Genomic DNA, 144,179 nt, shown 5'->3' on the forward strand with positions numbered 1-144,179 from the left:
AGAATGACATACAATTCAGAAAATACTAACTGGTATACATGTTTAATTAAAAATAAAAATACTGATCCTGTGCAAAGTACTCGACCTTACTATATGCTAATGAGAAAGAAATCTTTAAACCTATCTTTACAAGACAAGAATAATATTACAAATTAAATGTTTGTTACTAAAGAAGCTTTTTAAAATCGTTTATAGAAGTAAATATATATATACAGGAAAGTGCACAAATCATAAGTGACATTTGATAAAGTAAACACACCTGTGTAACCACCATTCAGATGAAATAATATAGCATTACCAATGCCACAGAAACACTGTAATGCCTCTTCTCAGTCACTGACCCCGTCAAATATTGATATAACCACTCTAATTTCATTGGCACGGCTTGGTTTTGGCCATTTTTGAAACTCATAGAAATTGAATCTGATAAAGTCGACGCTTTGTAGTCTTTTGTGGGGAGGTAGGAGTGACTACTTTATTCAATATTATGTTTGTGACATCTGAGTTGTTGTGTAACAGTAGTTTATACTTTCTCATTTCATAGTATTCCATTGTATGCATGGCATATTCTTCCCGTTGATGACCACTGGTGCTGCTAGCAACATTCTTGCCCATTTACTTTGGTGCACATATATTTTCATCTCTATGGCTTCTATATCTAGAAGCAGGATTTCTGGATCATTGAATGTACACACATATATAAACATGACTCCACAGCTTTAGTTGATCCTCCCTAATGTTTTCTAATGTAAAGTAAAGCCCTTTTTATATAGTCAGGAAATCTCACTATGTCCTTTGAAACTTTCTTTTAGGTTACCAAGGGGGAAAAAAAGAAGAAAGAAAGAAAAAACATTGACTAAAATTAAATATACATGGGGTTGAGGGAGGTGAGTACTCAGTCATGTCTGACTCTTTTGTGACCCCATGGACTGTAGCCCACAAGGCTCCTCTGTCCATGGGATTTCCCAGGCAAGAATACTAAAACAGGTTGCCATCTCCTACCCCAGGGCATCTTCCTGACCCAGAGATTGAACTGTGTCTCCTGCATTGGCAGGTGGATTCTTTACCACTGTGCCACCTGGAAGCCCATAAGTACACATGCCACACACACAATTCTCAGCCAGAAAATAACGTGCCTTAATTGAAGCCTGAATGCTGATTTCCCCTAGCCCTGCCAAGTTGGGATATGCCTCGCTGTGTAAAGAAAGAGTGGCAGTTCCAGCTGCAAATCAGACTGGAAAATGATCAGTTTGTTGAGTGACTTTTCAAAAGTGTGACATGTAGCTGAAGTTAGATGTATCTGCCCACAAATCCCAATTCTATGTGTCAGACAGGGGATGCACCCTAAATCATTCAGGACATGAACTATTTTTTACATTTCTTTTTAAATTAGCTAATTAATTTTATTACTGTAGTATAATTGCTTTACAATGCTATGTTGGCTTCTGATGTACAACAACGTGAATCAGCTGTAAGCAGATACATATCCCTTCTCTCTGGAGCCTCCCTCCCACCCCACCCGCCTCGGTCACCACAGAGCACGGAACTGAATTCCTTGTGCCATGCAGCAGCTTACCGCTAGCTATTTTACACATGGTAATGTATATATGTCAGTGCTACTCTCCAAAGGGCCATGTCTTTATTCCTCTAACACATCTAATTTTATCCTTTTCAAACAATAGAAGGCCTATGGCATTTCCATCTAGAAATGTGCTTTTTCGGTGGATGACTGGACGGAGTCCTCACAATTCAGTCTCACAGCCCATCATACACAACAGAGGGCCTGGATATTATTATTAGCCAGTCATTGCATGAATAAGCTCATCTGCTACCAAAATGGGGTACATGCAGCTTTAAAAAGCAAATCCAACTGCTGCCACTACCACCAGGCAGGTCAGCACATAGTCACAACTCAAAGCATCAACAACCAGACCCCCTGAGCAACATTTAAGTCTATTTCAGGAAAATGTACAGTCTGATCTACTCTCACTTTTTCCCAGCAGGTTTCAATAGCTCAAAGGGAGAGGAAACTGAAAGCTAGATCTCTTCCCCTAAGGCAGCCCGTGGTCTGAGAATTTCCCCACTTTACACTGGAAACCATCATTGTCTACAGAGTAAGTTTTTCCTATTGTTTTTTTTTTTTTTTTTTTGCACATATTGAAAATGAAGTTTTCACCCACTAGTGCACAATCAGCATGTACCTCTGTGGGTTCTGTATAACCTTCCTCCTGGTGACTGAGTTCTCTTCTTGACCTGACTTGTGATGCTCATTCTCATAACTTAATACTTTATATTTCACTGTCATTCTCCAGCATGAGATAGTTTCTACTTCTGTGTTCCTGGAGATGCTGTGTCCTCTCCTGGAGGGCTTTGGTTTAGGGGGGCATATACGCGTGCTGAGTCGCTCAGTCATGTCTGACTCTTTGTGACCACATAGACTGTAGCCCAACAGGCTCCTCTGTCCATGGGATTCTCTAGGCAAGAATATTGGAGTGGGTTGCCATGCCCTCCTCCAGGGGACCTTCCCAGACCAGTGATCAAACACATGTCTATTCCATCTCCTGCATTGCAAGTGATTTTTTATCCACAGAGCAACCTGGGAAGTGGTTTCGGGTCATCCTTTTCCAAGTCTTTGCACAGTCCCCTGATGACTCTCTCCACCCCATCCCCCTTCTCAGGTAGTGTTCCCTGTTCTCTTCTCTCTGAATCTCCAGACTTGATCAGCACAGTTCTGTCATCTCTCCTTCCAAGCTGCTCCCTGGTATTGTCACCCAGAGATATCTAACTTCCATCTAAATGCTTCACCCCTCCTCTTTTAGACAGTCCCATTTGCATTTCCAGGTCTATATCATTGACAGTAGATTCTTAACCAATCATAAGAATAGTCACTAATAATTGTAGTTCAATTTTCTAGACTCTGCCTTAACCAAACAAACCCCACAAATACAAATAATTTGTAGGGAGAAATCCTTTTTCAATAGTGCCAAAATACTTAAGCTCCCCTTCTCCACCAGGCAGATTTTCACTCACCCTTTAACACTCAGCTCAGATGTCAAACTCTATGTGGAACCTGCAGCACCTCCTTCAGACAGTTAGCCACTTCATGTTTTAAACTTCACGAAACCATTACAACATTTCACATATTGTATTGGAGTTACCTACTAGGACAGCTACATTCCACACTGGGCCATGAACTCTGCAACAGCAAAGGCTGCCTCTGTTCACACTTTATAACCCAATTCAATTCAGCAAATTTTCAGCACTGAGCACTGTGTCAATTTCAAAGTTAGTACTTAATAAATATTTCTTGCAAGAATGAAAGTGACAGAAGATAAATTTACATTATTTTAAAACTCTAAAAATTTCTGGCAGAAACTTCCTTTTTTATTTCTTCTTCCAAAAGGAAAAAGTATCTTTTCCCAGAATCCATATTTAGGCCAGGGAACCTCAAGGTTGTTTTTTTTTTTCCAGTTTGTTTTATGTTTATACATTTAAATAATGAATATCTTGAACTATATTGCATAGCACACACGACCTTGGAGGTAACCTAGTCTAGGGAGACAGCTAATACATGACAGTTACAATGCTGCTCTCCACCTTCTGCACTCACAGCAAGGAGGCAGCACTAATCGATCAGGGCGCTCCTCATTAAGCCCACTCTTAGCTTTAGAATTCTCAGCTCAGCCCTTCAACAGGTTACTTTCTAGAGCTGGTGGTCAATATGTATCCTACTTATCATTTCTGGTCTGGTTCATTTTCTTTCTTTCTTTTTATTTTTATGGATCATTTTCTTTTATCATAGATATGCAAAGTAAGGTCCAGAGAGGTCAAATGACTTTGCGTAGGTCACAGAGTCAGTTAGTGGTAGAGCCTAAACTGAAATGGAACCCTGGTCACTGAAGGCTTTTTCCACTAGAATACACTTTTTATTGCTATAGTCAATTAATAAAAATTAATACTTTATAGAACATGTTGACTTAGTTCATCTTATATGTATGCACCTGTTATATGTGATACATACTAGTTTACAACCTTCACTTACTACTTTTCAACCAATGTATCATATAGACCTCCTTGGAATGTAATATCAAGCCAGTCTTCCCTTAAAATCATGGAGGCATCATTTTTCAAAAGCTGGCTGCAAGTTCTCTAGGACAAACAGGGCATTTTTTTAAGTCAAAAGTAAGATGCCTGTCAAAGTTTCCATAAAAAGTTGTAAAACACAAAAGAATGCAAAGGAAAAGAAGCACCAATGAGTTTAACTGTTTGGTAGCTTTCTTATAGCTTCTTAGCATATCAAAGATGTATTTGAAAAAAATAGCTATGGAAATTATAATATAAGCAAGACTTGTCATCTATAGTTCATTTAGTAGTTTCTATTAACATTTTCATTATCCTCTTCCATCCTGCTGTCACTACACCAGCACATGGGGATATCAAGTAGGATTCTAGAACTTTCTTAACAGTATTTTTAAGATGCTCAAATGCTGTGATTATCTATCTTTATTACACACAAATACTTCTGTGTAAATGAATGTATGTAAAAGAAAACAAGAAATATATTAAGTATGTGCAAGACTCTGTTTTCTTTTCCAGAGCATAAAACCCATCATTTTCCAAACGGGTAGGTTTGTTTCTTCCCAGTGGGTTGAGAGAGGTATAAGAAAGAAACAAAGAAAGTTGAAATAAATTAAAATCTCAGATTCCTTAGCTTCTTTTTCTTTGAGTAGCGTACTGAAAAATCCTCTCAAAGAATCAACACCCAGGATACCTCATTACTAGAAATAGAGAGGCAAATGAGAAAGGGAGTAAAGAAAAAGCAACCCCTCAGCCTGAGAATAGATAAAAGAAGGCGAACAAAGTTCCTGGATGTGGAATCACACAAAGGTTAGCCATCTGAGGATGAGAAATGATATAAACTAAATAACAATGAGAGCCTCGGGGAAAACTGTCTGATTTTTGTGGACCAACCAAAAGTAGCTGTAACTGACCTCTGGCAGATATTTGGGCAACATGTGTCCATTTATTTCAATGCATGACTTACAAGTACAGCAAACTTATGACAGTGGCCCTGTGGACATGCCTCTTCAAAGACCTGGGATATCAAGCCAAAGTACTAGCAATCTTATTTTTCCAACAATCCCTGATGGCAGCTGTTGCTGTTACTTACCTACTGCCTCTTAGACCCACGCAGAACCCTCTATATTTGGCTTTGTAGCGCTGGGTGTCTGCAAACTACATTCCCCAGACTAACTGCCAGTGGGAGACACTATTGGGAGACCACTGAGAAAGAAAGGAAAAAAAGAAGCTCTCACAGTATGAAAGCATCTACACTACCATATGTAAAATAGATAGCCAATGGAAATTTGCTGTTTTGACTCAGGGAACTCAAATCGGGGCTCTGTAACAACCTAGAACGGTGGGAAAGGGTAAGGGTGGGAGGGGGGTTCAAGAGGGAGGGGGCAGATGTATGCTGCTGCTGCTGCTGCTGCTAAGTCGCTTCGGTCGTGTCCGACTCTGTGCGACCCCATAGACGGCAGCCCACCAGGCTCACCCGTCCCTGGGATTCTCCAGGCAAGAACAGAACTATGGTTAATTCATGTCGGTGTATGGCAGAAATCAAACCAATATTGTAAAGCAATCATCGGTCAATTAAAAATAAACAAATATGTTAAAAAGAAGCTCTCACTTTCAGCTCTCATGTATATCCTTCCAGCATCTTTTATCAATTTCAGAATCAGCTGTGCGTGATCCCCCCAGATCAGTCCAAGCAGCAGCTGACAGTCCCTCTTCCAAGACAAGTTAACTGTTCCCTTCTGTTCTTTGCTCTTCAGAGAGTAACGCCCTCTCTACCACTTTAAAACTGGTAGACTGGTAAAACTGGTAACTGACACTTCATTATCCATTTTCGTAAACTGTTACATGAGTCTCTCACTGGGAGATAAAAAGGTAATGTTACCGAGCCCAAGCTCCTGTTGGCCGCAGGACATGCAGGACAGGCCAATAAATCGAGAGATGGGTTGTTGGAGCAAGGAATAATGACTTTAATGGGAAGGCTAGCAAATTGAGAAGATGACAGACTAGCCTCTCAAAAAATCTTCCCTTAGTCAGAATTCAGGGTCCTTTTATATACAATAGAGGGAAAGGGAGGGACTTTCAACGGAACCAACCAGTGGCAGAGCAGGGCTGTTAACGGTCACTGGGTGACAGGCGCTCACTTCTTTGGGGGGAGGGGCCTGCCAGTTGCTCAGCCAATGGCTGAGCAGGACCGTTACAGCCGGCGTCTGTCTGGATGGAGCGTGCAGGCTGGTGCCAGATGCCTTGGGTCCCCTCTGGGACCACCACTACAGTGACACAACTACATGTGTGCTATATGTGCACATACGTACACATATGTGCTATATGTGCAAGAACTGAATAAAAGATGAGCAGTGAACAATCACTGCCAGACTTTGAAGGAGGCAACGTGATTATTCACTGATCATGACACATATCTCTTACATGACAATGTGTGGAGGGGAGAGCTAGTGGTGATATTTGTACTTGATACAGTTAATCACAGTTAATATACTGTGGTATGTGTTAGTCGCTGAGTCATGTCCGACTCTTTGCAACCCCATAGACTAACCTGCAAGGCTCCTCTGTGCCACGGAATTCTCCAGGCAAGAATTACTGGAGTGGGCTGCCATCTCCTTCTCCAGATATACTGTGGTAACTGATTTTGAATCATGCTATTTGGGGATTGGTGTTATTTAAGTAAAGTGCAGTCACTGAAATTTGTGCACATTGTAATGGTCTAAAGCAAGGGCTGCCTGTAGTTATTTGTGTTAAGACTCAATTTGGGAGTTCATAACGTCCTTCCTTTTGAATCTTACATAACTCACCCAATGTACCTCCAAATAGACTTGACTTTTTTTGAAAAGAATTCATAGTAAAATGTTGTGAACAATGGAGTTCTGTCCATTCTCTGTATTCTTTATTTCGTCATGTTATTTACACCTCTTCTGGCATTCACACACTAGATGTGTGAGTCATGATGATTTGTGCCCGCTGACTCATTTTTCACTGAAAGCTGCTCTGCCCCGCAGGTTTTTGTGTAAGAATAGCCAAGGATGAGATGGGTACGTAGATTATAGTTGTCTGGCATAGAGGTTGATTCAATGTTGGCAATTTCTCAAAACTTCCTGTTTTATAACTCCACACATCCATGCCCTTTCCCTTGGGACATTGCTTTATTAAAGTAAGCAGCAGATATTTACTGCCATGTTGGTGGCTGGGCAATATGACTTGTTTGAGCTGAAGAAATACAGGTGGACATGACAACTTGCCAGTCTGAGGTCTCAACACACTCTACTTGTTTGGGTATCTGCCCTGAGAAGAGAATTCCCAAGAAGCTCCTCCTCCTTCAGTTAAGGACCCAGTGGAACAGAGCTGAAGCCAACACATAACCTGGAGCAAAGCTTCCCAGTTGACCCCAGTTGTAGCTGACCCACCACCAACCTGTGGACATGCAGGAAAATAAAGGATGAGTGTGGTATGTTTCATTACACCACCACCCCCATCTCTCCCTCTCTCCTGCTCTCTCTTTGGTAACAGCTGATTGATACAGGACAACAGTATGCACTTAGCCCATTAGAATCCCCTCTCCGAAATTACACTATAGATTCTATAGTACAGAATATCAGTCCCCAAACCTTATTGGCAGCATTCAATGCTTTCATGGAAGACATTTTTCCCACAGACCAGAGTGGGGAGGATGGCTTCAGGATGATTCAAGCCCATTACATTTACTATGCACTTTATTTCTATTATTATTACATCAGCTCCACCTCAGATAATCAGGAGGTTGGGGACCCCTGGTATAGAATACAAAGCAGAATGGAGAAGAAACAAAGAGAAAGCTAACACACTATGGAAAAGAGGTATAGAGTGGCATCTTTCAGCCTTGAATAATTTTGGAATTCCTGAACATATATACCTCTCAAGCCAGTTTTCCCCCAAGATGCAGAACTCATAGGGAGTGCTGGAAACAGCTTGTTCTTTGCGATACAAAAACCTCAGCTCTCAGAGTCCCACAGACTCCATGGCATTTTAAGTTAGGGCTCCAGAGTATTTAGTAGCAGCTGGAGTAAAGAAGGGGCAATACTGAGACCTTCCCCAGGATTCGCCACATCTACACTAGACCAGATCAGAGGGTAAATCCAATTCATCTTCCCAGATGAGACACTGGGGGTGACTGGTGGAACTATCCCCCATCCATTTTCATTACAACTCTCTGAGCCTTCTTTTCTCCAAGACATGGAGCTCAGAGGTGTTGTTTTCTATCCCCCAAGACTTGATAAATAATTATTAATCCATTGAGTCATTACCATGTCCCAAATACATGCTTGACTTACACGGCTTCATCACATTTTCTCAATTGTTCAGTGAGAAAGGTGTTTTCTCAGCCTTGCTTTACATATGAGGAGACTGAGACTTATACTCTTGAATCATTTGCTTGATGTCACATAGGAAATACTAAAGCCAGGTACTCTATCTGCTTACCGTATGCTCCTGGTTTCTCAGAAGCTGTAGCAGGGACCAAAAGTACCAGCTCTTGCCCTGTGAAGGTTTTCATTACTCTAGGTATCAAGACACAGCTTGAGACACATAGTTGAGAGACAAAAAAACGAAAAACAAATTCTGTGTCTTTTATTCCTAGCAAGCATAGACAAACACATGTTTTTCTTACATAGGGTGTGTTTTTAAGACTGGTGCCAGGTTTTGTTATTTCATCTTTGTTCGCTGGGATTCTTCTTCTCACCAATATCCCTTTTTCCACCTTTATTATTCAAAATTTCCCTTCTGTCTTTTCCCAGAAAAACTCAGAGCAGCTTAATCCATTTATTTTACGAATATTTTGGATGCTTACTATGAGCAAGTTACTTACGTTTTGTAACGGACAATTATTTAAGACTCCAGTTGTGTTAAGATTTGTGGGGATTGATTGTAAATGACAATCAGCACTGCCCAGCCCTTGACACCTGCCTCAGTCATGACCAAAAGCACTATCAAAATGGATTTAAAATACAGAATTTGGTTAGTTTCTTCCATTTCTGTCTGCCACGTTCCATTTGGCTTGACAGCCACACTCTAGCATACACTAGAATACTCATTGCTCTCACAACTCCGCTGTCATCCCTTCCTACGATGGACCCTGAAATGTCTTATCAATTATAAACAAATTCCCTTACACTCTTAATCTCCTTCCCGTTGATTCTTATCCTTCAGTCTATAAAATATGCTCATGTGTCTACTATTCTTAAAAGAAACCACCACTACCACCTTTCCTTTACCCAGCAAGCTCCAACACTGAATTTTGCCTTCCACTCTGAGTTTCCTCCATTCAGAGGCCACTTAGTGGTGGGGCTTCCCTCATGGCTCAGTTGGTAAAGAATCTGCCTGCAATGCAGGAGACCAGGTTTAGACGTTAGTCTCCACCTAACATCTCAGTTACTCTTCATTCCATAGCAGTATGTCTTTTCTTTCCATTAAACTATGTATAGACTTATGAATTGTCAAATACAGCTTGACCTTACTTGACTTCTTATGTGATCAAACTCTCATTTGTGAAGTTCTCTCTTCCTTCAGGTTTTGTGACATCACTTCAGTTTGGTCTTTTCTTCTAGCAACCTTTCTTCTACTTTAAGGTCACCTCCTCCTCCAGTCCTTGCAAATGGTGGAGTTCACCATCCTTACTCTTCCCTCTGCATGCTAAGTGTCCTCTCTGGAGAATCTCCTTCATGTAGATGGTTCCCAGACCTGTCTCTGCATCCCAGACTCCTCTCCTGAGACATCTGCCCACACTTCACTTCCATTTCAATATGCCACAGGCCCTGAAGTTCAACATTCAGAAATTCAGAGTTCAACTTCTTTTCCTGTTCTACAAACCTGCTCCCAATCCCACAAGCCCCTTCTCACAACCATCCAACTTTACTGCTCACCCCAGAAACCTGGGTTTTCTCTGCCCACATTATGGAATGTGGCAGACAGAAATGGAAGAAACTAACCAAATTCTGTATTTTAAATCCATTTTGATAGCGCTTTTGGTCATGACTGAGGCAGGTGTCAAGGGCTGGGCAGTGCTGATTGTCATTTACAATCAATCCCCACAAATCTTAACACAACTGGAGTCTTAAATAATTGCCCGTTACAAAATGTAAGTACCTTGCTCATAGTAAGCATCCAAAATATTCGTAAAATAAATGGATTAAGCTGCTCTGAGTTTTTCTGGGAAAAGACAGAAGGGAAATTTTGAATAATAAAGGTGGAAAAAGGGATATTGGTGAGAAGAAGAATCCCAGCGAACAAAGATGAAATAACAAAACCTGGCACCAGTCTTAAAAACACACCCTATGTAAGAAAAACATGTGTTTGTCTATGCTTGCTAGGAATAAAAGACACAGAATTTGTTTTTCGTTTTTTTGTCTCTCAACTATGTGTCTCAAGCTGTGTCTTGATACCTAGAGTGCATAGAACCATGCACTAGCCATTTGGGACTAGCTAATTTCAGTGTAATCTCTGGAGAGTCATCCAGAAGTGGCATGAATCGATAGTTTGCCTTTTCTTTTTACTGCTGAGTAGTATTTTCCTGAAATGGATGTATCAGTAACCATTCACCCATTGAATAATGTGGATTATTTCATTTTTTACTGTTATGAATAAAGCTTCTCTGATATTTGTTTACAAGTATTTGTGTAAAAATAAGTTAAATGTCCAAGAGTACAACTGCTGGCTCGTATGATAGTTGCATGTTTAGCTTTTTAAGAAATCACCACAGTTTTCCAGAGTGGCTATTCAACTCCCACCAGCAATGTGATCTAGTTTCTCTGCATCCTTGATGTCAGTTTCTACTTTGGCCATTCTGATAGGTATGTAGTGATGTCACACTGTGATTTTAATTTCCATTTCCCTAATGGCCAAAGATGTTAAATATCTTCTCATGAGCTTATTTGCCATCTGAATGTCATCTCTGAGGAAACAGCTCCATGTCTTTTGCCTATGTTCTACTTGGATTGTTTCTCATTCTTGAGCTTTATTAATATAATCTAGATGCCAATTCTGACATAGACTAGAAGCATGGTTTGGAAGTGGTCTTCTACTTTATAGCTTATCTTTTTGTCCTTTTAACAGATTCTTTCATAGAGCAAAAAGTTTTAAATTTTGATGATGTCCAATCTATCATGCTCTTGGTATCGTCTTAAGAACTTTTCTTGCCTAGCTATAGGTTCCAAAGATCTCCTAGATTTTTTTTTCCTATTATAGTCGCATATTTAGGTCAACGGTCCATTTTGAGTTGAGTAAGGTGTTAAGATTTAACTCAGGGTTCACTTTGGTTTTGCCAACGGATGTTCAATTGTCCTAGGACCATTTGTTGAAAAGGCTGTATTTCTTTGTTTTGGCACTTTGTTAAAAATCAGTTGGACATCCTCATGTGCGTCTGTGACCTCTATGCTATTCCAGTGATCTGTGTCTATCTCCCCCATAAAGAACCCAGTCTTAGAGAAGAAATATTGTATGACATCTCTTCTATGTGGAACCTAAAAATAAATAATACAAATGAATTTACGTACAAAACACAAACAGACTCAGAGACTTCGATATCAAGCTTATGGTTGTCCAGAAGGATGAGAAGGTATCAGGGAGGTCTGGGGGAGAATTGATACACACGTGTGTATGGCTGAATCCCTTTGCCATTCACCCCAAACTACCACAACATTGTTATCAGCTGTATCCCAATACAAATTAAAAAGTTTAAAAAAGAACAGTCTCGGTGATTTTAGCTATAAAGTTACTCTTAAAATTGGATTTCTCCCACTTGATTAGTCTCTTAAAAATGGTTTTATCCTAGTTTTTGTCTTTCCATATATAGTTTAGTATGATCTTGTGTCCACACACACACAAAATTATGTTAAATCTGTGTTATCAGTGTTAAATCTGAATATCAGTTCTGGGAGAACTGACACTATTACTTTTGGGTTTTCTGACACATGAATGTCTCTCCATTTCCTTAGGTCTCCTTTGATACTTTTTATCAGCATTTTGTAGTTTTCAGCATACAAGTCCTACATACACTGTTAGATTTATATCTAAGTGTGTCACTTTTTCTTTTACTAGAACTGGCACTGCATTTTTAATTTCAGCCTCCATGTGTTCCAAGCTAGTATTTAGAAATACAACTGATTTTTCTGTCTACCGTATGCAGTACACCATACTTAGAATTACACACATCAAGGCCGTTAATTGTTCACATCTGGAACGTTTCCAGGTCCAACTGGGGAAGAACTACTACAGGTAGGTTATGTACACAGCACAGTAAAAAAAAAAACAAAAACAAAAACGAAAAAACCTGGAACATTAAATCTGGACATTAGGCGTGAATGGTATGGCTCATGCATTCCTGTCAGATTAGAGTTCTTTATGAGGGATGTGAGAACTAGCTCAAATTGCTATCCTCATCCCCACTTTGAGTGCTCTCTCAGGAGAAACACAATTAGGACCCTGAATAGATGTGCCCTGGAGACATGCTTTTCTATAGCATTTCCTTGTCTTTTGGTGCTATATAAAGCTTATCAGTTGAGAAAAATGAAAATGTACTACTTGCTTCCAGGTCAGAACTTCCACAAATGCAGGACTAAATCTATAACCTATACTTCTCTTCCCATTCTTGACACCTTAGATGGGTCTCTTCTTTTGTGAGCACTCCCACTCTGGGAATTCTCTCCTTTTTTCACTGCTTGTTGTTTAACCGCTAAGTAATGTCAGGCTCTTTTCGACCCATGGACCGCAGCCCATCAGGCTCCTCTGTCCATGGGATTTCACAGGCAAGAATACTGAAGTGAGTTGCTATTTCCTCTTCCAGGGGATCTTCCCAACCCAGGGATCAAATCCAGGTCCCCTGCATTGCAGGCACACTCTTCACCGTCTTAGCCACCAGGGAAGTCCTTTCCACTGGAGACCTTGCCAAAACAAAATTTAAAAGACCTACTTCTTTTAGGTTGACTGACTTGTTGGTTACAATTGTTTTTAATATATGCAGTTTTCATCCACTTACTATTATAAATATGACATGCATGAGGACTGTCATGCCTAGTAACTGGTTCAGTATTCAGTGTTTTTGTCAAGATACCTGTTTGGTTTTTACTTAAATTCTTACCTTAGGCAGACATGACAATTGTTAAATGCCAGAGATCTCCTTTCTAATCATTAATTTGTTAATTCTGAATATTAACTTGATAAAAAAAGCTGGCACATCATCTACTAGTTATTTATCACCAAAAACCAAAACCCTAAACAAGAAAAATACTGCATTAAACTTAGTACAAATTTGCTTCTAATTCCAAACTTTTAGACAGCTATAATTTCTAAGTATTTCTCCAACACAGACTTTAATTTAAAAAAAAAAAACAAAAAACGGGGGGGGGGTATCTATTAAGTTTTAAGTCACAGATGTTACTTAAAAAAAAAATAGGTTGGTAATGTCCCTGAAAACTCTGATTTAAATGAGATATTAAGGACAAATAGCATTTTAACATTAAAAACAAAAACTGGTCAAAATATGAGACTCTTAAGGTTCACTTTTTTGTAATTTGTACTGTACCCTCTTTGAACTCAGAAATATAAAATTGGTCTTTTCATTAACTCCATGACCTAACTTCAAAATCTTCAACACAAATACAGGGCATATTATATTTTAGATTATCAGAATGATTCTCACAGCACTGAATACAAAGTCTTGCATAGTACTTCAATAATACACATTTGAGATATATGAAAAGTAAATTAATGATCAACTTAAGAAAACTCTGCTATAACATTGTAAAACCCTTGAATACTGGAACTGTCATATTATATTGTGTATTAGAAAAATATTAGATAAAACATGACCATGGATAGCTCAGGAAAATATTCAAGCAATATTTTGCAAGAAATCTTATTATTCCAAATAAAATGATTCTTCTAAAAAATGGACTTTTATATAAGGAAATATATGGAACCCATCATTTTCTCATTTCTACGTAATTTTTTTTCTTTCAGTTTACTTCTCTTTAATGTACTTCAATCACAAATGTTCATGAACTTCATGGGGAAGACAAATTTTCCTGGAAGCAGTTTGCAGAGCTGAGATAAAAAATAAGGGGAGTTTGTTTTTGCTCTAAATTATTTGATACCTCTTTGAGTATTCTTATAGCAGCTACGGTATTAAGAAATGGAAATTCCAGTCCTTATTCTGTCATTTAATTTATTTAATAAAAAGGTCATCTGCCCTACTGTCCAATAAGACTAGTTATGAGGCTGTAGAAGTTCTTGAAAGTTTATAAAATGCTCTAACAAAAGTATACAAATCTGTAGTTCCAAGGGAAAAAAAATTGCTATGGTAGGGAATATAAAATCCTGCCAACAACATACTATAGAAAATAAAAATAAAGCTTAACCACTAATAACAAGCATTAATTTGCTGCTATGTTTAGAACAATTTCAGTAAGTTCTAACACATTTACAAAGAAAACTGAATGAATGCTCTTTTCCAAAGCTAAATTATGAAAATAAGTGTTCATACATATCTGCCTGTAAAAGATCAAATTAAAATGTATCATTATAAAAATAATATACTTTGATGCAGCAGTTCTGAGAAAGTATCTTGAAGAAATAATCAAAGATGTTTAAGGATATGGCATTATTTACAATAAAAGCTGGAAAAGTCCTAAGTGCCCCAAATGAGGAGACAATCCACTATGAGGCATCTACAAATGGAAGGGCTTTAAAAATGGTGTATAAACCTATTACCATACATGGAAAGACTACAAAGCAATATGCATTATATAATCCCATTTTAAAATGTCTGGGGATCATTTGTAAATGACAAGCTTTCTATCATCCTACCTCTGTCTTTTTATTTTGAATGTCTAGCTTTTCGACAATGTCATATGTGATTTTTTACAGGATTAAAAAAGACCAAATCCATTCATACTCTATACAGAAGTATTTCCCAGGTTAAGTGAAGGCTAACATGATTATTCTGCAAATACTCCACATATTATATAATTTTTAATAATTTTACTGTCATTATGTATTAACCAAAGTCCTCTATTTCAAGCTGGAGACTTCTATTTCATAACCAGATCTCTAATTGGATTTTTAATGACTTATGCACTTTGAGATGATAATGTATTTTCCTGTAGAAACAGAAGAAGATAGGCTATTACCAAACTTATTTAACCCATGTTATAGATGACAGAAGGAATATCTGCAATTAAAAAAAAAAAAATAGCACAATACTGATCATTCAATAAAAGCATGAAATGAACATCTGAATGCTGGAAAAGCAGATCAAATTAGATCAGGAGAATAAACATTCTGATGAAAACTGAAAATTATGGAAGGACGTTCTGAAAACTTTCATTGGCCTTTGAGGTTGACAGAAATGCTTTATGTCTCTAATTTCACTTCAGAATCTATGGCAGTCGTTCTCTGATATCACAGTATCTTTATACTATCACTCATGATAAGGAGAAACTTTTTAGCCCCCAAATGAAATAAAGAGAGCACTTCTAGCAGTAAAGAGACAGGAACTAGGCAGAAATGCAATACTGAAGATTTTTGTATATGTGTGACAAAAGGAGTCAAGAACACTTTGGTACCAAAGGTGACTTAAAACAATTTTAAGTGAGAATGACTGTGAAGAGAGGAAGAGGCAATATAGAGCCATTTCTTCATACAAATATTTTCAGAATTTTCAACTGTACAATGCCTGAGAGCTGCAAATTTTCCTTGCTATTCTATGTTAATATAATTGATGCAAAATGCAGGACAATTTTAAAAAGTTAACAACTGCTTTTAGTAAGACTATTTTATTTAAAAAATTTTCAAAATATAAAAATAATAAACATTATGGGTATTAACAAACAAAACAACATAATTCAACTATAAATAATAAAAAATGTTGACAACCCCACAGAAACACGTAATACTATAAACATTCTAGGCATACAAGAGTAGTTTTCTAGTTCAAGTTTTACCATTTTCAAGTTTTATCACTTTAGAAATAAACAAAAAAGCTGCTACAGCTTAACCAATTACTTTCGCTCCACTCAAAGAGCAGGGAATTTTTCCCCCATGCCAACACACATTCATGAAATGGGATACTTATGGGCACAGGTATTAAGAACTGGAATAACCCAGTCTCCAGACAAGAAGGAATTCCTTTGGTGTTTTTAGGTTCAACAATCCACAGAAATTAAGTTAAACTAAACCACTATTAAAGGAAATCTTGTGCCAGACATGTTCTGAAGTAATATCACACCCAAAACAGGTTCAGGATTCTGAGAATCAAAAGTAAACATCTATGAATGCTTTGCTGATACTTAAAAATTGTATCTTAAGAACATTCACTAAGGTGCTGGAATAAAGTCTTGCAGATGCAGAAAATCTGCACATCAACACGAAACTTGTACAATGTAAATAATACATCTCTTTACAACTCATCAAATGTTCTATAAATATTTAAGAATTACCCTGCCTCCTGATGAGTAAAAGACAGATGGGAATTGAAAGCAGAAGAGGATTACACCATTTTTTAGGACTAGAAACGTTTTCCATTTGCAATTGGGAAAATTGAGCCATGCTCAATGTATCTTTTTTTTTTTAGCCTAGTCATATTGACACAATTCCTCTTATCAAAAGAGCTGCTGACAAATTGAAGAAAATATTTTCTTTCTCGGAAGTTGGACACCAATTAGCATAATGTCATTCTGCATCATTCTCTTTAAATTACAGGGTGTTTCTAATTGGCTGGGCTCTTTACCTGACTCATCACAGACCGCTTTTATAATTATGCTGCTAGATTAGATTAAGTTATAAGCAATCATAGATTTAAGCTCAGCAAAGTCTGGATAACAGGTTGAAAAATGATATTGAAAGGTTTTGTAGCACCAATGACTTTTTCCTAAGACACTTGAGGGGCTGCATCGCTTTAAAGTATTATTTCTCTTGTAAACAAGACCAAAAATATTCAATTGATCTGTACTTTGAGCACAAATATTTATAAACTCTATTTGAAAAAAAAACAACACATATAGCATGACTAGGGCAGCTAATAGTGTAAAATCTAAGTATATTGAAAAATATAAAGATATATAAAAGGCTTTCATAATGTAATCATGCAGAGGTAAACTGCTTCATTCAATTACACAAAAGTGATTCTGTACAGTTATCTACATATAGCTCCATGAGAATCTTCTTCAGGGAAATAATGAAAATCCTCATCTTTAATTAATAAACATGAGAACTTACTAAAATATGTACCTGACCTACCAGATCGCAAAGCAATTTTTCAAAAAGTGCAATGATTTTAACGAGAATTAAATCATCTCAACTTCTGATCCCAATGGCATGTTCAATTTCATTTTGCTTTATTTTGTTTTTAATTTAAAAGCAAGGGGGGGAAAAAAAGGAAGATGACAAAATAAGAGAGAGTAGTGGCATGTGATCCACAGCTATTAATCAACCCAAAGCTGTTAACAGCAAGTATGGTCTCTTCAGAGAATTATCTTTGGGTTTTCAGACCAGCATGTTAGAACTATTCTAACTATTACACAGACAGAGACTCTTTCCTTATAAAGAAAAAATACTGAACTGACCTGGGAAAATATCTGTGAATTCCCAGCGGCTACATGTTAGTTTACAATGTGAACTAATACAAAAGTCTAATTTTTAAAATGCCTTGTAGGCTACAAGGTCATAGGTAAGAAAAATTTCCAAAATACTTACTGTTCCTTTAAACCAAGTCTACATTAACCATGCTGTTTTCAATTAATATGAATCAAAATAGATAATTTACATTATGTCTGATGTATTCATTCTTTTTTCCTGACAACAAATGCAATGCATACTCAAGAGAAAGTGCTTGCAGAATAGTTAACTTTGCACAAAAAGGTGAAAATGTGAGCATGGCTGAATGGAACTAAAAACAAAAGGAAAACAAGGGTGAAGAGAATCAAATATAATTTGGACCCTTTTAATGAAAAGTTGCGATTAAGTGTAACTTCTAACTTCTAAAATGTTAATGAGAATCTAAGAAGGAATACTAAGAAATTAATGACTGAAAACTTTATGGTGCCCATTATAAAGAGGGTATTTTGGATGAAAATTTAGAATAAAATTTAACTTCACTCTTTATAAATAATTCTACACCATATTGCTTATAAACAAATAACGCAGACATACACCTCTTAAGGCAGGAAAACTACAGTCTTTAACAGTGTTAGACACACACTATTTCCCCTTGCTTTTAAGATTGTCTTTGATGTCTTGGTTGCAAGTGAAGAAAACAAGGAAATACTGTGTAAATCAGACGTTCATTAGATATTTCTCAATATTTATAATTCACAGATCATCCCATACTACTTGAAAAGCAAATTATTCTCCTTGTTGATTTTGAAGAGTTAAGAATTTTTAAAAATTATTTGGGTAAGTGGCCTTGGCGTAGACTTCAATAAATATATTTAGAAGAAACAGGCAAGTTATTACCATGTGAAAAAAATATTTTAACCATTTGTTCAAAATTACTGTAAGTAACCATCCTAACTCCAGAAACGTATCCTAAAGCCCAGAAAAATTAAAGCCAAACCACGGTTTAACTTTTTAATCACTTTCATCATTCTAGATTGTTCATGCTGATGAACATAGTATCATGGCTTTATAGATTTCCTAGATACAATTTCAACTTGGCTGAGCCTGAAAACTCATTTCATGTTAGGAAAACCAAGAGGATTTTTTTTTTTTCCTTCTTAAGAGTGTTTAAAAACAAACGGCTATAAAGGGGAGAAAACATTTAAATATAACATCAGACAAAGCACACACTCAGATTTACTTCTGGACTCAGATGTACCCTAAAAGAACTGGAAAAATAAAAATGCTAATTATGGTATATGTAAACATCTATTCAAACTGGTAAAGGGCAAACATAAAGTGATAGTATCATATTATAACAGTCGTCTCCAGACAGGAACAGGTCTTGCTGTTGTAGTCACAAAGCTAAATTCAGGCAATGATGATCTCCCTCTGCTGGAAAAAGAGAAGACTATTAAAAAAAACTCTGAAAACAGTAAATAAATCTAAATCTTGAATTATACCATACATTGACCTCCAACTTTTTAAAACATTACATCTGAGAAAGGAATCAAAATGAAAGTTGCAGACAAATTTTACAAATATCAACCATGGTTTAAAATGATTTTAACAAAACCTCTCTGCAACACGCTTCACTGAAACATTAAGCTGCACAGATCACAGCTCGGCAACACGGTTATGATCCAAATTTTGCATTAGGAAATGTCATCATGGATCATATAGTAAATTTTTATCAGTGTGGGTTGGCAAAGTAACAATTTTAAGAAATCATTAACAAATTTCAAGATACTGGTTAAAAAAATAAAAGCAAGAACAATTGTCTTAAGCTTCCCAAGGACTACAAATAATCGTGAGCTATATATATAATTTCCTTAAACTCCATGGGATAACCATTTCATTCTTCAATCACACTGTATGACATAAAATACTATACTAAGCATAATGATAAACAACAAAAGTAAATAAAAAGGAACATATCAAAATGAGACAGTGTTTGATATACAAAAGAAGACTAATTTGGATGATGAGATGGTAAGAGGATGGATGAAATAAAGTAACAGGGAGGGAAGGGTTAGAAAGAAACAAATATAAATTGGTACAAAAGAGTAAAAAATGCTTCAATTATACTAAGCTAATAAGTACATAATACTGATAAAATGCAAGAGCCAAATTAGGAATTTCTCTACTGAGTAAGTATAACGTTCTCATTAGAAATTACTAAGCATGTCAATAAAATTCACCAAGGTTTCTTTCTTTCTTGGGTCTCTTAGATAGCTGTTCTGGATATCAGATAGCTGTCATGTGATAATTTGCTGTCCTCTGATAGGTATACAATAATCAGAGAGCAAAAAATCTTTTCTTCTCTAAAAGCCTATATGCTGTATACATATCTTAAAGCAACTAACTAGCCAGTTCAAAAAGTTAATAAGATAGTTTCTGAAAATATGTGAAAAGGAAATTTTTTCTTTCTGCCTTACAAATATTGTATGCTCATGATTTATCCCTAGATTAAATTTCTACTTTTAATTATACAGGCTTTCAGAAGAATGGGAATAGCACTGTGAAAGACCAAAAAATAATAATAATAATAATAATAATAAGCTAATAAGCTTATTGAACTAAGCTAACAAGCCAAAATTTTTACACCGGACATTTTTGTTTTAAAATGCTAAGATGTTTTTTGTAAGGGAAGAAAAAAAAATCTTACAAATATTTACATAAATTCTAGGACTAAAACTAATTTTCTATAATTAGTTCACACTACAGGTAAGGGGAAAAAAGGAAGAAAATATAAATTGATAAAGTTTGTATGATACTCTAAAATAGCCATTGATATTTCAACATACTAGACGAGCAACTGTTTGTTTTCTTTTTGTAACCTTTAGAACCAGTGAGTAGTGTTCCAAGTAAGACTGCAAATACAGTCCCCATAAAACAGTTCTAGTAAGAAGAAATTTCCTCCAATTAAACCATACTTTTCACAGGTAATCAGCTAAAACAGTGAAGTCTTATCTTAATAGTAAACTATCATTTAATACATTTGATCATATCACAAAATAAAACAAGAGCTATGGAATACTATCCCATTCATGCAACATAATTTCATTAAATGTTGAATTCTGGTTAACTACCAAAATTAATTTTTAAATGTTACAATTATCCAATAACATTTAAAACAACACTGCTATGTAGAGACATAAGATACTGAATGAAATATGCAAAATGACAACTCAACCATCCCTTGAGGTAATCCTAATCAATCTTTTAACAAATGATATATAATTTCCTTCAATTTTTTTCCTGAAAAAAGTAGCTGTCTACATCTCAATTCCTTCTTCATTCCCACTTCAGCCCAGATCTATACTATGACAAAGAACTTCTAAGGAAAATTGAAGAATTAAAAAATGTATTTCAAGTTTTAGGTAGATACTATAATAAGAAAGAGTTTTAAACTCTGAGTTTAGAACTGAAAGGAAAAGTTGTAAGTACGAAGAAAAAGCACAAATACAGAAGTTAATCTATACTTTTTAGGTTAAGTGTAATTTGTGCAGCAAAAGCAAACATCTGGGAACAGTATACGAAACTGCACCAAGATACACTGTATGACTATCACAACCAAAGCTAAGTTGCTTCTACTGAGGATAGAAACAGTAACAGCAACAACAGGTAGGGAGAGCTGGCGTAGATATGTTAAACTGTTTTAGATCAAACACTAATATACTGCCAGGGAAACGAAAGATGTGAAAGGAACCTTAAGAGATCATCTAGTCCAACCCGTTTCATTTTGCAGACAAGGAAACAACCCTGGATAAGTTAAGAGACTTGTCTAAGGCCAGAAAATTAGTTACAGAGCTTGGGACCAAAAGCTAAATCTCTTAACACTTGTCCAGTTCTCTACACTCGCTCATCATCTTTGAATATAAAAAATTAATGGGATGGACTAGATTAGTGGTTCTTGACATTTCTATTCTTACACACTGATAGAAACCAAAAGGCTAACTTACTCCTTAAATAGACATTTAATATTCCAAAATGTTAATAGCTTACTAACTGCTATGGAAATTCCACTGAGACTATGTGTATATTCCTTCATCACTATTTGTAACAAACCCCACTGGTACAATACTTAACAGAATCAACTGTTTACTAAGACAGTCCCAAATAATTGAGAAGACCTTCAAGAAAGATTTCTGGAAAATTGATAAGAATTAACAAGGGAGGTAATTGTCACTCCATTATTGGAGATTTAAATATGCATTCATTCATTAATTCATCCCACAAACAACTGAATGTTCACTATGAGCCAGGTTTTATGATAATCACTAGAGATAAAGATGAATAAGACATGGTCCCCTTCTTAGAGGAGCTTGTAATCTAGTGGGGAAGACAGACATATAAACCAGATAAACTATATTACAACATAAGTACTATAACAGAGATATGAACAAAGTGCTGTATTAAAAGGGATGGTTAAGGTATGAACTGGCTAATGACCAAAAAGACTAGTAATTTTGCGTAACATCTACTACATTTACTGCAAACACAATCTTCATGCCCGACCAATAATTAGGAAGGAGGTAGCAACATAGTTTTTAAAAAAGCTGGCACTGAAATCAGAGTGCCTGCATTCAAATCTAGTCCTTCTATTTACTAGCTATCACTTTGGGCAAGTCATTCCATCTCTACTAGCCTAAGTTTCCTTATCTGTAAAATGGATATCTTTTAAGTTTTAAATGAGAACACATGAAAAGTACATGTAGAGTATTATTATTTTTTTTATAAACATATCCATTAATTTAAAAAATCCAATAGCAATTTAATACTAAATAATATTTACAATTAAAACCATATTAATGATAATAAAAATATAATTATGAACCTGATGAATGTTGCTAATATTTAATCCCCATACTTCAGGACCTGATCAAAACATACTTGCGTTCTGATTCATTCAAAGCAACATGGTATAAAACATTTTAATTTTAGGTTATGACAGAATTTAAGAATAGGGAAAGTGATTAGCTATTTATGGATTTAAACAAATAATATGTAATTTCAGTTATAACTGAATTTTACAATAATTACACAATATCACACTAAAATTTGCTAATCAAATTATAAAGCCAAAAATCAGTATGGAGATTTAACTGGCCTTTCAAAGATTTTCTTTCTTTATAATACCTGTTTGGTGTAAAGAGAAGAAACGTGAGCCTCTGCCAATTTGGCATCTTTCACGACTACTAAAAAGAAAAGAAAACAAACTTACCTAATGAATCAGAATAGCACATAGTCAACATACAAGAGACTATACATAAAAATATATCACAGCTCTAAGTATAGTAAAGAAGTTGAGTAAAGTCACTATTTTGACAAAAGAAATCTGACTGTGAAATTTTAAATATAAACGTGTGCATCAACTGCAAGCCAAAACGTTCCTATGAAACAGAACTACCATCGGGAGTATATATACAACTTTAAGTGGAGGAAGAAAAGAAAAAGAGGAACAGCATCCATGAGCTACTCCACTGGCAAAAGACTATGATGGTGAAACTACAGTTTGTGACTGTGAGGACCCCAGCATGGGAAGAAAGTTTTTTTGTGTGTGATTTTTCAATATAATCACTGTAATCTCAGAAAGGGCAGAAATACTTGCAACCAAACGGATAAATTTAAAAGATAAATATGTAATCTCCCACCCTCCATTCTACAAAGAACGCATTTATTTCCTGGAAACTGCTGTATCAACTTTCAATGATCATGTTGTCAGAGAAGTCCACTTAAAAATCACAATATTGTTGCAAATGTCAAAGATTTTTTTTTTTTTATAGAAGTATAGGAAATGCACACTTAAAATATCAGACTGGAACACTTACCAAACAGTGCTTTCCTAAAGTAGTATCTATAGTACATTTCTTTATTCATACATCTTCAAATGGTCAAGTTTTCTTTCATACATCCAAAATGTAATGTGATGTTTTCTTATTCACCAAATGTTATCTCTACTTGAAGTCTGGTTCCAAACTAATCAGCCTGCTTTTAAATTTTAAGACATCTGTTGAAAGTTTATAGGATCAAACCAAACTGAAGTGGTATAAATTTTAAACAATGGATTGTACATTATTGTAAAGGTACCAGTAACCATTATTAAGAATAAGTTAGTGATTATAGCTCCTTTTGTGATAACTGGGGAGAAGGGTAGATCACCATCTGGAATGGTCTATTTATTTTAATTCTTTTTCTTTTCTTTTTTTTTTTCTTTTTTCTTTTTTTAAATCAAGGAACATTGTCTTTTTTTTTGTCATTGCTTTTTTCTTTTCTTTTCTTTTCAAGAGACCATTCCACTTTATTTTTTAACATCTGAATGCATAAGGACTCAAATGCAAAGCAGTCATACACCGTTATCATTAAAACCCATATGGTAAAATACATACACAAGTCCAACAAAAGGCTAATACATAGTAAAGCCTAAGCATACTACTATGTAATATTATGAATACATAACTTGGAGACTTTAGTTAAGAGTACTATGTTATCTATTCATTTTTTGAAAACATTCATTAAGATTTTAAATGCAAATTCATTCCTTATTTGGAGTAAAACAAAATTCTCTAAGTTATAACAAGTATTGGTCATTAAGTCTTCAGACCTATTCATTAAATTACAAAGAACCCAAAGAATTCTGTAATGTTCAGTAAGTAATAAAAACATTGCATATGTTTCTAGTGTGATGTCTTTACCAATTGTTTACTGAAATAAAACGCAAACATCAATCTTTCAAAATACAGGATTCAGAAGGTAGTTTTCTTCTCTTTTGTCTATTTGTGAAATCCATCTTCATCACATTTTACCAAAAATTGTTTTTACAAATATGTAAAAGTACATTAGATAATACTAATGAAACACAGGTAGAGTTCTATCATATGCAGATCAATGATCAGTCAAATCATCTTCTCCAAGAACGAGATTCATTGTCCTCTTCTTCTTCATCATCATCTTGAAGTAATGAATCATCCACCAAAGACTCTTCCTGAAACTTTAGGTTAAAATGCATTTAGGAATTTACCCAAAAAAAAAAAAAAAAAAAAAGAAAAGAAAAAAGGTGACACTTTTAAATACTGATTACTCTCAACAGAGTCGAATACAAAAGGTATTTCTATAGCTAGAACAGTCAAGAAACAAAAAGCAACCTTCATCCGCCCAAAGGTTTCTCAATACTATCTATTCTATTGCTTATATCAAACAGACACTAAAAAAAAAAAATCAAAGTAATAAGCCTTTGTACATGCCATTTCTCCTGCCTCTCTTTATCAAATTATGCCATCTTCTACACCTACAAAACATTGCTGCACACCTTTTTTTTTTTTTAAAGAAAACATCAGTAATTCTTCTCTGATACTAAATCAACCAGTAACTTGAATAAAGTTTATCAATATTTATGTTTCTCTTCTGCTGTATATAACAAACATTTTCTTTTACAGCATTCTTTTCTTTTCCCCATTCCCTTCATAAAAGCTTCTCAGACTACTTTTCAAACTTTTCAAAATACCTAATACCAGGAGCTCTCCTGCTTTTCTCCCCATTCAATTCAAACTCATGGAAGGACAAAGGTATAATCTAAAATATAAAATGACAAATCATGTATATGAGTTTCAAAATACACATTTTATTCTTGCATTTGACTATGGACATGTATAACAGTCTCAAATGCTCTTCAAACAAAATGAAGTGCCATAATGAAAATCTAATCAAGGTAAAACATGGAACCATTTAGTTTTCCCACCTTACCTTTATTCCCTAACTTCCTCAATTTTTTTTCCTACAGCTTATTTCATGATTAAACAAAACAGAGTTGCTTATTTTTAGATTTTTGGTTTCAAAGGGCTCTCCCACTTCAGTGGTCTTTACGCTCCCCACTCTCAGCCATAAGACTAACTGCTGTTATGCAAGAAAAAATATACTATTCCACACCTCTATCTCTGCCAATTATAATGCCTCTCTAACTATTCCCAGTCCAAGTTCTTGGTTATGAAAAGCTTTTTTTTATCACTTGGAGTTCAGCTACACTGCTACCACCTCCTTCAAGATTCTTCGGGAAAGAAACAATCATTCCTTCCTCTGGGTACCCACAGCATATTGTTCAAATCTTTATTCACCATATCATTCTGCCTTTTATTATAATTAGTTTCTTGTGTCTATCACCACCTTCTTTTCCAGATTGTATTGCTCCTTGTTGATAGGGACCGTGTCTTATTCATTTTTCTGCCTATCGTAGTATCTACCATATAGCAGGCATTCATTCTAATGAACTAAAATGATATGAATTAAAATAAAACCTGAAATGTTGATAAAGTAATTAAGTAAAATATATACTCTAAAAGTTAAAATATCACAAGACTTCCTGTGGATAAAAATCTAATGAGTAATTATTGTCTTCTAAGAATAAATGAAAACTGAGTATATATATGATTTTCATATATTCTTTTTGGATTAGCAATCCACAGTTCTCATTAATACATAAAATTTAGTTATCTGCATTTTATCTGCTATCCCCTGCCTGGAAGGTAGCTCAGGAATAAAAGCTTTATGTTAAAATCACAGCCATAGATCACATTTTATATAAAAATGTAAACATTTAAGGTTAAAAACAAATGAAAAAAAAAACATACTTCCTCTTCATCAGGTTCAACTTCTTCTGTTTCAACAGCTGAAATATTAGTTATTGGCTTATTCCATGCCAGCTTTAGATCCTGCCCTTTGAAACGAGCTCCATGAACTGCAGCCTAAAACAATGAAAAACATTGGAATACAGAACATTAATAATTTGTGAAGAAAACAATGAAATGTTATAGTACCTAACATTAAATACAAATGAAGACAGTTGTCTATTTTTGCTTTGTGGTTTATTTCTCTATTTACTATTTATTATTGCAGTTTATAATTTACTTTATATTGTTATTTATTTCTAAAGTCAGCCTAGTCATTTGAGTAGAGCTATTTCAGTACTGGCCAATATCTGACTAGAAGAACTATGTCTCCAAGTCTACAGTAAAATGATAACTGCTACTCAAGGCAATTATTGCAAAGCACTTCAAGATTCTGGTTTTAGATTTTAATTCTTATTAATTCACAAATGACTCATACAGTAATTCACAAATGACTCATACAGTAACTAGAAACCTCTAATAAATTTTTTTGCACCTGTATTTAAATTTTTTTGCACATGTATTTATATTTAAATTACATCAAATAATCACAAATACCATAAAATGCCTGATGTATCACTAATACAAAATACAAATATCTCAATGAAGAAAAAAAATTGAGCTTTTCTATTGAAAACTAAAGAACTTCCCTACAAAGCTTTCAGAATTGCATATAACAAAAACTGAGTAAGCAGTCAAGCCTAAGTACTTGCTACATTAAGTGGCTGGTTCAGAAAGAGTGCTTTCAAACTAAAGTAATGTGAACTAATATAAATCAATGTTAGCAACATACCAAAATAACTCATAGTCACCAAAGATTTACAGCACACCTCAAAGTACAGCATAATGTGAAATGGAGAAACAATTACATGTTTAATGACATCTGACCACGAGTAGTACGATATAAAGTCCCCAGGTAAAAATTTTAAATCTACACATATAAATTTATGGTTAATTTAAAAGATTTCATGCCTACTAAAATGTAGATCAGAAATTTTTAGTCCATGACCCCATCATGTCATATAACTAAAGAAATTTTAAGTACTTATATATAATATTTAAGTCCAGAAACAAACTGTAATTTTTTGAGGCTATAAATATTACATAAAAATATATTCTTGTAAGGAATTCCAACTATGTCATACAAAATATCTACTCATAAAATTCATGTTTTCATCTAGCTAAAGAGGCAAAAAATGTTAGTGATGTCATCTTTAGTAAGTTCTTCAAAAATTTCTTATGATCTAATTTTGCACATCTCTATATTCAATACTTACTTCAAATTCATAAGGTGAATCTACAACTCTCTAAAGTTTTAGTTTTAAAATTATTTACTGGGTGCTGTCATCCAGGCTTTGTTGTTCAATTTACCCATTATGCGTATGCATTAGTCTCTCAGTTGCGTCTGACTCTCTGAGACCCCAAGGACTGTAGCCCTCCAGGCTCCTCTGTCGATGGGATTCTCCAGGCAAGAATACTGGAGTGGGTTGCCATTCCCTACTCAAAATTTACACATTATAAGGCAGAGTAAAATTAGCATAAGTCTAAGTAGCCTGGGTTTTTCGGAATGCTAAGTGAGCTCTGGTTTCAGCTTCAAGGCATCAGTTGTGGGAGCCCCTAACAAAAGTCACCTGACCTTTGAAGTCAGGCAATGACTTTTCTCTAGCTATGAATATCCTAGATGGCATTTTCTTTCAATATAAGGCTCTTTCATCTACACTGAATATATGTTTACAGTGGCCATCTTCATTAATTATTTTAGCAATAACTCACAGCAGCTTCTGTATTGGCACTTGCATTTTTATACTATGGAGATAGATTCTTTCCTTAAACCTCATGAACCAATCCCTGCTAGCTTCAAACTTTCCTCTGAAGCTTCCTCATCTCTCTCAGCCCTCACAATATTGAAAAAAGACAGGGCATTGCTCTAGATTAGACATGACTGAGCAACTTCACTTTCTTTACGAGGATGTTGTGGCCGGATTGATATCCTCTCCAGACCACTAAACCTTTCTCCATATCAGCGATAAGGCCTGTTTCACTTTCTTTTCATTCGTGTGTTTACTAGAGCAGCACTTTCAATTTCCTTCAGGAACTTTTCCTTTGTGTTCACACCTTGAATAACTGGCGCAGGAGGCCTGGTTTTTGTCCTAGCTCACTTTCTGATATACCTTCCTCACTAAGCCTAATCATTTCTAGCTTTTGACTTAAAGTGAGCGACGTGAGACTCTTCCTTTCACTTGCATGCTTAGAGGCCACTGTAGGGTTATCAACTGGCCTCATCCCAAGGTTGTTTTGTCTCAGGGAACAAGGAGGCCCGAGGAGAGGGAGAGACGCAGAATGGCTGCTTGACAGGGCAGTCAGAACACACATTTATTAACCAAATCTGCCATCTTATATGGGCACAGTTTATGGTGCCCCCAAATAACCACCATTTGTTTTGGCATCACCAGAACAAATATAATAATAATAATGAGAAAGTCTGGAATATTGCAGAAATTACCAAACTGTGATAGAGACATACAGTGAGCAAATGCTGTGGGGAAATGGCAGCGACAGATCAGCATAAAGTGCTGCCACAAACCTTCAATCTGTCAAACAAACAATATCTGCAAACTGCAATAAAGTAGAGCACAGTAAAACAGGGCATACCTGTATATGTGTGTGTATGAAAACCACACAGTACACAATTATACTGGAAATATCAGGAGCCTTCAATTTATTTTCTTTATACGTGTGGATATACGTGCTATACATGTATATATATATGTGCACATCTGTACATGAATGCATTTTTCCCCCCACTCCCAGCTCTGACCTCTGAAAAAAATTGTTATAGTTAACCTACTCAGTAGTAATGAGCATGCTTAGTACTCAGACTATGGTCTTTAAATACCTTTCCCAGTAATAAGAACCAGAGCTCCTTAGAGAAACGGCTAGTTCCTGGTTTGGAAGAGAAAATGTGTAAGATGAACCTAGAACACCTTTTCATACCAGAAAGAAAGAAAATATCATAACCCACTAGACTCCTGTCAAAACAACTCACAAAAAACCTATATAGTAGCCACTAGCCAAAAACAGGACACATCAGTAACTGAGAACAATGGATCAATACCCATGAAATGTTTAAATCTATGAATTTATAATTGTATAATACCAATCAAGCTAAATCAAAATATGCACTTATTATGGATCCCTAAAGGAAGTAAGTAAAATATTTATAAGAAAACCAGGGAAATGTAAACTCTGACTGGGTATTTAATAATATTTAAGGAATAATAATCATTTTTAGGTACAATAATAGTATTGATTTATTTTATTTGGCCTCTAACATGGAGAGAGACACATTGGAAGGTTTACAGCTGAAATGATATGACTGGGAATGGCTCCAAAACAAGGAGGTAGAGTGTTGTAGTGGGTAGAATATAGACAAAAAAAGATTGGCCATAAGTGGATAATTACTGAAGCTCAATGAGGAACATGTGGGGGTTCATTTTACAATTTTCTCTAATTTCTATGCTTTGAAGTATAAATTAAAAGCCTGTTTAAGCGCTGAAGCATTTTATTCATAAGCTTGCTCTAGACGTTTGCCTGTTTAGTCTTACATAGCATCATTCAAAGTTTGCACCAAATTAGAAGTAAGGCGAGCAGGCAAACATATGACAGAAGGGGAAAAAAGAAAAAGGCTTGAATCTGCCAAATGAAGGAAGAAAAAAAGTATGAAAAGTAGTTATGAGGTAGGCTCCGTATCTTACATAGAAAATGATTCTAGAAACAACATTTGGAAAAGGCTGGAATAAGCAAGGAGTGTTTGCCTTTTAAACACGAGTGTTTGCCTTTTGCCTTTGCAAGTTACTTAGATTATAAATCTAAACTGAACATACAAAATGCAGCTCTTCACAAACTTACTGACAAGAAAATCCTTTGTTAGAGCTCTTATAAAACCAATGTTCTGCAAAAACACTGTGGGGAAAACGGACCTAACGTTAGAAGAGCTAAAGCTACAATCCCAGTATATCTTTCTTTTTTAGTAACCATAATGGTAAAACTATCTATAAAATAAAGTTAAAACCAAGTTTATTAATGTTTGTAATAACCACAGTATATAATGTTTAGGCAGGAGTTACATTAAAGGACCACCAAAACAACAAAACTCTAAACATGTAAAATCTGATTTTCAGAATTTATAGAGAAAGACTTCTACTTCTTTAGCTTTCAGTTCAAGTTACATGGCCACTTTCTCACAAGCTTCAGACTTAGATTTAATAATTCTCATAGCAGTGTTCATCATGTAGCAATACTTAACTATTAAGTAAATCAGTAAGAACACACAGACTATTAAGAACACAATTTTCTTTCTCTTGACTGAATCCACTTATACACTTGGTTCTTGCCACAGATTTACTATTTATTCAGTTAGCCCCATCAATTTCTGACTTGATATTGAACTATCCTCTATGAATCCAATTTTGTGCTTCTATCTTCAGGCCTAAAGAATTAGAGTTTTGAAATCACTTCTTCTATCTTGTTTCTATTCAGTTTCATTGAATTAACAATCAGTTCTCATTCACACACAGACACACACACAAATATTAATAATAGCTAACACTAAGATGGTTTGGGTTTCCCAGGTAGTGAACCGGCGCCTCTGCATTGCAGGCGGATTCTTTACCAACTGAGCTATAAGGGAAGTCCACAGTGGTAAAGAATCCACCTGCCAATACAAGAGACATGGGTTCAATCCCTAGGCCTGGAAGATTCCCTGGAGAAGGGAATGGCAACCCACTCCAACATTCTTTTCTGGAGAATCCCATGGACAGAGGAGCCTGGCCAGCTACAGTTCATAGGATTGCAAAGAGTCAGATATGACTGAAGCAACGTAGCATGCATGCAAGATGAATTATGTTCCAGGCACCATGTTCTAAGTATACTTTATAAGTTTTGAATCCTCACAAATACTGGGAGTTGAGGCATGGGTGTCAAAACCTACCAGTAGAACAAGAGTCTCTTTCCTTTTGCTATAAAAAGCTACATACCCCTTTTGAGTTTGAGACTGTCGAGTTTCATTTTTGGGACTGACTCTTATAAAACAGGAACTTAACTATCCTATTCTAAAACCAGATACTGGTTGCTTACAAAAGTATAGGAGCAATTCAGAGTAGGAAAACTAACTTTCTAACCAGTCATGGGAAGAGGTCACTTTTTTTCTGTCCTCTTTGGGTACTTATCCATCTTTAGTACATTGTGGGTGGTGACAGACAAACTGAAGAACAGAAAATAAAGCAACAGGTTTCATCATCTAATTAACCAGAGTCAAACCTTAACCATCTCATCCTAAAGTTAAAATGATTGTTAACTTAACCTAAAGTTAAAATACTTCAATCTCTTTTCTGAGGAAAATTTCTTACTTTTCAGTCATATCTGAATGCCTTTGATTATCTTATTCCTTGTACTTTCACTTTGAAATATTATGCATCTACTGACTTAAGAAAATAGACACATAATCATCTAATACAATGGTTCAGAAATTATGAACAATGAAGTATTTGGAAATAAACATTAAGAAAGGTGGACAAATTTCTTTTCCTGGGAAAGCCTATCATTTGGCTTGAGGTCTATCCACCCACATGCTGGTATTAAATTTTTCTTTATTATATATAATGATAGTGATGAGAGGCCTGGCGTGCTGCAGTCCATGGGGTCGCAAAGAGTCGGACATGACTGAGCAACTGAACTGAACTGAACTGAGTGATGGGACAAGTAATTTTTTGTACTTTTTAAGCATTCTTCTTTGAAAAAATTAAATACTGGCAACTCAATGTCAAACACACTAATTTTTAAACTGCTCAACGTAACTCACATCAGATCCAAGTTAACCAAAGTTGTTCTGTCACATTCAATCTTCACATAATTATTGTTAAAATTTCTCTTTACACATTAATCCCTGGTCTTTAAACCGACTGCTATTTGCTTGGAAAATATATACACAGTATAAAAATATGTATTAAAAAAGTTTACACCTGAGAGAGAAAAAGCAAAACCCAAGAAGGATGGTATATGTCAATAGATCTTACCTATTAAAAGCAAAACATCCAAAAATTACATAAGAGGCAGAAAGTTTTTTTTTCCCCCGTCAGTCATGTGAATAAACAGGGAGAAGTAACAATACACATTGCCAGGGAGAAACATCAATAACCTCAGATATGCAGATGACACCACCCTTATGGCAGAAAGTAAAGAGGAACTAAAGAGCCTCTTGATGAAAGTGAAAGAGGAGAGTGAAAAAGTTGGCTTAAAGCTCAACATTCAGAAAACTAAGATCATGGCATCCAGTCCCATCACTTCATGGCAAATAGTTAGGGAAACAGTGGAAACAGTGGCTGACTTTATTTTTGGGGGCTCCAAAATCACTGCACATGGTGATTGCAGCCATGAAATTAAAAGACACTTACTCCTTGGGAGGAAAGTTATGACCAACCTAGACAGCATATTAAAAAGCAGAGACATTATTTTGCCAACAAAGGTCTGTCTAGTCAAGGCTATGGTTTTTCCAGTGGTCATGTACGGATGTGAGAGTTGGACTATAAAGAAAGCTGAGCACTGAAGAATTGATGCTTTTGAACTGTGGTGTTGGAGAAGACTCTTGAGAGTCCCTTGGACTGCAAGGAGATCCAACCAGTCCACCCTAAAAGAGATCAGTTGTGGGTGTTGATTGGAAGGACTGATGTTGAAGCTGAAACTCCAATACTTTGGCCACCTGATGCGAAGAGCTGACGCAATGGAAAAGACCCTGGTGCTGGGTAAGATTGAGGGCAGGAGGAGAAGGGGACGACAGAGGATGAGATGGTTGGATGGCATCATCAACTCGATGGACATGGGTTTGGGTGGACTCCGGGAGTTGGTGATGGACAGGGAGGCCTGGCGTGCTGCAGTTCATGGGGACACAACTGAGCGATTGAACTGAACTGAAGTAGTTACTACATTCACAAATTTGGTAAATACTATAACCAACTGAATGTAACTACCATTGTTTAATAACATGACTTCTTTCCAGAAAATAAATAGAACATAAAAGATGGTACTCAAGCTACCTATTCAACATTACCTTGAAAATTGTCACTGAAGGCATCATTTAAAGGAAGCTCATTCTTAACTTACACTTCTACAATACCTCTGTGAGAAAACTAGATCAAAACTCTTTTTCAATATAACATATATACATATAAGCTTATAAGAAAGTTTTAAACTTTAATCAATTATAAATTAGCTTTTATTTTCACAAAAGACCTTTAAATAAAAAGATTTCTTAAAACTTAACAAAACTCTAGGATGAGAAATTCCTATAAAACCATCCACTACCCACCAATCTAACTCTGAAACTACATTATTCCAGGGCCCAGTTAACACTTCTCTAAGACTTCTCAGATACACAGCCTTTATATTATAGACTACAATGCCCCGAGAACAACTCCTCCCAGGGAAATTCCCAGCAATGCACTGCCAGAGGATATTTACTAGACGAGGGTAAACCAACTTAGAAGATTTTCAAAACTTATTTAGACCGCAATCATCTCAAAACTTTTGAAAACCATCCTACTCTTCCATTCCCCATTCATATTAGGTTAACTGTTTGGCATGCTTAATGCACTTTTCCCAAATCAAAAGGGTAAATCTATTTCTCTACAATCCTGAACAAAGAATACACAGGGTTAAAAACGTTACTATGAATCCCCTACACCTCGTACTCCTTTTTTCTTTTTTTAACCTCTTAAATCCAGAAGACAGACAAGGTTGCAAATACTTCTGGTCATTTTTTAGAAAGATAATTCAAGATACACATTTGAAGACAACTAGACTGAAAGGACTCTAAAGGCTAGCATTATATATTCACGTCTTGGTAAAAAGCTACAAAGGCCTAGATGAAGATGTGCTGAGCTAGGGACACGGTAGGGTTCAGCCAACTGAGTCTATAAAGCAGCAGATGAGGGATGATCAAGAAAAGCAGCCATCAGAATTATTATTTCTCCTTCTACCTTATGCTTCACCACTCCTTCTGCCAAAGCAGACTTGTTTTGGGCCAGCTGAGAAAGGGAGAAAGTGAAGGGGCCCTACTGGTGTTAAAAAGAATGGAAGAATTCCTGATGTCTCAAGATAGTACAACTTGACATTCAACTTGGTGACTAGCTATTCTAACAATTCCATGTTATATACTAAAACTGCCTAACTGCTTTAGGACATTCTTTGTGGCCATGAATTCCACTTCATATGTCCTATGTCTTGTCAAAGTGTAGTTATTAAGTAAAAAAAAAAAAAATCACTTATATTAAAACATAATTGTAATATTTATAAAACATTTAAATCTGAATTTCAATAAATTAGATTATTTGTAATACTTACTGCTTCAGCTTCTGCTCGTGTCTTGAATGTAATTACTGCATGAAGTGAAGAGTCATCAATCTGACAATCTTCAATTTCACCATATTGCTTTAAATTAAAAAAAAGTATTTCCTCCAAATAAATATTTTGAAACATCCAAAATCCTAATGGTTTTAAAATATTAAAATGCCAACAAATATAACCCAGAATACATAACAATTCAGGGTGATAAGAAAAAAGCTATGAGTAATTCATTTTAGTACTTGATATTATAAGATAAAGGGTGGTCTTATTTTCAAATATTATCCTACAATTCTATACTTTCTAGAATTAGAGAAATTTGACTGAACTATTCTTTATTTTTTAAATTTTTATTGGAGTATAGCTGCTTTACAATGTTGTATTAGTTTCTACTATACAGCAAAGTCAGTCAGCTGTGAGTATACCTATAACCATCCCTTCAACTGAACTGTTCTTTAAATAATGGAAACATTGGTCAAAGACTGAGTTTCCTTATTGCCATTTCTTTTATGCTCATTATTCTAATTCCAGAAAATGCTAAATCCTTTCTAAAGCAGATGATTATCCTCAGAAAATTTGAGTTTTTTTGATTACCAATTTAAAGCTGGGGGGCAGGGGAGGAAGATTCAGAGAATTTACATAATTTTTCCAAAGTAACTAAGTTAATTACCAGGATGAGAGTCCAGGTCTTTAAATTCAGAAGTTTATCTGACTGCTGTTTTCTCTCACTCTACACTTCTCTAGAACACATTCTTTGAGACATTTACAAGCTAAACAAATTATGCTTGCTTTGGGTGTGCTGGATTTTATTTTTTCCATGTACAGGAAGATCTTTCTGCAAATAGCAGAAAACAGCACCTTTATCACATAAAACTTCAGTCCCTTATATATCATTACTAATATCGTCCTTCTTTCTTACCCTCAAATAAAATTAAAACCACAATCTCATTAAATGCACACACTACACAAAGAAAAATTCTGTAGGGCATAGTAAAGAAAATGGACCACAGAATCAGTCAGATCCCAGCTCTGTTAGTGTTAGCTGTGGATACTTGAACAAGTTCCTTAATCTCTTCATGTTTCATTTTCCCAATCTCTACAATAAGCACAATAAAAGTACCTACCTCAGAGAGGTGTCAAAATAACTCATAATATGGTAAGTTATGTAAAGCATTCAGAATAAAACCAGCCACAAAATAAGTGCTCTATAAGTTTTAGATGTAATGTTTTATTACTATACTAGTTCCAGCATATAAATTAAAGAAAGCATTTCATTAATCACAACTTGTAACAATGTTTAGTACTATAGTTTTTTCTGATACCTGTCACATTGAAATCACAGGTTGAGATAGAGAAGCTATCTTATTTAAAAACTGACAACTTTTAAATGTGCATGACCACTACTAACTGAGTAGAATTTGAATCTCCAAACTCATGCAAGACTGAATATCCATTTAGAGGCTCTGAGTATTTCTAAACTTTTCTAAGCTTCCCTCATAGCTTAGTTGGTAAAGAACCCACCTGTAATGCAGGAAACCCTAGTTCAATTCCTGGGTCAGGAAGATCCCCTCGAGAAGGGATAGGCTACCCATTCCAGTATTCTGGGGCTTCCCTTGTGGCTCAGCTGGTAAAGAATCTGCCTGCAATGTGGGAGACCTGGGTTCTATCCCTGGGTTGGGAAGATCCCTTGGAGAAGGGAAAGGCTACCCACTTCAGTATTCTGGTCTGGAGAATTCCATGGACTGTACAGTCCATGGGGTCGCAAAGAGTCCGACACCACTGAGCGACTTTCACTTTCTTTCACTTTAATGTTTCTAAAACCAAGACCGTTTTAGTTTTACCAAAACATGTTCCTAAACTCACCTTGTCTGTCTGGATTATTTTAGCATATTCTTTAATAATTTCCTGATTAGCTATATAACTATATGTAATACACTTAAGTTTATCTGGATCTTCTTCCCCTTGGGACGGTACAGAACAGGGTGTATAGTAGGTAAGTATTGGGCTACAGTATCTCCAAGCTAGAAAACTTTCTGATTCCTTTCTGTCTCCCTTTAAAGTTATAAAGGATAAGATATTCCAGACCCATCACCATTAAATATTAATCATCTTAGTTATTTCTTAAACACACACCATTTCTTTCAATATCTCTTGATGTCCTAAAAATCTATAGTTTCACATCTGTAACTACAGTTAACAGCCTGGAATATAACTATGAAACATTTAAATCTGAACATTCAAAAGGTTCAACTACCTGTGTACCTATCTACAAGCTTACCTATCCTTCAAGACCAAGTTCCAGTTTTTCTACCTCATGAAACTTTACTCATTTACCATCATATGCCTGTGTGAAAAAAAAGTTCTCTAAGCTATTGAAGCAGTTACAGTTTTTAATAAATTTAACTTGATCATAAATTGTTTGTAGTTTTCTTTAACTGGTTAGTGTTAAAACATTATATGTAGAATCCTTGAGGGTAAAGAACTGGTTATTTACTTTATATACTTTAGAGCAATTACTCTAATGCTGCAGGCAAGACTGATGCTTAGTAACTAACCTTTGTGATATCACTAAAAATCACAACATGTAAGTTAAAAAGGCCTTTAGGCAGACATAATCTCCATTCTGCACATGAGCCCAACAGATTCCAGGATATCCACGTAAGATAACGGATTAGCAGGGACTGGACTCTTATTCTCCTTCCTCTACATCACACTATTACCATTAGACTGACTCTAATTATACCCTGGTATCAACTAAGGCAACTTCGAGATCATATTCCAAAATTCTGTCTTGTTTCATTTCTAGGTTAGCTAGATCAAGAATACAGTATTAATGAATAAAATTCCACCTTACTTTTAAAAAATCTGGATGGCCCAAGCAATATGCTCAATTTTTCCTAAAAGTAAATATCAAATGAAACTAAACTCTAGGACTTCCCTCTCTGAATCAATAAGTTTAAATCATTCCTGTCATAATATCAGAAGGCCTACTAAGTGTAAGAAAAGTAACATTTCTTTCAGACAATGATTAAACAAAAAACTCCTACAATTTGTTTCTTAAATAATTAAAGATTATTATAGATTAATCAAACACTTTGGTGAGATTAATGGGTTTAAATTATTCATTTCATTTTCATATTTTCTCCTTTAACATCCATTATCCCCAACAATGTATCAGTATTTGTTTCGGTGGACAATAAGAAAGTACCGCAAAGTGAGGAAGAAGATCTTCTCTATCACTCTCTGTAAATGCAGAAATCTCCAATGCCCTGGGACGGTGATCCACCACAGCATGACCAGGCACACCTCGACCTCGGCCTCGACCCCTGCCTCGGCCATGAGCTGCACCTCGACCTCGTGAATGAACTCCTCTACCACGACCAGATGAAAGAATCCCTCGCTTTGCAGCCTAGAAGAGATTAGACAAACAGGTTAAACATCACCATTACGAACATAAGCCAAGTGTTATACTCAGATGAGTCATATAATCTGACATCAGTCATACAACTGAATATCATATTCAAAGAATGCCCTACAGAAGTATTTAATAATTCAAGCTAGAGTTTTAAAGTGAAAGCAAATTTAGCTAATGAATTTAGAAAACAAAATAACACTAATTTAAGCAATGTTCTGAAATTATTAAATACACCTTTTCTACTAAGTCCTTACTCTCCAAGATATCAAACTGTATCACAAAAAGGCCAGCCATTTTTGAGTTTCAAATAATGCAGTTTTGAATATTACTTCAGAAGTTAGTTTAACATAGAGATACAAAATACCTGTATTTATATAAAATAAGTACATTTTTCCCCAGTTATGACTTTCAAATACAGTGTTTCTATTTGCCTGCTGACTTCAGTAGATACAGTTATTTCATATTCATTAGTTTGATCACTAACACCACTATACAACCAATGTAGTATAGTAGTTTATACCCCACTGTATCACTCTATATGATTACCACACCATTTCTACATTCCTCAAATATTTCATGAGCTCCTCCTGTGGGCCAGTCTTTACCCTCAAGAAACTCAAATCCTAGAAGGGTAGAGAAATTAAGCAGCTAAGTTATTTAATTATATTAATGAGAAGTGACTCCAAAAATGAGGAAATGCTCTACTTAAAGATATGAATAGACTATTAAAGATCTGCAATGAAGGGGTATGTGTGTGTGTGTGTGTGTGTGTGCACGAGCGCATGCACGCTCATGCTCAGTCGTGTCTGACTCTTTGTTATCCCATGGACTGTAGTCCACCAGCCTCCACTGTCCATGGATTCCCAGGCAAGAATATTGGAGCAGGTTGCCATTTCCTACTCCAGGGGATCTTCCCAACCCACGACTGAGAACCCATGACTCTTTACCAGTAGCGCCACCTGGAAAGCCCAGTTTGCTATGAATAAACTACTAGAACAAAAGTTCCATGAGGAATTTTTTCCTTGTCCTATTCTCTACTTTATTCCCAGCAACTACAATAGCAGCTGAAAACCACAGAAATTTAGTATTTCTTCAACAAGTCAAATAAGGTACAAGAATGAGCACAGCAAGGCAAGGATGAGGCGTGAGGGACGCTGCAGGAAAAAGGAACCAGGGGGAAAGGACGCGGTACTTCCAAGGAGGAGTGAAATCCAGTACGGCTGGACCACACAGGATGGAGAGATGAGGCTAGACAGGCAGAGTCAGATCACGAACAACTTAAGGACAAAGGTAAAGATTTTTATTTCATCCCGAGAGTCACAAAAACCAATGAAAACATCTAAAGGTCAGAAGTAAAGTGATATAATCAAATTAGTGTTTTAAGATGTTATTCTGATAAAGAGAAAAAGAGAAGATGGGAAGGAAACCAGTCAGGCTACTACAATATCCCCAACAACTGAAGACAGAAGCTTGGTCTACAGTGGTGGAAATGGAGGTAGAGAGAACTATTTAAGATATATTGGAGAGTAATATGTATAATACTTGGTAATTAAATGTATATGAATACCAAAGAAAAGGGAGAAATCAATGAAGATTTCCAGATTTCTGGTTTGAGCAACTGTGTTGATGACTTTAGGGACAAAATAAGCACAATTTTGAAAATGTTGAGTCTGAGGATGTGAGACATCCAAGTGGAACTGTCAAGTAGCAGCCACCACTGCCAAAATCTCTGCAAGTATAAATATTTTATTCATATGAAGACAGTTAATTTTAATATTAGCTAAAGTAATCATCTAAAATCCAAATAATAAACTTCAAAGGTCAAGAATTAAAGTTAATAATAGCACAGAACATACAAAAGTATCCTCTTGGGAACTTTAATGTCTCAAAATGCTCCTTAAAAAGGGGGTCCATGGACAAGTGAGTTTGAGCATTATTGAGTATTTAAATATGTACTTTGGGAGATACACAAATTATAAGCCTCTAGAAAACGATAAACAAAAAACATGTTTATCATAATCTCGTTCAAACTTATTGGGCCTCAGTAGCTTTTATCACTAATACCTATTAACAAAATACGGTACTGGTGTGGTGAATGAATACACTCTGGCAAATACTGCATTACTGAACATACTAATATTAGTTGTAAACTAAAGTTCGGCCATTATAAATGAAAAACAGAAGATGTCATTCAGTGTTTAGCTATACTATGATAAAGAACAAAAACATGAACTAATGATACAAAGAGTATTAGTAATAATGTTATTTATTAACTAAAATTATAGGCCAAAAAGTCACACCAACACAAGTATGAAATCTCCAGAATGGTAAAAACACAATTTCTACATTAACATGAAAGAAATTTATGATTTTCAAAACTTGTTATCTTAGGCAGGACACACAGACAACCATATCAATTTTCCAGAGAAGTAAAATATATGCAGGTTTAAGACTCCAACCTATGGCTTCCTATGACAGACAATACAGGGTCTGGAGATAAGAACAGTGACTGCTGAATGTTAAACTCTTTAATATCCGGATACCAGTACTCAATTAGATTTGTACTATGCAGAAAGTGAAGAAGAACTAAAGAGCCTCTTGATGAAATTGAAAGAACAGAGTGAAAAAGTTGGCTTAAAGCTCAACATTCAGAAAACTAAGATCATGGCATCCGGTCCCATCACTTCATGGCAAATAGTTAGGGAAACAGTGGAAACAGTGGCTGACTTTATTTTTGGGGGCTCCAAAATCACTGCACATGGTGATTGCAGCCATGAAATTAAAAGACACTTACTCCTTGGGAGGAAAGTTATGACCAACCTAGACAATATATTAAAAAGCAGAGACATTACTTTGCCAACAAAGGTCCGTCTAGTCAAGGCTATGGTTTTTCCAGTGGTCATGTATGGATGTGAGAGTTGGACTATAAAGAAAGCTGAGCACTGAAGAATTGATGCTTTTGAACTGTGGTGTTGGAGAAGACTCCTGAGAGTCTCTTGGACAGCAAGGAGATCCAACCAGTCCACCCTAAAAGAGATCAGTCGTGGGTGTTGATTGGAAGGACTGATGTTGAAGCTGAAACTCCAATACTTTGGCCACCTGATGCGAAGAGCTGACTCACTGGAAAAGACCCTGATGCTGGGAGGGACTGGGGCAGGAGGAGAAGGGGATGACAGAGGATGAGATGGTTGGATGCCATCACTGACTCAATGTACTGGGTTTGGGTGGACTCCGGGAGTTGGTGATGGACAGGGAGGCCTGGCGTGCTGCAGTTGATGGGGTCGAAAAAGAGTCAGACACAACTGAGCAACTGAACTGAACTGAACTGATGTTGGAAAAAGAAAATTAAGTTGCTAACAAATTTAGAAAAAAAGCATTATTTTCAGACTAAGCAGAAACAATAAGATACAAAAAATTTAATTGTGGCAACAATGATAAATACAGACAAGTACCAACTACACTAATGACATAAATGTTCCTTTACATCAAAATGTAATTCTTATTTTTAAACACCTTTCTGCTTTAGAAATTATCATGTATTAGAGATCAATTTTATTAGCTTTTTCTTATATAAATAATCATATAACTAAACTATAAGAAACTAATTTTTTCTCTTTTATAAATACCCACAGCACCATCTATAGGCAAAACTTAAGTAAGCTTGTTCATTGATGTTAATTCTACCACAGAAACTCTGATCCTTATAATAACTCAATGTAACATGTCTATATATGGACAGAACATCTCCATAAGAACACCTGAAAAGACTTTAATAGATTTTGGTTCCAGGAAAAAATCAAAAACAGAAAAGGAATAAAATATACTAGAAGTCAAGACACCAGCTGCCACCTTTCATTAAATACTTAAAAGAGATTTTTCTATTAGTTCTAAAAAAATTTGCTAATCTCTTCCTTCTTTCTTATATCAACTTCCAATATGTTTTCCAGAGACTGCCAAAGACTGCTGACCAGAATGAGAATATATTTCCAAATAAACATTCAAGACCACAACCGCTCGTCTTCAGTGTACTGTGTGGTTATGATGAAACATACCTCCAGCTGTAATTCTGTGTACTTTCTCCTAAGTTCAGTGACTTCTTCTCCAGCTTGCATCTTCTTATATAAATCCAGTTCTGTGTCAAGCAACTCTTTCTGCATCTAGAAAACAGTGATTAGTAATTCAGGTGACAATAATATCCTGCATTTAGATATATATACACACACACACACACACACTTTTTATAAGGAATGCTTTTTACGTATTCCTATTTAATCTATACATTTGTTCTCTATCTCCAGTCCTACCATCCTAATTCAAGCCATCAATCACCTCTGGTCTACACTAATGCAACAGGCTTCTTAACTTGTTCCTACTTACACTGATTTCCCTACAATTCATTTTCCATATGGAAGCCAGAGTGAGATTTCTATGGACTGACATGGAAGATTTTTCAGGAAATAACTGTGAAAAGGAAAACAAAAACTAAGGTGCAAATGAGGACTATACAGTACCCTTTCACGTAAGAAGGAAAACATACACACACATACCAAGAGGGAGGGAAGAGTGGGGAACAGAGTGCCAGGGATCAAACAGCAATGATCATCTATATAATCCTTTATTTATATTAACAGTGTAACTTTTGAATCATGCTAATTATTTATTTATTGAGAAAATAAAATTAGGGTAATTAAATTGAGAGTGAAACAGGAGAGAATTATGTCAATGGAGCCTCCTTCATGGTTATTACTGAGCAATTGCTAAAGATTATTTGAAATAACTTCAATTAGGGCTGTATAACCTTCGTATCATCTGGAAATTAATTCTTCTATATTAAAGATATACTAAGATCCTCATATATTATGAAATAAAATAAATTTTAACAATAAAAATACAGGAAAATTAAATCAACAAGAATAAGGGGGAGGGGAACACAAAATTGAATACATATAGAAATAGACCTAACTTTATCAAATTAATAACATAACCACACAAAAGGAAAAAAACAAAACTGTGATCCTATACCACAGTTTGATTCTATACTCTTAATGGAGTATATTGTGAGGCTGTAAAGAATGCAAACAAATTCTGAATTTTATATTTAGTTAGCTGATGGAAGTGGTATTGTTTTAGCAATTCTGGAACCATCTGAATGTGAAAGTGTATACTGTATTGATGTTAGTGGGAACAAGTTGTCATTATGGGAACAGGGAAATAGGTATAAGAGAAAGAAACAAAGAACTCTGTGGTGTTAGATTAGAATCAGAAATATTAATATGAACTCATGATTACACACACACACACACACACACACACACACACCCAAGTGTAAGTATTTGTAAGTCCCTGGGTTTTTAAAAATCACTTACTGTCATCTGAAATTAAATTGCTCAATTTCTTATGTCTAATCGGTTAATCTACTTGAATTTCCTCCCACCATTCAATCAGTTCATTCTGTACAGTGACTCAAATTATTACTTCTGTTCATTAACATTTTATACCACCAAATACTTACAAAATAAAGCTTAAACTCCTGTCAAGCATTCAAGCACATATATTGTTTTGTCCTCAAGCTACTTTTTTAAGATTATCCATTACTATTCTCCTAATTATTGACTTTCTAGCTACAATGTACAGGATTCAAAAGATAAAATCAAGTTTGCTTATTTGTATTTATTAACTTATTAATTAATAGAGAAGGGGGAGAATGGTAGTATATGATCAAAGTTTGAACAAAGAATATTAACTAAAGAATGAATCTTAATGCAGTGTTTTAATTTTTTTTTGCACGCACATGCAGTATGAATAACAAAACAAACTGAAATACCTGAGTCTTAGTTTTTATACTTTTTGGAAGACAGCGTCCAGGAGAAGCAGCTTTGACCTCATCTTTCAACTTGGTAATATTTTTAGTCAAAACCTCTAAAGTTTTCATTATTTCTGCTTTATCTTCAGACTTCATTGCTTTGTTTTTCTCCAGTTTTGAAATTAACATCTGGCCAATTTTTAAAAACAAAAATATAAGACACATTTCTGCTACTACTTAGAAAGCAAACATAGCACTGTAAATATAAAAATAAATAACTACTACTTATAGCTTATGTATTCATGACAAGGCTTACAATCACCAAGACAGCAGAACAGCAGATTGGTGACACTATCTCAATTCAAGTCTTAATCTTGGTTTGCACTGTGAAGAACTATAGTACTGCTTAAGTCTCTTAGATATAAATTTCTTATGGTTATAAGCTTTAAATTTAATTTAATCCCTGAAAAGTCATCAATTTGAAATAGCAATAATTTTACTTTCTAATCCATCTGTTGATATTACTGATTCTAAGTATTCACAGTCCAAAAGCAGTCTGAAACCCAGAAAGGATCACAGGAAAAGTTTTACAGCTTCCTTTCATATGAGATATTAGAAAAGTAGGATATTTAATTACCTCCTTTCTTTTGTTAGAGGGAACAGTAACTGTCTAGGCTAAGAACAATACGCTGGACGAAGATAAGAAGGAAGAAGATAAACATGGTAAGGAGTAGAAGACACCACACAATATAGATTCTATAGTATTATGGTATAATACTATAATCTATAGTATTATAGATTCTGAGTCAAGATGGTTTCAGTTTTTGGTGTAAAGCATTGTGATGTCTCTTTATCAAGTATATACAAATTTAAATCAGAAAAGAAATCATTTTAAGCCCAATGTTCAAAAGGTTGTGTATTTTTAAAATTTTAAAATCTTATAACTTTTATTATCAGACATAATTAAGAACTGACACCTAATTAAGTGTCATATCTACAGCGAAACTGTGGCGTCTTCTACTCCCTATGACCATGTTTATCTTCTTCCTTGCTATGTCGGGCATACTGTACTTAGCCGAGCCAGATACTGTTCCCTCTGACAAATCTAACTTTAATTATTTTACCTTCTGTGTTTCAATGTGCTTTTCTAAAATTTCTTGTTTCCTTTTCCTTACATCTTGCTGAAGTTTCAATGCCTCCTAGAGAAGGGATCAAAAATAGTATTAGAAAAATTACTTTTCAAAAAAAACTCCACAATTACTTTAGAAGACAGAACTGTGCTCTAAATGAGATTGTGGCAAGAAGCTTGGAAACAAAAATAAATGCAAATTTTTCCTATGTAAAGCTTAAACAGTATGCAAGTTTCAAAGATTAATCAGGAGAGCCTTTCATTACAAGAAGAAAATTAATATTTACTAATATACTATGGAAAACAAAAGTTCAGTGGCAGCCAACATATATACCTTTATCTCTATTTTATGAAAAAACACATACATGCAGAAAAAGCTTCCCTATATGCAAATACTGTGCACTACTAACTATACTTACCTGCTTTTTTTTCTGTGCTTCATTATTATCAACTGCAGAAGTGGAAACAAGTAAGGTTTTTTGTGCAGCCTTCAAAGCAGCTGGATTATACACCGTTTTTGTTAGGCCAGTAGATGTAGACAACACCTACCAATACAAATTCAATTTCTCAAAAAATGTATCAAGTAGTCATGATCTCCTGAGTCCTATTTCCTTCAAAACTCAACTTTAAAGCACTCCTGTCAAAATTTCGCACACTGAACTAAAAGTACTTATATAGTTACAGTAACTAAGTCACACTTAGCATCTTGAAAGGAAGGGTATGAGTGGGGGATACGCTACAAAGTGAAAAAATTTTAAAGTAATATCATATACCTTCAGGAAAAAAGCAAAAAACAAACATATAAAAACTTCAAATTAATAAACACTGGTGGTATTACTGTAACACTGATAATAAAATATTAGTTGCTGAACACATTACTAGTATTCCTAGTGACTAAGGAGAAACTGTACACAAGAGCACAGTAGAGGAGGAATTATGTCCTGAAAATAATTTAAAATGATCATTTATAATTGACATTTCTGACATTAACCTTATTGCTTTGTCTTCTCCGTTTCTTTGCTAGCATTAGCATTACTCCTTTAAGGGACCTTATTCCCTTTAATTCAGCTCAGATTTAGCACAACCATTCAAGATCTCTGCAAAGTCCTAATCACTTATTTCTTCTACCTAGGTTCCTCTGTGAAATAATATTCCTATTAAAATATTTAGTAAAAATGACCTGATGATACTTTAATTTATATTTCTCTCTCGATCTCTTCCCTGTCCTTACTGTAAGAGCCCTGAAACATAAACCATGTCTTTCTCTTCTTTGTGCTTCTTCCAGTATCTAAACCTTGCTACCAACTAATTATGAAACCATGGGTGAGTTCAGGAACCTTGAAAGTTCAACCTGATGGTGTCTAATGTCCTCATAAACCCAAAGATTCGTTCCATGAGGCTAAGGATTTTTTTTTAACATGGCTCACTGCTGTATCTTCAGTGCCTAGAACAGTGTCAGACACAAAGCAAGTACTCGATAAACACTTTTGCACTAAATTAAAATGAAGTGATGGTAGATCAGAGTGAACAATCTTTTCCTCACAAAAGTCAATTCAAGAAAATTAAAGTGTACAGGCTGCCTTTCTTATCTTCCAAAAGAAACAGAAAGTTGTAGGTTCCAGAGAGTGGTTGATCACTGTAGAGATCCCTTCAAAGAGATCTATGAATGCCATGAAACCTAAACATGAAACCATGTGTGAGAGAGTGTAACTTTCCAGAGGAAAAAACACAGCTTCCAAAGTCATGACTTAAAAGAAGTTAGAAGAATTATGTAAGTAGAAGAGGATCAATGAGAAAGCGAGTCCTATTTTCTGACTACTAAAATATAAACAATCACATTTAACAGAAAAGTAGCAATCTTGACATGACTGACTTTCTAATATTTTATCATGAAATTAGATTAGGGAACATCACAAAGCTTAAGCAACTCATCACTATTGTAAGTATTCAAGAATGTCACAGCTTCAAAATGAAAGAAAAAAAAAATCTAGAATACTGTAATTATACTACCTCCATACAACACAACTGATGTTTAAAAATAAAGGATTTTTACAGTAGTTGATAAGTTCAAAATTTGATAATTTTCCTCAGTAATGAAAACACTCAAGGTATCACTAACAAATATGAAATGGCTGCATTCAGTAAAATACAAAATGGACATGGACCTAGTTCACAGTCTAACTTGTCACTATTCTATCATGCTACCTTACCACACTATGCAATGTCAAACTGTATCAAAATGTAAGGGTGAGACAAACATTGTATAAGGGGAGAAACACAAGATGATCTGCTGAAGCAAAAGTTGGAGTGTTTCATAAACCATCTTCATCATGATGGTTCTATAACAATTGAAAGGCTGTGACCCAAAAAGATTTCTATATTCAAATAAACTTGGAAACAATATTACTATTTTGTCCTTTCAAACGGTATATTATCGTAAGAGCTGTGAGAAAGCCAGAAGTAAAGAAATCCATATAATTTAACTCAGCATTTCTCCAATTTCAAGGGGTAGAGAATTCTTCCTTTCAAAGTGTTGTTATTAATATCAGATATCAGACTAAAGCATCTGACAACAAGAAGATTTCTGTATCCCTGTATCACTTCCTTCTTTTGTCCAGGAACTTCCTTCTGTAAAAACAGAACATGAGCTAACGTATTTCACCGAGTTTAAGACACCATTTAATATAACCCTACTAAAGGAAAAGGCTGTCAGTTGTAACCATAAACATCAACAACTATAAGATACAGCCCAATTTCAGAAGTGCAAAAATGTGAAAATAAAATGTGTTACAAACAGTGAACTATATGATTACAAATGTTGCTCACTATCTGAAGCTATTTGGTTTCAGAGTTAAGATAGTAAGCGTTTGAATAACAAAAAATACTTGCATTTTTCAAAAGATAAAGATAGACTTGTGACAAAAGGAAATCTGTTAAAAATGAAACCAGTGGAGGGAAGTAACAAACCCAACAGAAAAGATGATGCTACAGTTCTAAGAATATAATCAAAACATAGTAGCCTTTCTAAACAACCACATCTCTCTTTTCAAAAGGGTTTCTGCATATGCCATATTTTTACATATTGACTTTATTTCCAGTAACCTTACTGCATTCACTTATTAATTCAAGTTGTTTGTGAATCCTTTTGGATTTTCTACATATGTAATCACATCATCTATGAGTAAACATAGTTCTGTTTCTCCCTTTTCAACATTTATGCCATTTATTTTACTGCTTTATTATAATGGTTAGGCCCTACACTACAGGGAAAAAGTGACAGGAGTGGACATCCTTTATTCTTCCTGACTTTGGGGGAATGTATTCAGTATTTCACCATTAACAAATAATGTTAGCTGTAGGGTTTTTTCGTGGTTTTTTTGCAGATATACTTTGTCAAAACTAAGGAAATTTCTATTACTAATTTCCAAAATGTGTAATGTGACTAATTTTATCACGTTTTTTTCCTACTGAAATAATCACATGGAATCCAGTTCCCCTCCCTTCATTATCTACCCCATTCCTCCTCTCAATCTTTCATTTTGTTAATATGGTGAAATAAACTGATTTTCAAATGCTAAATCAACCTTGCATTTCTGGAATAAATGCTACCTGGTCAAGATGTATTCTTTCTAATACCACTGCACATTTGCTAACGTCGTATTTAGGACCTTTGTGTTTATGTTCATGAAATATTGGCTTATAATTTTCCTTTCTTGTAATACACTTGTCAGGTCTGTTAGCAAAGCTTTTGTTGAATTCATAAGATGAGTTGAAAAGTATCACAGCCTTTGTTATTGAAATATATACATCACTAATACCTCTTACTTTCAAGATAAAAGCCAATTCTTCAACAAAATAGAGGTTATAATCTATTAACACCTCCTTATTCATTTCCTATATAAAATATTACAAGCCATGACTATTATTAGTACTTATAAAAAAAAGGAAAAACAGATTTTTCTCATGGATAAAAATGGGGAAAAAAAGTATTTTGTAAAAATGATTTACTGCAAAAGAAGGTTATTACAAATTAAGTCATCCAAGTATCATTTTTTAATAACTGGTGCCAAGTTAAAATCAAACACAAAAGAAACACAGTTAAGATGACTCAAAGTCACACTCAATAAGCTAGTTCTCACATGTTTCTAAAGCAGATGCCAATTTTATTCTTCATAAATCTCTCTACAGTAAGCTGAGGCATTCAAGCATCATTTTATTGATCACTCTATTCAAATAACACCTACTTAACAGCTACTATAGTATCTTAATATTTAGCAGCAAAAATCAGGTTTTAAGTTTCCTCTTTCTTAGCCCTCTCACATGAAACCTTAGAATAACAAAGAACCACTAAAGGGTTTATTGGCTATTACAAGAGGTAGGGGATAAAATTTTATATTTGTGCACTTATTTGCCTTAACAATGACAGAAATTACTGTTTAGATACAAGGTTTGAGTTTTTGCCTGCTTTCAATTTTTAAAAAATTTAAATAACATTTGATGAATATTCTCCTACTCTTCCCTAAGACTTCTCTGCTATCACTAAGCTCTAAGGACTATTACGCAAAATCCCTACTGACTAGGGAAAAGAAATAACCAAGAATAAGCAAAAACAAAATGCTATTCTGTAAACAGGTTCACTGAAGACTGGAAGTTACATACTGGTAAATAATTGCTTTCCTTAGAAGATTCATTACAATCTTAACTGAGTAATTTTCTTTCATAAATAGCCCACTACCATTAGTGATTTTTCGTAAGTTAATGCTAACTATATTAGCAAATTTATACTATCAATTCCAAATCTGTACATTTTTTATCTAAAGCTATACAAACATGTTAAAAAATAATGATAACAAGTAGGAAAACATAGTACAAAAGTTTTGTAAAAGTTGTAATTAGTATGCTTTAATTTCAGAGTACAAATCTTAACACAACAGATCCTAAACATAATCAGGGTTGTAGACCTCTCCAGAATTGCTTAGTACTATACTAAGGGTAACGATCCTTTATTGTTGTGTTATTCCTTAGTTACTTATTATCAAAGAGGATAAAAATAATCAAAGTAAATATTCAGACACTGTTAAATTTAGTAGCATAGACTAAGCCACACAGAATCAGGTGGGGGCAGGGGGGCATATATGGAAAAATCTGGAGGTTTCACAGTAGAGGTTAGAGATTTTCAATTTTTAAAAGAATGACTAGAACTAGAATTATGTTAGGCAGAGGGAAATACGCTCCAGAAAAACCACCACCAAAAAGAAGAAAAAAGAGGCAGGAAATAGCAAGAGACAATAAGCAGAAAAGGGCTTATTAGGGTAGAAAGGAAGACCTAAAGCAGAGGTGAAAGAACCAGAATAATTGAGGTATGATGAGTTATTAATCCAACAAGTCATTTAGCTGAGAAAATTACTGTAAGTTTCTATAAGGAGTTACAGAGAGTCTAAGGGTAGGATGGTGGCAGTGTAATCAGAGGCGGTGGCAGCCCAGAGGTCAGGGAACTGAAGGTGGCAGAGACCTACAAACACAAGCGGATGACTCTAAAGCTTCTAGACTGCACAACACGAAAATGGTGCCATCACTTCCAGAGGTGGGTGGCTAGGAGAAGATATTAATTTACATAGGAAATAATGAATCATTTTAGGCATTTTATGCCTGAAGTAATGCTGAGATACCCAAGAGGAAAATTTGATATTCAGAATGAGATTCATATTCAAATTTCTAGAACTGACAAAATTTAACACAGTAAATATGGAAATAATATACTGAAGAACCAGTGAAGAGAGTAGGTCAGCTATTTCATGAGACGTTCTAATTATCTATAATGTCAATTTCCTCTGTAATCTTCATAATGGAAAGAGCCAAGGACTAGAAATAGAAGATCCAGATTCCAGTCTTAGCTCAGTAACTCACAGTGTATAGGTCAACCATAAAGTTTGCAGGGCCTTACCTTCCTTTAAGGTGAGGATAAAGAAATAAGAAAGATTATCTAATTCTAATATTCTGTGATTTCATATACCTCAAAAAAAGACTAAAGATCAGGGCCATTCACTCACACCGAAACAAAAAAATAATTTATCTACACAGAACTATAAGACAGGTCCAAAAATGCTCTTAATTTAGTCAGCATTTGCTCCCCTCATTTGAGAAAAAAATGACTAACTGTACTGTCACGCTATACACAATAGCTGTTGTCATAAACAAACCTATTTATACCATTCTTTCCAATTTACAAAATACTCTTAAATAATATTTTATTTAATCCTCATAAAACCTCACGAGAAAGACAAATATAACCATCACCACTTACTGATGAGGAAAACGGTTCAGAAAGATTAAGTGCACTGCCCAAAGACATGCAGTTAGTAAGTGAAGAGCCAGACTCAAACTCAGGTAAAGTTCCTAATTCATGGCCCTTTCTATAAGGTTATCAGAGGTTTAAAATTAAACTGCACAATATCTCTAAAGAAAAAATAGTAAGTGAAAAAAACAAAAAGAATGGAGCATAAGGAAATACAGTGAGCGGCAAGTATTAAAATGCTGATGCAAAAAGTAAAAAGAGGTAGGCAAATATTTTTCTTTTTCAGCAAATGGAAAGCAAAAAGTTAGGAATAAAAGATACAGATACTATTAAGAAGCAAGAGTTTGTAACTATGAAAAAAATTAAAAAATTAAGATGCCACCTGAAAACATTTATGAAGCCAAGACACACACATCATGCTATTCTTCTTACCTTTTCAGTTGCTGAAACAGATGGCTTTGATACAAAACCCAACCTGTCCTTCACAGATAACTTAGTTACATTCTAAAAAAATTAAAATGGACATATTCAGTGTTTCCCCAAACATATATAAGTCTGTAGGGATTTTGAACATTCTCATTCTACTAACATATCCTGACTATAAGTACACTGATATTAATAACAAAAACTTGGGCCATTTGCAAAGACAGAGACAGAAAGAAAATGTGTTTGGAAAAATAAACAGTATACGGTATTACTCAATCATGGAAAATGATTATATAAATTATTTAAATAATTTTAAAATTATTGTGCCTGTCACATAGGCAGGTGGTTTGCTAAAGTCCCCTTCACTGATACAGAATCATAAATTCTTAGAATCCTATATTGACAAGTAGAAAGTTTGCACATTCTAAATATTAGAGTAGTTAAAAATGCGCCTGCTTCTTGAGCCTAAAACAAATGCCATTCTTTCCTATAGTATGTTTGTTTTATGGCCAGTATACACAGTATTCGGTGATGATTTGAGATAGCAGGATTGGAGGGTTGTTTGTTTGTTTTTTAGTACCTAATAATTCACTAATTTACATTCTGCGTGTTTTTATAAAATCTCAATGTCTTCATTTACTCTTCAGGAATAATTTGCGAAGACTATTTTAATAAGGTGGCATCCATTAGCTAAGTAGGATACTACATTCTAACTATCTTACACAGCAAATGCTGAAACATCTATAGACAAAAGAAAGTTAAGTTTCAGAGACTGAGGGTGTGGAAACAAGAAACTGCCACTCAAGTGTGGAAGGGAGTGGGAAGGGAATGACATATGGAGAAGAGAACCTGAGAATCAGGAATAAGTGATGCAAAGTTCTAAGAGAGCTGCATTAAGTAACTTGAAGCTTTAAGCCTTCCCTTCCCAAAAGCTTTCAGTTCAGTCTACTGCATAATTATGTCTGGAACAGGAGTCTAATGAAGTAAAAGATGACAGGAAAAATAAGATTTAATGTACTAAAACTTTACTTTTTAGGCAGTTTTGCTAGAAAGTGTCTCCTCTATGAAGTGAAAAAGAACTCTTTCTCATAAATAAGTATTAGCTAGAGAAAAGAATTTAAGATTCAAATACTACAGGAAAAGTAGTCTGTAAAATGTTATGGTAATGGTAAAAAAAAATTTATTACAGGTGCTGTTCAAATACATACAGACTATATTTCTGTATAAATGTATATATATATATACACACACACACACATATACAATTAACTAAAATTCAGATAACCAAGGGAAACTAATAGACTGAGAACCTATCATGTGACAGGCACAATAAGACTTTTCATTTACCTGAGGAAGGTCTGAACTGGCACTCTGGGCTTCTGCTGGCTCAATAGTACTTGAAGGTACTGGACCCAACCGCTCTTTGACTGACTGCTTCACAACAGGCAAAATGGGCTGCTGAACTAAAGGCTGCATTACCTCAGAACAAGAAAAAAATGTTAAACAAGCTGATTAGTTCATGAGCAGGGAGAGTAACCTTCATTATTCTGTACTAAGTTGCCCATGCAGACAGTTTTAAAAGTGCAGCTTATAATCAAAACCTAACCACCTGCCAAATTCCTTCCTTCATACAAGTTCCCCATACATGTCTACAGATACAAAAAAATATTTATAAAGTAGAGGAAAAAATAAAAATCTACCCTTCAGTATCTTTTGTCTCTCTTTAATTAACAGAAGAAAGCTAAATAGAAAAACAAGCTGCTATAGTACACTTCTACAAGCAATTAAACTTTATATATTGATTGACTTCCTGATTAAAGGAAAGAAAAAGATAAAAAAGGAAAAGGGAAGGATGGATTTCCAATATGAACTCATATATGAGTTTCTAGAATACATACAGGTACTACATACTGGAGTATCTCCCACTTTAAGGGATGGTTCTATATTTTATATGTATCATCTTATGACTTTCTAAACTAGGGATGAATGTAATAACAAAATGAAACAGCAGGTTAGAGAAATTAAGTAACTTGCTCAAGCCTACATACAGTTGAGACAGGATCTGAACTCAAGTCTACCTGACTGCATGCCTCTGCTTTTAAAAAACACTATGCCAAATGCTTAATTTCTTATGAAAGCATTAATTTCACACAGATTTCTCTCTTACCTTTGGAGAAGTAGTTTGCAACTGCTGGGTGCTTCCTTCTCTGTGCCAGTAAACTTTAATAAATCGATTATTTAGCACTGCTTCTGTACTTGATATCGCTTTCTTTGCTTCTTCGTATGTTGCAAATTGGATAAGGGCACCTTCAGGATCCCCATTATAGGCAACCTAAGATTTAAAATATTAAGCACAGCGAATGTGCAAATGAATCAGTTGCTTTATAAAGTAAAATGCCCCAGGAAATGAAATACTGGTCCTTCCAAGTTACAGTCTATCTTTACACTACCTTGTATCGAGATTATTACCAGAGTCTACTTTCACTCCAGAAGAAATGGTCCAACTGTGGACCACTCAGAGTAGAATCAGCCTCCTCTAGATAACATTTAAGAGAGAATGCTCATTGCACAAAGGTTATATACAAGCATTCAAAATGTTTCATTTCTTACCCCAATATTAATGCTATAAGAAATAATCCTTATGTCAGTGAGTGATGTAGAGTCAAAAGAAGGCAGTAAACTATTTTGAAAGGAATGATCTCTAACTAAAAATTACAGAAAAATCCATCTGTAAAATTTTCCAAACTGGTTAATTCTCACAAAAATAATTCCAAGAGCACACACAAAAAAATCTTAGGTGGGGGAGAGGGGAAATCTACAAAACAATAGCAACGATCATATTTTACACATAAGAAAACTAAGACTCAAAAAGTATGCGCTTCTTTAGACCCATACAATGAGTAAGTAGTATTATCAGACCCAAGGCTGCTTAGTATTCACTAACACCAGCACTTTCAAAGTGTGTTCCATAAACTACTGGGGAGGCAAAGCAGTACAAAATAGGAATTAAGCACACGGACCCTGAATCAAACAACCTGGTTCTGGACAACAATACTACCCACTCTGTAGTTGTTAAGAATTAAACAGTAATTCATACAAAATGGTGGGATGGGGATTGTACACGGGGCGGGTGGTGGTGGGGTGTTCAATTAGGATAAAGCTATAGGGTTTTTTGAAACTAACTTTTCAAAAATAAATATTTTATAAATAATAAGGCAAATGCGATACAGATACAGCAAAAGGACCTGTATGGAGATAACAATCTCAATAGTAACTGAAGAAGTACAAATTGAAACAATATAAATTAAAGAAAAAAACTGAAGTAATAGTGAGATACTCAGCTTTAAATTTCTTTAAATTTAATATTACTAATGTAGTTAACTGGGTAAGGAAAATAATTTTTCAAAGTCTATATCTACATGTGGTAGATCAAACTGAACTGCCATAAAAAGATATTTAGAGATAGTCCAGATAACATTAAATTACTACAGGGTAATATGTATACTAGGGACCCACAACAAGGACCCACATACTTTTAAATACATGTATATTTTTAAGCCTGCATACTAATTTATTGGTAGATACAGAAACACAAAACAAAAAATCCAAAATAACACGTGGTAAGCTGTTACTAATAATGTAATAATATCATGCAGATGCATGAGGAAAGAAGAGACAAAGAGCTGAAAATATTTTCTTTAAATCTGTAGAAATCTCTACTAACTGACCCTAAGCAAGCATGCATTTTCTCATCTATTACTTAATAATATTCCTTTTTAAAGGGCAACACCACAGAATTTTCCAAAATACCAACTTAAGCTGTACTCTCTAACATCTATTCTTATCAGATTATGGGAAATAATTATTTTAGTTGAAAAGAATGCCATACAAACTGGAAAAGAAGCCCAACATAATTTCAACACTTTCAACATATCACATAATATAAACTCAATACAAAGTAATCTCACAAATAACATATACCTAAGCCAAGGTCTAATTTTAGGTGAAATCAAATACAAATTACAGATATTTATCTTAAAAGACATTCAAAAGCAGTAGAGGAAAAAATAAATGTTTAAACTAATTAGGTATTTGGGCCCGCAAAGTATCTGTTAGATATGTCCCACCTTAGAGGCAGCAAAAATAAATGTGACTAAAGCATTCTGCTAAAGTGAAACTAAGGAAATGAAAACTTTGGTAAGATTAGACTTTACCACTGTGGCTATTTAACTTTGCTGTAATTTTACGATAACTTCTATTAGATAAAAAGTATATAGTATGATCAATCAAGCCTCTTGCCTTTTCAAAGTAAATATGTTATTCTAAATCACATTTTTCTAAAATACAACGTTTCATTTCATATCCAATTTTCTAAATTTAGAATATTACCAAAATTTCCATAATATTTTCTTCTAAAAGTATTTCTTTTTACTATATTAAGATTTCCTCTCTAAATTAAGCAAAGACAACAGAATCACTTCATAGCTCTTACCTGCAAGTTAACCAAGGTTCCAAATCGACTAAAATGCTCATTAAGTTTGCTGATATTATTTAATTCTGGAGGAACTTTCCTAAGTTCAAGTTTCGTATTTTCATTTCCAAACTGAACCTTTTTCTGGAAGCCTGGGCTGTTTGTTCTATTAAAATTTGGTCTGTAACAAAAATCAAGTTAATTAATACATTCATTTACAAATCCTGATCCTTATCAAGTACAAAGGAATAAAGTTTTGCAACTTAAGTTCAATTTTCTTTTCAAAATTGAAATTGCTAGTTGACAAAGGAAATTTATACCTTTTTCCTTAAAAAATGAAGTTTCCAAATAAGTAGTGTTCATATCTTTCACAGAAGCCAAGTGAGAAGGGTTCTTCCAGATCATTTGTCCCTCCCCACTTCTATTCTACACCTACTTAAAATTTTCAGCAGGAAAGGTCTACCCTCTTTCAGTCAATTTGCCTATATAACCATTTCACCATTTGCACCATTTCAGCAAAAGCTAACTTATCGAAATAATCCCTATTTTTAAATACTAATTAAAAGTAAGAAATCACTGTCTCGATCTCTTTCCAATTAAAACAAAATGTGGGGAACAATAGACTATACGCTTGACACTTGAAGAAACGGGGGCAAAACTGTGGCCCAGAGAGGTTATAATTCTTGCCTTAAATCAGAGAATTAAAGGCAAAGCCAGAACTATATATTATCCATTAATAAACATACGTTAAAGCTCTAAAAGTGTAATCCTAGTCTTTCCTCAAACATGCTAAACTGTAAATGAATCATCAAACACATACACTAACATTCTGATTCTTTACCTGCTTCTCTGAAGCCCTTCCTCAACAACTTCAGTGCCCATCCTATCTCCCCTGCCCCCACCAAAGACTGCTTTCTAACTCTTAATAGGAATCGCCCACATGCTAAAGCCTCCTCCCATTTCTTACCTAATAGCAGGCTCATGACTATACCTTAAATAGCTAGTATTCAACAACATCTCTAAGTTAAGGGTTGGGTTTTTGGGGGTAGGTGGGTACAAACAGGAAAAACAACGGGCTAACCACCAGACCATTTCTATAAGCAAGTACCTTCCAAGTACCAGACAACTAACATACACACTTTTAGAAAACAGATACTATATACTTTAGTTGGGGACTCCCTACAGAATAAATTTTACTTTGGAAGAGACCACTATTACTGCCACAATAATACTGCAATGATTCTAAAAATCACTGCACAATAAAATTCCTCAATTTCCCCTGCCAGCTTACTTATCAAACCAAGTCTTCTTTGTAGGAACTCCAGGCTCCCCAGAACCAATGGTTCTTTTCCTTGACTCTGAATCCACTACTATCCTCATACTGCTTTTATTAGGAGGCTTTTCTGTTTGAAACAAAAGAAAAGAAAGCAAAGATTAATATTTTCTGTTAATCATAGCCACATTCTTAAATTTACATTAAAAACAAAGTTCTGGCTTTTTGTCCAAATATACATTTTAGAAGAAACAGAAAAAAATGTACATCTAAATACAGTAATCTAAGGGATTTTAATTTATTTTGAATTCCTTTCACACTTAAATGAAGAAGAATCAGTAATTCTCGTATGTCAAATTAATAATAAATAAATCATCTTGGGACTCTAATTTTATAGTTTCGAAATCAAATGCACAACCTATAAGATTCAAAATTTAACACTAGTGCAATGACCTTAAGAATCAACAACTTCGAATTGCGACTGAAATGAGCTGCTTATTTAAACATCAGCAAATTAACATAATAAAATTATGTTAAATTTTAAAAGGTAAAGATTCAAAAGATTGAAATGCATTGCAAAAGAACTGTAAACATGTACTTTCAATATTTTACACACTTTTAAGAGTTTGACAAACACAACTACATTTAACCTGTTATTCCCAAATGATGCCAAAGTTCAAAACTTGCTAACCTTAGTCCACATAGAAAAAAATGTATATTTAAAATTCCTTTTTAGAAAGGAACTGAATAAATTGGTTATTTAAATCCTTTTCTGAGTATCTCTAAACACATGTAACCAAAAGAATTCTGGATCTGTTTCAGCACAGTCTTTCTCACGGCTACCACTATAATCCCCAAGCAGGTCTTCCTACCAAATCGATTCTTCCTCTCCATGAATCAAAGTATCATCCGCCCAATTATCCAAAAGCAGAAACCTGGTGTCTTTCATTTCACTCTCTCCATTAGCCCCATTCTAAGTCCCCAAATCAGTAAGTTACAGGTGTTGTCAATTCTCTCCACTGAACTTAAATCTCTTACTTCCCAGCGTTACTACCCTAGTCTAGCTACCATCACCTCTTCTACAATTTTTCAAACGCCTGTGAGTGACCTCCTATTCCCTCCGACATTCCTCACACCCTCTGTCCTAATCAAAAAGATCTTCTGGAAGTTTCACAAAAGTATCACCAGGCTATGTGTGCTTTATCAACCCCCTTTTTCTGACTAACTCTGACTTATCCTGTATCTCTTCAGCATATCAGGTAGAAATATCCAGCATCTGGTATTGCAGGCATTCACAGGACAAATTGTATTTTCTTTGCCCAGTGGTATCTTCACAGGACCAGTTTTGCAACAGAATTTCTGGCCTTATTGCTGCCTCTCAAACATGTTCGTTCACTAGCCTTTTTATAAAGTCTTTAAGCTATCCAATATCCTTTTCTACTTTAACATGTTCTTTATCTGAAGGTTCATTAAGAAAGACAATGATGTGTTTGCTTCAATTCATCTGTATTCTCTCACTCATATTCTCTTTCATTATTATTTATTTAAAAGAGAGGGTGTTAATAAACACACAGAAGCAAGTTCCTCTTGATATACAATTAGCAAATGTGTCTTTTAGTTCCATGTATTCTGTTTTCCCCCAATATCTTTTTAATAAATTGTTTTTCTGCTTAAAATTTTCAGCACTAGTTTTGTTGATGAAAACTACTGAGCCCTTCTTCCTACCTATCTATATCCAATCAAGAGTGTCTAGCAAGTTTTCCACTGTCTTAGAATCTAGAATGAACAATTATCAGGTCTCGAGGTCACTTTTTTAGTAATTCCAAGGCAGCAAAAGGCCTAAAGTTTTGTCATTTGCTTAATAACAATAATTTCCTATGATGCTTTAAGTACGAAGCATAAAAATAGTTTGCACATAATAGTCTGTGGCAAATTTAAATGAGGCCATCTGCAGGCTATTATAAATGTATAATAATTATGTAATGAACAATATTATAAACTTTTAATTATGTATAGCTCACAATCCAGGCCAGTAAATTTCAAACTAAATAGGCAATAGCTGAGAACATTTTGGGGGGAAAAAGACTGAAAAAGATAAGGAAATAGAAGTATAGGTAACCCTCAGTTTAAATGGTTTGCTAAATCAGGTGCTTGGTACATAAAAACAATTTATGGAGAATATATTCCTGAACCAGCTTACAAAAACAGTACACAAAATATCTAAAGAATAGTACTAAAATAATCACTATGTATAATGATTCTGTGAGAAAAGGCATTCAAATTTCTAAGTAGGCATACCAGACATTTATATCTCAGCGAGCCATTTCCTGAAACTTCTAACTATAGGCATGTGGAGCTGAAATTACCATAATTCCAACTTCTACATGGTTAAGTTTATGTGCAAGGGATTTGATCCTTCTGTCTTCCCTCAATCACCACCAACAATAAAAAAAACTGCCCAAGATTTGGGATGGGTCCAATATTGATCTATAGTGGAAAACTGTAACGTGAGAAAGAGGTGATTTGATGCTTCAGAGGTTCTAGTAAGAGGAAAGAATACTGGTATAATTAAAGAAAATGAGTGCTAAGTCATGACCGAAAGAAGGAAGTGGTTTTTCTCCGAACTAGTCAGGTAGGAGACACTCAGGCTGAGTCGATATTAATACAATGAACAGCCACAATCTTAACTGGCTACTTTTCAATTACAAGCCATCTTATAACTCTTACATAAAAATTGTTAAGAAATCTCTTTTTCTGTTGTTGTTCTTAACAAAAGTCATTAGAATGCCTTTAGGAGACTTTTTGTTGGGGAAAACGGGCATTTACATGAAATGTTGTCCTGTGACCTAACAGGATATAAATATAAATTAAAATGTTCATCACTCCATCACAAAAAGTTCTCTGAACACTCAAGACAGATGTTCAGAATCTGACAGTTTCTGATGAACAAATAAAAAAGTGCAAAGCATAAGTAAACAAATTTACTAAACTACATTAGGTATGGTATTAGGTATAAAATATTATAAGCAAATCAACATCAAATTCTAATATGTCAAAGCAAACAAAAATAAAATATATATCAAATATAAAGTCTGCACAGCTCATTTCATTTTCTAAACTATGAAAGAATGTATCTTTATGAATTAAAGCATTATTCTTAAGACTTTAAATGAACCAATTAAGACTGCAAATGAGAGAATATACCTCCCAAAAGCTAGAAAATTATTTCTTTGGGGAAATTCCTTTCCCTACGGATGACAGAGTAAAACATCACCAATACTACAAATAGGGTACCACATATTACCTTTTCTCTCATGTTGAGACCAAAGAATCCAAAGAACAAACATAACAACACCCCTTACTCAATCCCAATAAACACAAGACCAACTGTTCTTTTTAAATGTTTTGCCACTCTTGATATTATGAAAATGATAGGAAGAAAAGATTCATCATAGTACCTCTGGGTGGCAAATCCATATCCCCTGATGTGAGCCCTATCAAGTTGGGCCTTTGTGCATGCACTCTGTGTCTATACATTGGTCTGGAAGTGTTTGTTATGCTTGGGGCTTCAGGATTGTAGCCATCTGTGTCATATGTATCTGGTAATACAAAAACTGTAATTAAAAAACAATTATAAAACTCCACTTGGTAATTTTTTATACTGATAATAGAAAAACATTACTAATTCATAACTCACATTTTATATGTATTTTAAAAAGAAGTTTTAGAAAAATAAAATGCTGTTAAAAACTTCATTTTTTAAAAATCGTAACTGAGGACTTATATTTAATGTATATTCACCATGTTTATTCCATAAAATTTTAGTGAGAACAGACCTGATAGAGCAATTCACTCTCTACATATTTTTAAATCCCTCACCTAGAACTCTTCTCTAAACTATATATGACATTATTAATATAGAAAGCCTAAAACTGCACCTGCAGTAAAAAGAGAGGGAGGAGCAGGAGGCGGCTGGTGATGAATGCCAGTTGTTACCACAGTAGGAACAGAGCTGGTTGCAGAGTTTGGGGGCGCATCCATGCCAGACGGTTGCAAAGGAGGAAGTGGAGGTGGTGGTCCTGTCAAAACCAAAGAATAAGAAATATCATCTGGAAGCAAACAAATAAAATAAGTTATTGTATATCCAAACATGATATGCTCATTTATCAAATAATAGTATCTATAAAAATCAAGCTCTTACAAATGAAATAGTTTTCAAGGGTAAAATATCCATTTAACGTATTCCAAAACAGGTTTGTCTTAAGCTCGAAAGGGCTACAGACAGCTGGGATTCATCAGGGATATACATAATTCAGGGTCACCCTAAACCACAGTAAACCATGAGTTTGGCTGTGCCATGCCATGGTAAGTCACTTTAGTCATGTCTGACTCTTTGTGACCCTATGAACTGTAGTCTGCCAGGCTCCTCTGTCCATGGGACTCTCCAGGCAATAAAACTGGAGTGGGTTGCCATGACCTCCTCCAAGGGATCTTCCCAACCCAGGGATCGAACTCGCGTCTCTTTATGTCTCCTGCATTGGCAGGCGACACCTGGAAGCCCACTGGCCTACAAAATATATTCCAAATGGGAGTATCTTACTCTTAATTTCTAGCAGGCATATATAGGATTACTACAGATACTTCTAACAAAGGCAAGCATCAAACTATTAACTTTTATAAAAGACTGTGAATGGGTAGATAATAAGTACAGGCAAACACATTTACTTACCTGTAACAGGTGGTAGACTGGGTGGTAATGGGCCTGGCGGTGGCACAGGGGGTCTCAGATTCACAGGTGGGGGTGTAAGAATTGGTGGTGGAGGAGGGAGTCCAGGAGGAGGTGGTCCTTCAACAACAGGAGGCTGTGCTGGGAAAGGCAGCATACCAGGAAGATTGACATCTTCTACAACTACTGGGTCACTTCCATGATCAAAAGGGCACATGTCTCCTCTCATACAGAAACCCTTTTCTGTGAGGAAAAATAGTTAAAAAGAAATATGAAAAGTGCTGGACATTTTCTCTAAGTCAACAAAAGTAAGATATTTAAAAATTGGAATATTTTTAATATTGGGCAAGTATAAATAACCATATCATAAGAACTACCTACTAATTTCCAGTAATATAAAACCCTCATTAAGTGATAATATAGCTAACATACACATTAAAAAATGTATCACCAAATTAACATGAGTATTCCTGGCTAGCAATATGATGTAAAATAGGTATTTCTGTCTTATTTTTACCATTAGAAACATTTCCTTTATTTAAATCTCTCACTTAAAACTTCAAGGATACTGAAACTACAGTTTTAATAAATTTACAAAATTTTTACATAAAATCTTAAGAGACTTCAGTTCATTTATAAAAGTCTTACATAGGTGATACATTTCTAGATTTTACTTACATGCTAATAACCCTGATTTTTAAGTAAGTTTTGTCAAGAACACATCAGTCGTCAATTTTCTGATAAATAACTCAGTAGATATTCCTCTGTTTGGTAAATTCCAAAAATATGTTAAGACTTAAGTGCAAATAAACACTATCTTTAAATTGATATTAGTCAGTGGTGACTAACAAAGACTTCAGTAACATACTGAGGAATTCATGAAGTCCCTAAAATTAATTTCCCACTATTTCCAAAAGGTTAAGTATTTGAGTAACTGTGTATAGCCTAAAATTACAGAATTTACTCAGCTGAAAATATTAATTCATACTTCATGAAGTGGTTGACAGGCTTACCATCATAGTCTCTACACCGTTTCTTTGGCATTGGTGGTCTTACGTATGAATTATGGTCCACCTGGTCTTCATGAAATTCAGACCAACTTTCGGTAGTGTTGTTACCATGATGAGTAGGAGCAATTACTGTAATAGTGCTGCTCAAAGTAGGTACAGGGTAGTGGCCAGATGAAATATTAGGTACCGAAGAGACTGGAGTATAATTGTTTTCTAATGGATCTGCTCTATCCAGGTCATATTTAGGTTTTACCAGATCCCTTTCTGCAACAAAATATAAATGACTTGAAAAACCACACTCAATTAAAAACAACATCAAAGTCCCAAATTTAATAGATATTTTTGCTAAACATAAAAAAAAGTTCAAATTTTACACAACCCTCCTTTTAAAAACTACTCAATATATAAACAATGTTTCAAGATAAGTTACTTCTTTTTGTTATGATCTAAACTAAAAAGCCACACATAAAGTTGCTATACTTAAGAGATTTTTCTTGGAGTTTTATTTATAGAATAGAGATTTTTTATTTTCTTCATTGAAATTTTAGTATGCAAAACTTTAGCCAATAAAACAAAATATGCAATCAAAGTAGTTATTTTTTTTTTGTGATGAACATTTAGTTGTTATCCATTTACAGGTCCTAACATGGCTTCATACAGTGAACACTGCTGAAGATGAGAATGGATACTTAAAGAGGAAGGAAAAGGAGTTCATAATAAATAAAAACAAATTAACTGGGCCAAGAAAAGAAAATTTACCATGGAAAGAGAAAAGATATTAAGGAGATTAGTTAAGTGAAGTAATGTGTAGAAAGGCCTAGAACACCTAGATGACACGAAAAAAACTCTTAAGAACAGAGTAACAGAAATACTGGGATTATAAAAAAAAGTCATGATTTTCTAAAGACTAAAAGTAACTATACAGTAAAGGTCACAAGGGGAGTAAAAATCTAAGCTTGAGTAAAGGTATTTTACTCTAAGGTGTTAAGCTGTTTTATTGCCTGCAACATATTCCTTTCAGTAATACACACTGAAAGAAAAATTATACATGTTGAAAATGACACACTCTTACAAATGCACACATCTGAAATGAAATTTTTAACTGTTTTCATAGTTTTGAGGTCTAAGTGAGAAATAAACTGAAGATACTTAAAAGATACAATTTAATGAATTTTGATCTATGCATATACCTATGAAACCAAACATCACAATCACAGTAAGGTATATACTGTACATACTTATCACCCCCCTAAAGGCATCCTTGTTCTCCTTAATGATCCACCCCTCCTTTACTTCATCCGAGGCAACCACTGAATTGCTTCCTGTCATCAAAGATCAGTGTGCATTTTCTAAAATTCTCTCTCTCCCTCTCTCATATACACACTCTGTTTTCTGTGTGGCTTCTTTCAATCAGCATGATCATTTTGAGATTCATTTATTTTGTTGCATGTATCAATAGTTTTTTTTTCCTTTTTATCCATTCTATGGCTATACCACAATGTTTATCCATTCACTTGTTGATGGACTGTTTCCAGCTTTTGGTTATAACAAATGAAGCTGCATGATCATCTGTATATCTCTCTGTGTGGAAATACACTTTCATTTCTCTGAAGTAAACACTCAAGAGTGGAATGGGTCATTGGTAGATACAGGATTAACATTTTTAAGACACTGTTGAAGTATTTTCCAAAGGGTTCCAGCTTATTCCCCACCCTCACCAACTCTGAGTAAAGCTAGTCTTTTTAATTTCAATCATTCTGATGGGTATGCAGTAGTACACTGTGGTTATAATTTGCATAAAGTAAAAGTCTCAAAAGAAATTTTTTAATAGTTCCTCAGACATATAAAATACAGCAAGATAGAAAAAATAAAGATAATACTGACAAAACAATTTTTAAAACCTTCAAATACAAAATTGTTTTCACAATAGAAGTGCCAGGCAAAATATACCCATATGTGATTATTTACCCCTGCTTCGTGTCCTGCTCCTGCTTCTAGTCCTGCTTCTATCCCTATCTCTGTCACGAAGCCTCTCTTTACTCCAACTTCGACTCCGACTCCTGCTATAACTGCGACTTCGCCCTCGTCTTCTGTTGTACCGGTCTCTGTATGAATCTCTTCGAGGGGGGTTTCGATCATAATCTCTTTTGCGAGAACGATCATCTTTTTTCCTCTCATCACGACTTCTAAAGAAATATATGAACTTTTTTATTGAAAATATTCAAGTGGATACAGGAAAAACTCTAACCAAATGCAAAAGTTCTGTTTTATTCTTGTAACATTATTATTCTTTATCCCATCTTATGAATACAAACATAGGAGACTCAGAAAACTGAAAAACTTAACATGATCTGCTTAAGCACTCTAAAAGCCCTTCACAGTACCCACCCCCGCCCCAAAAAAACCCCAACTCTTTCAAAGCCTTACTCATATACACACAGGCATCTATACATATGTCCTATTGTATATTCTGTCTTGCACAGTCTCGTAATTATAGGCAAGTATCACATGCACTGCACTCTAAATGCTTTTGAAGGTTTAATGGGAAAAATAATTTATTCACTCTAAAGGGAAGCTTTGGGTAAAAAAGGTCTCAGAGTAAGACTTCACTGGAATTGAAGTTAGGAATAAAAATAGTAACAATAACTAACATATACCAAGCACTGTTCTAAATCTCACTTCTAGTACCTTCAAATTTCTCCTAGTTATTCTTGATAGAAAAGGATCAAGTTACTACTTTCCTAGACTAATAAAAGAGTAGATAATACTTGCCCCTATGTAAAGGAATATCAAGTCTAAATATTCATATAAAGATAAGCAATGTCTAAAAATTAAACATGGTTCAAATCAATCACCTATTTTCTCTGTATCGGGAGCTTGACTGAGGAGGACTGTGATTTAGCCTTCTAGAAAACTTCTTCTCTCGCTCTTCCTCCTTTGTGATCTGATATACAAAGAAAAACGTGTATAAGTTTAATAACAGTTATTCCTTGTCATGTTACTGCTTCAATAACTTAGCTGGTATTAAAATATATGGGAAAGATAGAAGGCCAAAGAAGTGGGTGGCCTCGGATGAGATGGTTGGATAGCATCTCTGACTCAATGGACATGAATTTGAGCAAACCCTAGGAGATAGTGAAGGACAGAGAAGCCTGCTGTGCTGCAGTCCATGGGGTCACAACGAGTAAGACATGACTTAGCCCCTGAACAACAACAACAAAATACAAGAGCAATGTAGTCTTCTTCTGAAAGCACTCAAACAAAATAAATTTCTCTTCTAAGTACATTTAACAATAAAAGACAGGCTTGCTCAAAGTTAAAGTGAATGGTAAAGAAATTCATAAATGTTTATCTTAGTTAACAGTAGTGACAAAAACATCTTAAACAAGTGTCCTCGCTTTACAGGCTTCCCAGGTGGCACTAGTGGTGAAGACTCCACCTGCCAATGCAGGAGACAAAAGAGATGCAGGTTTGATCCCTGAGCCAGGAAGACCTCCTGGAGAAGGGCATGGCAACCCACTCCAGTGTTCTTGCCTGGAGAGTCCCATGGACAGAGAAGCCTCGCAGACTAAGGTCTACAGGGTCACAAAGTGTCAGACATGACTAAAGCGACTAAGCATGCACACACGTCCTAATTTTAACATAATTACTGGAAAGCCAATTTTATTCCTTCTCATGAATTTGGTCTGGCACCAACACATCAGGGGTTTTAAAGGAGAATGCAGTAGAATTAACCAAGTCACAGAAAAAGAAAACGCTTGAGAAAATAATACATGTGAAAATAAACAAGTGAAAATAGTTCTCTAGTTTCTCATAGCAGTATGACAGCTGTATAGTCCTCTTCCTACAATCCATATTATACAATTAATAGAAAGCAGTCCTTAAACACATTTCCATGATCAGTGCTGCTTTCCCTAAACCAGTTTTCCATGCTGCCCAAAAAACGGGTTCCACAGGACATTAAGAGGTATTAGAGAAAAAAAGGATTTATTTAGAGGATAGACAAACTGAGAAAATATTAAACATGAGCATCTATAAATATGATAAGGCTCAAGATTTTTAATAAAAACCCTAAGATATTCTGATGCAGATAAGTCTACAAGACAGCATAAAAACAAATAAATAAATGAAATAGCACAAACATGTCCAGGTTTATGCCAGTTATTTCAGCATCCCTTTGGGTAAAAGCCTCTCACTGTCAAGTGCCCCTGAATGAGAAAGTAAATGGAAATCCTATCAACAGACCAAACTCTGAGAAACAATGCTTAAAAGTTTTCTTTTAACAATTTGCTTTATTTTTTCTTGCTTTTAAGTACTTTGTTCAACACTTCCTATCCATTTCCACCCTCCACTTGGAAAACAAAACCAAAACCTCCTGTTGCACTTTTTCCCTTCTATTTGCTTCCATGCACTCTTGTAAGTAATCTATGTTGACAGATTGCCATATTCCATGGTACATGCCCAACTGGGAACTTTTAAAACACCCACAGCATTTAAAACACAGACTGCCATCTGACATTTCAGTTCTAAAAGATGAGGGATAAATATCCTTCACAACTGGTCAAAACAACTGTGGTGAAATATTATTGTAACAACAGATGTAAGACTAAAGTTTCAACATTAATTCATCAACGGGTAAAATTTAAATGAATTATTGTATATCTCTATGTTGCATAAACAGTTGCCAAGACAATACCCAATATCCCATTCTTCCTCACTAACGTTCTAGAACCCCTGTACTATTAGGTACAAAGCATGAAGTTATAATAATTTCTGGTCTTCCCCAGAAGATAAAAGTAATGAGGGTGTTTTATGTATGTGTGTGAGAAACTACATACATGTGTGTAAATGCTTTCAGACATAGAAATAAAGATACATTTGAGAATTATTACATAATACATAGCAAATATATTACTACATAATAAACATATATTACTTATATAATCTGGAAAAAAAACCAGAGTATCAGGTGAAAGAACCAAGGGTCACAATTAAACCACATCACCCACCACTTAACAATCCCTCAACAATAATTGCAACTATCATTTATTGAGAACCTAGTTTGAGCCACATATTCTGCCAAGTGTTCACAGACCTTATTTTACTATTCCTCACAATAACCCTATAATATTTCCATTTCACAGCTGAGTAAGGGTTGGAAAAGTAGTAATTTCAAGGTCACAAAACAGTGGCTGGGAAAGGCAAAAATTTAACCAAGATTTGTTTGACCTAAAACTAGACTAACCATGGACATATTATATTATAGCCTGTCAACAATTATTTTTAAAATTACAATATTTAACATCAAACTAAGGAAATCTGAATTAGTATATGATTATTAGACAAGAGTGGTAAACTTGTACAAAAGGTAAAAACTTCAAAAACTCTTAAAGCATAAGTCACTTCTATTGCCTTGTGAAGGCCCTTTTATTTGACTACCTTAAAAATAGTACCTTGCAAAATGCATGTAAGGCAGAAACAAGCAGATCTACTGACAGTCTGGTTATATTCCTAGAACACAGATAATAGGAGCCCATACCTGTAAGATGATATGCACAAAAGAGTTCAAAGCACACCTGTGACTGTTATCTTTGAAAGGGCTGCTGGAGACTTCCCTAATGGTGCAGTGGATAAGAATTCACCTGCTAGAGCAGGGAATATGCGTTTGATTCCTGATCCAGGAAGATTCCACTTGGTACAAAGCAGCTAAGCCCATGCGCCCCAACTACTGAGCTTGAGCTCTAGAGCCCACGAGTGACAACGACTGAGCCTGTGTGCCACAACTACTGAAGGCCATATGCTTAGGGCCAATGCTCTGCAACAAGAGAAGCCACCAGAATGAGAAGCCTGGCACCGCAACCAAGAGTAGCCTGTGCTTGTCGCAACTAAAGAAAACCCATGTAAAGCAACAGAACACCCAGTGCAGCCAAAGAAATAAACAGACAGGGCTGCTGACAAGGGAAGCCCTCGGTTGACATCTGCAAACTATGACTTCTGGAAGGTTCCCATCATACCCTAATGATAATAGTTCACCATGCCTGAACTGCAGATGGTGACTGCAGCCATGAAATTAAAAGATGCTTGCTCCTTGGAAGAAAAGTTATGACCAACCTAGGCAGCATATTAAAAAGCAGAGATATTACTTTGCCAACAAAGGTTCGTCTAGTCAAAGTTATGGTTTTTCCAGTGGTCATGTATGGATGTGAGAGTTGGACTATAAAGAAAACTGAGCACCAAAGAATTGATGCTTTTGAACTGTGGTGTTGGAGAAGACTCTTGAGAGTCCCTTGGACTGCAAGGAGATCCAACCAGTCCATCCTGAAGGAAATCAGTCCTGAATACTCGTTGGAAGGACTGATATTGAAGCTGAAACTCCAATACTTTGGCCACCTGATGAAAGAACTGACTCATTTGAAAAGACCCTGATGCTGGGAAAGATTAAAGGTAGGAGGAGAAGGGGACGCCAGAGGATGAGATGGTTGGATGGCATCACTGACTCAATGGACATGAGTTTGAGTAAGCTCCGAGTTGGTGATGGACAGGGAAGCCTAGTGTGCTGCAGTCCATGGGGTCGCAAAGAGTTGGACATGACTGAGCAACTGAACTGAACTGAAGCCTGAACTGTCTGGATAAACAATGTGGTTTGTGCTAAACATCTGCTTTTCTCCTCAGAGTTTGGAAGTTTGGTAAATCCTAGGCTGAAGGTGCCCATGTAACCAGTCCTAAATAAAAACCCTGGGCACTGTGTCTCTACGGGGCTTCCCTGGCTCACACGTGTTGTCACTACGCATTAAGTGCATCCTCTTTGACTCCACTGGAAGAAACCTCTGCAAACTTGTTCCTACCCCAGACTTTGCATGCTACACTTTTTTTCCTTTGCAGATCTTGCTTTGTATCCTTTCACTGTAAGATATCATAGCCATGACAATGACTATATCCTGAGTCCTGTTAATCAAACCTAGAGATGGTCCTGAGGACTACAACACAGATACAAAAAATAAAACTCAATTTAACTACTCCAAATATGTTTTTAAAGAACACGAAAGTTTAACACAAATTCTTACCTCTTCTTTTTTTATATCTTTTTCTTGGTGCTGAAAAAATTCTACCTTTAAGCTTCCTGATGATGGCTGCTCTGGAGGAGGTAGATAACTCTTTGTATTCACAGCATCAAAAAGTTTTTCCACAAATATCTGTGTCTCTAACAATAAAACAAAACCCAGCACAGATTAAAACATATTTTCTAGTTATTCTCCACTCCTTCACATCAGACTTCAGTATGATGAAATATATCTTGATTTTTACAAATCTAAAAACCATACTAAGACTGACAGCTTTCCAACCAGTGTGTTATGGTACAAGTCCCATGGTAATACGAATTCAGTCAACTCTCAGGATACTGAGGGCTAGAATGAATGGCAGAGCCTGTGGGTCAGTCCCCACCAGCCATCACTGGTCTCCATGTAGCCTGCCTGGTGTGCCAAACAGAAATATCATCATTACCTAGTTGCTGGCAAAGTGAAAAAAGTTGAGAAGCACTGTGCTAGACAACATCAGTAGTAGGTTCCTAAACAGTACTATCTTTCAGTCATTTTCTTAACTTTTAAGGAAAAATATCAGCATTCTTTAAGAATGAGCACAGGACGTTAACAGAAAAAAAAAAAGATTTCCATTATAAATAAGCCATGAATATAACCAGTAATTATACTATCTGTTCAACTTTATTAGTTACAGCCTGTCTCTTACCAAACTCCTTTAATACTCTCTGAATCTTGTTTTAAGTAAGTTATCAAAGCAATATTTTGAAACCAAAGATCTTACCTTTTTGAAGAAATACATCCAGTTGATCAATACATAATGCCTTTAACTCTTTTTCACTTTTGTCTTTCTTTACCAAAGCGAGAACATACTTTGCCAGGGCTGATGGATCTGCATCACAGCTGAAGAAAAGAGCAATGATGAAGGAAATTTAGCCACAAACAACTGCACACTCTATAAATTCCAATTACAAACTAAGTCAGCATGATAGTTAAACAAGTAAGCATCATCTAATTCACAGAAAGCAATGACGACCTAGAAGTTTTTCTCCCTCATATTAATATACTTTACACGGTACATATAGTCATCATTCAGTATCCTACCAAACATATACTAAATCATGTACTAAAGATTCAGAAAGTTCTATTATTTAAAAAAAAAGAAGTGACAACAAATTATGGACAATACCAAAACATCAAAAACTAATAAGCAATGTGCTACCAATAAAAATACCAAGAGGCTATTCTCCCCCAAACAAGGTAAATAATTGTCAGACAGTATCTGAAAAAGAGGACAATAAAGGGAAACTTGAAAACATACCACAAAATATATGAAACAAAAGAAAGTTTAGAAACAGACCCAAATACATATAGAAATACAGATTTTACAAAGATGATATCCAAATCAAGGAAGAAGAAATGAACTACAAAATAAATGCCACTGAGAAAACTTGGCAGTTATCTTTCTAAAAAATTAAGTTGGACCCATAATTTATCCCATACACCACAGTAAAAACATGAAACCATTACAAGTATTAGAAGAAAACAAGAAAAAGTTATCTTATAACTCTGGAGTAATGAACACTTTCTGAATTGCATTGCAAAAGAGTACTTTGATTATATTAATACAAATAAAAACAAAACTTAGGAGTATAAAGAAGCCTTAAAAAGTCAAACAAAATACTAAACAGAAAAAAAAAAAAACAATTCTTAAATGAGTAAAAATACAACCTCATTCATCCATAAGAGAAATTCAAACTTAAACTATAATGAAATATCATTTTTCTGTTACAAAGTTGAGAAAACCTAAATATATGAAAATATATCCTAGAGGCAAGACTAAGGGGAAAACAACCAGTTTTCATACATTATGGCTGCTGAGAGGAACTCAGCAGATACTAGGGTATGGCATATCAAGGTCACAAATGCAACTGATCCAGCAATTCTATTTCAGTGAATAAACTTTACAGATATACTTACATGTTCAAAATGACTTGTGTACAAGGTATTCAGTGTCACACTGATTATAAAATAAAAATCTGCAACTGTCCGTTTACAGAGGACTGGAAAAAGAAAATATACTAAATCTACACAAGAGAATGGCATACAACAAAAGGACAAAAAAGAATGGGGGAGTTTTCGTCACGGAAAAACTTCCCTATCAGTTTGTTACGTTTAAAAGGCAAGACAGAAAACATCTGTCTAGTATATTACCATGTGTGGGGAGAAAAGGAGATTTTATACTTGGAGTGGCTTATGTCTGAATAACGGAATATGTGTAAGTATAAACTATGCTTGCCTGTTGATGGGGATGGAGAGTAGCAAGTCAGTGAAAATGAAACAGGGTCAGGAGGGAAACTTTGATGCCCAAACCATGCCCATCGAATTTTTAAAAAGCAGATAATGGTTTTTCAACTAAGCTAAAGCTGTTACCTATTTAATTAACGATCATTTTCCAAGTTAGGGTAAATAAAATCATAGCAACAGCTAAGCACTAACATTTACCGAACCCTCATCTGAGCCATGAACTGTGTTCCATACTTTACACTCTGTATTTAGCTCTCATTTTACTGATGAAACTGAGGCTCAGAAAAAAAACTAGGCAAACTACTTCAGACTACATGTTAGTAACAGAACCAAGATTTAAACCTGAACTTCTTACTCTAAAGTCCACTCTCTCAACACTGCAGACCCCAACCGCATTGTTTCTTACAGTGATCCACCCAAACACCAGACCTCCAATGACTTACTGCTACAAACATCTAGTTACAGCCACCAATTTACTTCTTAGCCATCCTAGCAAAAGACCCTACAATGCGTCCCTATACACTTAGCAGCTGTCCAAGACATAGCTCCTCTAATTCATTTCCCCCTGTGCTCTTCCCCTCAGAGTCCATTATTTCCATAAACCTCTGAATTCCTCAGCCCCATTTGCCTCACTTTCTACTGCCACCAACTTGGCAAAAACCCAACTCAGAACCCACTCCACCCCCAGGTTAGATTTAACTTCCTAGCTTGGGTTAATTTCACGCCAGCAATATAAACAATGTTCAGTAAATTGGATTTTCAAAGGACAGATGACACAAAAAGACTCACCAATCATGGCTTTAAAAAAAGGACAAATACATTAGGGAATCACAGTAGGGAGAGACAGTGACTACAAACAAGGGGGAGAGGTAGGATAACTTAGTTCATTTGAGGAAAAACATGATTCATTAGAAAAGACCCTGATGCTGGGAAAGATTGAAGGCGGGAGGACAAGGGGACGAAAAAGGATGAGATGGTTGGATGGCATCACTGACTCAAAGGACATGAGTTTGAGCAAGCTCCGGGAGATGGTGAAGGACAGGGAAGGGAAGCCTGGTGTGCTACAATCCGTGGGGTCACAAAGAGTCGGATCCAACTAAGCGAATGAACAGCACAATACATGACATCCTTCCTTTTTATTGCTCTTTACTGTAAAATTGTTAGCAATCTTAACTCTAACAATAATAAACACAAAATATAATTCCACAAGTTCTACTAAAAGTTCAAAAACTAAGAGTATTAATAAGGAACCTATATACACTAAAGCTAGAAAACTATGCTATAATACATATACCAAAAAGTCTTAATTCCTATACACACCTGGAATGTAACAATTCTACAGAAGTACAGCAGTAACACATCACTGAAACAAAAAGCACATCTTAAAGGCAGTGGACAACTCTGATTGCACAGTAGTAACACTTACGGAAAATCTGACTGCACATGAATCAACAGGTCTAATAGGTAACCATCTGCATTTTGCTTCATTTATCTTATAAAAGCTGCACAGGTAAGTCTGATATAGTATCAGAATTGAGAACTGCTCTGTTAAGGAACCAGTACATTTATCATATGCTGTGAAGATTCCCTACAGTACATGGCTCTGGTGACTGTCTTCAAAGTCTTCAGTCTTCCCTTCAAAAGGCAGAGCCAAATTCCCCACTCTTTCAGAGTAGACCCAATTTAGTGCCTTGCTTCTAAACAATCAGAGTATGGCAGAAGTGACAGTATCTGACTTCTGAGGTCAGATACCATCGAGGTCATAAAAGACACAATGGCATACTCTTTGTTCTTTTTCTGGAATCATTTATTCTAGAGAAATCAGCTGCTATGCTTCAAGGATACTCAAGCAGCCTTATGGGGAGTACCATGTGGCTACGAAATGAGGGCCCTCCCAGGGTGGACTAAGGTCTCTCGCCAGTAGCCACATATTAATGAACATGGAAGCCGATTCTACAGCCCCAGTGAACCTTGAAAAGACTGCAGCACTGACCAAGAACTTGACCACAATCTCTTGAGAGACTACACAGCCAACCTGCTCCAAACTTCTGACCCCCAGGAATGAGACGTGTCATGAGGTGATTCATGTCTGCTGTGCTACCAAGCTAAGTTTCCGGGTGTCTGTTAGTAATCACAAATCCACTTTCCTCAGACCTACTTCCATTTATTCACAAAGACTCGAAGTGAATTACATCCTAAATAGAAAGAAAAAAAATTCATTTCAATGGTACATCAGATTTTTAAGCACTTTCTCTTTGAAATTTATTTTAATATACTTATTTAAACCAACCATTTTAAAAATGCAGACAAAATGACTTGTGGTAAGTTATTTTTTCATGTTTACCATAATGAGCATGAAAGTACTTAAATCTATGATGAAATAAGCATGAAGAAATGGGACAATAACCTCAAGCTGTACCTACAGACACACTTATACTGGCAATCTGGTAACTGCACGAGAGATGACGAAACGATACTTAATCATGTTAGGTAACCTGAATAAGCACCGTCAACTAAAGCTTAACCTAACAAGGCATTAAGCTAAATACACTTTAGTTTACCAGAAATCACTGTGGTAAAATACATACATATATATATAAAATACTATCACTATCTTATACTGTTTTATTGCAACTGTTGTTAATGAAAAATTCAGTCTGTCTACACTGAGTCCAAATGCTATAATTTGACTGAGTATTGGATTGATAGCTGTGACGAATTTTTAGTTTAATAATGACCTTTCTAATAACTGTCACTTCATATTTCTCTTAGCCAAACATCAAATCTATTCCATTCCCTCCATTATTTTTTAAACAGGACACTTTAATAGTGAATTAAAATGTTAGCAGCTAAAACTGTGGAGAAAGATATTTTTAAATTATGGTCTACACTGCAGTTTTATAAAACAACAAGATAGAATTGCTGAATCTTTGCTCAAAATCTCTTATTAAAAGCAATTCAAATCAAGACTAAGAAGTCACAACAATCATAATGAATCAACAACCATACAAAAAAAATGCAAAATACTTAAAACGGTCTGAAAGGCAGATTACTTTTTAAAATGTTAGACTACAAATTACATAGTAGAAGTAAGGTTTACAATTTCACATTTAACAGCAAAGCAGGAAATATGTATCTGGGAGGTAATTTTTCTTAAGTCCTATAGGAAGCCATTTCATTTTTATTTCAATACTTTTGAAAACAAAAGAAGGTATGTACTTACAAATTACAGCTAAGTAAAAAATAATCTGAATACAGAAGTTTAATATACAGAATGTCATGGGTCAGGGACAAAAGGCAAACAATGTGCTCTTTTTACTATTTGTCTTAATTAAAAGTACCACTGCTACTTCATCTGAGCATAGAGCAATAATAACCTACTATGCAAAATTAATGAAGTAAAAATATTTAAATTATGAATCAAAAAAAAACTATATTCTGATAGTAAGGGGTCAGTTATTTTTAAAAACTGTCTCCATGGTAAGCAAAGACTGTTCATGAGGTACTTTACCAGTTGCTGCTACTGACAAAAGGTTTGTGATTTGAATGACACTTTATCTCCTCAGAGCCAGGCTTTACCCTCTGCTATACTACTAGCATTCTGGAAGCACGTGAAAGAAAAGTGGGGCTGAAATCATTCAGATCAAGGAAAGAGAAAAAAATAATCACATTCTGAAAATGTTAAGGACAAAGCAATAATACTGAAACTGTGATAAAATTCATTTCTACTTAGAAAACAGGCTGAATTTCCACGAAGTTTCATAAGTACTTCTAAGACCAGCAAAAACATAATCTGCCAATAAAGAGTAATTCTGACCAGCTCCAACTTCAATTACCCTTCTGTGCGTCTATTGTGGGGAAGGGAGTCAGGGAGGGGAAGGGGAGCAAGAAAACACAAAACCAGAAACTACAAAATAGCACTGAGGAGTGTGAGATGAAGGGGAAGCAACCACATATTTTAATTTATAAAAGCCAAATGAGATAACATGTGAAATGAAGGAAAACAGATCATCAAGATAAACAGAGAACGGAGAACTCGAGAGGAACCGGTGTCGCTCTGGTGTGCAGCAGGGAGCGCCACCGCTTTCACTTCTAGGTGCCACCTTTTATCAATGTATAAACAAACCCAAACACTCTTAGAAAGTGACCAGAATGGAAATGCATATCATCATCAGAGAGCTTGCTAGGATTCTTGGCCTGGAAAACTGAAATGTCAGAGTGAACTTGGTAGGTTTTCAAATAATTGAAGGGCTATCACAAGAAAGAAGGATCACATTTATTCAATACATACTCTGTGGGATATAATTAGAACCAGTAAGTGGAAGCAAGAGATTCTGGTTTAAAATAGAGATGGAATTTTTTAATAATCAGAGGCCTCCCAAAGGCTGAATAAACTGCCTGAAAGAAAGTGAATTCTCTATCATTAGAAAGATTTCAAGCATAAGTTCAACAGCCCCTGGCAGACAAGTACTAAATTAGATAGTAAATCCCTTAGAATCCTCAAAGAGTGTAATCCTTAGGTTTAATTTGTTCATGGGGTATTGTGTAGATATATAAAAAAATAATACAGCACTCTTTTCAAATCTATAAAAATGAGTAGCAACTTTATAGTATACTGATAAAATATAAACTATAAAATAGTTTCATCAAAAATAAAATCCAAAAATACAACTTCTTACTCGTATATGTAGCCTCTGTACCTAACACAGTACCTGAGATGATACTGAAAGAAAGAGAAAAAAGAATATACGTACAAATTTCACTAGATCATTAGCTCATTTGTCAGGGCCCTTTCTTTTCCATTTTCATAAATTTCTGAGAATAAAACTTTAGTTTATAGATTATCTTCTAACAGCACATTCACCTTTCAAACATTTAATAAGCACCTAAAATTCCAGGTACTGTTCTAGAATCCTGGGGATACAAATTTGAAAACAATAAAGTCCCTATCCGTACAGAATTTATTTCACTGGGGATGTAGGTAGGAGACAGACCATACATATGTACAAGGCATTCTCACACAGACAAGAGTTCTGAAGAGAAAAAATGCCAAGGTAAAGGAATACAGGGCCTCCCTGCTAGCTCAGAGGTAAAGAATCCACCTGTCAATGCAGGAAAAGGATATGGCAACCCATTTCAGTATTTCAGCCTGGAAAATCCCATGGACAGAGGGGCCTGGCAGCATAGTCCATGGGGTCGCAAAGAGTCAGACACGACTTAGTGAATAAACAACAATAAGGGAATAAAGTACAGAAAAGGAGTGAAGGGGGAAAAGAGAAAGAAAAGCGAAGGAGAAGGAATGAATGAGTAGATCCTAGCTCAGACAATCAGGGAAGGATATTTAAACAGGGATCTGAAGTTAGATAGGGAACAGAACGTAATACAAGCAAGCTTTTTTGGCTTTCTAGAAAAAGGTCCTTCTAGAAAAAAGAAGGAACCCAACAGAAAAGACCTCAGGTGGGCATGTACTTGACACATAGGGGACAGGAGTCCAGTGAGATGGAGCAAAGTGAGCATTCACAAACATTTGGATCTCTCACTTTTGTAAGGATTTAAAATTAACATCGAATCACTATGAAGTCATTCAAATCAATGATTTTAAAGGCATAAAAATAAAACTTTAGCAACCTCTGAATATACTGTTAAGGTGGTGATGGACACGGAGGCCTGGCGTGCTACGGTTTATGGGGTCACAAAGAGTCGGACACGACTGAGCAACTGAACTGAACTGAACTGAAGGATACAACTAATAATAATGCCCCTGAAAAGCATGGGGTGAACATCTAAGAGGCTCATTCTCCTCCAGCTGTATCTGGGCAGGGGAACGCATGCACTAAATAAGCTAGAAAAGCCAAAGCAATGCGGAATATCAAATTTTTAATAAAATCTCCCAAAAGAACTTAATTTTCTTCAGAAAGACTTCAAAAAACATGAATCTCTGCTATACAGCAGAGACTGGCACAACACACAACACTGTAAATCAACTATGCATTTAAAAAAGAGCCCTGATAGAAAGGTTTAACGGATCCTAACATCCTCATCACATTAGTTTTTACTTTTTATTTAATACTTTCAAAATAATGAGACAGTAAAGTGAAAAAATACTGTACTGCAGTACAATATTTCAAAGAGTGGTTGGTTTCGTTTTCTTCAAGTTTCTTGGAGGCTTTAGAAATTCAGTGGAAGATAACTGATGAAATGTAACCCAAGCTTCCATTTTCAGTAATCTTGAGAAGGAGGAACTGGAGGTGGCAGTGGGAATTAAAAATTAAATTTAAATATGTTAACTCAGTAACTTTAGAACACGGATATACACCCACGTCTGTTCCTACCAAATTTTCACTTTATAGTCAAGAAAAATATCTAATTTGCATCAAAGTCATGCAATTATACTCTGTACTTCGAATTACTCTTTTAAAAACCCAAATTCCACTGCAACAGACTATATACATTGAAAAATTCGATCAACATAGTTTATTATACAGCTTCATCCAATTCAAATAAAGAGGGAAAATAGATTATTTGTACGTAGTAATTAGTTACAGAAAAGGTTACTCATTTAGAATTATTACATGCCCACTTCATTCTACAAAATAAAATGAACATCACAGCAAGCGTATCTAAACATGATCCATCCATGACCAACACACGTACTACTTCTTATCACTGGTAAAAACTTACCACAAAACATGCAATTATAATGCTGAAAACTACTTAGTTAGTTCCTTCATTCTTTTATATTACCCTCAAGAAATGGCAGGTTTGCCTCCTTACCTTGAGAGCACTGGTTCTCGAATTTTTGGTCTCAGAATCCCTTTTATGCTTTACAAATTAGAGAGAACCCAGAAGAGTTTTTATTTAAAATGATTATATATGCCATTATTTATCATAATAAAATTTAAAACTGAGAAAATTCTACATTATTTAGCTTAAAATAACTAAATAAACCCATTACAATTAAACATAAATACTTGGGAGGAGGCAGGAAGAGTAAACAAGAGGAACCTATGGATATAAACAAATGGGAAGTCCAAGTGTAGGCACAGCTGGATCCAGGAGTTCAAGTGCTGTTACCAGGACCTTCCCTTTCCATTCTGTTTCCTTTGAATTTTCTTCACTCTGAGGCAGGCGTTCTCCATGTGGCAACAAAAATGGCCCTGAGCAGTTCTGAACTTACATTATTTTGACAGCTAGAGCAGCCTCCCCTCTCTCCAACAGCATTACCATATTTGTTCTGGGAAATGACTGACCTTCTCTAATTTGAGCTATATCACCAAAGCAGGGCAGGGATGCACAGAGCTCAATGACTAATTGAATAACCTTAAATTAACACACATATCCCTTGCTTTTTGAAAATTTGCTTTATGTCACTTTGTGAAACTTTTACAGAAGAGCTATACTGCTAATAACCACAAGAAATTTGGAAAGGATTTTCACTTTTATGAGAAAAGATGAAAAGCAGTCTCCAGCATTTGTTTTCTAGCAAGTTGAAGAGAAGTAGCTATTATCATGAGCAGACAAGACTGGCACTGCTAAGATCCTTTCCCAGAACTACACTAGGCATCTCAGCATCAGGCCACCATAGCTCTGAACTGTGTCCGTGAGTATCTATGCTTTATCCCAACTTATTTTGTGCACCCATTAACAAGATGTGTCCTAAAGTAATGACTTCCTCACTTTATGACATTTTGGCTTAAAAAAAGTTTCACAGGAACACTCTGTTTTCAGAAATCAGGGGAAACCTGTACCCTATACTTTTTATTCCCACAAGAAAATAAAACTTCGGTAAAACTGATAATGTTTCTTTTTGGGGGGCAAATACCACTGATGCCTGGCTTAAATTATAGACAGGTTCTTTTACCTTTTACATTTAATCTGTCTTAATACACTGTTTTGGTTGAAATATATGAAGAAAATACATCCTCAACTGGCATACAGTTGGAAAAGCGGGGACCTCACAGACTCCACGAAAGGGTCTCAGGAAATCCCAGGAGTCACACAGTTGAGAATCACTGCTTCAGAAGTTATTCATCAAGTATTAATAAGTGTCTAATTCAAAGACAGTCTTCAAACTCCCCAAGAGTCAGACTTCATACTGTTCAGTGCAAAAAGCAGTAGCCCAAATAGCAAATTAAGCATACACAGGTATGGTTATACAATCATGTTACAGAATTCTCTCTCAAAGGAGAAGCAGACTGCAGGTGAAATACTGATATGGCAGCCCTCAACAAAACTCCATTATTTCTTTTTCTTTTATTTTTATTAGTTGGAGGCTAATTACTTGACAACATTGCAGTGGGTTTTGTCATACATTGACATGAATCAGCCATGGAGTTACATGTATTCCCCATCCCGATCCCTCCTCCCACCTCCCTTCCATTATTTCTTAAATGTTTTTTACATTCCAATTCACAGCTGAGGAAGAATCAAATTCTCTGGGAAAGGGCTCTGGCTTCCAAGGGCCACTCCTTTAGTTACTTACATGTGGGTTCCCATTTACCTAGTTACAAAACAGATCTGAAGCATTTCATCCCTTCAGTTACTAGCAGAGGCTAAGGAACATTTTCTCCCTTGACTAAGAAGGGGCAGAATTATCCAAAAGAAATAGCACTAAGACTAGAAATCTGAAAAACCTAATTCTGTCATTCTATTTTCAGTTAAATTCTTACTACCTGCTCCCTCATATGTTAAAAAAAAAAAAAGTCTGGCTTATACTGTGTAGCTTATGATAGACTTCTAGGTGTTTTCTAATATGGCCACAACAGTTTTCTAATATTGCTATCAAATCATGCTGAAATTTTTTTCATTAAAAAGGGGATACTTTCCACCTCACAAATCTCACAGCGAAAAAACTAAGCTTCAGTTTCCTTATCTTAGAGAACAGCACATTAGAAGTAATTACAAATAAATATGACTACAAACGAGAAAACAACCTGCAAACACCAAAGCAAATGCACTACTAATGAAAAAAACAGAATAAAAATGTGAAATTATAAGATGCTTATTATTACCACTCCCTTTGAAAAGATGTTAAAATTTAGTTACTATATTTTAAGCCCTATTCCCTTTCAAATCTATGTTCTCTTCTAAGCCAAACTGTCAGCTTTTCCTTGAAGCAATCTGGTATTGAAAAGCACTGAACTCCAAAAACCCAGAGGTTTTCAGACTTCTAGTGTTATCTTACTTTATTCATTTATTATGTAATCCTGGGTTAGCATTTTATTTCTCTAGGCTTCTGCTTTCTCATTTTTAAAACAAAGGCACTGAACCATATAACCTAAGTGGGTCATTTTTTAGGAATAAGATACAAAAGCTTTCACCATCATTGCACTCCCTCCCCTACTTTAACTGAATTTAAAATAATTCAGTATATAATCTGAAAAAAAAATTTTGGGGGGGGAAAAAAACACCCAAAATGGATCCTCTAGATGTTTTTCAAAAGCCATAGAACTCCCTCTTCTGAACACTGGTGAGTAAGGTTTGAGCCTTTGGGAAAGATAAAGAACAACTAAATTCTACTAAGTAGAAACATTTTACATATTTTTCCTGAATTACACATTTCTATCACTGTTAAAATGTTACTATTGGTGTACTTGTCTGTTTCAGAATAGATAACAAAGTCTACCTTTTCCCCTAGAACCAATCACACTGGTGAAGAAGTAAGAAGTGTACTAATTATCACAATTTATAAGTAATAGCATTTTTAATCAGGGGTATTATCAAGCAAACTACACACAAAACAATTTTCAGTTAAGATCAAACCCAATTATAGCAAATATAAAAGTGTCCAGCAAGTTCCAAGCTGTCATGGATCTCAAAAAGGTCAATAAAAAAAAACTCCACAAGCATTTTGAAAAGTACTTCCTGGCTGCTTTTTCTTCCATACCCTGACTGCTGAGATGGCCCTCACTTACATTCAGTACGTATGTTCAAAGAATAGTACTTCTATCTTCCTACCTTCTGCCAAAGTCCAAATTTAGACATTTTACAACTCACTCTTAAAACTAGACTAAAAAACTATTTAGTCTTTCTTGTCTCCAAAATGTTACAACTTAATCAAATCTCTAAACATCATAATTTCATTCTTAAAAGAAGTTCTGACCAATTACTCCATTACTTTAATTAACTCTCACAGTATCCTATAAGCTAGTCCCCAAAATGTCCATACACTTCAGTATGGCATGATTCATTCCTTCTTAATTTGAAACCAACAAAGACTAGCTGGAATCAAAAACCTTTTCCTAAGCATAATAAATAGTCCTAATTCCTCACAGAACTGCTCTTCCAATTTGGGGCACTCACAAGTTTCAAAACTTCAACACAATCCAATTTGAGAAAAGTGCTTGAAATACTTCACAGACTGAAATATTTGAAATACTTCACAAAATTTATGAAAGTCTTCAAAATGAGATCTCTTTCACAATCTGTTATTATAAAAAAAAACTTTTTTCAAAATGTAAAGTACTATAGCCATCATCAAATAATGTAAAAATGACAAGGGTCACACTGACAGCTTCTTTTATTTTTTAAAGTTTTTTATATATAACTGAAGATTTTTATAAATGCTTTTTCCACATCAATTTTTTTAAACTGCCAGTAAGCAACAGAAAATTGATGAGAATATAAGCAGAGCAGTTGTTTTCTTGCTCCTTCCCTTTTCTTTTTGTAGGGTAACCAACCAATTCTCTGTGAAGACCTGGAATCCTAAAAGGAGTTTGCTCAGCACCTCCTATTCTTCTAGACTTTGCTAGTTGAAAGCTGGGAGTGCCCTGGCAGACCTCTTCTAGTTTTCCTTCCCTACTTCCACAACTACTCTTGTGGTTTTAGCTGCTAAGTGTAGACTGTTTATATACTTCACTGTTTTATAATACTATTGCCACGGTCCCTCATCGATGATGATGAGCAATTAGGCACTATTTGAGTCTTTTTTCTCCCTTTGACTACTTTTAAGTCTTTTTATTTGGTGAGCAGTGTGTGACCATGAAATGCTCACAGCTGTGTGTGACCATGAAATGCTCACAGCTGTGTGTGTGTGTGCACGCATGCACACACGCACACACACATATTTTATCCTGCTTGATTTTGCCAATTTGGATTTATGTTTTAATGTCTTTCACCCATTTTGGAAAGTCCTCGGTTGTTATGTCTTCAAACATTTTTTCTGCTTCATTTTTCTTCCCTTTTTCCAGGACTTCAGTAACTTATATTTTAGACTGCTTGATACTGTCTTACAGATCTCAGATATATCTTTTAAAATTACTTTTGTCCCTTTGATTTGGATATTTTCTATTTTCCTACATTCAAGTTCACTGCTTTTTTTTTCCTTTGGTGTCCAGTCTGCTTATTTCTGCTATACTTTTCATTTCTAGATTTCTCTATTAAATTCTTCTGAATAGCTTCTGCGTATTAACTGAGTTCCCCATATCTTTATGAATGTTGTCCAAATGCTTAAATAAATTCCTCAGCATTTTTATCATAAAGTTTTTGTCTAATAATTCTAATACTTGAGTCATCTCTAGGTATCTCTTCATTGACTATTCCTTCTCATGTGAATCTTACTTTCTTACTATTTTGTGTTCCTTGTTACTGTATTAAGCAGAAAATTTTGTGCAAAAGAACACAATGAGGTGGAGACTGAAGTCAATAAGATTTATCTTCAGTAAAGGGCATGTCCTTTCTTTTGCTAGGACACTAGAGTGGAGTCAACTGTTCTGTAACTGATATGGCTTGGGCTTTGTAAAAAACTTAGTTTGATTCAGTTCACCACTGACTTCAAATGTTTTTGAGGGCATGATCAGGATCATTTTTTTTTTAACTGTTACATTATGGTTAATCTAATTGCACAATATTTGAAATTACAACCCCTCTAGATTTCTAAGATTATGCATGCCTCTATATTCAATTTTGCACTGTTACATTTGAATCACATAGTGAATTTCACATCATGATGGATCAATTCAGAACTCCCATGGAAGACCTCAAATTATATAAAATGGAAGCAATTTTTAAAGGTTTGTGGCCATGATGTTCAGTGACCAACATTTTGAAGTACCTGATACATAATAGTCCAACATAGCTGGTTAAAAAAATAAAAAGTTTTTATCACTAGCAGGATCTTCCCTTTTATAAGAACTGGAATCTCAGCATTAACAAGATTCTGGATACCTGCCTGTGCTTTACCTCCAGGCCCTAGTTTTTGAAACTACAAGAAAAATATAAAACCAATGACCTAAGCTTTCCTCTGAAGAAAGAAGGAAAGCCAGCAAATTAAACTCTAAGTAGAAAAAGGAAATGATAAAAATACAATATTAAAATAGAAAACAATCAAAGCTAATACTATTCTTGGTAAAAGATGAATAAAATTGATAAACTATTAGCAAAATTGGTCAAGAAAATAAAAGTAATATTACCAAAATAAGGTATAATTTTTAAAAGAGGAGGGGAAGCATCAAAACAGATTCTATAGTCATTATATGAATAATAAGACAACAATGCAAACTATGTCAGTAAATCTAGGAACTTAAGAGAAAAATCCTTGAAAAATATAAATTACTAAAAGTGACACAAGAAGAAACAGAATACCTAAATAGATCTATACCTATTAAACAAACTGACTTTGTAATAAAAGATCCATTTCACAACAAAATCTTCATTCTCAGATGGCTTCATCAGTGAAATCAACATTTTAAAGAAAAAATAAAATACACACAGCCCTCATAAACAGAAGCAAAACTTAACAAAATATTAGCAAATCAAATCCAGTAATATGCATAAAAATGGTAATAATTACATCATGACCAAGCAGGGTATGTCTTAGAAATGCAAGGTTGGCTTAACGTTTGAAAACCAATCCATGTAATGTACACTATTAACAGAAAAAGAGAGAAAAGCACATGATCATTTCAATAAATGTAGACAAAGAATTTGACAATTCTTTACCTTTTTATGACAAATCACTCTGCAAATTAAGGATAGAAGAGAATTTCTTCAATCTGGTAAAAGGCAATTATAAAAAAGTCTAGCACTAACATCAGTTAATACTGAAACACGAGGTCTCTTTCCCCTAAGACTTGGACAAAACAAGGATGTCAACTCTTAGGCCACTTCAATTTAACTTGTGTGTTGTTCCTAACCTATACAATAAGAAATGAAAAATTTTAAAAATTTTCAGAAAGTAAAACTATCACAGATAACATGACTGATAAATTCCAAAGGATCTATAAAATAGCTACTGTAAATAATAAGTGTATTTAGTTGCCGAATACAAGGTCAATATGTAAATATCAATCATATTTATATAAATAACAATAAAATTTGAAAAATGATCTTCTTTCTCCTAGAATTGATCTCTACATTCAACTCAATCCCTATCAACAATCAAGACAGGCCTTCTTGTAGAAACTGAAACACTGACTCTCACCTTTATAAGGAAATGAATCCAGCAAAACTCAGTTTTGCAAAAAGACAAACTAGGAGGATTTACATAACCTGATTTCAATAATTATAAAGTTATTTAGACAGTGTGGTATAAGCATCAGAATAAATACCTATCACTGGACCAAGATAGAGTCCAAAAATAGACTCATATATACAGTTAATTATCAACCAACATGCCAAATATCAGTGGACCAAGACAGAGTAATTAAGTACAGTTAATTATCAAACGACATGCCAAGTCATCCAATAGGAAAGTCTTTTTTAGGGACCATTTATGGAAAAATTAACAGTATACTTATCTAAAAAACAAAAAAAAGAGCCACTGGCCCTACCTCATTCCATACGCATTTCTGGTTTTTCGTTTATTGACTCCAAACAGCCTTGAGCCAGGGCAGCCAGTCCCTGTCAGGGAGAGTCCTCCTGAGCTCCCCAGAGCAACATGAGCTCTGGCAGGTGCTGGGGACCCAGGGAAGAGGCTGCTCCTGGGCAGGGTCAATCTGCCACTGAAACAGACTACTGGGCTGGCTTGCCAAAACTGTTAATAAACACAAGTTTGTGTGCCTGATGGACACACAGTTAGGCCAAACAAGCCTAAATGTCAGTTTGGAGCAGAGAAACAATTATTACAGGGCCAAGAACAGGTGGCTTGTCTGAATGCCTCCATATGTATTATTTAAAAAATTCATTTGAGATGAACGGACCTAAACCTACCAAGAGGCAGAAAATTTCTAGAACATATAATGTCTTTATGATCTTGGAGGAGATAAAGACTTGTTAGACATAACCATAAAACAAAAATAAACTGGACTTAATAAAAAAAATTTCTGCCCACAAAATGACATTGTTATATAGTAGTCCCCCCTTATCCACAGGGCTTTCCAGGTGGCTCAGTAGTAACGAACCCACCTGCACTGCAGGAGACATGAGTTCGATCCCTGGCTTGGGAAGACTTCTGAAGAAGGAAATGGCAACCCACTCCAGTATTCTTGCCTGGAAAATCCCATGGACAGAGGAGCCTGGGGGGCTACAGTCCATGAGGTCACAGCGAGTCGGACACGACACAGTGACTGCACGCACACCTCATGCACAGTGGAAATACATCTCAAGACGCCCAGTGGACGCTTGAAACCACCGACGCACCCTACTACACACTAAGTTTTCCCACACAGGGATGTGTGTGCCAAGTTGCTTCAGTTGTGTACAACTCTGAGACCCTAGGAACTGTAGCCCACCAGGCTTCTCTGTCCATGGGATTCTCCAGGCAGGAACACAGGAGTGGGTTGCCGTGCCCTCCTCTAGAGGATCTTCCCGACCCAGGAATCAAACCCACATCTGTGTCCTGCATTGGCAGGTGGGTTATTTACCACTAGCACCACCGGGGAAATCCAAGAATACCGAGTGGCTGCCATTTCCTTCTCCAGGGGATCTTCCCCTCCCAGGGATCGAACCCAGGTCTCCTGTGCGTCTCCTGCATTGCAGGCAGATTTTTTACCCACCACTTATACACACATACCTATGAACAAATTAGATATAAATTAGGCACAGTAAGAGATTAACAATAATAAAATAGAATAATTATAACAATATATTGTAATAAAATTGATGTGTGTGTAGTGTTGCCTTCTCTCTTCTTTCAAAATACATTACTGTACAAATTGAAGGCCTTTTCCATCTTAGGTACTTACCACACAGCTGTCAAAACTTTTGCACTTTGAAGTGTGACAGCAAAACTAGAAAGAATTTTTCTCCTTTTTCACAGTTTCAGAGATAGAAGATTCATTCTTACTATAAATCTCAGCAACTTCAGTACTGAATTTTTTCTTTCCTTATTAAGTTAAGAATTTCCACCTTTTTGTTTAAAGGAAGCATTTTATGGCTTCTCTTTGATATATTCAAACTGCCAGTGTCACTAATCTTGAGTGCTGCAGTCATAATTAAGCAAAATAAGTTACTTGAACACAAGCACTGCAATATCTCGAGAGCAAAGCTGATAACCAGGACAGTTACTAAGTGACAAACGGGTGGGAGATGCTGGACAAAGGAATGATTCACATCTTGGGCAGGACAATGCGAGATTTCATCATGTTATTCCTAAGAGCGTGCAATTTAAAACTTATAAATTGTTAATTTCTGAAAATTTCCATCTAATATTTTTAAACCATAGCTCGTCACAGGTAACTGAAACCACAGAAAGCAAAACCACAGATAAGGAGGGACCACTGTATACAAGTCACAGATTAGGGAAAAAAAAACCTGTAGGACATGTATTCTACATGAATAAAGAGCTCCTGGAAATTGGCAATAAGATAGCCCAATCTTAAAAATAAGCAAGACTTAGCCACGGGCTTCCCTTGTGGCTCAGCTAGTAAAGAATCCGCCTGCAATGCAGAAGACCTGGGTTTGATCCCTGAGTTAGGAAGATCCCCTGGAGAAGGGAAAGGCTACCCACTCCAGTATTCTGGACTGGAGAATTCCATGGACTACACCATATACAGTCCTGGGGTCGCAAAGAGTTGGACATGACTGAGAGACTTTCACTTCACTTCACTTCAGCCACTTTACAAAAGATGTGACAGTCAATAAGCACATGAAAAGGTCCTCAACAGTATTACTCATCAGGAAAATGCAAATTAAAACCATAGAGAGAATTAAACCGTCAGTCCAAAAAAAGGTAAGATGTCATTTTATGCTCACTATAAAAATTTAAAAAGAACAACAACAAAAAAACTTAACAATACTAAGTAATGCTGAGGATATGAAGCAACTGGAACCCTCACAAATCATAGGTAGCAATGTGAAATATGAAATAGTTCAACCACTTTAGAAACAATTTCTGAGGTTTCTTATAATAGAAAACATGCATCTACCCTATGACCTAGCAAATACCCTCCTTAGGTATTTACCCCTCCCCCAAAAGAAAATATTTTCACAACAACTTGATTAAGAATATTCACAGCAGTCATATTCATAATGCCAAAGTTAGAGTGGATGTCTTATTAGAAAGAAAAACTCAGTAAGAGGCACAAGAGAATTTTCCAGAGAAAGTTCTAGATCCTGTTTTATATGGTGATTACATAGGTATATGTAACTGTCAAAACTTATGCAACTAATCTGTTTATGTTAATCATAAACTGACACATGATAAATACATACACTATGGTTCTATCTGTTCAGCAAATCAATAAATGATGGTTAAATAAATTATGGTATACCCATTACATTAAAATACTATGCAACCTGAAAAAGGGGGGTTGTCTCTTATGTATTATATTGAATGACCTCCAATTATAGAAAAAAGGAGAAAGAAAAATATATATAACATACTTTTGTACAAGTGACTGAATACACACACAGGCAGAATATGTCAGAAAGAACCAATGAGTAACATACCTCCAACTTTACTGCATCTTTTACATACACACAAAATACTAAATATAACCTCAAGTTAAAAATAAACTTTTACCTATTTCAGAAGTTACCACCTGTAAACTGAAAAAGATTTTTCCACAGAAACAAAGTAGTATGAAGGTAGTAGGTAGGAATAAGTCCAGAAGGAAGCATTTACCATCCACTCATTCCTTGGGACTAAGGAAGCAGAAGGAAGAAAAATTCCTAAAAGCCTACCCTTAGCTCAAGTTTTAGTCATTCTCAACACAAACATATCAAACACTGGAATATATTTTTTTCCATTTTGTTACTAATACTATCCCTACACCTGGATTTATGCATATAAAATATTCATTTTAAAGCACTGTAAGCCAAAAAAAAAGGAATTCCTAAAATAGAAAATGCTAAATGCATTTTAACTGTTCATCACTCAGATGGAAAAGTCAACTAAGGTTGCAGCAGTAAAATGTGCTAAGAAAGTCATGAAAAATATTCTAGCCAATAATTAATTACAGAAACTCTTTTACCAGCTATAAAATTCATCAGACTAGAATTAACATAATTTTTTGTGCAGCTCTATGGAGCTAAGCAATCTTGCACACAGCAGCATTCACATACTTTAATGAGTAAATGCTAATATTTCTCAGTGTCCTTTCCCCCTTAAAAAAAAAAAAAAAAAAATCACAGAGTCTTTAGTTAATTTGAAAGTGCTGTAAGGTTAAAAAAAAAAAAAAAAAACAGACCCAGAGATTAGTAAATCTTCAAACTGCTAACATATCTGCTTCTTCAAAATAGTTTTATACAAATGCCTCTTCTCTCTCCTTAGATCATGGGTGCACAAAGAAATTTCAACTAATACATTTGAAACCCAGGTGTACACCCCCCACGAGGCATTGTGCTGGGTGCTATACAGGAGAACACTTAACATTTTGAGTTTTATTTTCAAGGACCTTAGACTCTAATAACAGTAAAAACAGAAGAATTAACTACTGAACAAGTCTGCAAATGAAGAGTGTCAGAAAACTATGCAAACTAGCACTAGGAGAGGAGACTCATGGAAGAATCACTGATTTCAACTGGACAGATAAATGGCTTTCTGGATGAACTGGAATTGCAATGGACCTTTGATTTCAACACATATAGAAGAAAATGAGAAAGGCATTACATCACAATACACAGCAAAACTCTGGAATAGAAATGTCTTGTCATTGATCCTGTCTCTTATCATTTATTAGCTATGAATGAAGTATATTAAACTTCCTAAGAGTCAATTTCTTCATCTTTAAAATTGGGATAACAGAACCCAGCTCACACACAATGAATGCATAAAGATTAGCAAATAGTAAGCACTCAATGAATGTTACCTTCCACATAAAGTTAGGGGAGAAAGGACAGTATAAACTACGTGACAGAGAATCAGAATGTAGAGTTCAGCTTTTGTTGAAATTAAGACTTACGTAAAAAGTAGGAAGATATAAACTGGAAAGATAATTTGAAACAGACACTAGTTCTGAAAGTCAAGTTAAGAAGTATGCAATTGATTATTTAGAAGTGCTGAAGATTTTGATCACACAACACAATAAACAAGCTGGGTATCCAGGCCAGAAGAACTCCAAACGAGAAGACTGGAGATAGGGAGGTTTGTTAGAAAACAAACTGCAATGGTTTAGATAAGGAGTGCAGGGTTTCCTACTGACCACTGTCATTAGTAAGAATTATTAAAAGAAAGAGACAGAACCCAATGATTAACTGAATGGGGGGAAAGGAATGAAGGGAGAAGAAGCCAAAAAAAGAAAATTTCAAGCCCAAAAGTTTGGAAAAATGAAATGGAAATAAGTGAATATTTTATTTTCAGAAACATACAGCAGTTTGAATTTCAGGTGAAAAGGATCAGGCACAGAGCTAGCAATCAGAGTTTAAGAGTATAAAACTTTGAAGCAGTTAAGCCTAGACATACCTATGAGAAAAATAAATGCTTACAGGTACTCTTGAAAAAGCGCTAAAATTCAAATGCAAATATGTATATGCAATATCCTGGGGAAGGGAGTCTTTAATCAGTTTCAAAGCAACTATAACACACACACAGTTTTTAAAACCACTGGCACACATTACAATAGAAACCATCCATAGGAATGAATGTGAATAAAGGGTCAGGAGTGGTAATGATTAAGAAAAAGAGTCATGGGAACAGAACAAAGAAAAATACAATTCAAAGGCAGGAAAAAGAGCTTAAGGAGGTAGAACTGCTTTGTGAAGAAAGAGAACCAAAATATTAGGGATCTAAGTCATGAGAAGTATAAAGAAAAAAAAGGCAGCTATCAACACTGTCTAATGTCATACACAGAGGTGAAAGAACTAAAATTTCTATAAGTCTTTACATTTAATAAACAAATTCAATGATAACACTGGAGTAGATAATTTCAGTTAAACATGAGTATAAAGAAACTATTTAAGGCATTAAGAAGTAAATGGTTGGGGACAAATAAGTGAAAAATTAAAGGCTGACTACTATTTCAAGATTTAACAGTGACAGGAAAAGAAAGCTAGCATGAAAACGACTAGAAGTATGATTTAATTCTTTGTTTTTTGCTGAGCTTAAGGAATGAGAGACTGACTCTATACGCAAAAGGGTCTGCAGAAAAATGAAAGATCGAAGGAGGAGGAGAGTAAATAAAATTCACAAATAAAAAGACCACCTTTCAGCTCTTCCTTTAAAACAAAAACATAAATAAATTTTAATGTGGTGAGAAAGGTATAGTAATAAGTGTGCGTAAAGGAGAAACAACTACAAAACTCTAGGTTTCTGTAATCTAAAGACTCGAAAAAAAAAAAAAAAAGACTCTAAAGCACTGATAACCACAATGCCTAAGAACTTTGTTCCTTGTTCCTTTACAATAGCAGCTACTACTACAAAAATCTAATAGTAAAAAAAAGTACACATACACAGGCACACACATAGAGAAGCAGGAAAGGATACACTGCATTATGTTGTAGTGAATTATGACCAAGGCTCCAGAGTTTAAATCTTGAGTTAAACTTGAGTTTAAATCACTGTTCAGTCACATAAAATGTGTGACTCTGGGCAAGTATCTTAACTTCATGCTTCAGTACCTCAGGTGTCATCACTTGCAAAATGGAGGTAACAGTATTTACCTCATAGAACTTGAAAGTAATAATACAAAGGTTTAACAATGTATACAAATGTTAACAGTAGCAATAATAGCAATGTAACCTGTGTTTAATCAAACTGGTATTTAACATCAATACAGTGTAACTGTTGTTCCTTACATCTTAGTTGTTACTGTAGCATCTGTGAACCTTATCAAACTTATTTGACTTGTCACAGCTGTTGTAATCTGGTCCCTTGTTTTCTATGTTGTTGGCAGTAGATAATATAGCTTTAAAATACCTTGGACTTGAGAGCAGATAACTTATTTAATATGCTTTTCCCTGGTAACTGTTGCTAAAGTGTTAGGCATTAAATACTATATCTGTCTTAAACTTTAAGTTAAAATTTTGGTTAGAGATAAAAGAGGAAGAAAAGGTCAAAATAAGTGAAAGAAATCTAAGCAGACTGAAATAATGCCTGCCTGTGAGAGAGCTCCCCAGGTTGCACAGCAGGTACCCTCTGTATTTCAGAACATTCCCTTTGGGTAAATGCTTTTTTCACTGCTAACATATATATATATATGTATCCTGAGAGTGGGGGGGAAGGGGCTGGGATCTTAAAAATATGTCTCATTTAATTCTTTCACCTACAGAAACAGGTATAATTCTCCCTATCATCCTAACAAGGAAAAGGGAGGTTCACTTGCCTGTTCACTTAGTAAGTGGCAGAGCTGAGAGATCTGAACACTGGTCTATGTGGACACAAAAATGTTTTCTTTCCACTGCACAACGCTACCTCCACAGCACAACCTAGTAGCAGCATAAAATGAGGCATTCTGTTCCTCACTACTAAGCTCAGCAAAACCTGGGCACATCATTAAGTCTATCTCTCAATTGTATTTTCTGAAAAACTAAGGGGTTTGATTAGATCTTGAGGTTTCCCTTAAACTGAAAATAATCCATGATTTTATTAAATCACATTTAGTGATATGTAAATTCACAAAGTTTTAAAATACAGCAGAAGACTTTTGTTTAAAAAACAAATGTCAAAAGAGAGCTTAACATTATGAAAAAGAAATCAATGATACAGGAAAGACAAATATCTATTTTATTATAAGCATGTATGACTAAGCAAATGTTTTGGAGAACAAAAACATCAAGTATTTCAAGATGATAATTTTAACACGTACATTTTCAATAAAGTATGAAAAAGAAAACCTGGAATCCTGATACACTTACAGACCTTATAATCAAATAAAATACAGATTTACCAACTTTTATTTCATGTTGAAACTACAACCAGGTTGACTCCCCACCCCATGCCCCCCAAATGTCCATCTGAAAACTCTCCTCCCCGAAAACCCTTCACTGGCTTCCCACTATCCTTCAATGACATCCCGAAACCTTGACATGACTCAACAGTCTCATGCAATCTGGCTCCTGTCTCAGGAGCTATCTGCGGCTATGCCTCCCCTGGCTCTTTTTTTCACCTTTCCTTCCTTCATTTTAGGGTCTTCATACGATCTGCCCTCAAAAACCTTGCTGTTACAACTCTCCATTCCCATCCTTTTGCCCCAACAAACTACTCCTCATCCTTCCTGGTTGAGATGAAATACTGTCAGGCAACAGAAGTCTTTCCAGATATTCCAGACATATATTTTCAGTGTTCTGGATTCATCATGCTCACTAGTCTCATAGTTACTTGTTTAACATCTGTCTTCCCTGGTAAATGATATGAAGATGGTCATTTCATGTCATGTTTCCTACAGTTTCACCAATATCTTAACACACTGCTTAGCACAGAGTCAATTAAGTGCTCAATAAATATTTGCTGAATTAATACATTTAAACTACAAGGCAAGTCCAAAACCATGAGATACTTCACTAGCGCAAATAGGTAAAAAGTTCTATACAAATTTCAATATCTTCCTATGGTCCTGCCTCAAATAGGTGCTATTTGGCCAAAAAAAAAAAAAAAAAAATCTCTTTAGATAACAAACACATCTTAAAGTTTCACAAAACCAAGGTTAGAAACCACAGGTCTTAAATAACTGGAATCAGCTTTAAAAGTCATCTAAAAGAATTCACCTGAAGTGCAGTTAAAGGGACAGGAACTTGGATAAGGGTTCAATTTTAACACAGCAGTATAAAAAGGACCAATCCCAGCTCCTCCCACTGTCTAGGTTCTACAAGTAGTATCTTATTCCAGCAGTAAAGACTGCAGGGCTACAGTCATCTAAGCATGCTATATGATACCTGAATATGCTTTATTAAAACTACAAAAAAAAATTACAAGCACACTAATCAGCTATAAATAATCCTCTCTTCAGTAAGAAGAAAAAATGGTAATAAAACTAAGTAATTTGAGAACTGAAAGCTTACACAAGGGAACGCTATTTTAACACAAAACATTCTAAGTTTTCCGTTCACCTAACATTTACTTAGTGCTAATTACAAACCAGACAGGGTTCAAAGATTTTCTTAATACATATTCATTATTTTCCCCCTCTCAGACAGGAGGAAGCAGAGGTACTGAGCTAAGTTACTTACCCAATATCATACAGAAGGTAAGTGGCGGAGGCAGAATTCAAAGGCAGCCCCACTCTGGCTCCACGGTTCTCGGTCTCAACCACTATACTCTACTGCTGCCCACTCTCTCCAACCCATTGAAACAGGGCTTCTGTCTGCACCATCCTACCCCAGTGAACTTTTCAACAAGTTCACCAGTGACTTCTACCTTGCCAACACAAGAGCCCCTTCTGTCTCCATTTTATCCATTATGCAGTATCCCACCAAGTTGACAACGTTCCTCTTTTGTCATACATCTCCTTCACTAGTGACATACATCCCACTTTTCTTCCAACCTCAGACCTGGACTCTCTTCTTTTCCCTATCTACACATTGTTCCTCAGAAACTTCCCAGTCTCGTGACTTTAAATACTACCTGCATAACTCCAAGTATCTCCACTCCTGGCCTGAGTTCTAGACTCATACCCAACTACCAATTTTACATCACACTTAGATGTGTAACAAATACTTTCTACTTAACAGTTAAAATCAACCACCCATCTCCCCTCAAACTGTTCTCTCCAAGCCTCCTCAACCAACACACATTCAGCTGCTTGGATTAACTTCTTAGTCATCAGTCACCCTTTATTTTCCTTTCCTTTCCCTTATCTCCCACATCCAATCCATCAGCAAGTCCCACCAGATCTATTTAACATATCTATTAAACGTATTTGTCTCCACTCTCACTCTAAAGCAAACTATCTACAGCTTGGCCTACAACTTCCTTCAGCATGGTCCCCTTATTTCTATTCTTGACCCTATAATCTCCACAAAGTAGGCAGAGTTAAAACAAAATCAATCTCTGTCTGCTTTAAATCATCTAATGTCTTCCTATTCGATTTTAAGTAAAATCTTAGCTCTTGACTATAGCCTAGAAGATCCTACATGATTTGTCCCCTTCCTACTTCTCCAACTTCACAACTTTCCTTTTGTTCCCCCTTCACAAGATTCCCTGCAGCCACAACAGCCTTTCTCTTCCCCATCGAACCATGGTCATTTCCGCTACAGGGCCTTTGCACTTGTCATTCCTTCTGGAAGGAACGTTCTCTTTCCAGACTTTTACACAGTTCCTTCTCCTCCTCAGGTGTTGCTCCGCTGTCGCCTCCTCTGAGAGGCCTTGTTATCACTATTTTACATGGTCCTCTAGTATTACAGTCACGACTCTTACTACCCGAAGTTTGCTCATTTACTTTTCTATTATGCCTTGTCGATTTTGGAATTTAAAAACTTTAGCCCCAATGCCTCCCACAGTACATAGAAGACGTTTAATACATCTATTAAATAAGTGGATAGTACGCATTGCATTTTAAATTGTTTATTGTAAATCAGCCAATTTTGATCAAAACACTTGGCTCTTGATATATTTTTTACGTATTAAAAGATAAATCCTTAAACTCAATTTTTCCAATCTAAGACATTTCAGCACTGCGAACCCCCCTCCCCAACACACACACACACACACACACACACACACACACACACACACACACACACAGTGCACTTAAAGGATTCTACTTAAAACTGCCAAACTGCATTTTATTCCTCCAAGCGACCAAACGTGCAGAGATGAGAAAAGGGAATTTTGCTGGGCACCTTAGCACCTGTTACATTTTCAATCAGTTAAGAGCCAGACAGCACATGGTAGACACGGCCTTTCTTTCAGAGACGGTATTTAGGTAAAACGTGAATGGGCTGGGCGAGAACTGTTCTAAATCCCTAGAGAGCTGTTCACTTCATTTAAAAAAAAGGGGTGGGGGGGGCGGGATTATGCTCGAGTTCGCCAAAAGAAACCGACCTGGGGGCCCTCGGCAAATAACGAGTTGTGTGTTTACGCTGGGGTCGGTCTACAAATAACGGGAAAACGAGAGAAGAGTCATCGGTTTAAGAACCAACTCAGCGATGAGGTAAAGATCAGCTCAGGCTCCCAGGCGTATTCTGAACCTGGGAACGAAGGAACGACGGTGGCGGAGGAGGCGAAAACACAGAGCCCGGGACCTCAGTTCACCGCTTCGGCCTCCACAGCAGGCTCTTGGGGCAACTGGGAGTCCACCTATCTCCCCCTTCCATCCCTGCAAGTAAAACAGCTCCCGAATACTCACATGGGCTCGAGAGTCTTGCTGAGCCAGGACTTGAGTGCCTCGAAGTTTTCAATGATCATTTTAGAAACCATCCACAGCGGCCCCGAGGCCCGTCACACTCCTCCGCCCGCCCAGGTCGCGGCCGCTACAGCCGCCGCTGCCCCCGCCCCCTACTCCGCGCGCCGCCCGCGTGGGCCGCGGTGGGAGGCGCCGGTGGCAGGTTCCCGCGAGCCCGGATCGGCGAACAGCTTCGCGGGGACCGCCGTAGGCCGCGAGTCCACGGGGTGCCAAGAGCTCCCCCTCCCCGGACCCCGGCCCCGGCTGAGGCAGCAACGGTTTGCCCAGGCCCTCCCCCTTCCCTCCACCCCAGCGAATCTCCCTGGACCAGAGCGCGACACGCGCCTAGACACGGGCTTGCCCTCAGCCCTGAAACCAGGTGCTTGCTGGCAACGCAGGAGAGGAAAAAGTGAAGAAAGCGAAAACGAAGGGCAGCTGAATGGAAACGATTCGGGGGGTCTTCCCGGCTCCCAGCACCCCCAAGAAGATGGCTGCCGATAAATGTCGCGAGAATTGATGAAATCTCGCGGTGACTCCCGGAGCCTGCTGGGAAGAGACGTAATTTTTTTTTTTTTTTTTTTTCTGAGTACACGCTAGGCAAGTGTGGCGGGTGTTGCTTCTTCGCCTGGCTTGTGGGCCTTGTGCTTTTCCAGGCTTTGGTCTTCCTAAGGAGTAAAGACTGTTTTTTTTTACTAAGAGGGAAAGGCCGCTAACTTCAGAACCAGCAGGAACTTCAGCAGCTCGAACTCTGTACCAGACGGCGTGGCCCATTGGCTGGAACGACACTGCTACTGGAGCGCTTTCTTGAGAGCATCCACTCGGATGTGTCGGCACACAGGAGATCAGGGGGTTACAGGTGTGCTGCGCTGTGCCTCCTCCGTTTTTTCCCAGGGTTCTGCAGTACTATATTTTGGATATGCTGTGCTGTGGACAAGATTGGGAAGAACGGGATGGTCTCATCCAAACGCACTGAGACTTCCGGAGGCTTAGTGAAGTCTTGTTGTCCAGAATTATTCTATTAATGGGCAAAACACTATTGATACACTAAAGACCTAGGGATTCCTCCAGCCCTTAGTTCTCAAGTAGTTTTGCTATTGTCCAAAACTTTCAGACTTAACCCCTAGCTAGAAATAAGGGAAGTGTTGTGTTTTTAATTCTCTCCATTTAGAACTGATTCAACCAATTCTGTCCATTTAGAATTGATTCAACCCCAGATAGGGAAGTGACATAATATTAAAAGGGAGAGCCTTTCTATCAGCATCCTATATAAATTAACTTCATTTCTCCTGGGTGGCCAGATAAATTTGATTCCTGCCTCAGTAGTTCTATTCTCTGTTATTTACTTCCATTAAGGTACTAGGTGGGATTTTACAAAATGTCTACTACCTGTAAACTATAATGAATTAAAAATAATTCACAGTATAAAGACACTTAAAGTAGACCAGTAAAAAGCTTTTTATGGCAGACGCAATGGTAGACTAAATTGTTAAGAACTCTGAGTTTGTAATTTTCTAAAGTGTTCCTTAAGCAATAAGTGGAAAAGATCAAGTAAGAAGATAAAGACATTTGTAAAATATAGCATAAAAAGTATTTTGCAAATTAGAAGCCAGCTTTTGATTAACCAGAGTGTTGATTAAAGTGATTTAGCTGGATGAAGCAAGCTGAATGCAAAGGGGTGATTATTGTATGTTTCCACTTATGTGAGGTACCTAGAGTAGCCAAACCTGTAGAGACAGAAAAATAGAATGTTAGTTGCCAAGAGCAAGAGGGACAGGGGAGAATGTGAAGTTATTTTTTAATGAGTAAAGAATTTCAGTTTGGAATGGCGAAAAGATTCTAGGGATAGGTGGTGTTGATGGTCACACAAGTGTGAATTGTTGAGTTCAGTTCAGTTACGTCACTCGGTCGTGTCCAACTCTTTGGGACCCCATGGACTGCAGCGTGCCAGGCTTCCCTGTCCATCACCAACTCCCAGAGCCCACTTAAACTCATGTCCATCGAGTCAGTGATGTCATTCAACCATCTCATCATCTGTCCTCCCCTTCTCCCACTTTCAGTCTTTCCCAGCATCAGGTCTTTTCCAAGGAGTTAGTTCTTCACATCAGGTGGCCAAAGTATTGCAGTTTCAGCTTCAGCATCAGTCCTTCCAATGAATATTCTGAGCTGATTTCCTTTAGGATTGATATCCTTGCAGTCCAAGGGATTTTTAAGAGTCTTCTCCAACACCACAATTAGAAAGCATCAGTTCTTCAGTGCTGAGTCTTCTTTATGGTCCAACTCTCACTCCATTCATGACTACTGGAAAAATCATAGTTTTGACTAGACAGACCTTTGCTGGCAAAGAAATGTCTCTGATTTTTAATATGCTGTCTAGGTTGATCATAGCATTTCTTCCAAGGAGCAAGCGTCTTTTAAATTCATGGCTGCAGTCACCATCTGCAGTGATTCTGGAGCCCAAGAAAATAAAGTCCGTCAACTGTTTCCATTGTTTCCCCATCTATTTGCCATGGAGTGATATGACCAGATGCCATGGTCTTCATTTTTTGAATGTTGAGTTTTAAGCCAGCTTCTGCACTCTCTTTCACTTTTATCAAGAGGCTCTTTAGTTCCTCTTGAATTGTGAACTGTACACTTAAAAATGGTTAAAGTAATTTTTTTATATTTGCCACAATAAAAAATGATTTATAAATTTAATATTGCTAGGGAAGATGTAAAATCCTAATTGTTTAGTCTGTTGTTTAGTATCCTTGCCACAGGCTGACTCCACCAGTGTTTTCAACCTCATCACCAACTGTTGACTCTTCTGTTAAATGCTATGTACTCCTGTAAACTGATTTGCTCACCCTTCCCTCCCCTAAACAGTTACTCACTGTTCAGGGAATGCTTCCACTTAACTTCTTTCTCTGGATACCCAAACCTTGCCCACCCTTCTCTTTCTGTCATCTCTGCTGCTATATTTTTGAACCTTCTCTTATTTTTCCTAAACAATAGTAACAGCTTTTTAATTTCTCTGCCCTTAGCTGCCCTCATATCAGTTCATCTTCAATGCCTTCATCACCATTACTTTTAATAGCAATCTTTGTAAAATGTGGATGTAATCATGTCACTTCCCTGCTTGAAATCTGTCTCAACTTCCAAATTGTCTTCAGGATAAAAATCTAAAATTCTTAAATATCTATAAAAGACCTCTTATAGTCAAACCCTTCCTATATGCCTTAGAAACTTCTTTACTGCTTTTCAGTCTTTGCTCCAGCCATCCAACTATTTCATGTTCCTTGAAAAAAATGTGTGTTCTCTCACTAAACTGATCCATTGCAAAATGTTTCCCTCCCTTGCACTTGAACCCCACTCATCCATCAAAATTCAGGGCATACAGCAAGCATCACGTTTAGAAAACCATCCTTGACCTCCCTGCACTAAAGCAGGAGTCCCTCTGAGGCTTTTATCACATCAGCCTGTACTTGTGTCTATTGTAACAGTCATCGCTTTATTTTTGCAATTATCTAATTATCTGTTCATTAATAGACTAGGTTTTCAATCTCCTATTCCATGCCTAGCCCTTGATGTATAAATTTGTTAAATTAATTAAATTTGTTAAATTAATTAGTTCAATTAGTTAAATCAATTCATTAAATTAATCAGTTACAGCCTTGCTACTTCCATGAAACCTTCCCTGAACAGTGTAACTGATAGCAATCTCTTACTCCTCTAAACAGTTAACAGTGCTTGTTGCAGTAACTTATAGTGCTTGTTAGAACTCCACAATGTGTCATCAGTGCTTCCTAGCATGATTCTCTTTCTTAACCATTGTTTATGCCTGATCAGTTCAGTGCCTCATTTTTGGCTTTGTCTTCAAAGGTGATAATTAGCTAATGTCATAATCAGTGCAACTGAGAAAAGATTAAAACAACTGCCACAGCCTACTTTCTCTATTCAATAACAACACTTCAGAATCTCCAGTATTAGGTTACCTACTTAACATTTTCCAGCACACCGTGTTCCTTCAAAGCCCTGTGACTTTGTTAGTGCTGTTCCTTTTGCTTAGAATGACTTTCCTCATTGCTGAAATGCCAGATAGCCGAGGCAAATGTTGCCTCTTGGTTCTTACCTGTTGTGTGTGTGTGTGTGTGTGTGTGTGTGTGTGTGAGTGTGAGTCGCTCAGTCGTGTCAGACTCTTTGCGACCCCAAGGACTACAACCCACCAGGTTTCTCTGTCCATGGGATTCTCCAGGCAAGATTACTGGAGTGGATTGCTGTTCCTTTCTCCAGAGAATCTTCCCAACCCAGAGATCAAACCCTGGTCTCCTGCATTACAGGCAGTTTCTTTACCATTTGAGCTGCAGGGAAGTCCTGTAGAATAGGATTTAAAACAGTTTAAAAAATAGTTTTTCATCTGTCTGCCTAATTAGATTATGAGTTCTTTAAGGACTAGGAGTCAAGTTTATTCATCTCTGTTCTTTCTGCACTTGGCATAGTGTCTGGAACTCAAAACTGTTGAAGGATATAGGAAGAAAGTAGAGCAGGGGAAATATTTTCAATAGGTAGGTCATAATGATATATCTCCTGGTAGACCTGCATCTCCTTATAATTTACTTAACTGCCCTGATCCTAGGAATATTCTCTGGAGTATACTTAACTCCTCCTTAGGTTCATCTAGTTCTCTTTCCTAGCGAATCGAGATAATCTTATCAGTGGTGCTTCAGGAGTTTTGCTTAAAAACTTAGCCTGTGTTTCACCATCACAAACATTTTCTGTATTTTTTGCTTCTATTTCTTTTATATTCATTACTTTTTCCAGAGAATCACATTTAGGTGTTTATTCTGTCTGGAATACATTCCTTTATTTGATCTACTGTGAGGATCTAGCCTATTTTTTTTTCAAACAGCAAGCCAACTTTTGTCTATGATTCTACTCAATAGTCTCTCCCTTCCCCATCGATTTTTGATGCCACCTTTATTGTATATGCATATTTCCATTTATGTATGACTCTGGTTCTGACCTTTTCTTCAGTTGGTCTCTTTGTCCATGACTATGCCAGTTCCATGTTGTCTTTATAGACTACCTTACTATGTAACAGGGAAAATCCTTCCCCTTTGCTCTTCTCTTTCAAATTTGTCATAGCTAAATGTGAAACTCTTGGTCTTCCAAATACTTCTTAGAGCAAGAATATTGAGCTTAGCAAAAAAGAAAAAAATCCTTCATTGAATTTATTGAGTAATTTGGGTTGAATTGGCATTCTCTGTGAGGCAGTCACAGAGGTACGTTGTTCAGATCTGCCTTTGAGAAAGGACTGTAAGGCATGTAGTTAGCTGACATTCTTCAGTTAATTTCTTCTGGATTCACCTCAGCTTCCAGGCATGTAGTTGGCTGACATTCTTCAGTTAATTTCTTCTGGATTCACCTCAGCTTCCAAGCTGAAGTTACCCTATTCTCAGGGCTACCTCTCTCTCCCATGCCCATCCTCAGCTAAAGACAGCAAGGTGTAAGATAAGGACGTACTCAACATTAGGATGTGAGTGGCTTTGTCAGTCCTGCATGGCAGTCTGACGACTCCCCCTGTCCAGTACAACTTCCTCCCTTTCTCTTTCACAAATGCTATTCTCCAATAAACCTTTTGTACTTCTACCTCTGTCTCAACATCTGTCTTCCCGAGAACCTAACCTATGACACAAATCATCCAATTCATTCTACTTTTATAAATTTTTTAAAAATTATAGTTAACAATAAAATCCAACCATCCCTTCTGGTCCAGTAACTTCTTTGAAACCATCCCTAGCCACCTTAATTTAATATGATCTCTCCCAGGACAAATCTTTTACATTCTAACAAACCTTTTTCTTACTATGGTCATCATTGACTTAGCCCCCTATCATTTTATTTTTTGCTGCACACACACTTTAGCCTCTATGGCCTCTTTAGCACTGTGTTTCATCAGTCACTTCCTTATCTCCCATGTCCACTCTTGTACTCTACTGAGTCTTTCCAATTCGTCACTCAACAAATGTTTACTGAAGGTCTGCTCATTTTCAGACATACTACTACTCTTTACTGACAATACAGTGATGAACAAACAGGTATGGTATCTGCTCATGAAGCTTATAGCCAGACTTCAAAAGGGAGACATTTAATGGAAAGTAATATAGGAAAAAAATGTTAATGTTTATAATTAAATTTTAAGCTTTAATACAAACTATTTAGGTATTATGAAAGAAAACAAATATGAATCATTTTAACAGTTTAGACTGGAAAGACTAAAGCATAGATTCTCTTAGGATATAGTGTTTAAATGGTTAAGAAAGGGAATAATGAGTAGAAGCTAGCCATGTGAAACAAAAGAGAGACAGGAACATTCAAGGCAGACATAATAGCTTGTGGGATGTTCCTGAAGTAAGGATGAGCTGGATCTGCAAGGAAGACAGGTGGGAGGGTATCAAGTTAGGGGGAAACGTGGTGTGTAGGTCAAATTAGGTAAACAAGGGCCATGTTAAGATTTTTGAACTAGATTTGATTTAAAATCTGATGCACAGTCATTGAAATTTTTTCCATATGACAGGATGAATTGAACACACAAACAAACACACACATGCATACTTCTTTTAAAAGAGAAAGGTTAATTAAATTTGGGACTTTTTCAGTAAAAGCAGAAGGGAGGCAAATCACTTTTAACATAATATCAGCAGGATTTTTATTTCTGTCTAAGTGATCAAGAGCATGTTAATAAAGGGAATACAGTTTTCTCATCTTGAGATTAGACACTGATAACTTGAAACGAAAAATAGTGTTTGCTGTGATGAGGTATATCCTTAGGTAATTTAAGAGAAAAGGCTTCAACAATTGCTAACAGTATGAAATGGGATTAGAGGATATTCTATCATCTCCCTTAATAAGTTCAGAGCACTTCTAGTAAAACAGTTTGTGAGACAATCTCCAGTGCTTCAGTGGACTCCATTTATACCTATAATTGCTTATGATGAATCCATAGAGCAGTACTTTTGTGAAAGGGACCCAAAACAGTACAGAATAAGAGAACTAGGAGTCGCGCTATGAATGCACTGAAATTTTTATTTTATTCCATGTAAGGAGAGAAAAAGGGGTTCCCTGGTAGTGCAATGGGTAAAGAATCCACCTACAATGCAGGAGACCCCAGTTTGATTCCTGGGTTGGCAAGATCTCCTGGAGAAGGGATAGGTTACCCACTCCAGTATTCTTGGTCTTCCCTGGTGGTTCAGATGGTAAAGAATCCATGTGCAATATGGGAGACCCGGGTTTGATCCCTGAGTTGGGAAGATCCCCTGGAGGAGGGCATGGCCACCCACTCCAGTATTCTTGCCTGGAGAATCCCAAAAGATAGAGAAACCTGATGGGCTACAGTCCATAGGGTAAAAAAGAGTCAGACACAATTGATCAACTAAGCACAGCATAGCAGCACAAAGAGAAACATAATCCTTAGGCTGAAGAAAACAAAAATACTGTCCAATAAAAATATGTGAGCCACATACATAATTTTGTAGTGGCCTCATTTTCAAAAGTAAAAAAAAGTGAAATTAATTTTAATAATGTATTTTGTCAGCATATCCATAGTATTATCATTTCATTGTGCAATTAATATAAAAATGGTTGAGATATTTTACTTTGTTGTTGTTATTAAGTCTTTGAAATCCAATGTATATTTTTACACCTCCATCACATCTCAGTTCAGGCAAGCTGCATCACACATGCTCACACATCACTAGTGACTTTGGTACTGGACAGGCCAGCTTTCAAACTTTGGAGGATGCCTCTTGTGGGCATTTAATTGTACCTGAGGGCTGTTGTTTCAGTGTTATTAGTCATTTCCCTCTGCTCAGATTCCGGCCCCCAATAAGAGTGGGCTTGAATTTCAAAAGCCCTAAATAAGGTACTGCATGGTTACTTTTGTAATAGACAGTTTTGTCCTAAGACTTCTAAGGAAATGAGAACAAAATGTAGAGGTGAACCTTCTTCAAAAGACTATTTATTCCTCCCCCCTCTTTTATTAGCCATAGTATAAGAGAGACAAGGGGAAGACAGGGTACATAGAGTTTTCTTCTGATTGTTAGCTTGAGGGACAAAGACATCCCCACAATGAATGTTGATTGTTTTTTTTTGTTTTTTTTTTTAAGCAATGGAATAAAATGATATGACAGAGTCCTGCAGAAGATTTCTAGGGACCATATGGATATAAGCGTGTAAACACCTACTTCTCATGAAATACCGGAGTGAAGTTTGTGGATCTGCTTTGCTTTCTCTTGGGGTGGTTTTCTTGAGGTCTTTTTCCTTACAGTAGCTAATGGGATATCCCGTGTAGCACAAAAGATGAAAGGAACCCCGGGGATCTTGGCTCTCAGTGTAAGCTGTCAGACTCACTCAAGCTATGGTTTTTGTTCACCGGTGTTCATTTCTTCAGTGAATGCATACTGAGAGCCTACTATGTGACCATGAATTGCCCTAGGCCCTGGAGATACAGATGTAACTAAGACAGGCAGGGTCTCTACCTTCATGGTACATGTATTCTAGCCAGTCTACTAGGCCCTCCAGGGATCTCTTTGCCTGCCTTAATGTATTTTTTAATGTTTTTTGTTATGGAAAATTTTTGATGTGTACAAAAGCAGAAAAAAGTATAATCTTTCCCATCATCAGTTTCAATGATAATCAACTCCTGGTCAGTCATTTCATTGATACTCCATCCTTTCTCCTTACCCCATTTAAGTTATTTTGACAGACTGACATCACGTCAATTCACTGACAGATAATTTTAGTAGTGTTACATATTTGATTCCGCTGGAAACAGATTTTCTACACTTGTCATCATCTGTGGCAGTTTGTGTAGGAGACATTGTGTGTGTGTATGAATATGTAATACATGTATATATGCAACATATAGCATATATATCATCAACCTTCCTGCAATCAGTAATACATACTGAATCTCCCTCTTAAGAACACTTAGAATCTACTCACTGTCATGCAACCTAGGCTATACACCACAGCCAAAGAAATCCATAAAAGCCCATTGTAATCATGTCACTACTTAGAGCCCTTTACTGACTTCCATTTCTCAGGATGAAGAACAAATTTATTAACAATGACATCTAACTGAAATTAAGTGTGTTTTATGATATTAAACCCTGTGCTATGTACTTTGTTATGTTAATCATCACAGTTTAGCATCTCCGTTGTACAGCTGGGGTAATTAATGCATTGAGGGCCGAGGCATGAACCCAGGTCAGTAGACAACAAAGACCGCGTCTCTAACCACATCTTTGCTCGACCTTTCATTAACTGGTGCCTGCCTGGCTCTCCAGCTTTCTCTCTCACTTCTTTACACTCTAGAGCATCCACTCTACAGTGTACTTTACACGCTGCAGTGCTGCCACACTAAAGTACTCGCGGTTCTCAAAGAAACAGTGGTGCACTATGCAATAGACAAACTGGGATGTGCTGAATACCAACACAGGAACATGAACATATTAATATATTTTAGAGAATTCAAAATTTCTTTTAAAGTGTTAAACTATACATGATGAGAAAAATCAGAAGGACTTCCCTACATTCCTACATGTATTTTATAGTTAGCATTAATTTTTTAAAAATTTTATTGCTTATTGATTTATTTTTGGCGGTACTGGGGCTTCATGGCTGCACTCAGGCTTTCTCTAGTTGCGGCAAGTGGAGCTACTCTCTAGCTACGGCGCGTGGGCCTCTCACTGTGGGGGCTTCTCTGGTTGCAGAGCCTGGGCTCTAGGCGCCCAACTACTGGCTCAGCAGTTGTCGCACAGGTTTAGTTGCCTGTGAGATGTGGAATCTTCCCAGACCAGGGATTGAACCAGTGTTCCCTGCATCAGCAGGGGAACTCTTGACCACTGGACCTCTAGGGAAGTCCTAAATTTTAAATGGAAGAATACTGCAGTATTTTTGATGCATTGGACCTATAAAATCTATTCCTAGCTCTCCTTTATTCTATTCTAAGGATGCTGTCCTTTATTGTTTCTTGTACAAGCAGTCCCTGCCGTTTAGAACATTTACTCTGCCCAACCCTATGCTTTACCTAATTCCTAATCAACCTTCAGGATTTACCCTAAAAATCACTTCCTCCAGGAAGACTCCTCCAACTGGGCAAAGTGTTCATGGTGCTTATCTGATTATAATTATTATCACCCTGGAATATTAATACTTGTCTATCTACCACATTAAAAGTTTATGTTACTTGAAGGCAAAAGCCTTTTCCATTCAAAGTTTTATTCTTAGTATCCAACATATAATAGGTAGTACTTTTTTTTTTGTCCAAACAAAGGTTTATTAGCTTGGTGTAGCAAGGAGGTATACACATAATGGAGAGCACAACATTTTAGTGGAAGTCAGGGAAGATACCTGTAGAGTTTGCAGGACTGGAGTCAGTCATTGGATGGCACTGGCAGAGATTGGTCAGAATTTGTAAACTAGGAAGTTGTTGAAACAATTAGTGGTCTAATCTTCAGAAGACATGACTTTGTGTGGAGTTACTGCTCAGATCATCAGCTTCTCAGCAAAATTCAGGCTTAACCTAAGGAAAGTGGGGGAAACCACTAGCTAGGCCAGCCAGGTATGACTTAAATCAAATCCCCAATGAATATGCAGTGGAGGTGACCAATAGATTCAAGGGATTAGATCTAGTAAACAGTGTACCTGAAGAACTATAGATGGAGATCCATAATATTATACAGAAGGCAGTGAACAAAACCATCCCAAAGAAAAAAGAAAAGCAAGAAGGCCAAGTGGTTGTCTGAGGAGGCTTTACAAATAGTGAAGAAAGAAAAGAAGCGAAAAGCAAGGGAGAGAGGGAAAAGTACATCCAGCTGAACACAGAGTTCCAAAGAATAGCAAGGAGAGACAAGAAAGTCTTCAATGAAGAGCACATAAAAATAGAGGAAAGCAACAGAAAGGGAAAGACTAGAGATCTCTTTAGGAAAACTGGAGATATCAAGGGAACATTTAACCCAAAGATAGGCACAATAAAGGACAGAAATGATAGAGACCTAGCAGATTGCAGAAGAGATCAAGAAGAGATGGAAAGAATACATGGAAGAACTATACAAAAAAAGATCTTAATGAACCTGGTAACTGTGATGGTGTGGGCAGTCACCCAGAGCCAGACGTTCTGGAGTGTGAAGTCAAGTGGGCCTTACGAAGCACTGCAGTCAATAAAGCTAGAGGATGCGATGGAATTCCAGCAGAGCTATTCAAAACCCTAAAGGATGATGCTATCCAATTGTTGCAGTCAATATGTCAGCAAATCTGGAAGACCCAGCAGTGGCTGCGAGACTGGAAAAGGTCAATCCTTATCCCAATCCCCAAGACAATTGCTCTCATCTCCTATGCTGGTAAGGTCATGCTTAAAATCTTGCATGCTAGGCTTCAGCATTACGTGAACCAAGAATTTCCAAGACATCCAAGCTGGGTTTAGAAAAGGCAGAGGAACCAGAGATCAAATTGCCAACATTTGCTGGATCATAGAGAAACAAGGGAATTCCAGAAAAACATCTACCTCTGTTTCATCGACTATGTTAAGCCTTTGACTGTGTGGATCGTAACTGTGGAAAGTTCTTAAAGAGATGGGAATACCAGACCATCTTATCTGCCTCCTGAGAAACCTGTATGCTGGTCAAGGAGCAACTGTCAGAACCCTGTATGGAGCAACTGATTGTTTCAGGATTGAGAAAGGAGTATGACAGGGCTGTCTGCTGTCACCCTGTTTGTTTAACCTATTTGCTGAGCACATCATGAGAAATGCCAGGCTGGATGAGTTACAATCTGGAATTAAGGTAGGCTGGAGAAACATCAACAACCTCAGATTTGCAGATGATACCACTCTAAGGGAAGAAAGTGAAGAGGAGCTAAAGAGCCTCTTGATGAGGGTGAAGAAGGAGAGTGAAAGAACTGGCTTAAAACTAAAAAAACTAAGATCATGGCATCCGGTCCCATTACTTCAAGGCAAACAGAAGGGTAAAAAATGGAAGTAGTGACAGATTTCCCCTTCTTGGGCTCTAAAGTCACTGCAGATGGTAACTTCAGTCATGAAATCAGAAGACAGCTGCTTCTTGGCAGGAAAATACGACAAACCTAAACAGTGTGTCGAAAAGCAGAGACATGACTCTGCCTACAAAGGTCTGTATAAGGCTATGGTCTTCCCAGTGGTCCCATACGGTTCTGAGAGCTGGACCATAAAGAAGGCAGAATACCAAAGAATTGATGCCTTCGAACTGTGGTGCTGGAGAACACTCCTGAGAGTCCCTTGGACAACAAGGAGACCAAACTAGTCAACTGTAAAGGAAATCAACCCCAAATATTTGCTGGAAGGACTGATGCTGAAGCTGAACCTCCAGTATTTTGGTTACCTAATACAAACAGCCAATTCATTGGATAAGTCCCTGATTCTTGGAAAGATTGAGGGCAGAAGGAGAAGAGGGCATCAGAGGATGAGATGGCTGGATGCCATCACTGATGCAATGGACATGAACTTGGGCAAACTTTGGGAGATGGTGAGGGACAGGGAGGCCTGGCATGCTGCAGTCTATGGGGTTGCAAAGAGTCAGACACAACCAGGCAACTGAGCAACAACTGCTAGGTTAGTTTGTTGCCTTATTCAGAACACTATGAAGTGTTGTTAAGAGTCTGATTGTCTTGATTATCATGGTTTTGTACAATTTTTCTATTTTGTGACTCATGATACAGTTTTGCAAGTTGTTTCTGTTTCAACTTTCAGTCCCCCCCCCACCTCCTAGGTGCCAGCTGAACTGGTTTTTCCTTTATCAGAAGAACAATGATAAAGTTCCTGTACTCAAGAAGTTCCCAGTTTAGGTTATTACAATATAATCTGATACGTGTCATAATAGAGATATGAATAAGTTGTTACAGAGTTCAGAAGAAAAGACTAACTCTTTTTAAACTACCATTTTGTTGAAATCCTGCCATATGCAGAGCTCCATATATAATTATGTACAAGGCAAGTTACATACATTATTCTTAATCCTCAGCAACCCTATGAAATTGGTGCTGTTTTTCTTATTCTTGTTTTAAAGTCAGGAAATTGAGATACAAAAAGATTAAATAACCCACTGAAGGTCACCTACCTAAGAAATGATACATCAAGAACTTTATTAAACGTTTGGTGGTAGGCACTGTCCTAGGCGCTTTATCCCATCTCCAAAGTAGACTTTTGAAATAACCACTGCTGTTTATCTTATTTAACTGTGGAGGAAACCAAGAGCTGGGGACGTAAAGTGACTCATCTAGGATGAGAGAGCATGTGACCACATTGTAGAGACAGAATTCAGACCCACGCAGCCTGGCTTCACGGTCCATGCACATCACCACTTTGCTGCTGCTCTTGAGCCCTGCCATTGGGCTCTTACATCTTTGTTCTTAACCACTGTACCATTGTGCATTCATTGGCAGAGGAGAAGTTTTACAGAAGGGTTGCGTGTGGGCCAGTGAGGCAAATAAGTAGGATATTTCCAAATGGGTCAGAGAGATGAAGCTGTGCCATTTTATGTGGAGGAGGGGCCTGTACAAAGCCCCAGGGGCAGGAAAGGTTCTGCTCACTTTGAAGAACTCTGAATGCATAGGGTGGGAAGTGGTGGCACCTGATAGAGACTTGTGTATTGGGACCAGACAGGGACTTCACAGTCGCCTCTCACACTGGACTGAAAGGATATGCTTCTTCTCAATGCCACTGTTGGCTCTGAATGGCTGTTCTGTTCATAATGCATCCCCAAAGGAAAGAGACTTGTCATCATCAAAGGTACTCACGCTAGAGACAACTCCAAAAGAGAATGTCCACAAGTGGGTTAAGCAGAGAGACCTTTAGAGGAAAAGTGCTGCTTAGAGATATTCTTATGTCACCACTTTCAATCAGTCCAGACTCCTGAAGAGTAGCTTTTATTTATGGAGTTCTGGGAGATGACATGTATTTGCTCTTTACATCAATCCATAAAGTAGGTATTGTTCATGTCCCAACTGTATAGATGAGAGAACTGAGGCTCAGAGAACTCAAGGAATTTTGGCAAGTGGTAGAGTCAAGATTTCAACCTAGTATGTCTGACTCTAGAGTCTATTCTGCCATATAGCCTCAAGAATCTGTGTCCTTTTAGCTTGTGAGTATGCAGAATATTCCAAACACAGCAGGCAGGTAAATGCCTTGGAGAGCTAGCAGTCAAGAGAGGGAAGAGCAGTGGTGACACCAAGAGGGGGGCACTTAGAACTTCATCTACATCCATTCTGTATCAGACCCACCCCTATCTGATACATCACTGGGGTTTATTAGTTTCCTTGGTGGCTCAGATGGCAAAGAATCCGCCTGCAATGCAGAAGACGTAGGTTCAACTCCTGGATCAGGAAGATCCCTCAGAGAAGGGAATGGCAACCCACTCCAGTATTCTTGCCTGGAGAATTCCATGGACAGAGGAACCTGGGAAGTCCATGGGGTTGCAAAGAGTTACTGCTTGGATAGCAAGAAATAATCCAAAAAACTAAGGCATAAAATTATGATCCCCCTTGGGCAACAGAGCTCCCCTCAGGTTTTCTGGGACATGGGCTCACTAGACAATTAGCAGATGTGTTTATGTTGACCCTTCTGTTACCAACCTAGTGATTTTCTTAATTAACTAATGACTGGTAGCCTCACTAGGAGCTGTAGGCACAGAAACACCTTCACTGACTCTGGACAAGTGATGATCTTTGTGAATTTGGGGTTATGGCAGTTCACTTCCTCATAGAGTCAGGGAGAAGGTGGCAGCCTCTAGTGAGCTCAGACTGCACATTCTGAAGATGAAGGAAATTATTTATTATAATTTTTTTTCTAGAGAGTATGTGAGTGGATTATTAACTGGTTAACTTAACCTAAGATTGACCTGTTCCTTTGGCCCTGTGGCTGTCCCTATCAAGGGCAATGGTAGGTCATGTAGGCAACGAGAGCCTCAGGTGTAGTTAGACCAGCAGGGCCTGCATCCTGATTCCTTGATTTGTCTTGGGCAAGTTGCTCAAACTTTCTGCACATTAAATTTTTTCACTTCTAAAATGGGAATAATAAGATAACACATTTGAAGTTGTCATTTATCTTCAGAGAGGGGAACTTCTGCAGAGTAATTGTGATGATATATAAATTACTAGAGTAATGGGCCCCACAATTTGTTCACACTTTCCACATTCATGCACTTTCACAGTTTCCTTCCACAGTGATTTTGGACTTAGCTGTGTGATTTGCTTTGACCAAGTGAGACGAAAGTAAATGTGCTGAGATAAATGTGATACAAGTCAACAACTTGAGAAGTGTTGCACATCCTTTTGAACCCTGAAAACCCTGAGACCACCATGTGTAGAAGTCCCAACTAGATCCAGCCTGCCGACCACCAGATGTGTGAGAAAGGTCAAACTAAACCACTCAGCTTCTGCCCAGGCAGCCCAACCGTAGCATCTCAGCAACTCACAGAATGATGAGAAATAATAAATGGTTTTAAGCCACTAATTTGAGGTGGTTAGTTATATAGTGAACACTAACTGATACAAAGCCCAGCCAACACACAACTGGGGCTTGTAGTTTCTAAAACACGTATTTTTCCTATGACACAGCTCTAACTTTCATTCTATCATTCATTCAACCAATATTCATAGTTGGTTTACTTGTAAAAGGAGATTCATGTTTGAATGAAATTAAGCTAACTTATGCCATCGAATGCTGAACAGGAAGCCTCTTAGGCACCGGGAACCAGCACATCTCTAGGAATCAGAGCTGCCAACATATGTTCCTTTGCAGACTTTTTCATAGAATGCTCACGCATCCCAAAGACGCAACAGCAAGCACCTACTCTGGGTATCTCTGTTCAAGATACAAATGATCAGGATAGAGAAGCTAAATGATTGAGCTTGAGTCTATGCCTATCTCTTCACCAAGGAAGAGGGATTTACTACCAACGTAAACTAGAGAACAGGGCACGTCATCACCCATAACGCTTCAAAAGGAATCAAATTCTGATTATTTTTCGTTAATAGTGATCTTGCTTGCAAGTGATTTTCCAGAAGATGGATGTTAACCTAATTTGGTAATTGTATATCCAAAAGGCAAATTCAAATCACAAATACAACACACAAGCACCTAAATAGCCCAAACAAAGCCAGTGGCAATTATCTTTGGGGAAGACTTACCGGGAGTTGAAGAAGCAGTGATGATCCATGAGAGCTGCTTAGCTGAGAGGTTCTGATGAGGGTCTCAGGAAGTTGCAGGAAAGATGACTGCTGGGCCACAATCTTGGAAGCCTTGCCTGGGGCTAGACGATCTTCTTCCAAAATAGCTGTCGGCAGGAGTCCTCGGTTCCACACCATGTGGCGCTCTTCACGTTGGTGTTTGTGGCCTCATGACATCGCAGCTGACATCCCCCAAAGCAAGGAAGCCAAGAGAGCAAGTAGGGGGCCACTACGTCTTTCATGAATTAGCCTTGGAAGTCTAGTACCTTCACTTCCACCATATTTTACTCATTAGAGTCAAGTACAGCCCACATTCAAGGGAGAAGGAATTAGTATTCACCCACCCTGGTGGCTCAGCTGGTAAAGAATCCGCCTGCAATGAGGAAGACCTGGGTTCGATCCCTGGGTTGGGACGATCCCCTGGAGAAGGGAACAGCTACCCACTTCAGTATTCTGGCCTGGAGAAACCCATGGACTGTATAGTCTGTGGGGTTGCAACAAGTTGCACACGACTGAGCGACTTTCACTGTGGAAATAAGATGCATGAAAGAGTCTGTGGGTGTATTTTAAAGCCATGGCACTACCCTTAAGGCTGGGTGAACACTACATCAGTGATTTCTCCAGGAGCCTCAGGAGAGAATTGGCTGTGTACCTTTGCAGATAGAGACTTTGGTGATGAGTTGTTTAATGTTTAACATCTCCCTTTCTAGAAAACAAAATGCATAGATGTGTATGTATAAACATAAGTTGTACTGATACAAAAGATGTGTAGCACAGAATTTGCAAATAATAAAATATACAATATCTTTACTTTATTATAAATTCCACACAACAAATTGGTTCTCACAAAATGTTTTTGTTGATTTTTGCCAAGTACTTATATCTTAACATTTTCTGCATCACTTTCTTACCTCTAGACAATCCACCAAACAATACATCAGGCCCAGTCTCTGAGCACTTGCCATTTCCAAATGCTCCCACCATAGCCAATTTCAGGTTACTGACATGGTATCACTAAATGCAGAGCTGGAAAGAAATTTACAGTAACACACCATCATACAATATTTTCACCATCCAGATACAACAGATGTAAATAATCTGAGTCACGTAAATAATAATAAAGTAGAATAATTAGGAGTATATGAGTTTTGAATACTTCTTGGTGTACTTTTTTGCCTTTTTAATAGAATTAATGTAATTTTAAGTTTAGATAATTTTGTTTTTAATAAAAGCTGTGTTTAACATCTAAATTGCAACCTTCTTGAAAAATTAGCAGTCAGGTTTCATAGGCTGCTAACAGCTGACTCCAGCACACCATTATCTTCCACCATGTGGATAATTCCCAATATTTCAACAATCAGAACTGAACACATGAACCGACCAAGAAAAGCAACATCTTATGCAAGAAGCATGAAAGGGCCCAGAGGAATCGGGAGAGAGAGGGAGGTGGGAGGGGGGATCGGGATTGGGAATACATGTAAATCCATGGCTGATTCATATCAATGTATGACAAAACCCACTGGAAAAAAAAAAAAAAACCCAAAAAAAAAAAAAAAGAAGAAGCATGAAAGGGGAATATTAGCAGAACAAACAATGGGTAAATACAACTGATAAAAGAGAGAGTTGAAAACCTGAACTGCTTTTTAAAAGCATCCTTAAAGAGATTTAAATAAAACAGAAAAAAATAATTTAGTAGATAAATTGAAGAATAGGATGGTCACCACTGATGCACTAATCAGTGATCTGGAACACAGAAATCATAAAAAGACACGAGAAGTAGCTTGTGATTTTACACAGCACATCACAATCATAGATTATGCTATCATGACAACAAAATATTAACAATTACTCGGAACTGGCATTGTTTACCTATGCATTTATTTTTATATACCTTCTAACTTCAAAATATGCATATGGTATTTTAAACACATAAAATATTAATATACTAATCCAACACACAGGCTTTATGGTAAAGCTGTAATAAATTTAAAAACTCAAAATGGAGTTTGGGATGGACATGTACACACCACTTATTTAAAATGGATAACCATCAAGGCCCTACTGTGTAGCACAGGGAACTCTGCTCACTGTCGGGGCAGCCTGGATGGGAGGGGATTTGGGGAAGAATGGATACATGTAGATGTATGGATGAGTCCCTTCGCTGTTCCCCTGAAACTATCATAGCATTGTTTGTTAATCAGCTAAACCTCAATACAAAGTAAAAATTTTAAATAAATAAAAATTAAGTTAAAAGCATGTTTTAATAAAAACTAAAATTGTCCTTTACATATTGTGGTGTATGTAGAAGATTTGTGCCTGTGCAACCCACTTACGTGGCGCCATGTTCCGAAATATTAAAGGCACATACTGAATCAAATTTTAAGGTTTTATATTGACTATATGAGTGATATATTAACAGAACTTCACAATGATAAAATTATGGAAAACACAGTTTAGAGTTAAACATTCGCAAATGAATTAAAGGCATTAACCACGTGCAAGTTTGTTTCTAAATAAAACCAAAATTTATCTGCTATGCTACTACAAAGCCAGCAGAGGGAGCTCAAACGTTTTTGTTTGTTTTAACTAGAGAAAACTATTTTCTCTTTCAGAACTGCTGGATTCTGAAAAATAATGTAGTTATTTTTCAAATAGTAAAAATGTATTAGTAAAATGAACATCATATTTCTTGTTAATAAACATATTATTTAACAATGTACTTTGTATTAATATCACTTATTTCACTTAGAAATTACAGGCAATGAAAATTCTTTCCATTTATTTTTCCAATAGCCTTTACTTAAAAACAATTTTTTACCAAGCTTTTGTGGACTGAACTAAAACGAAAACCTTCCAGTTGCATATATAGAACATGTTTCATAAATCGTGACACGTTTTAAATGTAATTCTTCCATGTCTAATAAGACAATATAAACATGTTTCCATCCACGTAATTCTCAGCCCCTCCACATTCATGGATGAACATTCATTATTAGTTTCTTTATGTGTCTTTCCAGAATTTCTTTATGAATATACAGATTTACCAATACATATGTTTCATTGTAATCCATTTTTTTCTCATGCAAAAAGCAGTATGTCATACACCTTATTCTGTACCTTACTTTTATTATTAATATATTCTATTAATATTAGTTTTGTTACTAATATGTCTTGGAAATCTTTCCATAAGTCTACTTTTTTTCCCACTTGTATAGTGGCTAGCAAGTGCATTTTAAGAATATATCATAGTGCATTTATCTGTGACCAGCTGATAAACTTTTTAGTTGTTTTCAGTCTTTTTCTATGGCAAATAATTCTTCAATAATTACCTTGTATACATGTGCCATGTTATATATGTGAAAATCATGCCTGAAGGATTGGATAAAGTCCACAAAGTGGAATTGCTAGGTAAAAGGACATGTGAATTTGTAATGCTGATGGATATTGTCATCATGAAGTTTATACCAACTCATATTCCCTCAAGTGCAATGTAGTCATTTTGTTACAGTTTTGCCAACTGAGTGTTATCAAACTTTTGAATTTTGCCAATCTAATAGATGAAAAATGTATCTAGTTGTAGGCGTATTATACACTTCTGTCATTATGAGTGAGTTGAGTATCACTGTTAGAGCTTTTTGTATTTCACTTCCATGAACTTACTCTTCATAATCCTTTGCTTATGTTCTTTGGAGTTGTCAGCTCTATTCTTATTAATTTATAGGCTGTCTCTTTGTAGTAGGGAAATTAACCCTTTGTGATGTGTGTCTTTGGACTTACGGCGCTTATTTGGCATACAAAAGAAAGATACAAACGTCAAGTTATGAAGTAAATAAGTACTTTTTTTTAAAAGGTAGTTAACATAGCTGTAATCACACTTCAAAATCTATCTTCCCTACAGACGGCAGCAGCTAAATTTCTGTTCAAATCTTTTGGCCCTGTGTGTGTATTCATTGCTCAGTCATGTCTGACTCTTTTCAGCCTTTTAATCTGTCATATGCAAATAAATTTTAGGTTTCAAACTAAAGATTTGAGCAGAGAATTTGGAATTTTCCCTTTTTGGATGTCTCCTGTATAAGATTTTTTTCTCTTTCCTTCCAGCTGCAGTAATCACCCCAAATTCAATGATTTGTTTCTTGCTTCTTTAAGCCAGTATAACTGTGGGTTTCCATCCAAGTTTTAACTCCCTCACTGGAGACCACCTTCAGGATAAAACTCATCTGTTACCACATCCTTCAAGTTCTTACTTCCCTCCAGCTTCTGCCTGATTTTGGTCACTCTCCAGCTCATTAAGGTAGTTGTTTTCTGAGCTGTTTTTAAAATCATGATGTGTATCTGAATGATCACTTTGATGCCCAGGTAGAGAATTGGGTTTAGTGAACAAAAGATCGGATGCAGGAAGCCCCAGGTAACAGAATGATGATGTCCTAAAATGGGACAATAATCATGAAAGTGAAAGTGAAGTCGTTCAGTCGTGTCGGACTCTTTGCAACCCCGTGGACTGTAGCCCACCAGGCTTCTCTGTCCATGGGATTCTCCAGGCAAGAATACTGGTGTGGGTTGCCAGTTCCTTCTCCAGGGGATCTTCCTGACCCAGGGATCGAACCCAGGTCTCCCACATTGCAGCAGACGCTTTAACCTCTGAGCCACCAGGAAAGCCCTGGTGAAGGCCAAAAACAATGAGAAGGCCAAAAACAATGAGAACATCTGCAGTCTCATATTGGTGAGCTTTGCGACTCTGAACAACCACATGTGACCCATCTAAAATGTCCTTCATTGTACAGAAAGGATCAGAAAAGAGGTTGAGCAGCAGCAGCCAGTATTATTAATGCTTGTTACCAAAAATAGATGAGGGGAAAAGAGAAGTGCTTGTAACTTTAAGCAAAAATATTCCTGTCCCATTTCTCTTCACTTGACAGAAAATAAATTCAGGCATCTCCTGAAGTACCATTGATGTTCAAATGTAGAGTTGCATTATGTCAAGTAGGAATTTTGTCAGCTACTGGCAATAAAAACCTGACTACAATGGCTTAAATACCTTAGAGTTTATTCTTTTACATATAAGAAACTCAAAAGTGGGCTATCCATACTGGTAATGAAGTTCCACAATGGCAGCAGGAATCCTTTCTTGATACACGCTTTACATCCTCAAGGTCACAAGATGGCCACTGGAATTGCAACCATCATGTGTCTATTTCAGGGAGGAAAAAGTGGACAGGCAAGGAGCAGAACTCCTCCAAGCTTTCTGTTAGTAAGACTCTTCTAATAAATCCCAGCTTATGACTTATGTCTATCATCTCTTTGACCAATACTTAGTTACATGGTCATTCCTACCTATAAAGGAGGTTGGGAAGTACTTTTTAAAAAGTACACTAGGACAATTGGCACCTTGAATAAAATTGAGATTATGTTACTAAGGATAGAGAGGAAAATGGAAATTGAATAAGCAACCAGCTGTCTCTGCCACATGTACCAAACGATTTTGCTGGAGCTCTCTCAACCAACTTAAGGCAGTATATATATATATATATATATAATTGTATATATACATATATATATATTAGATTGTGTATATATACACACACATATAGGATATGTATGTATATATGTATATATTAGATTGTGTATATATATATGTATATATATATGATATGTATGTACGTGTAAATATATATATATATATATGTATGTATACACATTGACCTGAATTAGCAAACTCTTGTCTCTGTCTAGGCAAACCCAATCTAGGCACTCAAATGATCACTGGGCAATTTTACTTCCTTTTATCTCTCACCTATGCTCACCTTTTATCTCTCAGCCAGCTTAGATGGGCTCTCCCCTTAGAGTGGCAAGATAGCTACTAGAAACACTGAGCTTACATTTTCTCAATCTAGCAATCCCAGAGAAAAGAGATCACCTGTTTCTTACTAATGTTAGAATGAGTCGTACGAGGGACTCCAGGTCCCTCGAATCACATGCCTATTCCTACCATCACTGTAGATAGGGCACGTGCCACTCTGATTGGCCAGATCCGCATCAAGGACCCCATCTTTCTGGGTCAGTCCCGATCAAACCACATGAACTGAGTTGGAGGAGGCATGTTTCCCTAAATTAAACTCAGTTCCAGATAACAGGTAGCTGGGTACCATGCAAGCAAATAGAGCAGACCTTGTGCAGAAGGCAAAACTGAAGGAAAAACAATACTTTAGGCACTTCCAGTCTAGGAATGAAAAGACAAAATAAACAAAATACTGGTGGTCTATAAATCTCTTGCAGAATTCCTGTTGTCTTCAATAATATTCAACAATACAATATCTACAGGGAGGAAGTTTACCACAAGCCAAGGCTGGCAATATTTTGAGCATTATGAAAAGCTTTCATAATTCTCAAAGCAAAAGAAACTGAAGATCATATATCACATTCGGTTGTCACCAAAATACCAAGAAGATTTTCATAAGTATGCTATTTATAGGAACATCTAATTGTGGTCACTCCCATAATACCTAAATCATGGAGATCAAAGTGATGCACAATTATAAATTAATCTTTCCAACACTCCATAATGAAAAATATTATGAGGAGAATAAAGCACAAGGCAATGACCTGTTTTTTTCCCCAAGGTCACAAATTGAATCAGCAGCCAACCAACGCTGCTGACTTGCAAAATAATATGACTCATTCTGCTCCACATTTCCATACCTTATTTTAGTTTATCACAACTATTGTTCTTTGGGGGCATTTGTGTGTGTGAGTGATTGGCAGAAAATGAAAATGGCTGTACGTTTGCAACTTAGCATTATCTGCCCTAGGGAGATAATCAACAAAAGAGGAGAACACAAAACCTCAAATGAAAGAAGCAAATAGAGCACAGAGAAACACCTATGGAGAACATTTGCAGTAGCTAAAAATAACTGAGTGGAGTGTAAATTAAGGTATCAGAACTTTCAGTATTCGGGATGACAGTGTGTACACTTAGAAAGGTCTTTTATTTTGTTTTCTTTTAACATAATACTGTACTTACAGAAAAGTTTCAAAAACAGTACAGAGAATTCTGGAATAAACTCCACCCAGATTCCTCAAATGTTAACTTTTACTGTGCTCACTCTTCTTCATTTTCTCTCTTTCCCTCTCTCATGTGCATGCCCACCCACATCCACATCTGCAACACACACACGTGTGAATCATTTAAGAGTAAGTTTCAGATACAATATTTCTCTCTTGCTATGTACTTCAGTGAGTATTTCCTAAAACCAAGACCATCTATATAGCCACAGTACAATTTTCAAAATTAGGAAATTAATACTGATACACTATTATGCACTATACATCACTTACTCAGATTCCACTAATTGTCCAGTAACGTCAGTTATAGCAAAAGAAACTGAAGATCATATATCACATTCGGTTGTCATATCTGTTTACTTTCCTTCAGTATGGAAGTCCAGAGACATTCTTTGTATTTTATGAAGCAGACATTTTTGAAGAGTGCAAAACAAGGATTTTATAGAGTGTCCTTCAAATTAAGGTTTATCTGATACTTCTCATGATTAGGTTCAAGTTCTGCACTTTTGGTAGGACTATGATAGAAATGAGGTTGTGTTCCTCTCGGTGCGTTATAGGAGGAGGAATGCGCTGTTGATTTGTCCCACTAGGGTGGAAGTTAATGTTGATCATTTGGCTATCATTTGGCGATTTAGTATCTCATTTTCTCCCCTGTAGCATTACTATGTTATCTCTTATAATTAATAAATACTTTGTGGAAACATAATTTGAGATTATGTAACTATCTTATTGGACTTCCCTGGGGTCTCAAATGGTGAAGAATTCACCTGCAATGCAGGAGACCCGGGTTCAAACCCCAGCTTGGGAAGACCCCCTAGAGAAGGGAATGACTACCCACTGCAGTATTCTTGCCTGGAGAATCCCATGGACAGAGGAGCCTGGTGGGCTACAGTTCATTGGGTCACAAAGAGTCAGACAGGACTGAGTGACTGAGCACACACAAGTATCTTATTACTCCTCAAAAATTTACACACCAGTTTAACCATCTACTGATGACTACTGCCTAAATTGATAAGAATGAATATCTTTTATTTAAACGTGTTTCTAAAATGTATACCAGTCATGCATGCTAAGTGTTAGCATAGCTACAGGACTTTCCTTATATAGGTACGTTCTCGTAACCTAAAAAACACTACCATAATAATGAGGAGGAGTTAAGATACATTTTTAATACACCTACTAATGATCTGAGTATTTAGTCATGTCCAACTCTTTGTGACTTCATGGACTGTAGCCAGCCAGGCTCTTCTGTCCATTAGATTTCCCAGGCAAGACTACTGGAGTGGGTTGTCATTTGTTCCTGCAGGGAATTTTCCCAACCCAAGGATAGATCCCGTGTTTCCTGCATTGGCAGGCAGATTCTTTATCACTGCTCCATCTGGGAAGCCTACTAATGATCTAAGGACCATCAGTTACCATGAGTGATCTTATTAGGGCAAGAAAATGTTCTAAAATTGACTCCATAAAGCTACTAATTGCATGATTGAATTATACACCTGAAATAAGTGATTTTATGATATGTAAAATATGCCTCATTAAAGATATAAAAATAGGAAGACATATGGGTTAAGGAAATAATAAAATGATTTAAATCAGAACACAGAAGCAAATGCCAGTGAAAGCAATTATTCAGTTATTCATGATATATATATATATATATACATATTATTCATGATATATATATAAATAACAACTTACATCTAAATCAAAGGTTCTTAACCTCCTTTTATATCATGGACCCCTATGGCTGTCTGATAAAGCCGATGGATCCCTACCAATAGCCAAGACATGGTTGCAACCTAAATGTCCATCAACAGAGAAATGGATAAAGCTGTGGTACATATATACAATAGCATATTACTCAATCATTAAAAAGAATGACATAATGCCATTTTTAGCAACATGGATGGACCTAGAGAGTATCATACTGAGTGAAGTAAGTCAGAGAAGTAGGACTATCGTATGACTTCTCTTACATGTGGAATCAAAAAGAAATGATACAAGTGAACTTACAAAACAGGATGAACTCACAGACAGAAAATGCAATTATGATTGCCAGGGGAAAGGGATAGTTAGGGAGTTTGGGAAGGTCCTGTACACACAGCTATATCCAAAATGGATAACCAACAAGGCTTAATTGTATAGGACATTGAGCTCTACTCAATGTTAATATGGCAGTCTGGATGGGAGAGGAGCTTGGGGGAGAAAGGATACATGCATATGCATGGCTGAGTCCCTTCACTGCTCACCTGAAACTACCACAACATTGTTAATTGGCTATATCCCAATACAAAATAAAAAGTTTAAAGTTTGGGAAAAAAGAATCATGTTTTAATTCAAATGTATTTATTTTTTATATATTTATTTTATTTTGTCTATTTAAATTCAAATATAGTCAGCATTTCTTATATAGTTTGCAGTTTTAAATTGTGAAATCCATTTCCTCTTTAATCTGCTAGATTACTCTGTGTCTAACTAAGCGTGGATAAGTGCCTGTGTAGCCAAGTGAGACCAGTAAAGCTGCTTTGATGTTAATACCGCAGGTGAGCTTAAGAGCAATTCAAGGGACAACGGAGTTTGAAAGGAATTTAAATTGGTTGATTATCATCTTTGAAGTTTATGCAGACATTTGTATTAGTACTAAATAACTTGTGCATGTTAAAAATTTGTTGTTGGTAAGTATGAGATAAAAATATTCGTCATTTTTGCCTAGCAATGACTGGCCCCTGGTACGTTTCAATAAACATTTTTTTAATTAAGTGAAAATAAATGTTTTGAATAATACGATTACAAACAAAATCAATTATATTGAAAAAATTAACATTTTCTTGTACTGTAACAATGTATGAGTTTAAAAATATGCTAAATAACGATACATTTAAAATACAGGCAACTCAAATTTAAATTTTATTTTTACACAGTTATCAGTGTGAAGCCTGTTGTTACTTAGAATGAATAAGAATGACAAACTTCCTTTGACAGAGCAACATACATGTCCAGTGACATCAAGTTTACTTCCAGTTACTGTGTTTTGGCTCCGAGTGCTGACAATCCATGTTCTCAAAAACATACTTTCATAACTTTAATTAAAGTTTCCATTGCTTGCTTAACAAGGAATGAAAAGTTTCTCTCAAAAATCTCTGAAGCTGTTTGGGGTTAAACTTCTGCTATGAGGTTACATAGCTTCACCACATGGAGGCCCTGTGGTGAAGAATTGCTCTGCAGTTGGCCAGCTCCACTGCAAGACTATCTGTGGACAGGGAGACTGAGAGCTAATCCTGCAGTATCTTTGAGGGAGTGATGAGCATAAATGGTATTTTGAGATATATGCAACAACTTCACTGTGATTTGAAAGTCTCTGTGATTTCGATTGGTTATGATGTCACAGGAACTAAAATTTTTTTGCCAACATTCATACCTGGAGGACTTTCTAAATTTCAGTTAAATATTACTGCAAATAAAAATCAAAATATTTTTACCCATCAAGACAACAACTTGCTGAATTCTATCCACAAGAGTTTAAGCATCCAAGAACTTCAGGTTAAGAAATCTTGATATAGACAGATAAAGTAAATGGAATTTCTATTCCTCACATTTTGACTGTTTGGTACAGTTACATAATGCCTAAAGACAGCATAAATATATTTATAAAGCCAGGATGTTTTAAGAAAAGAGGAAAATTCCTGGTTTTGTCTATGTTAAGCCTGAAGACTCAAAAATAGAAGCCTAACTCTCAGTTTCTATCAAGATTCTTCCTCATAAAATGTGGTCAAAATACTTAGCGCTATTAAAAAAACATCCAATGGTGAGGCATCTCTTTCTGTTCTTTCATTTCTAGGCGTTATTCCAGCCTGGGGTTTTTCTGCCTCATCATTTGTGATAGGAAGAAATTGATCTTTTGTTTCTTATTCTTAGCTCCAGTTTGAGGTTACCTTTTCATTTTTTTCATTTCCATCTAAATTTAGATGTTGAACTCTTCTTAAACTCATTGCAAGCAGGAGAAGTCCAATTATTTGTTCTTGAGGAGTTAATTCTTTCCCATTACAAACAAGATTCATTTTGTTCCAAAATGTGTATCAAGTCCTTTCATTCTCTGAAAGAGAAAGATTAGAGATGTTTTCTGCTGCATGAATGCTCAGTTGCTCAGCTGTGTCCGACTCTGTGCAACCCCATGGACTGTAGCCCCCCAGGCTCCTCCATCCATGGAATTCTCCAGGCAAGAATGCTGGAGTGGCTTACGATTTCCTCCTCCAGGGAGTTTTCTGCTATCTATATATTAATCAAAAGAAACATTTCTGGAATTAGGAACTTGGATACAATGAAAGTTGAACTGCTGAAAGTCAAATTATGCTTTAATCTGTGTTACGCCAAGTCTTACTTTTAAGACTGTCTTTGAACCTCAGTTCTCTTTACGTGAAAAATGAGTGGTAACGTTATCTAATCTCTAAGGTACTTTATATCGCTGCATTTTCAAAAATTTAAAAATTTAACAAATCAAGATCATATCTTCTGGACAAAGTTGGTGTCCCCTCCCCCCACCCACCCCATCTCCCGGTTTGATCTGGCTGATCTGTCCATCTCCTAGCACCTCTGAGTACCTCTTGTTAGTAACTCAAGCTGTCCTTGACCCAGGAGAACTGCTGTCTTCCCTTCAGAGGATTAGGAGCCTGGAGCAGCCACACCCTGGGGAATATAGCCCCTATTCAATAATTGACCAACAAAAGGCACCAATAATTGACTGACAGAAGGCCCAAAAGTTGGCCATCTTCCATCAAAATGAGACCAGAATTTCCCGTAGGACTGGACTGAAGCTAGTGTCCCAATGAGATTACATCCCTGCTAAGCATTTATCCCCTGTACTAACCTGCCTCTCTCACCCACACTGTCCTGAGATCACTCTCAACTAGTTATTTCTCTTCAATGAGAATCTCCAACTCAGGTTTTGCTTCTAGGGAACTCCATGTAAGATAGCATCTTAGAGTAGGCGTTCAACAAATCTCTATGGACTGACTGAGTGAATGAATGAATGGAATGAATCTGCTAATTATTAATCATAAAAGTTATAGACCAAGCCTGAGAAAGCTTCATATAGTTTCTAGCAATAACTATGTGTTGGCAATCTTTCCTAGCAAGTACTATGGCTATGTCTGCCTGTAAATTTGCCTCTCTCCATTTCTGAGAAAAAAGTGATCAAAGTCATGAACTCAATATAATGGAGGAAAGGAAAACTGAAGCTTGTATCCCCAAAGTTTAGCACCTTTGATTATTTATTTCTAATGCAAGGGGGTACATTATCAACTTATTAACAATGCAATATTAAGAATGTATGAGAAGATGATGCAGTAAGTGCCTAAGTGCGAGCTAACTTTCAATTATTCAGTAACAGAGTTGAGTAATGTAGATGTGTGGGATGGGAACGGATTATACATCTTGTACCAAACTGCAGAGAACAGACAAAACTCTCATTTATCAACACACCTTCATATATCAACTAATAAGACAGTTTTTTTTCCCCAGTGGAAAAAAAAAAAAGCAGTGTGTTAGTTTTGAAACATTGTACTGGAAAGAAATTTCCTGTAATTACTCCTCAGAACAATTGCAAATACAAGAGTTGCACCTATTTTGTAAGAAGAGTAAAACCCCAGATAGCATCATTTGGATTCCAGCTCCACTGATGCATGGACCCTGTCTCTACTCAGTTCTAGTTGTCAGTTCCCTGGCCTCAAATTATCATCTGTGAGTATTCAGTTGTTAGTGAGCACCTACTTGGCGATCTTAAAGACATTCTTAGTTAAATGTAGTATAAAATTTACTATTTGCTTTTTTACTTTTTGTCAAAGTGCAGCTGAGCAGGAAAAAAAAAATGGTTTTCTTTAAAATTTGTCCATGGCTAAACTGCATTTCCCACTCCAGTACTCTTGCCTGGAAAATCCCATGGATGGAAGAGCCTGGTAGGCTTCAGTTCATGGGGTTGCTAAGAGTCAGACACGACGGAGCGACTTCACTTTCACTTGTCACTTTTATGCACTGGAGAAGGAAATGGCAACCCACTCCAGTGTTCTTGCCTGGAGAAACCCAGGGACGGTGGAGCCTGGTGGGCTGCCATCTATGGGGTCACACAGAGTCGGACACGACTGAAGCGACTTAGCAGCAGCAAACTGCATTTACATGTTATTGTTATGTTTTTTCCAGTAGTTGTGTACGGGTGTGAGAATTGGACCATAAACAAGGCTGAGGGCAGAAGAATTGATGCTTTTGAACTGTGGTGCTGGAGAAGACTCCTGAGAGTCCCTTGGACTGCAAGGAAATCCAACCAGTCCATCCTAAAGGAAATCAGTCCTGAATATTCATTGGAAGGACTGATGCTGAAGCTGAAGCTTCTATACTTTGGCCACCTGATGCGAAGAGCCAACTCACTGAGGCTGGGAAAGATTGAGGGCAGGAGGAGAAAGAGGTGGCAGAGGATGAGATCACTGACTCAATGGACACGAGTTTGAGCAAACTCCAGGAGATCATAGAGAACCTGGGAGCCTGGTGTGTTGCAGTCCATGGGGTCGCAAAGAGTCGAACATGACTTAGCGACTGAACACTACCACATATTATTGTGGGGCTTTATATAGCACAGTGCAAAAAAAAAAAAAAATAGGTATGATTTGTTTTAGCCTAGCATACAGCAGACATATATTCAAATGTGGGGGAAAAAATATTGAAAATCCTTATATCCATTTTCTAGGGCTGTTATATAGCAAAGTAACACAGACTCAGTGGCTTAAACAACAGAAATTTATTTCTCTGGAGGCTAGGAAGCCCAAGATCAAGTTGCAATTTGTCAGTGAGGCTGATTTTTTCCAAGCCTCTCTCCTTAGCTTGCAGAGGTCCATCTTCCCACTGTGTCCTGGAGGGATCTTTCCTTTGTAACTGTGTCTATGTCCAGTCTCTTCCTATAAGGACTGCAGTCATGTTGGATCAGTGCTCACCTCATTCTACCTTGAACCTCCTTGAAAGGCACCATCTCCAAATATGTTGAGGTACTGGAGATAGGATTTCAATGTAAGAATTTGGGGGGGTGGGGACATAATTCAGACAATAATGCTCCTTTGTATTGGTCTTATACATTTATAACTCTGGCTTATATACTAAGAGAAAGCAAAAATAAGTACTTAAATTATTTTAAAATAAGAGTTACAAATTATAGAATCACTTTTTCCCTAGCCATTTGTTTGGAAAATTATGTGTACCAATTAAAGTTCAGTCATTGTCATCAGCTATATTTTTGCTTTGGTTTTATTTTTTCTCTTCTTTTGCTAGTTCCTAAATTCAAAATTTTATTGATTTGAGACTTTTCTTCCCTTTTCATATAAATATTTAATGCCATAAATATCCTAGTAAGCCCTGCTTTAGCTACTGTCCCTCAACTTTAAGATTGGTTGTATATTAAGATTATTAGCCCTTTGTCTATATTATGTATCAACATGTATCCCAGCTTTCCATTATACTTTGACTTTTTTATGGTTTTCTTATCATACAGAATTTTAAAATTTATGTAGTCAATTTTATTATTTTCTTATTGCTTTTGGATTTTGAGTCATGATTAGAAAGTCTTTCACTGCATGGAGTTTGAAGAGGACTTCATCTATTTTTCCTTTAGTACTTCCATGTTTTTTTAAAACACGTACGGGTTTTAAATTTTTGCATAATTTTTCAAATTTATGCATAAATTCCTAATTTATTTGGAGTTTATTTTTGTTTATGGTGTGAGATATTAATCTAATTTTACCTTTCTACAAACAGCTACCCAGTTGTCCCAGCACCGCATACTAAAAAGTCCATCTTTAACCCAGAGATTTGAATAGGCACCTTTCTCATGTACCAAATTTTCATAAATATTTGGATCTAATTTTGGCTAGTCTGTTATATTTCACTGGCTTATTTGTCTCTTCATGTGCCAGTACCACATTGTCTTAATTATGGCAGATTTGTATGCACTATGTTTTAATAACTGGTAGGGCTAGTTTCTGGGGTTCCCAGGTGGCACTAGTGGTAAAGAATCTGCCTGCCAAAGCAGGAGATGCAAGAGATGCAGGTTCAATCCCTAGGGCGGGAAGATCCCCTGGAGGAGGGCACAGCAACCCACTCCAGTATTCTTGCCTGGAGAATTTCATGGACAGAGGAGCCTGGTGGGCTGCAGTCCATGGAATCACACAGAGTCAGGCATGACTGAGTGACTTAGCATGCATGCACGCAGGGCTAGTTCCCTGGTAGTGTTTCCTTTTTCAGGGTTTCCTGGCTACTTTTGCTGTTTATTTTTCTATATGAACTTCAGTATCAGGTTGTATAACTCCACAGAGCTTACTAGTATTTAATCTTGTTAAATTAAGTCCCAAATTTAGGGTCTAAATATTTTAATATCCTAAGTCATTCAATTTATTCTATATCCCTTCCAATTTTATTTCATCATAGATTTGATGAAATAAATCTCCAATCATACCCATTCCAATCATATCATGATCCATGCCACTTACCACTGTGTGATACAGTAGTGGGCCAAGAATTCTCTTCTCTATTGATACATTAGACATGTGCTTCTCAGGTAACACTGACCGGCGAATCTTTTGAAAATGGGTGTTCAATTATTTTCTAGTCCAAGTCATCCATTTAATCCGTATTTCCCTAAATGTTTCATGGCATTTGTCAAATATTCTACTATGGTTCAAGCCACACTTGATCTAAGCCATTTTCAATTTTTGCTCTAAAAACAAACATTGAAAAAGTCCTCTCTTTTAGGAAAATGTATGAAGCCAGAGGCCTAGAAGCAGTTGGCCTAACTGATTAGTACATGTATTGGGCTAGCCAAAAAGTTTGTATGGGTTTTTTCATAAGATGTTATGGGAAAATCTCAATGAACTTTTTGGCCAATCCAACAAAAAGTCAATTATAGTTCCAGTTTGGGAGAAAAAACGACCTTGAAGATAAGGAGTCTGTCTTAGGGAATACACTTATAGAAATACTTTGAATCAGAGACTTGTATGGTACTCTCTACTCCCCTACATGGTAGTAGAGACCAAGAGGTAGAAGCAGGAGCAGCTTCTCTTTCTGGTCTGCCTAGTAACCCACTTATAGAATCTTTGCTTCCTGTGCTAGCAGTTTTGAGCTCCACTGGTTTGGAAGTCTTAGTTCTCAGGAAAGAATGATTCCACTAGAAGACAAAATAATGGTTCTATTGGATTGAAAGATAAGATTTCCACCTTGTCATTCAAAGGTGACAGGAAGGAAAAAAGGTACTCAACTGGCTGGTATAAGTGATCTCAATTCCTCAGGGGAAGTTGAGTTGCTACCACACATAGAGGTAAAGAATACTTTATCTGGGATCCAGGAAATTCTTTGAGGCTCACTAGTTGATGGCTTCAGATTGGTAAAGAATCTGCCTGCAATGTGGGAGACCCGGGTTTGATCCCTGGGTTGGGGAGATCCCCTGGAGAAGAGAAAGGCTACCCACTCCAGTATTCTTGCCTGGAGAATCTGATGGATAGAGGACCCTATGGGGTACACTCCCAGGGCGTCACAGAGTCAGACATGACTTAGTGACTGAACAACAAAGGGAATATTAGACTTTGCCAGTAGGGGGCACTGGTGTGCCCCTCTAGGCAATAGCCTCAGTAGGACACTTCCCTCCCTCCCTTCCCTTCCTAGCCTACTGTGCAGAGGAGCTCTGTCATGTCTTGAGGCCATGATCTTCCTACCACGTGCCTGAACAGCTCTGCTCCGACCTGCCTTCACCTTCTGGCAAATGGTGTATCACTTCCAGCCCCTCACCACCTCCAGCAATGGTGGGCTCCTTCCGCAGACCAGTGCCAGCCTGTACTCAGGCCACTTCTTGGGCTGCATGTTACTATAGTAGCTGCTTTCTCTCTGAAAAGACTCAAATCTTAGCCTGGGGAGGTGGCAGTCGGGGTAGGGGAAGATCTCTTGGTACTTACTTAGTTCCTTTACTGTCTGTTTTCACCGCTTACAGATATTAGCTTTATTTTATTTTTTTGCATCCGACATTGCTGGACTCCTTTTACTCAGTTTAGTAGATGACCACCCTCTATTATCTAACAATTCTTTATATTGAACTTTACCTGTTTAAATAATTGGTGTGGTTTCTGTCTCATAACTAGACCCATTGAGAAGAAAATCATTTATTTTTTTTCATCAAGTAAATTGCCTTTTGCTCATTGGATTTACTAAGGTAGGAATAAATGTCCTAAAATAGATTAAATTTTGTTTTACAGAGTACTTTCTGTTCTCTAAGCTCCTGTCCCCAAAATGAAGAGGATGTGCTCCGGAACCTGATGTTATCTATTATGAAACACACAATAGGAATCTTTGTGCTTGACTAAGTGTTAAAGTTGTGTGAAGCATTGTTGTAAATAATTGCCTAGAGTCACTATATAATAGCTAGAGTGAAAATTGATGATGGTTCATAAATTGTATCAGTTGGTACAAATGAGTCAGCAGCAAGTTCACCAAGTTTTCTCTTTTTAGGTCTTTTATTTTCAGCACTATAAAAAGCTCATTGTAACTCTCAGTGGTTAGAAAAAAATGACATTCTCTGCGGCAGACCTTTTTAACAAAACAGTTTGTGACTGATCCCTGAAATCTAAAATGCAATGCAAAAGCTGGGGGTAGCTTTTTTAAAGAAAACTAATATTTAACAGTCAAGACAGAAGCTGGCCCCTGAAATTAGGCTGAGTTCCCTACTCCCATTTAAGTCAGCTGCACACTCTAGCTGACATTCCAGGGAAGTGTCTCTAAGACTTTCGTTGTTCCAGAATCACCTGCTGGGCTTGTTAAGACACAGATTACTGGATCCCAGTCAGAGCTTCTGATTCAATACATCTGGGGCAAGAACTGAGGATCTGCATTTCTAACCCATTCTCATCTGCGGTAGGAGAAGGGAGCGACGGAGGATGAGATGGTTGGATGGCATCATCAACTCAATGGACATGAGTTTGAGCAAGTTCCAGGAGATAGTGAAGGACAGGGAAGCCTGGCATGCTGCAGGACATGGGGTCACAGAGAGTTGGACATGACTGAGCAACCGAACAACAACTCAGGACTTCCTTCCTGTTTTCTCCCATTATTAATCATATTTCTCTCCCTTTCCTCTGACTTAACCCCAAACTGTTCACATTTGCTGTCAGTATCCTGAGATTCATATTTTGGTACTATATTTTGCCTTCAATTCCTATATCTCTTCATCTTTGTTGTTTAGTTGCTAGGTCGTGTCCCCTGGACTGTAGCCTGTCAAGCTCCTCTGTCCATGGGGTTTCCCAGGCAAGAATACTTGGTTGCCATTTCCTTCTCTGGGGGATTTTCCCAACCCAGGGATCAAACCTGTGTCTTCTGCCTTGGCAGGCAGTTTCTTTATCACCGAGTCACCTGAGAAGCCCACCACTTGATCTAACATTTTTTAAAACTTGGCACTTTTTTTTTTCTCTTTTTGTTTCCTTAATCATCTGGCTTTGACATCTCCTATTGCCATAGCCTTCCCACTGCAGGTTCAGTCAGTTCAGTTCAGTCGCTCAGTCGTGTCCGACTCTTTATGGCCCCATGAATTGCAGCACGCCAGGCCTCCCTGTCCATCACCAACTCCCGGAGTTTACTCAAACTCATGCCCATCGAGTTGGTGATGCCATCCAGCCATCTCATCCTCTGTCATCCCCTTCTCCTCCTGCCCCCAGTCCCTCCCAGCATCAGGGTCTTTTCAAATGAGTTAACTCTTTGCATGAGGTGACCAAAGTATTGGAGTTTCAGCTTCAACATCAGTCCTTCCAATGAACATCCAGGACTGATCTCCTTTAGGATGGACTGGTTGGATCTCCTTGCAGTCCAAGGGACTCTCAAGAGTCTTCTCCAAAACCACAGTTCAAAAGCATCAATTCTTCATCGCTCAGCTTTCTTCACAGTCCAACTCTCACATCCATACATGACCACTGGAAAAACCATAGCCTTGACCAGATGAACCTTTGTTGGCAAAGTAATGTCTCTGCTTTTTAATGTGCCGTCTAGGTTGGTCATAACTTTTCTTCCAAGGAGTAAGCGCTTTTTAATTTCATGGCTGCAGTCACCATCTGCAGTGATTTTGGAGCCCAAAAAAATAAAGTCTGACATTGTTTCTACTGTCTCTCCATCTATTTCCCATGAGGTGATGGGACCAGATGCCATGATCTTAGTTTTCTGAATGTTGCTGCTGCTGCTGCTAAGTCGCTTCAGTTGTGTCCGACTCTGTGCAACCCCATAGATGGCAGCCCACCCGGCTCCCCTGTCTCTGGGATTCTCCAGGCAAGAACACTGGAGTGGGTTGCCGTTTTCTTCTCCAATGCATGCAAGTGAAAAGTGAAAGTGAAGTCGCTCAGTCGTGTCCGACTCTTTGCGACCCCATGGTTGCAAAGAGCCTACCAGCCTACCAGGCCTCCAGCCTACCAGGCCTCCGTCTGAATGTTAGGTTATGCTAAATTTGTTGCAGCCCTTCAGCCAGTGCCCCTCTTCTCCTTCCCTCCTCTCCCTCTTTTTAAAGCCCACAGACACTTTTCTCTACTGCCAGTAATGAATAGTATGCATGGGATTTGGAGAGATGAGTTTAGGATGTATTGATCTTTTCAAGTTAATCCATGCTAGAAACTAGAAGGGCATGAAGCAATCTTTAATAATCCAATTTAAAATCTTCCTTGGGATCAACCATTTAAGAAATTCTAGCATAATCCTCTTATCTCTTCTGACTGTGGTGTAATCTTTATTTTACTCCTGCTCTGAATCCCTCTTTCACAGTCCCTAAAGCAACACAAATACAAAGGCAAGTCCTTGTTCACACTTCTTGGCCTTCCTTACTCTGCCTTGTCTCTACCCTGCTCGCACTGTTCTGTGCATCTCTGAGATTCATGTCATGCATTGCCTTTTCTGGGAATCCTTCCTAAATGTCTCCTCCCATAGGTATAGCTAATCTGTAACTATTTATCACACAGATGATATGGAATTTACTTAAGTGAGGAGACTTTATTGCATGAAGATTATGGACATGTTTGCAACCTCTTCTTTCATTGTAGGTTTCTATATATATTTTTTTAAACTAATATTCATTTCATGATTGTCCACCAAAAAACTTGTTCTCCCTGGAGAGAAAGTATTAGAACAGCATAAAAATGAGAAGTGTGCTTTCTTTCTATCATTAGCCTGTCACTGGTTCTCACTGTGGGCCCATCCCATCAAGCTCGTGTTTGTTATCATGTAGGAGCACCAGTTAAAAGCAGGGTTACGACATTTCCTCCATATTTAGACTTGATACCTGTTTCTGACCACCATGGTTTCTGATGTTTTTCCTCATTTCCTGTTGATGACCTCATCTTCACCTCTTGGCCCTAATGATTTATATTACTCCTCTGATGACAACCAGAGAATCTTATCAGCCTGTCCATGTCCACTCTGAGTAAGCCCTGTTTCTGGGATCATAGTCTAAAGCGATAACTCAGCCTTTAAAGGGTAGTAAAAGTACACACTCTGACATATATATCTTATATATTGTGTAACTTCCAGTGAAATATTTTCAGTAGAGAATACCAGAAGATAGGAAGCTATGGTGGTCTTTCTCAACTAGTTCTGTGAGCAAATTTGGCAATATTGCACTAACGCATCCGTTGTGTGCAATGACTTCACTTCTCTCCTAAGTATCTAGAGTGGTTCTAGTTATATAGCCCGGAGAAGGCAATGGCACCCCACTCCAGTACTCTTGCCTGGAAAATCCCATTGATGGAGGAGCCTGGTAGGCTGCAGTCCATGGGATCGCTAAGAGTCAGACACGACTGAGCGACTTCACTTTCACTTTTCACTTTCATGCATTGGAGAAGGAAATGTCAACCTACTCCAGTGTTCTTGCCTGGAGAATCCCAGGGATGGGGGAGCCTGGTGGGCTGACGTCTATGGGGTCGCACAGAGTTGGACACAACTGAAGTGACTTAGCAGCAGTAGCAGTTATAATAGCCATCTGGAGAGAATAGACATAACTGTCACTCATTTTTTCATGTTCTTTGAAATGTGGGCAAAGTGTGTTGCTTCTTGAGTCTTGCGAAGTACATGTGTTTGGGTGCTGGAGATGGTTTTGTGATTGTCCAATATATGATCCTGCCACATCAGAGAAAGTCCCTTATTGGAGCAAAGGCAGATTAAAACTTAAGCTTTAGGGTCCCTTGCTTGCATAAGTCCTCCTTGGGAAGGACCACAGAAAATTTATATTTGTCTATTTTTATTTCGTCTTCAATAGTGCCTCCAAACTGAATACATTTCAGATCTCATAAAACCAAGATTTGCTGCTGCTCTTCTTACTTAAATCATGCCCACCTGAAACTCCAGGGTAATTAAATTGTTGTTGTTGTTTAGTCTATACGTCTATAAGTCTGTAAGTCATGTCCAACTCTTTTCCGACCCTATGGACTGTAGCCCACCAGGCTCCTCTGTCCATGGGATTTCCCAGGCAAGAATACTGGAATGTGTTGCCATTTTCTTCTCCAGGGGATCTTCCCGACCCAGGGATCAAACCTGAATCTCCTGCATTGGCAGGCAGATTTTTTACCAGTGAGCCATCAGAGAAACCCTATAGTTAAATTATATGGTTTCTAAATCTGTCCTAAGCAAATGCTATTATGTGTGTCTCATCCAGGTTCTAGGTAGATTTTTTACTGTGTCATAGACACCATCTTACTCCTGGTACATAGGTTATATAAAAATGACTCGGGCTTGTTAATGTCTTATTGGCACCATGCAACAATGACCAACTGCAAACATGCATGAAACACGCATTGTGAAGTAATTAGCCTCCAACTAATAAAAAAATTTAAAAAAAAAATTAAAACTCTCAAAAAAAAAAAAAAAGAAACACGCATGAACCATGCATGAAACATGCATGAACCATGGCAGGCTTGACTGGGGCTCCCACAGGCGGGTGCTAGCCCCTGGAGCTGGAACTTGGGCTTCTCCTTTCTTTTTCCCCCTCCTCCCCTCCTTCCTTTCCTCTCTTCTTTTCTCTCTCTGCTTTTTCTTCCTTTTCTTTCTGTCTCATTTTTTTTTCCTTCTTGGTCAAATATAACCAAAAAAGAAGAAGAAGGGAAGGTGTGGGGGAGGAAAGGAAGTAAGCAGAAAGGAAAAAAAGAAATAGCTTGCTCTGTATGGTATTTAAAATATAATCTCAGTTTATTCTTTAGGCATATATCTATCATTTGACCCTGTCCATGAGTGCGTGTGTGCTAACTCGATTCAGTTGTATCTGACTATTTGCAACCCCATGGACTGTAGCCTACCAGGCTTCTCTGTCCATGGGATTCTCCAGGCAAGAATACTGGAGTGAGTTGCCATGTCCTCCTCCAGAGGATCTTCCCGATTCAAGGATTGAACCTGCATCTCTTATGTCTCCTGCGTTGGCTGGTGGATTCTTTACTACTAGCGCCACCTGGGAAGCCTATTCCAGAGTTATATGCTTTTTTTCCCACTCATAGACATATATACACATGCATGTGTGTGTATAATATCACATATATACATAAATTTATATACAAAAATTATATATATAAATAAATATATACACATAAAATTTAAATGTGAAATTATCAAAAAAATTCAGTGTGAATCTTATTTTTTCTTTTGATATCTCCCCTTTCACCCACTCACAAATATACCAAATCAATAACACTACAGTGGGCAGCATCTACTCACTGTGATTACCAGTACCATTTGAATTATATAGTGAGAAATATTTCTGGGGTTTTAAACTCTCTTGAACTATACTGGAGCCTTATACTCTTTCCTCTGAATTGCTTGAAATATAGTTTTTTAAATTTAGGAGACTTGCTCTAAATTAGATTTTAAACTACCTAAAATTAGATTGTGCCCAGCCTTTCTCTCCAGACCTACGACAAACTCTAAAATAACAAAATGTAAGCTCCTTAACACTCTCTCTCCTGCATTATCTTCTGCCATGCCCACCTTCACACCTTATGTTCCAACAAAAGTGAGCTGCTTAAAATTCTCTAATCCCGTTGGCTCCAGGGCTGGTGATGTGAGTTAAGTACATACACAAAGATGTTTTCTATGCCTCATTCACTAGGGTTTCTCCACTTTATGGGAGGTTAAAATGCTAAAAAGTATGCCAAGAGCTCTAACAGAAAATGTTAGCCAGGAAGTTTTTTCAAAGGTGAGGATATTTAGTTATGATAACAGTTTTAAAGTGTAACAATAAAATAAAAAAATAATAAAGTGTAACAATAAAATAAAACAAAGATACTGGGGTTAAGACATCTTTTTTTTTTTTTAAATCACTTGAGATTGCAGTGTAATGTACAAATTGAATATTGGAAATTTGCTTGCACTGGTAATCTTTGTCATTCTGGGAGAGATACTGTATATAAAAGTTTTGAATAAACAGACCCTAAATAGAATGCCTAAGATTGCAGTTCTATATTTTATTTTGGACAATTACTGATAGCATTTAATGGGAAAATGTAATCCACAGTCCCACAGGAAATAAGATCCTCCTGCTCTTTTTCCCCCCAATGGAAAGAAAACATTTTATCTAGGAAGCAGGAGAGAAAGCCAATTTTACATAAATGGTATGCAAAACATAGTTATTGATTTTAGACTTCATTATACCTGTGTTCAAATAAATAAGAGCCCTACAAGAGAAGTGACCAAAAAATAATAAAATAAAAACAGGGATTATTCTTGTTGCTCTAAAAGGTCATTAGAGAGAAAAGAGGATGAGTCACAAACCACCTCAGTAGAGCTGAAAATTGGGGCAATTCCCCAGAACTCTGCGTGTGGAGAAGTGGGGGCGGAGTGTGTTACTACTTAGAAAACAAGCACCTAGCAACAGCTAGGCAGTGACTCAGGGCAGCGACTCAGAGGGAGGAAATGGCTCAGCCACTGCTGAGACAGGTCTAAAATCTGGGTCTGTGAATCAGTACACGCCAGCTTCTACTGCCTTCAAAAGAAAGGGTTGGACTGCTTCTCCCTTCTTCAACAACATTCCAATTGCCCCTGTTTTCATGTCAAATGCAATTCCACCTCTAAAGAAATGTGGGCCAACCAGCTGAAGGGAAGGGTGAGGCTGTGATATTTGTCCTCACCCAAACTGTTGTAGAACTTCATGAAGGGAGGTTAAATCAGTTGGATCCTTTTGGGGGTAAACAAAAGAGAGAGAGATGAATCTGAGGCTCATTTGACAGCTGGAGAAGGTGCATAGATTCTGGCTACTTGATCGGTCTTTTAGAAAAGATTTAAAAAACAAACAAAAAAATGAAAAGAACTACAAAGTGTAAGTTTAGCTCAGTAAAGAAAAAGAGTCATAGACAAAGAAACTGAGGGAAGTAATTCTGTGTGATAAAGTTTGTGGATCTCAATTATTACTGTGCATAGTATCAAAATAGAAAAAGCTGAGCAAGTAGCTATCATCTCTGAAGCACCCCAAGTTACTTCTGAACCCGTAGCCAGAAAATTAGAAGACAAAAATAAAGTTTAAATTGATCTTTTAGTATAGGTGAGAGCTTAATACACTCAAAATAAGAAAGTTGTCTGGTTAGAAATCATTCTTGGTCCATTACATTGTCTAATATCTGCTGTCACCTAAACCACACTTTTCAGTTGTATCTGAATTTTTTAAATGTTGCTCCATTAACTAAATTAGGGCAGTCCTGAACCCACTTTGAGAAGCAGGAATTCTGATAGTACATCATTCCTGGTGATCTTAGAAAGTGTGTTAGTACATTAGCTCCTTATATTTCTCCAATGAAGGCTGCCAACCATCCCTTCCTGACCTGATGCCCAAGTATAAACAGCCTAGTGCATACCTAACATCCCCCTAAATATAGCATCTCTAAAAAACAAAAACAGGATGAAATGAAAAGTGGTGAAGAAGAGTTCTTAGAAATTTAACTATATGGTAGATAAAATCTTTGATAGAAGAGATGAACAATGAATTTAAGAAAATTTAACCAAAAAAAATGACAAAATATCAAAGAAAAAAAAAACCCTTCATTAAAAAAATGTAATAGATCATAAGGATCAATCTAGGAGAATATCTGAAGAAAGAGGAGTTCAAGAAAAAGAGAACAAGCAAGTTTCCCAGAATTTAGGCCGTAAGTCTTCAGATTGAAAGAATCCTGTTGAATATCAGCAACATAAATGAAGAAAGATCCAAACCAAGGCATATAGTCATAAAATTTCAGAACACCAGGCATGAAGGAATCACGAAAGTGTCTTTTTGTTTTCTGAGTGTCTTTACATGCAAGAGAATTAGAACCTTAAGGCATCAGACTTGTTAGCAGCTATCCAGCATCCTAAGGACAAGGAAGCCATTCTTCAAACATTTGTGAGACAGTGATTTCCACCCAGACAAATTGATGATCAAGTATGAGCACAGATGGGCTCTCCACTGGCTCAGTGGTAAAGAATCCGCCTGCAATGCAGAAGATGCAAGAGACACAGGAGACACAGGTTTGATCCCTGGGTTGGGAAGATCCCCTGGAGGAGGGCATGGCAACCCACTCCAGTATTCTTGCCTGGCGAATCCCATGGACAGAAGAGTCTGGTGGGCTACAGTCCATGGGGTCACAAAGACTCAGACACAAATAAGCGACTGAGCATGAGCGCAGTGAGGGTAGACAAAGACATTTGCAGATACCTGAGAATTCAAACATAGGACTTTTGTAGGCAACTACGCAAAGAGTCGGACACGACTGAGTGACTGAACTGAAGTGAACTGAACTGGAGAAGATACTTCAACATGAGGGAGAATCCAGGACAACAAGTTTCAGGGGCTACAAGAAGGAAGGGAGCCAACACAAGTAGGAGACGAAGGAACTGGCCAATAGAGTAATAGCAAAAGGTCACCCTGTATGACATCTGTGTAACATCAGTTCAGTTCAGTTCAGTCACTCAGTTGTGTCTTATTCCTTGTGACCCCATGGACCGCAGCACGCCAGGCCTCCCTGTCCACCACCAACTCCCGGAGTTTACTCAGACTCATGTCCATCGAGTCGGTGATGCCATCCAACCCTCTCATACTCAACAATAAATCAAGATTAGAGCAAGAGAATGGGGGAGCCTCCTGGAAAAAAAAAAGAAATAAAATATTATCTGAGGGCTTCTGTCATGGCCCAGTGGTTAAGAATCTGCCTTGCAGTGCAGGGAACATTGTTTCGATCCCCAGCCCAGAAAGATCCCACATGTCTCGAAGCAACTAATCCCTTGAGCCATAACTACTGAGCCTGGGGACCCTAGAACCCATGCTCTGCAACAAGAGAAACCACTGCTGTGAGAAGCCCTCGCACCGCAACTGGAGACTAGCCCCTACTTACAGCAGCTAGAAAAAGCTCATGAGCAGCAGCAAAGACCCAGCACAGCTATAAATAAATAAATAAACTTTTTTTAAAAAAAAGAAACATTATCTTACATGTTTGAGTACTTGAAAAATACTGATATTTGAGAGATAAGATGGACAACGTATCAAAGACTCTTGAGACATTAGGAAGTTACCATTAATAATGCTAATAAATGAAAAAATAAGGCAATTATTAATGCTGGGGAAAATGGTGTTTAACAGGAAAAAACATGATTCTGAAGTATCAACACTGACATAGTCATAAAAATATAAACATTGAATATCGATTTAACTTAAAACTGTGGTGTAACTACATTGGGAGAATGGCGGATGTTAGGGAAGTGGGATTGGTGGTATAAGAGATGTAAATCCCCATTTACCATAGCAGGATATTAATAAATAAATTTGAAATTGATAAGTAAGACATACAAGTATAAGCAGATTATTTACAAACATGGAGTTAAATACCAGAAAAAAGTGTAAGTATTAAAAAGAATTTCATCTGGAGAATAAAATGGAAATGGGCTAGAGGTCATAGTAAGAGACTGCATTTTTAATTGGCTATTGCTTTACTAAAATTTATTCCTTTCTTTCTCTCCTTCTCCCTCTCCTGGCCCTTTGTCTCCCTCTTCTTCTTCCTTCTCCTCTCTGTCTCTCACACACATAAATACACACATCTATGAATTAAGAGTTTGAGTGTCCAAGCGCAACTTGAAAAGAAAGGAAACCAAGAACAAAGACTGATTTCTAATTCTATCATACCTTAATTTATGGGGTTTATTGCCTTGACAGCTGAAAGACCTTGAACGGAGATGAGAAGATTAAAGTCCAAGACACTGGCAGCTCTCTGGGACATTGCTCATTGGGTTAAGGTTAGTTCATGACTAGAACTGGGGCTGTTGGGGTGCTTTTTGGGGTGCTTTGGGTGTGAGATTGTAAGTTAGGGTGCTTGGAGCAGCACACAACCAGTTTGGATCTGAGTTCATATAGTGTCCATGTGCAACTTATTATAAAATACTCTTTCTCAAGACATTTATTGCCATATGCCAGAAAATCATAGTAATAAATGTATGTCAGTGATGGCTATGGACATGAAAAGAGCTTTCTGGAATTGCATAATCCAGCAACAGCCCTACTGACAATTAGAGGTAAGGAAAAGATGGATGAGGATTGTGAGGGCTCTGAAGGGAAACCGTCTCTGTTTCATCATTTCCTTATGATAATTAAACAGATGTATGGAAATGTTTGGTAGATTCTTTTCCTCTAAACCAAGGAGCTGTAAAGATGAAAAGATATACTTCATTTCTCCATAATCAGCTTCTATTAAAGAGCAAAGCTCAAGATAAACATTCAATAATAATAATAAATGAATAACTGACCTGTTGAAAATTATAAAATCTTCTTCACTTTCTGTTACGTGGATTGCATTCCTTTCACCTTTGGGAATTAGAGCTAGAGATCTCTTGTCAGCCTGTCTCAAGCTGAGTCCTAGTACCTCTACCTTCTAGTTCCTAATCTTAGGCAAGTTACTTAACATTTCTGAGCTGAATTTCTTCATATGAAAAATGGAGTATATGTGATACTTCACAGAGTTTTTATGATAATTAAATGAAATAATGTATAGTAAGTATTCTAGAAATTGGCACATAGCAAGCACTCGATGAGTTTTACTGTTATTACTAATCCAAACAATTTGTTGCTGTTGTTCAGTTGCTAAGTTGTATCCGACTCTTTTGTGATCCCATGGACTGTAGGCCACTAGGCTCCTCTGTTAACGGGGTTTCATCACCTTTAGTCATATTCTTATATAACAGTTGCATCAGATGGGATTAACATTTGGCAGCTAGTAACAACCAACAAAAATAACAAATTCTTTTTAAAGAAATTTATTTTTGGTTCTGCTGAAGCTTCATTGCTGTGTTCAGGCAGAAGCTACTCTCTAGTTGTGATCCATGGGCTTCTCATTGCTGCAGAGCCTGGGCTTCAGGCCCACAGGCTCAGTAGTTGTGGTGCAAGGGCATAGCTGCTCCGCGGCATGTGGAATTTTCTTGGGCCTGGAATAGAACCTGTATCCTCTTCATTGACAGGCAGATTCTTAACCACTGGACCACCAGAGAAGTCCAAAAATATCAAATCCTTTAACTGCTTTTCTCTCAGGTAAAAGAACTTTGAGGAAGGATACTTGAGATATCATAGGGGAATGCCAGAGTCATCCAGGACCCAGCTTATTCCTATATTCCTACGCTGCCTTTTGTAGCCGGCTTCCATCCTCAAGTTTTTCTCATGGTCCAAGATGGCTGCTGAAGCTCTAGCCACCATGTCTGAGTCCCAGACAGGAAGCAAAAGAAAGAAGAGAAAGGAAGAAGGGTGCAAGCAAGCTGACTGTTCCTCTATTAAGGATCCTTTCTGAATTCCATATCTGGCTGTGTTGGAGGCTGTGAAAGGACTTCTTTAGTTGGTCATATTGTTACTTGGAATAAAATCAAAGTTTTGTTATTAAGTAAGATGAGGAGAATTGTTTTGGCAGCTAGCATCTTCAACAACTGTAAATCAGGACCTTGGCATTGCTATCATAATGAAGGTTTAATTGATCTAAACATGACTCCAAAATTATGTTGTCTTAGTTTTGCCCTGAGTAAAGATATCTTTGAACCAATGGAATGCAAGTTTCCTTGAACTTGAGGTTAATTTACTTCAAGGTATAAAACTAAGATTTTTGAGCACTAAAAGTAAGACAGGTAGCCAGTCATTTTTATTCTGCATTTGGTACACAAATATATACATACATACACACACACATATGTATTTTGCCATCCTGTATTATTCGTGAATCACAGGATATCTCCAAATTGGTATATAAGGGATGAAGTCAATCTATATATAAGAATCAACTCTTTCCTTGGCCCAATCATTTAAAAATGGCACAACTAATTAACATGGAAATAAATATAATCTTACAATTGACATACTTTTTCAGTAAGAATGTCCTAAGAACAGTAGGACAGTTCTTACATTACAAAATGTAATATAGCATAATATATAAAAATGTAACTTTCTTCTTATAAATTCTTACTTTTTATATAAAAGAGAATTTAAGTAATGAAGATAACTTTTTTGGAAGAGAAAAATTATAATTCTCCTATGAGAATTAAAGTTTCATAATCAACATGGAGACATCACTGGCTTAAAGGCATCTACTGTGGTCAGGGTAGATCCTGCTTGGCCTGGGATAGTTCCAGTGTTAAAATGGAAAACCCAGGACTTCCCTGATTGTCGAGTGGCTAGTATTCTGCACACCCAATGCAAGGGGCCTAGGTTTAATCCCTGGTCAGGGAATTGGATCCCACATGCCACAGCTAAGAGTCTGCATGCCTCAACAAAGACCCAGTGAAGCCAAGTAAATAAATAAAAATAAATATATATTAAAAAAGGAAAATCCTCAATCCTGGAAAACTGCACTTCTGGGAAAAACTGGGCAGTTGGTTACCCTACTTTTAGCTGTTAGGGTAGCTAGTTTAGGATAGCGTAAAAGAAATGATTAATTTTTTTCAAATTTGGATAACAGAAACCTAACAGATGATTCATTTGTTAGGAAACACTGATTTCCAGAGTTAGAGATGAAGGGGGATGTTTCTGGAAATGGATCAGGAGCAGGTGGGAAAGAAACAGCTCAGCAGTCACATGCTAACCAGTCTTGCCTGTAGTTATTGTTGTGTTGTGAGCATGTGTTTGTCTGTTGCTGACACTGAGTCATGCTTACAAAGCAAGTAAGTATTAATAAGTGAAGAGGACTTTCATAGTGAACCTCAACCTTAACTTTAAGTGTTAGGTCGTCAGCCTCACATCTTATTTTTCAAGCTCTTAGATAGGGTTACCAGGTAATACACAGAATGCCCAGTTAAATTTGAATTTTATAAAACCAAAGAATAATTTTTAAAAGTTAGTATTGAGAATAACTTTAAATAAGTTTGTGTGTCCCAAATATTGCATGAGAAATACTAAAAAGATGTCCATTGCTTAGCTGAAATTCAAATTTAGCTAGGCATCTTGTATTTTTATTTGCTAAATCTGGCAACCGTGCTGGGAAGAAAATAACCCAGTGTGCCCGTTAATACCAGGACAAACACACAGTTTCTTCCCTGGATAGAGCTCTTGATCTTTCTTTATCTTTCTCTCACCAGCC

General features: G+C 36.7%; 1 protein-coding gene across 16 annotated transcripts; it reads right to left on the minus strand.

Annotated features, from left to right (window-relative positions):
- Positions 1–18,075: 18,075 nt before the first annotated feature.
- RBM26 (RNA binding motif protein 26) lies at positions 18,076–97,812 on the minus strand. Of its 16 annotated transcripts, none has more exons than XM_043891558.1 (24): positions 97,261–97,795; positions 71,139–71,257; positions 70,382–70,518; positions 66,173–66,261; positions 65,286–65,503; positions 63,321–63,581; positions 62,311–62,550; positions 61,520–61,690; positions 61,040–61,195; positions 57,600–57,711; positions 56,330–56,489; positions 54,005–54,169; positions 53,185–53,307; positions 51,844–51,915; positions 45,536–45,661; positions 45,112–45,186; positions 44,009–44,176; positions 42,237–42,341; positions 37,978–38,178; positions 34,770–34,856; positions 26,337–26,450; positions 23,544–24,703; positions 22,852–22,910; positions 18,076–19,104 (listed from the first exon to the last, which is right to left on the minus strand). In XM_043891558.1, exons 1-22 carry the CDS (start codon positions 97,329–97,331, stop codon positions 24,614–24,616), a joined length of 3,060 nt encoding a protein of 1,019 aa, XP_043747493.1. In that variant the 5' UTR covers positions 97,332–97,795; the 3' UTR covers positions 18,076–19,104; positions 22,852–22,910; positions 23,544–24,613. The 16 variants fall into 16 exon arrangements, with proteins under 16 accessions (XP_043747493.1, XP_043747490.1, XP_043747491.1 ...); XM_043891555.1 differs by having other exon boundaries at positions 22,852–22,907; positions 53,185–53,316; XM_043891556.1 differs by having other exon boundaries at positions 18,076–19,101; positions 53,185–53,316.
- Between the last annotated feature and the right edge of the window lie 46,367 nt (positions 97,813–144,179).

This window comes from Cervus elaphus, chromosome 30 (genome assembly GCF_910594005.1).
Source record: "Cervus elaphus chromosome 30, mCerEla1.1, whole genome shotgun sequence".
In the NCBI taxonomy this organism is placed as follows: Eukaryota; Metazoa; Chordata; class Mammalia; order Artiodactyla; family Cervidae; genus Cervus; species Cervus elaphus.

Coding starts and splice junctions, on each gene's coding strand:
- RBM26 (XM_043891557.1), bottom strand. CDS start 97,331: ATGGTTTCTAAAATGATCATTGAAAACTTCGAGGCACTCAAGTCCTGG. Junction 38,179..42,236: donor ACACAGAATTACAGCTGGAG/GTATGTTTCATC, acceptor AATCTCTTCTAG/GCTGCAAAGCGAGGGATTCT. Junction 26,451..34,769: donor CACGAGCAGAAGCTGAAGCA/GTAAGTATTACA, acceptor TCATTGTTTTAG/GCTGCAGTTCATGGAGCTCG.